Source organism: Cnephaeus nilssonii (assembly GCF_951640355.1).
Source record: "Cnephaeus nilssonii genome assembly, chromosome: 14".
In the NCBI taxonomy this organism is placed as follows: Eukaryota; Metazoa; Chordata; class Mammalia; order Chiroptera; family Vespertilionidae; genus Cnephaeus; species Cnephaeus nilssonii.
Window position 1 is genome coordinate 45,308,078 of NC_137085.1, and position 144,179 is coordinate 45,452,256.

Consider the following 144,179-nt stretch of genomic DNA (forward strand, 5'->3'; position numbering starts at 1 on the left):
GCTTCAGAATTCCTCCTGCAGAATTCCAAAACACCAGCCGCTCCCAGTTAGATGGTGCTCAGTCTCTTGCAGGCACTGATCTAAGCCCTTTATATACATGTCATTGCATCTTTACAATTCTCAGGTTATTTCCAATTTCCCGATGGAAAACTGGAGGCATAGAAGGTACGTGGTGTGCCCAGCTGGTGCGTAGCTGTAGGTGGCAAAGCTGGGACTCTAACACAGGCAGCCTGACTCTTGGCAAGGCCTGTCTGGGTTCCTACACGCCAGCCAGGCTGTCCAGCACGCCATCTGTGTGGGTATTGCTGGGAACTGGAATGCACAGAGGAAGATGGCTGGTAAGTCAGTTTCTCGGCTGCAGCCTCAGGCAAAGCCATTTTCCTGAGCAACCCGGGCCCAGCGTTACCTGCTTTCAAATTTCTCCTGCTCCTCCAAGCCACCCTGACGTTAGCTACCAACAATGGTTGAGCATTTTCTGTGTGGAGGGCATGGTTCTACGATATCGTCATCTCCTCATAGGGGCTCAAGGCTCAGAGACAGTTAAGTGGTTTGTTGAATTCACGCAGTGATTGGCAGACCCCTCACTTTCATTCCTCAAGCACCTCAAGGACAAAGCCTCCATCATTCTCCATTTGCCTATAGGATAGATGCCAAATTCCTCACTGGCAGGCAAGGTGCCATACTATCTCTCCACCCTTATCTCCCGCTGGGCTCCAGCTTGACTCCCCTGTTCTAGACTGGCATGTCTGTGCCCTCTCCCCCAACCCCCAGGCTCACTCCCCATGCCCAGCCTTCTGTCCCTTGTTCCCACGACCTAGAATGTCCTGTTTTCTCCTTTGTGCCGACTCAAACCTGGTGACACAGGGCACAGCTCAGCCTTCCCTCTCGCCCACGGTCCTCCTGCATGAAATGCTCCCGGCCCTACCAGTCGGGCTTCTCCCTAGATTCCTTCCACCAGTCCCCGGGGCACGGAGCACACACAGTTGTACACCAGACCCTTAGTTCAGGCAGCTGATTCACGGCTCCACACTTGATACTCTGTCGAGCTGAATATTTGGACTTCATGTGGATTCATGCATAGGGGTGGGCAAAAGTAGGTTAAATTACCAGCCACCTTTACCTAAAAGATAAATCATAAGTAAGGATATGAAATAATAACAACAATAAGAACACAAATAGCCCTAACCGGTTTGGCTCAGTGGATAGAGCGGCGGCCTGCGGACTGAAGGGTCCCAGGTTCGATTCTGGTCAAGGGCATGTACCTTGGTTGCGGGCACATCTCCAGTAGGGGGCGTGCAGGAGGCAGCTGATCGATGTTTCTCTCTCATCGATGTTTCTAACTCTCTATCCTTCTCCCTTCCTCTCTGTAAAAAATCAATAAAATATATATTTTTAAAAAGAACACAAATAATACAATGATTAATTAATAATACAAGAATAAACTCTGGGTTTTGAGTACTTACAACCTTTAAAACTACTTTTGCTCATCCCTGTTTCCACAGAGACTTTTCCCTGTTATCTGTTGGATAAAATCCTGGGGCAAAAACTGCTTTCCATGGACAAAATGAAAAGTAGATGAAATTTATCATTGTTGCTTTTAATACAGCTCTCCCCTCCACAAGCTTTCCCAATATGTGTAAGGTTATATGTATATATAACCTTACTACTCTTTTTTTCCTACTCTTTTTTTCTTTCCATTATGAAAATAATATCCTATAATCTATAATAATAAAAGCCTAAGTGACCATCGCAACCGAATGGACGACCGAACAGGCTGCGTGGGGCGACTAGGCTGGTAGGGGGGTTAGTGAGGGGCGACCAAACGAACGAACAGCATGCTGCGTGGGGCAACCAGGCCCACAGGTGGGGCAGTTGGGGGCGACCAGGCTGGCGGGAGGGGGGGTAGTTAGGGGCAACCAGGCTGGCTGGTGGAGGGCAGTTGGGGGTGAGCAGGCCAGCAAGGTGGCAGTAAGGGTCAACCAGGCTGGTGGGGGGAGGGCAGTTAGGAATGATCAGGCAGACAGGCAGGTGAGCAGTTAGAAGCCAGTGGTCCCAGATTGTGAGAGGGATGTCCAACTGCCGGTTTAGGCCCGATCCTGGGGTCCTGGATTGGAGAGGGTGCAGGCTGGGCTGAGGGGACCCCCTCCCTGTGCACGAATTTTGTGCACTGGGCTTCTAGTAATATAATAATAGACATATTACTGTGTGCTAGCTACTTTTATAAGCACTTCGTGAGTATTAACTAATTTAGTCTCCCTATCAATCCTTTGAGGTAGGTATTTATTATGACTCTCTTTTGCAGATGAGCAAACTGAATCACAGAGGTTAAGAAACTTGCCTAAGATTATTTAATTATGATGCTATACTGCCTCACCAAAAAAAATAATGTATTTTTTTATCTGATGGTGAAAGTAATGCCTTCGAAGTGTTTTAAAACTCAGATAATAAACAAAATATAAGACCACAGAGCTATAGTAACTGGAAAGCAAAACATGTAATAATTTATTGTGAAATGAGCATGAGTTCCAAATTCTAATGCTAAGACAGCTGGTGAGCTGGAGGGCTGAGGCTGTGCAGGCTAGGCCCAAACCCAGACATCAGTTCCTACCACACAAACAAGGCAGAAGAGACAGAAGGCAGAGAGCAAGAACACAAACCTGTTCTGGAAAAGCAAAAACAAAAACAAAGCGTGAGGAAACTATCACGCATAATCCTATAACCTACAGAGAACCAAATACCTACTCAAGCAGATACAAATACACATTAGTTCCCGTTTCAGACATGGAAACATACTGTACATCTTGGGATTTCTTTTTTTGTCCTTAATTCAAAATTTTAAACAGCTTTGTTGAGGTATAGTTCATATACCATTACATTCTTGTTTTAATCATTCAAAAATTTTATTTGCAGTACAGAGTTTTTTAATCATTACCATAATCCCATTTTAGACTATTGTATCACGCCAAGAAAATCTCTCATACCCATTTGCACTTACTCTGCATTCCCACTCCCACCCCCTGGCAACTACAAGTCATTTTTCTCTATATATTGATTTGTCTATTCTGGACATTTCATGCAAATGAGAACATACAAGTGTGGTATTTTAAACCCGGCTTTTACTTAGCATAGTGTTTTTTCAAGGTTCCATCTTGCTGGAGCACATATCACTAGTTTACCTCTTTTGATAGTGAATAATATTCCATTGTATTTATATGCCACATTTTGCTTATTTATTCCACTGTTGTTGGACATTTGGATTGTTTCAAATAAATAATGCCACTACGGATATTCATGTAGAAATGTTTGTGTGTACATAATGTTTTCATTTCTCTGGGGTAGATATCTAGGAGTGGAATTGTTGGGTCATATGGTAAAATTTCCAAAATGGCTATGCCAATTTACATTCCTACCAGCAACATATGAGAATTCCAGCTTCTCCACATCCTAGCCAACACTTGCTATTATCTGTTTTTTATTATAGCCATCCTCGTGGTTGTGAAGTGACATCTCATTGATTTGATTTGTATTTCTCTAATGACTAAGAACCAGCATCTTTTCATATGCTTATTGGCCATCCAAATATTTTCTTTGATGAAATGTCTATTCAAAATGTTGCCCAAAGTTTAATTGGATTGTCTTTTTATTGTACACTCCCACAGTTCTTTAGGTATTCCCAACCGGATTGGTGATCGAACCTACAACCCAGGTATATGCCCTTGACTGGGATTTGGACCCAGAACCTTTTGGTGTGCAGGACAATTCTCTAATCACTGAATAACACTGGCCCGGGTCCTTTTCACTTTCTTTTTTTAAAAAATTATATTTTTATTGATTTCAGAGAGGGAGAGAGATAACATCAATGATGAGAGAAAATCATTGATCCGCTGTCTCCGGCACCCCCTCCCCGCCCCGCTCGCCCAACTGGGGCTAGAGCCTGCAACCCGGGTATATGCCCTGACCAGGAACTGAACTGTGACCTCCTGCTTCAAATGCGACGCTCAACCACTGAGCCACTTTCTTAATGTGGCACAAAGTTTTTGAATTTTTATTAAGTCAGTCTATCAATTTTTTTTCTTTTATCGCTGTGCTTTTGGTGTCATATCTAAGAAGTCTTTGCCTAAACCTGCCATGTTTTAGAATCGTCCTGCCCCCATCCCCCACTTGTCAGCATGCTTGGATATCTTCCTACCTCAATAAATACAGATCTGCATCATTATTCTTTACTAGAGGCCCAGTACACGAAATTCGTGCACTCAGGGGGGGTGTCCCTCAGCCTGGCCTGCGCCCTCTCACAGTCCGGGAGCCCTTGGGGGATGTCCAACTGACGGCTTAGGCAGTTGGACATCCTGAGCGCTGCTGCAGAGGTGGGAGAGGCTCCCGCCACCGCTGCTGCGCTCACCAGCTGTGAGCCCAGCTTCTCACTGAGCGGTGCTCTCCCTGTGGGAGCACACTGACCACCAGGGGCAGCTCCTGTGTTGAGCGTCTGCCCCCTGGTGCTCAGTGTGCGTCATAGCGACTGGTTGTTCTGCCGTTCGGTCGACTTGCATATTAGCCTTTTATTATATAGGATGCATTTGGTTTCTGGAAAGTGGGGAGGAAAGAAAGGATACCACAGGGTCAGACTACTCCAAATATCCAGGACCACACTGTTCATCCTTGGGGCGTTCCTAATTCCATTTTGGATCATCTCGTGTCTGGTACCTCCTCTGTGGTTTGTGAATAAAAACTTTATTAGGTCATTAACTGTATCACAATATCTTATGTTTTAATACCTTGGTCACATAGATTCCGGGTCCTAAATTTTCTGTAGGCTTATTAGTAAATTCCTCCATCACAGATTCCAGGGATGTGATGCTCATAAGAAATATGGTTCCCCTGTAATTGAGATTTGACAGCCACTGTGTCCAGCATTTACTTCACTCTCTAAAACTGACTGAGCTTTGGGAATGATTCAGCTCTAGCTAATGTATTAAAATGTAAATATAGAAAAAGAAAAGTAAATCGTAGATAACAGCAATTGGCACGTTGGTTTTAATGGAAGACGTAGGGATATTACTGAACAAAATAGTGGTTATCACTTAACAGGGTCCAGAATGAGATGAATGGTCGCCCCCTGGCCTCTATCCAGAGAGGAGTTTCACTGGCTCAATGGGGAGGATATGAGGTATTGTGTAAAGCTAGACCCTCCTTTAGGAACTAAATTTCAGACAGAGAACAGTAATGGAGAAAATCCAGTGAGCAAAAGAGCCTTTAAGAGGGACCTCAGAATAAGAATGGGAAAGGCAGGTTAGAGGATTTCAGAGCTCAGTCTGAAAATGCTGGCATAACTTTCAAATCTATAGTTCCAGCCTGTGCTGCTTCCCTCACTAAGGCGCATATAGCTTCTTGCTTTTGAGACAGCTTCACTTAGGATCTGCAAAACTCAGCCTTTAAAAAAACCTCATGCAGACATTTATCAAAATTCATTCCACACTTAAGATTTGTGCATTTTGCTGTACGTATACTATAATCATATCTCCAAAACACGCTCAATCATCTTACAGCCTTCGCCCCACCCCCACCCCTGCTGAAAGAGAGGGTCACCACACAACCATTTTGATGAGAAGCCCAAGTGGAACGGCCAGGGTCCTTTGTAGACCTAGTCCCCCTAAGGTTGGGGCCCAGAATTTGGAACCTGAGTACTGACACTGGGGAAAAGCAAAGAGCATGGGGGGTGATATAAGGGCACCCCCCAGGCTGCACAATGGCCATTGCAAAGTCAGGGAAGTGGCCTGGGCCGAGAGGTAGGTAAGGGCCAACAAAGAGCGCCTCCAAACTGGTGGGTAACTATATGAGGCTGAGAAATGCAGAGGGAGATCATTCTGGGTCCTTTAAGTAGTAACCTTAGGTCTTTAACTTTAGTGTGTTTTTTTTCACATGGAAAACAATACGGAGTCACTGCAGGGGGTAGGGAGGGCAGCTGCTGTGTGCATGGAATATACTGGAAGCTACCGCAGAGAATCAGACGTGAGGAAAGCTAGCGTGTGATAAGGGCAGCTCTTTTTCTGGTGTGTAGGAAGAAATGATCACCAGGCTTTTAGGGACGGATGGCTGTGCAAGTACAAGGAAAGATACAAACATGGGTGGGGGTGGGGTGGCGTTGGGGTGGGGGTGGGGCGAAGGCTGTAAGATGATTGAGCGTTTTTTGGAGATATGATTATAGTATACGTACAGCAAAATGCACAAATCTTAAGTGTGGAATGAATTTTGATAAATGTCTGCATGAGGTTTTTTTAAAGGCTGAGTTTTGCAGATCCTAAGTGAAGCTGTCTCAAAAGCAAGAAGCTATATGCACCTTAGTGAGGGAAGCTACACAGGCTGGAACTATAGATTTGAAAGTTATGCCAGCAGGTAGAAATTTTGTGAGCAAACGAACACAAGCACAGGAAAGGGGAGCTGGAGAAGAGAAAGCCCCGATTTTTGGTGCGCTTGAACCCCACACACTAAGGGTCTTATTTGCGGGTTTAAGTGCAGAGTCTTCTTTTTTCCAACCTCATACTAAATTATCTTAAGGGAGAAAGAAACCACTTTCCCAGTTGGCTTCTGCCAAAGCCTGCCCCACGGAGCTTGCAGAATGGTGTCTTTGGGGGAAGGGAACGACAAGACCCCACGGAGTGGTCTGCACCTCCTCCACGCAGCTTGCACGACTAGGATACACAACTTTGTTCCCAACCTGGGGAGCCCAGCTCCTCCGTGCAGCAGCCCTTTGGTGTTTGCAGACTGTGCAAGCTCACTAGCAGCAGGAGCACAGCTCTCAGACTTGGGGGGCGGGGGGCGTGGCCGCGCCCTCTCCCGCCCAGACAGTCCGGGGAACATTCTTAAAAGTATCCAAAAGTTCTGCGCCGCGCGCGCCAAAAGAAAATATAAAAGGGCGCAACCCCCCACTACTCTGGGCATTGCGAGTACAGACTGCGCTCCTCTCGCTGCACCTCCCGCTGCAGTGCACACGCCTCCTGCGCGCTCTCGGGAGCCTAGCCGTCGGCTGGGCGCTTCCCTTGTAGCGGTCTTCGGGCCGGAGAGGCGCCCTGAGACTCCTTGCGCTTCTTTTTGGAGCACCATGCCCAACGACGACGCATTCAGCAAGCCCTCGGCACCATCGGAGCCCCCGCACGCCCCCGGGGCACCGCCGCAGGGCAAGGCCGGGGGCTTCGGCAAAGTGGCCGGGGCGCTGCTGGGAACCTCAGGCGCCGGAGGCAGCGGCGGCGGCGGCGGCGGCTCGGGGGCGTCCGGCACGGGTGCCGGGAGCAAAAAGTCTCCGCGGCTGCCCAAGTGCGCGCGATGCAGGAACCACGGCTACGCGTCGCCGCTCAAGGGCCACAAGCGCTTCTGCATGTGGCGGGACTGCCAGTGCAAGAAGTGCAACCTGATCGCCGAGAGGCAGCGCGTGATGGCCGCGCAGGTGAGTGCGGGCGCCCAGGGACCGGGGCTGAGCCCCACACTTTTTTGGATAAAGAGCCACGCGGGGTCCGGGTGCGGGAGGGAGGCGGCGGCTGCGGCGTGCTCCGCCCGGGCTCCCAGCCGCGCGCCGACGCCCCGCGCGGAGGGACGCGTCTCCGATCGCGCTGGCGGAGCGGGGAGCTGCCGGAGTTCACTCGGCTTGGGCACCCCGCGATCCCTGGCCCAGCCCTCCAGCAGATAATTGCGGGGTTCGCCCCTCGGGGAGTCCCCAGAATCTCCGATCCCGCTTTTATAGCAAAGTTGGGTTCGCTCGTGAGTCCCCGGGATCCCTGACCCAGCCCTCCAGCAGAGAATTGCGGGGGGTTCGCCCTGCAGGGAAAGGTCCCCGGGACCTCCGTCCCCGCCCCCAGCAGAGTTGCAGGATCGGCGCTTTGGGGGTTCCCGGGGATCCCTCATTCCGCCCTCCAGCGGAGAGTTGCGCTTAAATTCGGAGGGTGCCGGCCCGGGCTACCCGTCTGGGCGAAACCGAGAGCTGCCCGCAGATCGGGATTTCCCGTCGGGCAGCTCTTTTTCTGGAAACTTCTCCGTAACGGACGCCGCCGGCGTAGCCCTCCTGCGCTCTTGGCGCCCTTTCGGCTTCGCCCCGCGTGGCCGGCGGCGCTCAGCCATTTTGGGCGCCGCCGCACCGTCACCGGCGGGTTCACTGGCGCTGCCCCGACCCGACTTACCCAAACGGCGAATTGCTTTGTGTGCCATTTTCAAACAATTTAAGAATTTCTCTAAAAAGATGCGCGGCGGAGGGAACGCTAGCGTTAGACGTTTTGCTCGTCTTTCGTGGCTCATTTTCTTTTAAGACGGCAAAAGCAGGGCGGTAATTTAACATCGAAACGGAAATAAAGTCTTGGGCATCCTAAGAGGATTTTTTAGAAGAGAGTAAAAACTTCTTCTTCCCCGCTAAAAATGTTTTATCTTTTAAGATAGGTTATTTTAAAAGAAAAGATACCCAAGATATTTTTACCAACGATGTGCTACTTTGGGGGAGGAAGGTCCTCCGTTGAAAAGGTTTTAGTTGAGCGCGTTGAATAGGACTGCACCAATGTTTGAAGATTATACTTCTACGTACATCCTTTTTTTAAAAAAAATGGGGGGGTGGCGGGTTTTAAACGAGATTTATTTTGGCTTCATAGATTCTGAGTGCAGTCATGGAAGTGTAGGTTGTTTTTTTCTTGGTTTCTTTCTAGATTTTTAGCTTAACCTGCATGGATGAAAAGAGTAAGCTGAGTGTAGCATTCAAATGCATCACAAGGAGCTCACTGAAAACACACACACACACCTTAGGAGCATGTAGATTGTATTTGTAGGTAGAAAAACATTCTGAACATTTAGTCGTTGGCTTAAATAGTGTGGAGAGTATGCTTGGGAGGGGAATTTTCCTCAAAATACAATAAAAATATTCATTTTGAACAAGCTTTATTGTAGGGGCACTAACTTGGGAGAAGGCTGTTTGTTATGTTAAAAGCAAAGGCAACTCAGGATTACTTTTATGAAAATGTGAAACTTCCGGTGTTTTCCACATCAGAAGGCTGGTGTTGTTTCTGAAACCTTTCAAAACAAAAACCATGTAAGAGCCTTTTTTTTTTTTTTAGTTCTAAAATAGTTTGAAATTGATCATAGATAGGACTCTGAAATAATTGCGTGCGTGTGTGTGTGTGTGTGTGTGTGTGTGTGTGTTTTAAATCAGTTGCCTCACCTTCCCTGTTTAAATAACATTTCCTAAGAACCCTTGGGAGGTCTTTGTAAAAGTGTCTTTAGTTTATGGAGTATTTGTATGTTTTGTGCACGAATGGGATTTGTGTAAATCAAGGTATAGGCATTGGCATACTGCACAGGTCTGTGGGTATTTTTATTATTTCTGATCAGGTCCTTAATATTCTGTTTTAAAATTTCATGGTTAATAATAGAAAGTCCAAGATTTAAGCATAATTATTTAAGGATTCTTTTGTAAGTTGAAAACTCCTCTTATAATGAGTAAAATTACTTCCAAATTAATCAGCTTTCTGAATTTGGACTACAATTTCCCTAAAACAATATATAAATTGTAGTTGTACTTCCAGTTTACCATTTTAAAAAAAATTCAAAGCAAACCAGTTTACCATTTTGATTTCAACTTTGGCTTGTTTTTGGGACTCTGAGGTACAGGTCCTTTCACCAAGAGTCGATTTCAACAGAAAGTCTCCCTTTTTTGTTACATACAATTTATTTTCTTCACACCTCTGTTTTCAACCTTTAACAATGTTATTTAAAAGGAGATAAATTGAAGAGGGGCTATGAGGAGTTTCTTTCTTTAAAATATATTTTTATTGATTTCAGAGAGGAAGGGAGAGGGAGAGAGAAACATCAATGATGAGAGAGAATCTTTGGTTGGCTGCCTCCTGCACACCCCCCACTGGGGAGGGAGCCCGAGAAATTTCTGGGCATGTGCCCTGACTGGGAGTCCACCTAGCAACCTCCTGGTTCCTGGGTGGACGCTCAACCACTGATCCACACTGGCCGGGCAGGAGTGCCGGGACGTATGTTAGGTCCCTTCTATCTCCTCCTTCCATCTCCTCCTTTTCTGCCTGGAATATCCATCCACTTGTCCTCTCGCTTTCTCTCCACCTCCAGCCTCTCTCTTCTCCAGGGGCTTCCACACCAGCTTCCAGCCCTTTCCCCCTCTTCCCCGTTACTTCTCCAAATGCTCCCTCCCCTCCACCCCAGGCTCTGAAGGGTGTCCCAAGCAGCCTGACTTTCCTGCCCACCTGCTTCCCTGGCTCTGCCCCTTCATCCTTGCCTGTCCAAGTCCTACTCAATCTAATATTCCAGGCTCTGTTCCAATACCACCTCTGGCTGATTCTGACACTGGAGGCCATGCCTGGCTCTGAATGTATGTACCTCGCCTGTGGTGTGTGCCACAGTCTGCATTCTGTCTTGAGTCGCATGTTTGCCTCCTATACACGCCCAGGCCCGGGTGCCAGCTGGAAGCTAGGTGTGTGCCCGGACTGGGAGTTGAACATGCAACCTTTTGGTGCACAGCATGATGCTCCAACCCACAGCCACCCGTCCAGCCAGGGTTTGTTTCTCCTTTAAAACAGTGAGTACCTTGGGATCTAACCTAATCTTACTGTATCTGGCTGATCGCTGTTCCCAGCACGGTGGCCTTTTACAGGTTTGTGGAACGAAGGAGATCCCATTTTCCTGCCTTTCTGATGTTGAGTGCTGACTTCCCAGATTGAACACCTCTGCTTGGCTGATTACCATTTTTCCGGATTCTCCCTACCCAACCTTATTTCCTTCTTTACATGCTAATTTATTTACTGAACATTTTTTTCTGAGCGCCTACTGTGGGCCAGACACTGGCTCTCAACCACTTCTCAGCTTTGGCTGCACATCACGGTGACCTGGCACTGAGAGGTGTTCAGACCTCACCCGGAGCTGCTGGGTCCTGCCGTCTGGGGTGGGCGGGGCTTCAGTGTGGTTTCTCAAAGCTGCGCGAGTGATGCTTAGGGTGACCCGCTGCCCTGTGCTTTCAGGTGGCCCTGAGAAGGCAGCAGGCCCAAGAGGAGGAACTGGGGATCAGCCACCCCATCCCGCTGCCCACGGCGGCCGAGCTGCTCGTCAAGAGAGAGAACAACGGCAGCAACTCGTGCCTGATGACCGAGAGCAGCAGCTCCTCGCAGCCGCCGCCGCCGCCCCCACCACTGCCGCCGCCGCCGCCTCCGGTGGGCGCGCCCACCAGTGCAGTTGCAGGTAACCTGGGGGACCCGGGCTTCACAGTGTGGCTGAGCATGAGGGAAGAAGGGCCAAGGCCCCCAAAACAGCCTCAGGACCGTCCCGAGTCACGTATCGTCTTAGAGGGTTTTCTTAAAGGAAAAGGGTTTTCTGAAAGGATTCTTCCTCGGCAGGTGTTTTTGGCAGCTTCACCAAGGAGAGGGCCATGTATTCTAGAGCTGGAAGTTCAACAGCTTTACTTTTCTGTTGGTTATTAGCCAAGACTGAATCTGCAAGGAATGTCAGAGGAGCGAGATTTTCCAGATTTCATCACAGCCCACCCTTCCATTTTTTTAGTCCTTTTGGTGACAGCTAAAGATCCTTGTTTTCTAGAACTAAAAGTCCATTTCTCTGGCAAATGACTGCAATCCATTTGCATCAAGTTTCAGTGAGCACTGGGATGTGAGGGAAGGCGTGTCTCACTGGCTGAAATTCTCTCTAAGACTGTACGAGGGGCTACATGTATGTTTGTTGACTTCATGTCATTCTCAGAAGTAGGAGGGATTTAGTCCCATTTTACACACGTGAAAACTGAGGTATAGGAAGTTTAAGTGATTGGTTAAATAAATCTGCAGAGCTAGAGAGCATCTGACTTGGTCCATCTGCCTCCAGAGCTCACTGTCCTTATTGCACTGGGTCTCCAGATGGTCTAGAGCTGCACTGTCCAATAGGGAAGCCCCGAGCCACACATGGCTATGTAAGATTAATAACAATGAAATAAAATTAAAACATTCACCCAAAGAAGATAAACCTATGGCCAGTAAACACGTGAAAAGCTGCTAAACATCACTGATCATTATGGAAAACAAATCAAAATTACAATGAGATTCCACCTTACAATAAGATACCAACACATTAAGATGGTTACTATAAAAACCCCCACACAAAATAACAACACTCGTGAGAATATGAATAAATGGAAAACTTTGTGCTTTGTTGGTAGGACAATAAAATGGTTCATCTGATAATGGAAAACAGTATGAAGGTTCCTTAAAAATTGAAAATAGAATTACCCTATGATCCAGTAATTCCTCTTCTGGTTATATCCCCAGAAGAATTGTAAGGAGGGTCTTGAAGAGATATTTGCATACCCATGTTCACAGCAGCATTATTAATAATAGCTAAAATGTGGAAGCTACCCGTGTTCATCAAAAGATGAACCGATAAGCAAATTATTCAGCCTTGAAAAGGAAGTTCTGACAATCAACAGATGAACCGATAAGCAAATTATTCAGCCTTGAAAAGGAAATTCTGACACATGCTACAAAATTGAGGATATTTTACTAAGTGAAATAAACCAGTAACAAAACTACAAATACTGTATGATTCCACTTAAATACTTAGGGTAGTCAAAATCATACAGACAGAAAGTCGAATGGTAATTGTCAGGAGAGAGGAGAATGGAGAGTTAGTGTTTAATGGGTATAGAACAATGATTTTCAACCTTTTTCATCTCTTGGGACACAGACTAATTACTAAAATTCTGCAGCACCAAAAAATATATTTTTTGCTGATCTGACCAAAAAATAGGTATAATTTTGATTCATTCACACTGGACAGCTATCATGTTGGCTGTTATCATTTTTAAATTTTGACAATATAAGGAAAAAGAGGTCAGTGCCCCTAACTAAATAGTCAGGTGTTGAATGTTTTTAAAATTCTTGTGGCACACCTGTTGAAAATCACTGTTCAGTTTCACAAAGATGAAAAGAACTATGGAGATGGATGGTAGTAATGGTTGCACATTCTAAATATATTCAGTGCCCCGGTGCACGGATTCGTGCACATTGAAAGGAAATTAATTAGAAGGTGGCCAGCGGGGCGGGACTGGGCTAGACGCGCCAGACCTGCCCTGGAGCCAACCTCCCGTGGTCCCTCCCTGGCCAGCCACACCTGGGGTGGCACCGTGGCTCAAGGGGCGTCTGTGGAGTGAGAGGTGTCCCTCTGGCAGATGGGGTCCCTCAGCCTGGCCTGTGGGGATTGGGCTAAAACCGGCTCTCCAACATCCCCCAAGGGGTCCCGGATTGTGAGAGGGCAGTTGTTGTGTGATGCACCCCGGAATCGGGCTCCCTCCTCTCTGGTTCCAGGGTGCATCACCCAAGAACCGCTGCTGCCTAGATACCGCAGCTCGGCAGCTCCTGCATTCAGTGTCTGCCCCCTGGTGGTCAGTGCGTATTATACCTACCGGCTGGTCGGATGGTCAGACGGTCACTTAGCATTTTATATATATAGGTACTGTTGAACCGTGCACTTAAAAATGGTTAAGATGGCGCCCTGGCTGGTGTAGCTCATTTTGGTTCTAAGAAAATCCACCGAAGATCTGTGAAATCCTGTTGACAACAAATACATGTATTATTATATTTAATACACTAGAGGCCCGTTGCACGAAGATTTGTGCAATAGGCCTTCCTTTCCCTGGCTGCCGGCACTGGTTTTCCTCCAGCACCCAGGACCCAGGCCTTTGCTCCGGCCGCAGCGGAGAAGACAAGCCTCTTCAGTCTTCAGTCGTCTTTCAGTTTTCAATCTCCAGTCTTCGCTCTGTGCCTGTGTATGCAAATTAACCCGCCATCTTTGTTGGGTTAATTTGCATACCACTCCTGATTGGCTGGTGGGCATCATGGAGGTATGGTCAATTTGCATGTTTCTCTTTTATTAGTATAGATATGCTGAGATTCACAGCATGTATATAGAGCAGCGATTCCCAAACATTTTTTGGCCATGCCCCACCTAAGCACCTCTAAAATCCTGATAATACCTCCTGTGGCATATAATTCTTATTATTCAAAAAGGGAACTATTCACGTGGAGGAAGCCTAAAAGGCCATTAACTTGGTCTAAACAAGCTTCCAAAGAACATGGCATCAATGAAAGAGAAAAATAAAAGAATGAAAGGGCAGTTGAAGTGCTGAGGAAGAAATCACTAAGAAATTGTTTTACAAAATAATATGAAATGGTATGAAAAATAGCAAATAGTTTTAAAACATATAATAAAGAAGTGAAATGCTTAAATATGTCACAATACATACTTATATACTGTATATGAGGCCCCTGGAACCATAAGAAATGCAAAAAATTCACTGTTAATAACTCATTCTTGAATTGCTCCCCTTAAAAATCAAATTGCCCGTCTGTCGGGCATGTGCCCCATGTTGGGAACCACTGATATAGAGCCTGTGGTGTAATTCCAGGAATTAGAGCCCTGCAGTGTGGTATCTCTTCCCTAATATTTTCACGAGTTACTCAGTTTGCTGCGCTTAACCGCTGGCCTAAGTTGCTCAGCTGCCCGTCATTAACTAGCTGTGTAACTTTGAACACGCCACGTAAGCTCTCTGGGCCTTTTGTTTCCTCTTCACAAAACGGGGAAGGAGGTCTTTGAAGGTTTCGAAGACTCTCTGAATCTTGACCATTAAAAAGAAGGAGAAAGTAAGCAGGTGAGTGGTGGAACCATAATTTCTACATTGCAGATTGCTGTGTCTGTGTGTTTGTCACTATGTGTGTTACTGGGGCTATAGGTTTTATAGCTAACAAAGGAAATGGTATTTCCTATTTATTTATTTATTTATTTATTATTTATTTAAATTTATTTTTGGCTTGGTTTCTCATATACTTACAACAGTTTCCGAACTTTCCGGAGAGAGGAAGGAAAGAGTATATCTATCAGAAGCATGATCTTTACACTTTGGTATTTTAAGCTGTGTCTAAAGTTAATTACCAAATAATACGTACCTGGTCAGGGCTGATGTGGATTTAGCTGGAGGGCTGAAATGGAAACTGGGTGTGCCAGAGGAGTAAAGAGGAGTGGATGTTCACAGACATCTTAGGAGGCAGGAATTATTCCCGTTTACAGATAAGTAAACGAATGGTAAGGAAACTGAAGCCCATGCCCGTCCAGTTCCAAAGCCCATGGGTTTTCCATTTTGCTGCCTGTGAAGAAAGGCTGTGGGAACAGTAGCCATGTTTCTTTGGAAAAAGGGCAATTGTGATTAGAGGCATGGTTTAATCCTCAGAAGGGATTTAGTGCTAATGGGCAATAAGAACCATGTTAGGGGCAAAAGTCTCTGCCGTTCTCCGGTAACATAGAAGACTGCAGCCACTGGTCTTCATGGGGTGAAATACAGGGAAAGTGATGGGTAAATGTCAATGCCGGGCATTTTGTAAGTCATCACAGGTGAACTTGGTCTAGCTGCTGTCCTGTATTCCACCTTGGAGGAAGGGATGCCAGAGTTTGATTGTGTACCCCACGATAGTGGAGCTTTAGAGAAGGATTTCAGGCTAGATGGAGTTCAGAATGACAAAGACGTTCTCCCAATTTCAGAGTAGCATTGGGGAAAATTACAAATAGAAGTAGAAAAGCAGGATAGAAGGTTCAGGGTCAAGGAGGATGTGACCAGATTTCCTTCTTTGCCTCTGGACCTGATAGACCTTGGAGTCCTTCTGGAGTCTTGAATAAACACTCAAAGGGAGGGGAATGTGGAAGCCAACAGTGTATTGTGCTCATGTGCTCAGGTGTGGGTGGGGAGGCATCCCTGCCAAAGATGATGGCCTTTTTCCTTGCCAATTCATCTCCCTGGGTGGGGCAGGAGCCGCAGATACATTGTCATCGCTCACTGGATTTCCATTAAAGCTCCTGGGTTGGGACTGGGCTGGGATATGAGCAAGAGAAAAACAGAAATGCCAATAATACAAAGAGGGAGAAAGGAAGGAAGGGGTGATGAAGTGAGAAAGAACCAAAGAGACTGACTGGAGGGTGTCTAGGTTTTATGCAGCACATGGGGCCTGACTTCTTAGATAGCTTGCTGCTAACAAATACGTAGCTCACATTAAATTTCCAGAGATGAGGATTTATTTAAAATAATGCTTAACTTTCTGCAGGTAAATAGTATTAATTTCTAGAGTAAAAAAACATATCCAGCGAAAGATAATTGTTCTTCCATTTCCAACCTGAACGCCTCTTACGTTTGTCATTTCAGAATTACACACTGCATGTACAAGCTTATGTGTCTAATGGTCATTTTCATATATGGATATTATATGTATACATTTAACATAATGGGGGTGTATGTTCCCACCTGTGTGTAATTTTTTTTTTCATTTAAAGCAGTTTGGAATGTCTTAATGGCCTAGTATTCCATTTATAGATGTGGAAGGCTAGGATTTGAAGTGATTAGTGACAGTGGGAGGAGTTGTTATGGAATAGTAGAACCTACCAACCTAGCTCATCTGGGGGCAAGTTGCTTACCTCTTTCTAATACCTTAGGTTTAGTGTTTACAGGGCAGTAGCTTAGTGAAATGCAATAGATTTTCATGCCCTTGAACTTTCTTAGTTATGTCCTTTTGGCTTCTGAAAGTGCCAAAAGTGAGAGTGAGAAACACTCAAGAATTATTGCAGAGATTATTGGCTGAATTCTAAGGACACTGGAGACAATTGGATTTACCAAGCTGTTTCTTTTATTGGAGAACTGACCGAGTACCTTATTAAAAAGTCTCTACAATCCTCAGCCAAAGATTTTTGTTGTTATTTTCACCTATGATTGTGAGTATTACTGTGGAAGAATAGCCTTTTGAAGAAATTAGCCTGTTCGTTGCTGTTTCTTATACTAGCAGGATTAGATGTTAGCAGATGCACTATTGATTAGCAAATAATTTCTTCCCAGACATTTTTGGGACACTCCGAAAAAAAGGTGATCATTTTGGCTTATAAAGAAGTATGAATTAATAGTAACTTCAGCATTATCTCTGTGGTTTTACTTTTTAAATTTTAGCATCAATGAATATACTTCAAAAGTTATGAACTTTAAAAAATAGCTTAGGCATTCTTCCTCTCTGGGCTCCTCTTGGTTTTATTTTATATTCTACTTTTCCTTCAACTTCCTGTGCAGTCAGTAGATTGCTGTTTTACCCTGCTGCCTTACACTAACGTCTGCCTAGTGCTTTGCCACTGCTTTTCTGTGCAGAGCTGTCAGATGAAGGGTTGCATTGTAGATCATTTGGTTCTGCATATGTATCCTTTGTGAGTAAGGACCTGAATGTTATCTCCCCTGGGGCCCTCCCTTCTGGAGCACCCTGGACTTCCACACACTCACATTCACACTCCCCCACATCAAACCACCTCCTACCGTCTTGAACCTTCCCTGGGCAGCCCAGTCTCTTGTGGCCTCTGGCTATCACCTTTCTCCTATTGGAAGGGCCAGTCAGCTCTGTGTCTGATAATGGTGGGGCCCCCTCCTTCATTTCTCTTATTTAGCAGTAATTCCACTTCTGAATAAAGGCGGGGTTGGGGGGGTGAGCAGGCACACAAGGAAGGGAACACTTTCCATTGTGTGTCTTCTAAGTGCTTAAATGCTTTACAAAGATGAAATGTGGCAGTTTGAAAATGGAGTAATATTCCCATGCACTTTTTACCAGTAAGAAATGTGGCTGATGAATTAACAATTAGAGATACTGAGTTTTTAAATAAATAAATAAAAATTTTTAATTGAATTAATTGGAGTGACATTGGTTAATAATGAAATTATACAGGTTTGAGGTGTACAATTCTATAACACATCAACTGTATATTATATTCTTCGCCCCCCACCCCTTCCCCTCTGGTAATCACCATACTGTTGTCTGTGTCTATGCGGTATTTTTTTTTTCGTAAACCCTTCATCTTTTGCACTCAGCCCTACAACCCTCTTCCTCTCTGACATACATCAGTCTATTCTCTGTCTATGAGTCTGTTTCAAAAATAAACTATTCTTTAGAGCAGTTATAGGTTCACAGCAAAATTGAGAGAAAGGTACAGAGATTTCCCATGTATCCCCTGCCCCCAAATGCACTGCCTCCCCTATTGTCAGCACTCCCTTTAGAGTGGTGCATTTGTTGTAATTGACCTACATTGACGCATCATAATCACCCCCAGTCCATAGTTGACCTTAGGGTTCCCTCTTGTGCTATGGGTTTGGACAAGTTTATGATGACATATATCGCCACCATTATGGTATCACACAGAGTAATTTGACTGCCCTCAAAATCCTCTTTGGAGTTATTAAAATATATTTTAGTTTTTATCTTTGCAGTTTCCCAGTATTGTACAGAAAGAAGCTTTTCAAGTGAACAAGCAAAACATTTTACCCAAATTGGTTTGAGAGTTTATTTTTGAAGGATTCTGTTCCCTTATACAAGTGAGCTCCACTTGATTTTAGACAGAGCTCTAAGTTTCAGATAGAATAGAAAATGTAGATGTTTGGCTTAAAAATGCCTTTAGAAAAAAGCATTCTCCAGTTTTACTTTCAGAGTCAAATTTCCAGGATGTCTAACAAAACAAAACTCCTTAAACTGAAGCAACAGTTGGAGGCTTGAATGAAAGAAAACACTTATCATTAATGGTACTGATCATTTTGATAGCCTGTTGTTTTAAATAGTGTCTCAGTTTTATTTATTTGAAGGGCAGTCTTTGCTTACATGTCAAATATAGAAATTAGTTGTATTCATATCCTCTGCAAACAGTATTTCTGTAAAGCAGTTACAACAATGAAGAACACAGAAAGTAACCTACTGATCTCCCTTTGACGAGAAAGGAAATTTAGAAAACAAAGTGTTACAAAAAAGGTAAATACAGGGTTTAAAGTCACAAATTAAGTTTTGTAACCAGCATATGTAAGAGACATAAAAACGTTTTATTGGTTTACATTTACATCTCTTACAAAAATGTAATCGTAAGGGCAGGAATTGCATTTTATTCATGTGCATAGTATAGTACATGGCTTTATAGTAGATGCTGAATGGATGAATAACATTGGTTAAATTTGAAGTTGTGCTTTAAAATACTAGAATAGTAATCATGAACCAACCTGAGGTATCAAGAGTTAGTCATTGATCTTCAGTGTGCATTTTTGTTTTATAATGTTTTCAAATGGCTAAACATTAAAACATAATTTAATAGTTTAAGGTATTAATTCATATGCTGTATAATTCATCTCTTTGAAGTGTACACTTCCTTGTTTTTTAGTAAATTCACAGAGTTTCACAACCATCACCATAATCTAATTTGTGGGCCATTTTTATCTCCTAAAAGAGACTGCGCCCTCTACCAGTTATTCTCCATACCAGCCCCATGCAGCCACTAATAGATTTTCTGTCTCTAGATTTGTCTGTTCTGGACATGTCATATAAATGGAATCATTTTGTGTTTGATATCTTTCAGTTAGCATAGTATTTTCAAGGCTCATCCATGTAGTAGCATGTGCTTACTACTCCTGTTTTTTAACTAAGCAATATTCCATTATTTTATATAAATATGTATGTGCATGTATATATTTTTTTTCTTCAGTTAGTGGACATTTGGGTTGCTATACTTTTTGCCTATTCTGAGTAATAACTCTATCACATTGGCTTTTGTCTGAATATATGTTTCATTCTCTTGGGTCCCTACTAAGTAGTGGAATCACGGAGTCATATGTTAACACTATGATTTTAATTTTGAGGAACTGCCAGAATGTGTCCCAAAGAGGCTGCACTATTTTGCATCCCCACCAGCAGTGTATGAGGATTTCAGAAAATTCTAATTTATTTATTTTTTAATTAAAGGATAAGATGCCTTCATTCTGGCAAACACTACAGATATGAAACCCTTTGAGAGTCTTTTTGATGACCAGAAGTTTAGATCATGGAGGATTCGATAGGTTTGCACTTTATTATCACTAGGAATATGTTAATATTCAGTATCTAAAATATGTTTATCTTTTACCTCATTATCACATGTAGCTTGTGGTGAAAGGAACAGTGCTGGAGGAAGTAAACCATTGAAGGCCCTCACAGTGGGCTGTCTTTGTCATGCTGTTGGCCAGTAGAAATGCTGGTTTGTTTCTGAAGAGGAAAAGCAACTTTTCAGACCTTGGGTGACAAGCATTTCCTTAGAATGAGGAAGAGGGAATTCTTCTGCTCTAGGAACTTGAGTTTCTAACTGTGGAAGACTACCATCACTTTTGTGGAAAGCACAAGAGAAAACCTGAGAGATGGTTAAAATGGACAGCTGTCCTTCATGTTATCAATGGGAATATGGTCGTTTCAAGGATTGTCTTAGAATTTACTGCCAACAGCCGGTTGTGGCATTGGAGAACTTTTAAAGATGGCGACACTAGGTAGTGTCATAGTAGGATACAGCCTTGCATTTGCTGCTGTAGGAAACTTGGGATGTCCAAAAGCTCATCTGTGTCATTATTTTCACTCGCCTGTTCCACAGTATTCCCCTGGACTCTTTGAACCGTGGATTCCTGGTTATCTGCTGGTCCAGTGATCCTGTCCATTGGCCACCCCCTCAGCCACTTCCTACTCTTTGAACCTTGTAGACACCTTTCTGACCCATATGTTGTTTTGCTAGGTCAGCTTTCTTCAAAGCTTCTTGGCCTTTGAAATCACCTGTAGACTCACACGAGATGATTCCTTTTATCTCTGTCAGCATCCTTTCTCTTTCCTCTCTTTCTTCTTTTCCCAGCCTCTAAATTCTCGCTTTATTGCTGACTTCTCTCTTTGTTTTATATGCTGGTCTAATCTGTATTTCTGAAATAATGAGGACTCTGAAGTTTCTCAAAGGCCTGAGGTTTACAGGGAAGGGTGCACGGGGAATGTCAGCTAACACCTTAGGCAGGATTCTGTAAATTCTATACCTCTGCCAGATGATCTGGGCTCTGAGCCTGGTAGTGCTCCGTGTTGCTCCAGGAAGCAAAGGAAATGGATAGGTGTGCCTGTGGCCCTCTCATGGTTCCAGCTGCCGTCTCACTGGTTCTTGACTTGTCAGGGTTCCTTTTGCCATTGTCACAGGCAGCTATGTAAGTGCAGATCTGCATGTCTGTCTCCACGTGAAGGTGTCTTACTTTTCAATTTATATATATATAAAAAAATCGATATAACAACCTTTTTGACCCCCCTAAGCAAATTCATGTAAATATTGATCCCTCTTGCTGAACCAGATTTACATTTCAAACCCCGTTTATTCTCATCTCTCTCTGTTGGCGGACTTCGCAATCCCTAATCTGGTTTTAGTGTGCAACACCATTAAATGTGCTTTTCAGAAAAAATGCATAATAAACTCTTAAAATAAACTATGAATACCTGGCTTGTCAAAAGAAAATAGTAATTCAGTATTATAATGAGAGCAAAATTTTCAGATTTTTATTGGCAGTAAGTGTTTTTAGATAATACTTTAGCCATACAATATGAGTTCAAGCCAATGTGTACTAACAGAATACTTTCAGTATTGATTTCAGCACTTACAAAACTACTCCCTATTTTTGTTTTACTCCTTAACTGTGGTCCTGAGGTTTAGGGGTTTATCTAAAATATAGAATACGCATTAACTCAGGGAAGCAGATTGGATCCATAACGCCAATAAATGTTTGATGAACTAAATCTTATAGACACTTTTCATTCCCCACCCCCCCCCCCTTCTTCCCTTTCTTCCTTCTATTTTTCTGTTTTATTTTTCACTCATTCAACAACTATTCATTGTGTGACTGCATTGGGTCAGACCCTTTTCTAGGCATGGGATATACAGCAGTGCATAAAACATCTGTCTCTCGTGGGTCTCTTATATATCCAATGGGGAGACTGTTGATAAATAAGTACACCAATAAATAAGCAAGATATTTTTAGAAAGTGACAAGTGCTATGAAGAAAGATTAAGTGATAAGATGGAAGTACTTGAAGGAATAGTGGCTGTTTGATAGTGTGGTTAGGGAAAGAGGACCTGGCCTCTCTAAGGAGACTAAATTGGACCTAGTCTTGAGTCCTAATGAGCCATTGTGGTTAAGGTCTGGGGAAAGAGTCTTTTAGGCAGAAGGTGCAGCAAGGGGAGAACTCCCTTAGGCCAGGAATCTGGAGTGGTGAGAGCAAGGGTGATGTTACTGGGGGCTGTGTCTCCCAAGGCTTGTAGGCCAGGGGAAGAGTTGGGATTTCATTGAGTGCAATGGGAAGTCAGTGGAGCATTGAAGCAGTGACAGGCATGATCTGATTTACTTTTTTATAAAGCTCTCTTGCTGCTGTGTGGAGTGTAGTTTGAAGGAATGCAAGTGAAGGCTGTGCAGTTGCCCAGGCAAAGGGGAGAGCAACTTGGACTGTAGTGTGGGTAGTGGAGATGGAAAGAAATAGTGGGACAGGGGGTCAGTTTTGGAGGCAAATTTACATGTAATTTGATAGATATTGTCAGTGACACTCTCTCCAGAGAGAGAGATTGCTACAGCACTGCCAATACTAGGTTATCATTGAGGCTTTATCAGTCTGAAAGGTGGAGAGTTGTATGTTGGCATGGTTATTAGAATAATGCCCCCCCCCTCCCCGAGAGAGATGATTGCACCTCAGTCCAGTGACCTGTGAAGGTGTTATCTTACATGGCAAAAGAGAATTTGCAAATGTGATGAAGTCAAGGATCCTGAGATTGGAGATGATCCTCGATTCTCCAGAGGGCTAATTTTAATGGCATGAATCCTCAGAAGTGGGGAACCTTAGCTGGCTACGCCAGCAATGCCACAACAGAAAAAGATGCAGGAGAAGGTGAGTTTTGAGGTGTGAGAGGGAATTGACCCACTGTTGCTGGATTTGAAGATGGAAGAAGGAGGTCCCAAGCCAAAAAATGGAGGAGTTCTCTAGAAGCTTGGACTGCCCTCAGCTGACAGCTAATAAGGAAACGGGACCACAGTCCTACCACTGCAAGGAAATTAATTCTGTCAGCAACCTGGATGAGCAAGGAAACAGGCCTTCCCCAGCCTCCAGAAGGGAATGCAGCCCTGCAGACACCTTGATTTTTAGCCTGGAGAGACTTGAATCAGACTCAGACCCACAGAGCTGTACAATAATGTGTGCTCTTTTAAGCCACTAAATTTGTGGTAGTTTGTTATATAACAACTAGAGGCCCGGTGCACGAATTCGTGCATGGGTGGGGTCCCTCAGCCTGGCCAGCAATTGGGGCCAATCAGGGCTGTGTGGCCCAGTCCCAATTGGGGCCAGCTGCCGGGGTGGGTGGGGTGGGGAGGGCAGGGATCACAGGAGGTTGCCTGGCCACGGGAGGTTGGCTGTGGGAGCGCATTGAACACCAGGGGGCAGCTCCTGCATTGAGCATCTGCCCCCTGGTGGTCAGTGTGCATCATAGCCACTGGTCATTCGGTTGTTAGGTTATAATGGTCACTTAGGCTTTTATATGTCTAGATAGAACACAAATATATTTAATACTAGAGGCCTGTTGCATGATATTCGTACAAGAATAGGCCTTCCTTCCCCTGGCTTCACTCCCAGCTGCCCGGGAGCCAGCAAGTCCCTGCTCCCAGTCCGCCCGGAAGCCGGCAAGTCCTTGCTTCTGACCGGAGCCCTGCTCCTGTAGCTCCCTCTGCCGCCCCTCCTCCCCCTCATAGCAAGCATCCCGCCCCTCCTGGCAACTCCATGCCTGTATATGCAAATTAGCCCACCATCTTTGTTGGGTTAATTTGCATACTCACTCTTATTGGCTGTGGGCATAGCGGAGGTACGGTCAATTTACATGTTTGTCTATTATTAGGTAAGATAGATTTTAATCCCTTTTTCCTTTGTTAGTGAATTTGAACTTTTTTTTTCATTTATATATTGTTTTTTTTTTTCTGTGAACCATTCGTGCATGTCTTTAGCACATTTCTCTATTGAATCTCTCCCATATTTAGGGGGGTCTTTTTTATTATAGAAGTTGGCCCTCTGTGATATGAGTTGCAAACCATGCCCCCGCCTACATACACACACACCCTTGGTATTTCAAACCATGAGACTAGCTGGGACAGACTGCAAAGATGAGAGGAGCCTAAGGACTGAGCTCTGGTCACTGCACATTTTGGAGTCATGCAGCAGAGCAGGAGTCTTGATTCTTTCAGTTCCTGGTGGATCATTAGACAGGCCAAGTGAAAAGGGCCATACTAGAACATAGTAGCACAGCTAAACCTGATGTCTTTATATTCTTCCAACTTCTGCTCTTCATTTCAGTTTAACCATGGGCAGATCTCAGGTTAAGCTAACAGCCCCAGTGATTGAACCATTTCACAATCACATCCAGTGTTGTGACTTAGAAGTTTCTCTGTTACCATCTATATTATAAAAAGCCAGTGGCCAGAATGCCAGAACACTGGGACGACCAAATGACCGGTCACCAGTAGGTGCATTGATGGGTCCCGCGGTGGCGGTGGGAGGGACTCTGGGTCCTGCGCAATTTCATGCGCAGTGACCGTCCGACTGTCCAGTAGGTATGACACGCACTGACCACCAGGGGGCATATGCTCAATGCAGGAGCTACTGAGCAACAGCAACTTTGCAGAGTGCCCTCTTGCACTCTAGGACCCCTTGGGGGATGTCGGAAAGCCAGTTTCAGCCCCATCCCCCAAGGCCAGGCCGATGGACCCCACTTACTCCACAGATGCCCTTTGAGTCAAGGCACCGCCCTAGGTGGGGCTGGCTGGGGAGGTTCCGCAGGACGTTGGCTCTAGGGTGTGTACGGCCCATTTCACCCAGTCCCACCCCGCTGGCCACCTTCTAATTTATTTCCTTTCAATGTGCAAGAATCCATGCACCAGGCCACTAGTTTGGTATACAATTAACTGGTATGGCATGACTAAGGAGGAGGGTATACTGTCTAGGCAACCCAGCACTGACTGCTGCCAGTACAGGCGCAGCGACCCAGCACTGACTGCCAAGGGGGCTGCAGATTAGGCCCAGAGAGAGGCCCAGAGAGAGAGGAAGGGTCTGCTCCGCAGCCTCCATAGCAGCTGTTTATCAGTCATTGCCTCTCTCTTTCTCTCTGGGCTTCACTAGCAGCCGTGCCTCCGCGGGGGCTGCTGATCAGCCCCGCCTCTTATCAGGTCCGGAGATAGGCCCGGAGACGCTGACTGGCATAGAAACCGACCAATCAGAACCAAATCTGGGTCAACTGTGAGGAGCCAGTGACTGCCTAGGAGTCAGAGCTTTTGATGCTGACTGGCATAGAAACCAGCCAATCAGAACCAAATTGGCCAGCAGGGGAGGGCAGTTGGGGGCGAGATCAGGCCTGCAGGGGAGGGCAGTTGGGGGCGAGATCAGGCCAGCAGGGGAGGGCAGTTGAGGGCGAGATCAGGCCGGCAGGGGAGGGACAGTTAGGGGTGATCAGGCAGGCAGGGGAGAGCAATTAGGGGCAATTAGGCAGGCAGGCACAGGCAATTAGGGGCAGGCAGGCAGGCAGGCAGGCAGAGGCAGTTAGGAGTGATCAGGCAGGCAGGCAGGTGATCGGTTAGGAGCCAGCGGTCCCAGATTGTGAGAGGGATGTCTCCCAAGGGGTCCCCGATGGGAGAGGGTGCAGGCTGGGCTGAGGGAAACACCGCCCCGCCGCACACACACCCCACACCCCCCCCCCCCCCCCCCCCCCGTGCACGAGTTTCATGCACTGGGCCACTGGTTTTAAAGAAATTTAACTGCTCTCTTTGACTGAAGTGGAACACGTTTGGGTCATGCTTCCCCCAGGGTGAGCTGTTGTTACCACATGGCAGTGCCAGGTTGCCCCTGAGAGAATGGTAAATGGTGGTAGAAGCTTGACTGAAGTTCTTAAGGCTTGAAGACAACTGGAAAAAGAGCTTTTTGTTACCTTGATAACTTTGTACCTGGGGAGGAAGCTCCATGTCATTGAAAAAAACCCAGATCTGGAGTCCAAAGACCCTGCCCAGTTACTCACTGCCTCTCTGATTTTGAGCAGTTAACTTAATTGCTTTGTCTATTTCTTCAGAGGACAAATGAATAAATTAATGATGTCTGTCCAGTTTATCTGGCAGAATTGTTGTGCTCAACTAACATATTTATGTAATTCCTTGTAAGATATGATGAAGTACAGAAACATGTCATAGAATTCATGTTTCAGATTCTAATATGAGGACATGATCCTGGACATGATCTGCCTGGTAACCATAAACTATTTTTGGTGTTTTTTTTGTTGTTGTTGCAAAAATTAAGTTATAAGGAGAAACATCACAAGAATTCTCTCTCTGGGTGAGGATTATGTGACTTATCCCATTTCCCTCCACCCCAGCTGCCAAGAATCTCAGAGATATATCTTAATGCTCATATAGAGTAAATGTATTGACCCTCACATTGAAATAATTAGAGTAAGCTTCCCTCTTCTTGTCCTGGTCTTACTTTTATTTTTCTATTTTACTAATTTTTCAGAGATGGCTAACACTAAAGACATATACAGGCAGTCCTCGGGTTATGTCGGACTCGACGTACGTTGTTTCGTGGTTACGTTGCCATCTCCCATTTACAGTATTTATATATAAAAAAAAAAGTTCCGTCATTTCGAGTATGTACATATGTGCTTTATGTTTTTTATTATTTATTTACCACAAGTAAAGGTCAGGAATTACCTTTCTTTAAAATTTTTTTTTTTTACTGTTTTACTTCATTACTGCTGTGTATGTGCTCCATATGAGTGACGTAGGTGCTTATATAGGTGGGTTCTGACTTACCGTGAAAATCGAGTAGGAACGGATCTCCGACGTAACTCAAGGGCTGCCTGTATGTCTTTAGTGTTAGCCATCTCTCCTTTCTAAAGGCAGCGGGGAGTGTATGACCACTCAAATACGCAAGGCGCTGAGATGAGGTAGTTGCTTTGAGTAAAACAGGTAAAGCACCATAAGGATTTGCTGCCCCTCACAGTTTGGGAGGCACACATTTGAGACACCTTGGGACATGTATGTCAGATTAAGAGATAGGGGGTGTCGGCACAGAACTTTCGGCAGGGGACAGACACTTTGACATCACCGCCTTCCAGAAGAAATGTGAGAAACCTGAACCAGGTGAGTCCACCTGTTGCCCACTATGGGGTGGGGTCCAGTTGTTGAAAAGCATAGTCTTTTTAAGTGTTTAGTTTGAACAATTTTCAGTTTTAAAAATACTCCCAAACCTGTGTGCTTTGAAAATTAATGACAGATTTTTTTCATTAGGGGCAAAGCAAAGCATCAAGGGAGTCTCAAGGACGCTATTCGAATACACTCACATCAAATGCAGAGGACGGGGAAGGAATGAACAAGTAGTAGCAACACAGGCCATGCACAGTTCCTCATTAGCGAGTGTGAGCCCCATCTGAGACTGTCCCGTGGCATCCCACCCTAGGAGCTGCTGTCTCTTAGAGCCCTGGCCATCCACGTGGTGAGGGTGGCGTTCATTTTCCTTATCACTCTCTGCCTCAGTTTTATCTGGGAGATGGAATTATGAGTTACAGGAGAAAAGGAGTAAGAAGCACATCAAAGAATTTCCTTGTGGCTTTTGAATAAGGGGCCTCATTGGTTTGGGGTGGTTAGCTTTGGGTGTGCTGTTTTCATCCTGAAGCACCTGGGTTTGTTTTTCTCTAAAAGATGTAGATAAACTAGAGAGAATCCAGGGGAAGGGCAACAAAAATGATGTATGGCTTAGAGAGAAGGAGAATAACAGTCTATAAATATTTGAAAGGTAATATAAAAGAGGGAGAGAGGTTATTTACAGCATTGGAAAGGAGTTTGACAGCGAACAAAAGCTTGCATCTAGGAGCAGGGGAAAATTGGGTAGAACTGAAAACACAAAGCTTAATAAGGGTGATGAAACAATGATATGTAATTTTCACATTAGTTTGTGTTGCCAAGGTCAGAATGGCAGGAATAAGGGATGTTTTTCACACTGAGGATTCATGTGTGATTGTGAATAATGTTTTCCTAATTCCTTGTTGTGAAGCTCGGAGAGTGGACAATGCTTTATTCTTTGCCTTTGGAATATAGTTTGTTCAATCCACAACTCTGGCGTTACGCTTTCAGCGGTGGTAGTAATAATTACAACTCTGCTAGCTCTCATTTACTGAGTGTCTGCCTTATGCCAGGTGTTGTTTTAGCTGTTTCGTTATTTATATTCTTATTTAATCTTTTACAGCAACTCTGTAAAATAGGAACTATTTTTCCATTTGTAGGGAAATTGGGGTTTAATAACATGCTCAAGATTGCACATGTATTAAGTGGTGGGATTGGGATTCAAACCCAGGCCTGTGACTCAAAGCCCATTCTCATTCCCTGCATTGATAGTACTAATTTGGGACCCAGTAGGTAGCCAGGTTACTAAATCAGGTGAACAGTTTGTATCCAGTTATAGAGTAAATAAAATAGTTGATGTCCAGAGCTCTCTTCTCTCTTTATCTCCTTTTCTTTTTTAAAAATATTTTTATTGATTTCATAGAGGAAGGGAGAGAGAGAGAGAAACATCAATGATGAGAGAGAATCATTGATTGGCTGCCTCCTGAATGCCCCCTACTGGGGATGGAGCCTGCAACCCGGGGCATGTGCCCTGACCAGGAATTGAACCGTGACCTCCTGATTCATTGGTCGATGTTCAACCACTGAGCCACACCGGCTGGGCTCTCTCCTTTTCTTGAGATGTATTTTTCTGTAGTATCAGTGAGTGCTATGTTATTATCATGTCTGTAAATTCAGTTGTACCATAAGCCTTTAGTCTCCTTATAGTTATAGAGTGGTCTGTATAATCTCATGTAGGAAAGACAAGTTTAGTAAGTCGGGCATTATTCTTGATCATATATGTGCTGGTTGTAATGGGGATCCCTTGGCAGTATGTCCGGTATATTGATAACACAAAAAAATGGAAAATACACTGAGTTAATTACTCACAGTAAAGGTGAAGAGCAGGGTTGTCTGTGTTTTTTATGTCATTGTAAGAAGGTTCCAGTCCTGGAATCCGAGGCCTGGGTTTAATCCTGATTCCAGCTCCTGCTGTATTCCTTTGGGTGCAGGGCACCTTTCTAAGCCACAGCCGGCTCCTCTTCTGGGGAGCATAGTTCCTGCTCTCTCAACCTCATGGAGTGATTGTGGGTAGCATCTGAAAGAATATGTGTAAATTGCAGCATATTCCATAAATGAAAGGTGATGTGAAATTAAAAGTTAGCAACATTTGCATTAGCAGCTTAAAAAAAATTTAATCCTCACCTGAGGGTATGTTTTATTGATTTTAGAGAAAGGAAGGGAGAGAGAGAAACATCGATTGGTTGCCTCTCATACATGCCCCGGCTGGGGACTGAACCCACAACCTAGGTATATGCCCTGACTGGGAATGGAACCCGCAACGACACTTCAACCAACTGAGCCACCCGGCCAGGGCAGCGGCTCATTTTTTAGTTTAGCTCCTCTTGGGTAAAATTTAAGATAGTTAGTAATGGTTAAGACTTTTGAGAAAGTCGACATTATTCAAAGGGGTCACAGTCAGATGTTTATTGGGGGTAAAACATAAAGTGCCAGGTGAGTGTCAGGGACACTCGTCCACAACTGTTGCTTCTTCCCTTTGCCCATGGTGGCATGTGATGAAGGCCACGCCGAATTTCCGAGCCAGAGGTTGATGGCATAGAAATCCAAAATGTGTGCCGAAACCGGTTTGGCTCAGTGGATAGAGCGTCGTCGGTCTGCGGACTGAAGGGTCCTGGGTTCGATTCCGGGCAAGGGCATGTACATTGGTTGCGGGCACATCCCCAGTGGGGGATGTGCAGGAGGCAGCTGGTCGATGTTTCTCTCTCGACGTTTCTAGCTCTCTATCCCTCTCCCTTCCTCTCTGTAAAAAATCAATAAAATATATATTTTTAAAAAAATCCAAAATGTGGCTCAAGCCACTGTCATTTCTCACTGATACATTTCACCTTGCCAATCCTATTTGTTGTTCTACATAGGAAGTACCTTCCCCCTGGAACTGTGTGCTTTTTTAAAATAAAGAGCTCTTTGATTTCTGTCCCCATGCTGTTCTCCTAGCAGTGGTGTCTAGTGAATTTCTCTCTAAAGTCATCCCTAGATTACTTTCACGGTACACCGGAATGATTTTCTCCTGGTCATATTTCTCCCAAGGTCTCCTATCTCGGTTACTTGTAAGGCTACTCCTCCCCTCTCTTGTTCTCTTTGATCTTTTATAATTGGCTTAAAACTCTCCATATTTAATCTGCAGTGACTTTGTTTCTCCTCCCTATTTTTGCTTTTTCAGTGCCTGAGGATTTAATAATCTGTTGCTTATTATTTTCTTCATTTTTCTTAAGGTGGCATATTTTCTGCCGCACCGTTTGTCTTTTCTCCTTGTCTACACATTTGTTTTAGCTGCACTGTCTGTATTTGGGCTTGGAATAAATAAAGTGCTACGCATGCTGTGCAGTTGTGGGTTTCCTAGTTTCACATTCAGCTGAACTTGAAGGCATCTGCGTCTGCATATGGTAATGCCATGATAAAGTGACCCTTTTTACCTTGGAGATAGATGGTTGAGCACTCCGTTGGTATTGAGTGAATGAATGAATTGGTTGAGTTTTTGAGCGTTTTTTTTTTCTCACAAGTTGACCTTTCTGGGGCAAGTGACTGCTCAACCTATCAGTGATGGGCAACCTTTTGAGCTTGGTGTGTCAAACTTCGCCAAAAAACTGAGCATAACTCGGGTAGTGTGTCACTTTGAGGAAAAAACTAACTCCAAGACTCTAGTCGCAAATGTTTCATCCTCAGGAGCAGCAAATGTTTCATCCTCGGCATGCGGCCGCGTGTCATCAGAAACGGCTACGCGTGTCAGTGCTGACATGCGTGTCATAGGTTCGCCATCACTGACCTATATGAAAGAAGAGCTGTTATCTCCCCTGGGGTTGACTTTCTGGGGAATCCTTCCTGGGACAGCACCCATCCTCATCTTTGCACTGAGCTCAGCTCTTCAGCTCTGAAACCCTTTGACACAGCATTGCAGTCTCGTCAGCCTGCCTGCTGCTTGTCTGGTCTGTGTCTGGTCTCTAGTCCGGGGATGAGAGGGAACACCCAGGTGAGTCTGGAGGCGCTGCCTATTTTGTTGTTTTCTTTCCTGGGAAAAAGAAACCAACTTAGATTTAAAACTTGTGTGCCTGTAGGAGTAAGTGCTTTTTTTGTTGTTCAGATAATGACCCTTGCCTCATGGGTGGTTTCAAAAAAATCTTTTTTCTCCTACTTGCCAATCCAGTATTGTCTCTGAGACAAAAAAAACCTTGAGCAGCACCGGTGAGGCGGGTGGCTGCCGCAGCCAGAGGGTCCCAGGTGCCGCGCCCCCTTTGCCGCAGAGAGGGCGCCCTGCACCCAGGCCCTCCGCCCTCCGGTTTAGAGCTTATGCACCCCTCCCACCGCCACAGACCGGCCCCCTCAGAGGGTTCCAGGTGCTGTTTGAGGACAGGCCTCCCTCTTCGGTGGTTTCGCTTTGGAAGGTCTCAGCTGTGCGCCACTCTGAGGGGCGTGATGAAATATCGCGATGCCCCCCCTGGGACGTGACCACGCTTTGTCCCGCTGCACCAGCTCCCGCTGGTGGGACATGGTAGCCGCCATCTTGGTTATCAGCTCCGCCGTGGGCGTTGGTTATCAGCTCCGCCGTGGGCGTTGGTTATCAGCTCTGCCGTGGGCGTTGCAGCGCTTGTGTTCAGCCACCCTTATGTGACTTAGTAAAGGCCCCACCAGCGCGGGTGGTGATGCTGGCAGTTCAGATGTGCCACGGAGAAGCCGTAAAGTGTGGCTGTCGTCAGGTGAACAGTACCCTGTGTCACAACGCGTACGTCACCCACCCCCCTTCATCTCGTCACTGGGAGTTGCATCATCTCACATCATCACAAGGAAGGTGAGTACAGTGCAATGAGATGAGAGAGGGAGCAGTCACAGAACTTTTACTGTTGTATATTGTTATAATTGTTCTGTGTGTTTTTTGTTAATCCTCACCAGAAATTATTTTTCCCATTGATTTTTAGAGTGGAAGGGAGGGAGGGAGGGAGGGAGGGAGGGAGAGAGGGAGAGAGAGAGAGAGAGAGAGAGAGAGAGAGAGAGAGAGAGAGAGAGACAGACGGAGAAAAACATCCATGTAAGAGACACATGGGTTGGTTGCCTCTCGAACATGCCCCTCCCTGGGCCAGAGAATGTACCTGGGTTGCAGGTTCATACCCTTGATGGGGAATCAAACCAGCGACCTTTCCGTGCTTGGTCAACACTCTAACCACTGAGCACACGGGCCAGGGCTAATTATTCCATTTCTTATTAGTTATTGTCACTCTTTTACTGTGCTTAATTTATAAGTTAAACTTTATCGTAGGTATGTATGTGTAAGAAAGAGTATAGTATATGTAGGGTTCTTGGGGTCTTGGTCCATATCTCCCATGGATAAGGGCTGGACGACTATGCTGCTAAATAGTTCTTGATACTAGCGACCTTCCTGTGAAATGGCATTTCTGGGAGCATGTTAGATTGCTGGAGCTCAGGATGGACAAAATCTGTACAACACAGGTCACTAGCAGAGAAAAATAAAGAGATGTTAGGGGACTGTGACTGTAGTTGTGAAAAGGTGACTGGTTATATGGCTTCTGTGGTGCTGTTTCTTTGTTGCCATGGTAACGTTTTAGTTGACAGGCCCAGCTTAGTTCTAGGTAATCATTTCTTTCAGTTATGGTTTGACTTTGCAGTTAGGATGTTGATTGATACATAGACAGATATATACATCTGTGTGCTTATATACATGTATATACATATATACTAGAGAATCCTATATAATAAGAGCCTAATATGCTAAGGGTCTGGTCGTCCGCTTGTCCATTCAACCAATCAAAGCATAATATGCTAATGATATGCTAAGGCCGTTTAACCGCTTGCTATGATGTACACTGACCACCAGGGGGCAGACAGACGACCAATTGCTATGACATGCACTGATCACCAGGGGGCAGACAGTCCAATAAGTAGGTTAGCTTGCTGCTGGGGCTGATCGGGACTGAGCGAGATGGGCCGGACATGCCCTGGAGCCCTCCCACAGCCCCTCCCCAGCTGGCCAACCTCCCACATCCCTCGCCCCGATTGTGCACCAGTGGGGTCCCTCGGCCTGGCCTGTACCCTTTCGCAATCCAGGACTCCTCAGGGGATGTCGGAGAGCCAGTTTTGGCCCGATCCCACAGGCCAGGCCAAGGGACTCCACTGGTGCAAGAATCTGTGCACCTGGCCTCTAGTATGCATATAAGATCTTTGGGTAATCTCTTCCCGCCCTTCTCCCTCTCCCCTTCCTTCTGAGATTCATCAGTCTGTTCCATGGTTCCATGCCTGTGCGTTGAGCATCTGCCCCCTGGTGGTCAGTGCGTGTCATAGCTACGAGTTGAACGATTGCTTAGGCTTTTATATATATAGACTAGAGGCCTGTTGCACAAGAGATTTGTGCAATAGGCCTTCCTTCCCTTGGCTTCCAGCACCAGTTTTCCTCTGGCACCTGGGACCCAGGCCTTAGCTCCGGCTGGAGTCTGCTGCCTTTGCTGCAGATTCCGGCCAGAGTCTGTCTTCTTTGTCTTCGCTGCAGACTCTGGAGTCTGCAGTCTTTGTCTTTGCTGCAGCCAGAGTGCTGCTTCTGTAGATCCCTTCGGCCCCCTGCCCTCCCTCTCATAGTAGGTGTCCTGCCCCACCTGGCCACTCGATGCCTGGAGCAACTGGGCGGCCGCCATCTTTGTCCTTCTAATTTGCATATTCCCTCCTGATTGGCTGGTGGACGTAGTGGAGTGATGGTCAATTTGCATGTTTCTCTTTTATTAGTGTAGACTAGAGGCTTGCTGCACAAAATTCATGCACGGGGAGTGGTCCCTCAGCCTGGCCTGCACCCTCTCCAATCTGGGATCCCTCTCACAATCCAGAACCACTGGCTCCTAAGCGCTCACCTGCCTGCCTGTCTGTTGCCCCTAACTGCTCTCCTGCCTGCCTGATTCCCCTAACTGCTCCCCTGCTGGCCTGATGGCCCTAACTGTTCTCCCCTCCTGGCCTGATCCCCCTAACTGCCTACCTGCTCTCCCCTGCCGGCCTGATCCCCCTAACTGCTCTCCCCTCCTTGTCTGATCCCTCTAACTGCCTATCTGCTCTCCCCTCCTGGCCTGATCCCCCTAACTGCCATTCTGCTCTCCCCTCCTGGCCTAAACCCCCTAACTGCCCATCTTCTCTCCCTCTCCGCGCCTTCAGACCCCGGCACAGGAGTCCTGAGAGCTCTCTGCCGAGGCCCCGCCCCCATCCTGACACCCGCCTCTGGGCTGGGCGGCACCATGGGCCTGTGTGAGTCTCTGCTGAGGGGGCTGCCTCTGTCCTGACGCCCCCCTCCGGGCCGGGTGGCACAGCAGGCCTGTGTGTGCCTCCACCGGGGGGACTGCCCCCGGTGGCAGCCTCATGTCCCGGTGGTGCAAGTCCCCACCCCAGTCCCTGCCCACTAGCTCCTGTGTGTACGCAGCCTGTTGAATGGTTGTGACTAGGACACTGTTAGGACTAATTAGCATATTACCTCTTTATGTATATAGATTAGAGACCCGGTGCACATATTTGTGTACCTGTGGGGTCCCTTGGTCTGGCCTGTGCCCTCTTGCAATCCGGGTCCCCTAAGGGGATGTCGGAGAGCCAGTTTTGGCCTGATCCCCGCAGGCCCAATCCAGACAGGATTGTGTGTTGAGTGTCTGCCCCCCTGGTGGTCAGTGTGTGTCATAGTGATCGGTTGACCTTATATATCTTCTATAATAATAAAAGCATAATATGCTAATTAGACTGGATATCCTTCTGGATGATGATCTGGATGAAGCTGGGGCTCTGAGGGAAGCCCAGGTCCCAGGTGCCTACCGGCGGCCGGAGGGAAGCCCGGGTTCCTGGTGCCAGAGGGAAGCTAGTGCGGGCAGCTGGGGGAAGGAAGGCCTACTCTTGCACGAATTTTGTGCTTTGGGCCTCTAGTATATAGATAAGATGTGTGTGTCTATATACACATAGCCTAAGTTGGCAGAGCCTTGAGGGCCATACATCTGCTCTGAGGTTCACCTTACCTGACTTGGGTAAAAATTATTATTGAAAGATGGACAAGGTTTTATTTTTAGAATCGACTTCTTTACATTTCAGAGGAACTTTATTCAGAAGGAAGGAGGGACAGAGGGGACTTGGCGATGGCACATGAAGGGAGTGCACACACAGGAGATTCTGGTGGAACAGGCTCAGACGCAGGGGCCGTTAGTGACCACAGACAGTAGGTCAGTGGTCGGCAAACTGCGGCTCGCGAGCCACATGCGGCTCTTTGGCCCCTTGAGTGTGGCTCTTCCACAAAATACCACGTACCCTAATTAAGTTAATAACAATGTACCTATCTATATAGTTTAAGTTTAAAAAATTTGGCTCTCAAAAGAAATTTCAATCGTTGTACTGTTGATATTTGGCTCTGTTGACTAATGAGTTTGCCAACCACTGCCCTAGGTGGTTTCACACTCTCAGACTTTTTTGTGAACCTTTTAATAGCTTTGAGGTACATCTCACAACCTCATACCTAAGTGGTGCAGCGGGGTTTCCGAAGGAGGCATTGGTGAGGAAGACACAGAGATGCCAGTAAATAGCTGAGCATCTCAGCACCCACGTGTACAGCCAGCAATCCCCGCCCCCTTTTTTCTTTTCCTGTAATGATGAAAAATGAGATAAATGGCAAGTGTCACTTCGGGGTGTATCACTAGATGTCAGTTCTAGAATTAATATTTTAAATGTACATGGAATCCCCAAATCTCATTTTAACCACTGATTTGAACATAGTTCTTCCACTCAAAAAACACTATGTGTGGGAGCATCTATATTGAATTTGAGATTTAATATTTCACCCTTTTCCTATTCCCTTCCCTATCTCCACCTTTTCCTAGTAGCCATCTTTAAAAAGCATGATACAATTAAAGAACCAAATCAAAGAAAAGGGAGTGTAAAGGGCTCCAGATAATTCCCAGTATGGGTTATCAGCTCCCACATAATGGAGGGTTGATTATACTTTATTTTTCCCATTATTAGAGGGGAGGTAAAACTCCACGGAGGTAGGAAAGGTGCACCTGGAAGAGATCTGAAATGTTCCTGACTGGGGAAAAGTGTGCCTATAAAACACGATGTTGGCTTTGGAAAATACCATTAAAAGCACAAAATATCAGAAAAGCTTCCTTCACAAATTTGGTAAGACGGAGCAGTTAGCTGTAACAGTGCAACCCTGGAGGTCACAGACCAAGCTAAGAGAAATAATTATGCATGGTAATGGGCAATTACAGATAATGGCCTTCTGGGGGTGGCAGAAAGTACACAGCCTCACAGTCTAGCCTGGAATGAACATTGAATAGCACATTAACTTTATAGCGAGCTAAAAGTTCAGCCCTGAAACAGCACGAGTCCTCCAAATAAATAAAATCCCTGGCTTGCTTAAGGGAAGCACCATAGCTGCACTTGTCAAAAGCAGAGTTGAATACAAGAGGAGGTGGGGCTGGGGGAGACGGAGTTTGGGAAAGAGAAGGAATGGTCAGCTCTTCACTTGGCTGTATTTGTCTCACTAAGTAGAGATGGTTCCGGGCGAGGCAGGTACACAGTGAAGAGGTTGTTTACTTTCCTGGCGCCAGGTTTGTGTTTGACGTTTAAAATAGCCCTGTCATGATTGTCTTGTGGGAGAAACAGATTGTTCCCGCATTTCCTGATTATGACTTTAGGGAGTGATATCACACTGACTGCACTCAAGGCTACTGTCTGACCTCAGAGAAGGCCAGGAGTGGATAATTCTGCTCCTTCCCAAGTTCATTCGCACCGGGAAGTCACACCAGGTGCAGCCCAGGCCTCCTGCAGTACCCTGAAGATGAACATTTGGAGCAAGGATAACTTTACAGTTATTTGGTGGCTCTCTTGCTTGATGGCAGAGAATGTTATCAGTGTATTGTTGCCGTGATAATAACAATAGCTAGCATTTATTGAGCACTTACCATGTTTCAGAGCCTTTCCTGCTCTCTATAGTGTAAGTAGCAGCATTTCCCTCATGCACATGTAGATACTGAGGCACAGAAGAATTAAGTAACCGTTTCCAAGGTCATGGGGCAGTAGATTTCAGAGCTGATCAGGCAGTTTGATTTGGGAGCCAGTTTTCTCAGCCTGAGATTCTGCTGCCTGGCATGGTTTGTAGTGGTGGATGTCTTCCTCACTGAAAGAAATGTTCCAGGTTCAAGGATAAAGCCAGAGCTCTCAGCTGGGACTTTATTGCTGATTGCTGACAGCTCAGGGAGCTAGCTCAGAATGAGACACTGAACTTCAGTTGTTCTGAAATCAGTCCTTCTGGAAAGAGAGGAGCCTCTAAGACAGAGGTCCTCAAACTTTTTAGTCAGAGGACCCCCTTCACACTCTTAAAAATTATCCAGGACTTCAAAGAGCTTTTGTCTGTGTGTTATATCTGTTAATATTTAATGAATTAAAGACTTAAGACTCAGAAATTAAAACTATGTTTATTAATTTCTTTAAAATAGTAAATCTACTACTTGTTAACACAAGTAAAATTTTAATGAAAAATGAGTATATTACAAAAATGAGTGAGGAGAGTGGTATTATTTCACATTTTTGCAAATCTCTTTTATGTCTGGCTTAATAGGACACAGCTGGGTTCCCATATCTTCTTCAACTGTTTTGATTGAAATACATGAAGAAAATTCAGCTTTGCATAATTAAATAGAGAAGGGAGGAAAGAATTTGTATAGCCTTTTCAGATCATTGTGACTATTCTTTGATACTAGGTCGAAACTTGACAAGTAATAATTTTGTAATAGTTATAGTGAGTCTGAAATTATGCTAATGAGCTTTTTGTTAAATTAAACTCATTGATCCATCCTGCCCTTTGAATGGATCTTTCATCCATGCATGATTTCATAACCTCATGCTTTGGTCATTTGGAAAATACTGGTTTACTGAGTTATGCATTTTTCCCAAATGTTGACATGTTTCATCACAAAATATCACTTTATCCCACTCATTAATATATTACTGATCTCATCAAAAGAGTCTTTAAATTGGGAAGCTGTCAAGCACATGGTAGCAATTCTAAGTTTTCCAAAATTCTAATTTTTACTTGAAAGCTCAGATTCATAGCAGTAAATACTGTTAGTTTTTCTTGAAGTGAGAGGCTCACTTCGTTGATTTCGAGAAGATTGTGTCACAGTAACCATACTTTTCATCAGTCATTTTTTTAAGTATATGGCATTGTCGATGTCAGAAATGTTTGAACCTATAGAAAATTTCTGTAAGAGCTTAGTTGAGCCAAAACTGACGACGATTGCCAGGAAGCAAGATCTCAGATACACTGGAGAATGACAATTTTGCAGTTTCTTTTATGCATTTGGAATTAAGGAGGGAATTTAGGATTATATGAAGGTGGGAGAAAGTAAGGTGAAGTTGGATTACAGGATAATTAAAATGCTTATGTGCTCTCTTGAGGGTGGTTATGCTTCTGAAAAGAGGCATTTCAAAAGTGTGTTAACCTAGATGCACAGAAACAACGGACAGGGCCTGTTCAAGGCAAAGGTAAACCTAAAGAAATTATATGCCTGGGGCCTAACTCCCACCATGACCTGCCCAGTTAGGAATTTATGATAAGATCACCCTGTGTGGCTACTTTCCATAGAACCCCTTTTTTGTCCACTGTGTTCCAATACAAAAAGCAGCAAATTTAGCTCTTCATTTAAATAGTTGCACAAGGGCCCTTTTCAAGACAACTATCACCCTGTGGTGTGCAGCAGAAATACTTGATGAGGGCTTCCCATCTTGTCACACAATCTTAAAAAGACACACTCCAAAGCAGAGATTTGATGAAGTCATTTTTTTTCTGCTTCACCAGGGCATCTTAAGCAAAGTTAACACAGAATTTAAAAAATATTTTACTTCATAATGATGAGGTGTGCCTATACATTTTGGTGGAACTGCCTTGATTTGTGCTAAGGCACCAGCTCCCATCATCACTGCTTATGTCAACAGTGAAAAAGGCAGAGGATATTTTTACGTTAATGTGGAAATACTTTTGATCTTATGGACCCTGGAAAGGGAAGTGTGGACAGGAGGCCTCCAATCCCATGTTTGGAACTACTATGGTAAGATGGCATTAAAACACCAACCTCTGATAGGTTTAAAGCAGTTCTCAACCTGCTGGTGTTGGGTTCACCCTGGTGGTTCTGATGCCTGGGTCCCATCCTGTGGACAGAGTTTCTCGTGTGTGTAAAGTGGTCTGAGGTGTGGCCCTGCCCTGAGAATTTTAGCTCCCACTCCAACCCAGAGCAGCCAGGGGTGAGAGCTGCTGGTTCAGAGGCAGATCCAGTTCCTGGGGGGCCCAGTCCAGCAACAGGATAACTTACTGTTCATGACTTGAAACATAAAACAAATACCTGGATGAAAACCGCGATATTAAATTCAATTGGTAGAATCTTGACTTGAACAAAAGCTGTGTGAAATAATCTGATGCAATGTAATTTGTGTTTGTTTTTTTTAATCCCTTCACATTTATTTAAGACCCCATTACACTTCAGACCATCATCTGGGACCTACAGGAGCAAAGACACACATCTGTGATATTATTATTATTATTATTATTATTATTTAAACAAGAGGTGTCTGGTCTGGCGATGGTTTGGTCATCCTGGTATTTATTTTATTTATTTTATTTTATTTTACTTTATTTTAAATTGATTTCAGAGAGAATAGGAGAGGGAGAGAGAAAGATAGAAACATCAATGAGAGAGAATCACTGATTGGCTGCCTCCTGCACATTCCCTACTGGGGATGGAGCCTGCAACCTGGGTATGTGCCCTGACTGGGAATTGAACCTGTGAGCTCCTGCTTCATAGGCTGATACTCAACCACTGAGCCATGCCGGCCGTGCTGTGAGCTTATTATTAAAAGAGTTATCCAAATTATTAAAGCAGAATCCAAATCCCAAACCTAAAGGGGGCTGGCCACGAGCAGACTTAAAATGTGTCCCAGACGCCTCCTGTGTTCAGTACCCTTCATGCCCCCCCCCCAACCAGGACCCTGATAAATTAAACCCCTTCACTTTAAGCTGTCCAAATATGGTTGAAAGCATACCTTTTTTGTGGAGGCCTAAATATACAAGGGTGGGCAAAAGTAGGTTTACAGCTGTAGTACAAATAAATACTATAATAATAAATAATAATACAAGAATAAGCTCTGTGTTTCATGTATTCACACCTGTAACCTACTTTTCCCCACCCCTGTATGTACACAGTCAGGTATGCTCCTAGTTTAAAATTTTCTTAGTGTAAAAGATATTAAAAATCCTCGAGAAGGAATTCTCTGTAAAACTTCTTTTAGAATAGAGTACTGGATGGGAGGAGATATGTTGGCGTCTTCCCTCTCTTCTCTCTCACTCCCAAACTCAAACCTTGCTGCTAGCCTGTTGTGTGGCATTGTCTTATCCAATCTGCTGGGAAGTGTTAACAGCCCCAAACTGTTGCTGGCATCTCACCAATGATAGGAAATTCTGAACTGGCCTAAAGAGAGAAAACATCTTTCTTGGCCATGAGATAGGTTTTCATGGCCACGAGACATTTTCTGGTAAAGTCAGAGAAATGGCATTTTCTCTATATCTGACTCCCACTGTAGGCTAACAGTTTCCTTGGGTGCCCTGGGGACTTCTGAGGGGGAGGGAGATACAGAGAGCAGGAGCCAGGGAAGGGAGAGCAGAAACCTGTGAGTAAGGCAGGTAGGTGCAGATGTGAATGAGGTAGGGGTGCAGTGCTGTAGCTGCTCCTTGGGATCCACTTAGCACCCTCATTCTCATTTCACCAGGGACTCTGTGCCCCCCCCCCCCCCTCGCTCTGCATCCTGTTCTTCTGACTCCCAGACACTTTGTGGATAGAGGGTAAGGTCCTAGAGGGCAGGCTTGGTTTTGCTTCTTTTTGGCCTCCCCTCCTGGCTCAGCACTTTGGGAGTTGCTACACACAATGGCTGTGATTGTTACTCACTGGGCTTGGCAATGGCCTGGGGGCAGCCTGTTTTAAATCTCGGTGAGTTCCTTGGATTTGCTTTCCCCTCTCTTCATGTTTTTTCCATCTTTCTCCTGCTTGGTTTCTTTGATCTAGTCTTACTCAAGAATCAATCTGCTTCTCCTTCCCTCTCGTCCTCCTGCTCCCCCTCCTCCTCCCTCCCTCTTTCCTGCTCTACTCCACCCCCCCCCCCCCATCCCTTTGCTTCCCACATTGACATTTCCCACACCTTTAAACCAAGCCTGTTCCTGGCTTTAAAGGCCAACCAACTTCAGGTTGTTGTTTTTTTATGAAAAGCCTAAAAAGAAAAGTGAACCTGACAGATTCCTCTGGGACCAAATTACATTTTAAACAATTTCTTAGGGAAAAAGGAGAAATAGGTTCTCACATATTCCTTTCCTGTGTACAAGAGTATCGTTAGTGAGCCAGCATCAGCAGAACTTGCACTTTGAAGGTTGGGCTTAATCCTACCCTCCCTTCCACACAGTTTTGTTGCCCCATAGCCTTGGTCAGTCTTTCCTTCTGTGTGTTTGTTTCAGAATCTGCCCTTACAGCTAAGCTCTGCGGCGTCCAAGGTGCTGGACAGGTTGTCTTGCACACAGTAGGTGCTCAGTAAATTTATTGCATTGAACATGAAATGTTTCTCCGGCCAGGAGAGGTGACAGGTGTGGCGATATCATCACAGTTACCAGTTAGTGGTGTGAATAGTAGGCACACTGCTGCCTTGTTACAGGCCTCTCTCTGTAATGGCTCTGCTTTAATTCAGAAAAGCAACCCATTTCCTGGGTCAGCATGGCAAGCTTTCCTTCTTAGATTTGTGAGTGCTGGGAGGGCCCAGGTGTCAGCTCATGCAACAGCCCCCCCCCCCCCCCCCCCCCGCCATGTGTCTCCCTCTAGGCTCTCTCTCTTGTAGGGGAAGAGTCCTGGAGCCTCACACTGGATTTCTCAGTGTTTCTAAGTCTAGGAGATGCCAGGAGCTGACTCATCTGGACGCAGGGTTGCCCTGCAGAGGAGCATGCTGAAAGCAGGGAGCTGAGGAAATGAAGCTTTCTTGTTTCAGTGAGGGTGCACCCTCGAAAGTCTGTGACATGCCATCATCAAATGATATAGTCTTTTTCTCAAGACCTTTTTCTTTGAGTAAAAAAGGAATTGGGAAGATGACTTGTACTTTTTCTGTGCCCTTCTAGCATTCAGCACAACATGTTAGTTGATGGCAGATAATTTTGATATCTCAGATTTAGTTGGGAACAATTTTTCCTTGATTGGTGACTCTTAAAACTAGAAGCTAAGTGGAAAGGCACCATTCGAGAGTATGGATTACAAAGGCAAATAAAATGTAGTATACATAAATTAATTGTTTACATGAGATCATTGTGAATCACAAAATAGTGTTATCATTGAAAATTGTAAATTTTGGTTTTATATGTAATCTTTCATATTGGAAACTATGGGGTTTGGTGTTGTTATTGAAAGGGGGAGAGTATGGCTCCTGGTTTGAACGTAAAGGACTCAAAGTGCAACAACTCTGGGAATCTTGACACTACAGAAGAGTGGGGGGGTTGAGCCTTCACATACCTTAAAATGAATTACTGGTTAACTACTATTAATATGCCATGGGCCCAGAGACCAGCATATAACACTGCAAGATCAATAAGGGTATTTATCATGTGTGGCTATATTGATCTCTCGTGAAGGAGTGAGTCATATTTCACGCTGCATACGTTAGCACAAAAAAAGTAGCAGAGCAATTAGGAAGCCTTACCAAAGAACTGAATTCTGGAATGGAAGGTAAATGCATGGAACCACAAATATGAGCATTGGAATAAGACGTGATCGAGTCTACAAGCATCATCTCTGCAAACGTCTCTACTGCAAATGCTGTTGGTCGCTTCTGTAGGTACATGCTTCTCCAGTTCCTTTCCTAGCTGTGGAATCCAGTCCTGCCGATCTTTGTTCCAGATAGCACAAACGAAGACTACACCAAATATATAGCAACACTTAAAACTTCTAATTTCATACTTTCATTGGCATCCTGGCAGGTACTGATAATTCCTGCAAGGGACCACTGGTTAAGAGAGCTACTACATTCTCTTGGGAACAAGGCTGTTGTGCTTCCTATGATTAATATTGTTAAGTGCTAACCTTGGCCAGTTTTTATTTTAGAAAAATAGTGAGATTCAGATTATAGTCAATAATATTGTATTAACTTTGTACAGTGACAGATAGTTATTAGACTTATTGTGGTGATCACATTGTAATGTATATAAATGTCTAATCACTGTATTATACACCTGAAACTAATATAATATTGTACCAGTATATCCACTACAATTTTTAAAAAAGAACTTTTTTTTGTTAATCCTCACCTGAAGATATATTTCCATTGATTTTTAGAGAGACTGGAAGGGAGGGGGAGATACAGAGAGAGAAACATGACACATCAATCCGTTGCCTCCCCGCACACACCCCAGGGCCCGGGGATGGAGCCTGTAACTGAACCTGGAACCCTTCAGTCTGAGGGCCAACACTCTATCCACTGAGCCAAACCAGATGTTTTCTGTGGTCTTTATACTTAGTCATAGGGACTATGCAAGTAAAATAACCCTGTCACAGTGTGCATTAGGCATGGCGTTGGGCAAGAGAAACTAGTCACAGTGAGGGGCCTGGTACGGATGGTGATTCAGGTCAGATTTATACAACTATCTGTGAGTTTTTACTGTGTTTCTTTCTGTGATTCAGAAAGTGGTTAATAGGCTATTAAGAGTTTATACATGGGCCCTGGCCTGGTTGCTCTGGTTGGAGTATCATTCTGTACACTAAAAGGTTGTGAATTCAATTCCCAGTCAAGGCACATACCTAGGTTTGGGGTTCTATCCCAGATTGGGGCATGTACTAAAAAAAAAAAAAAAGGAGTTTGTATGTGGAAAACCACTTTCTGATTATATACATATTTCAAATTTTGTATGGTTTATGTATTTTGTGGCTTATGAGTTGGAAATCTTACTTTCTGATTTATCTCAAATTAATAGTGACACTTAGCCTCACTTACCAGCTTTGATGACATCCAATGTTGAAGAGATGCCTCTAGTTACTGTTTTGGGAATTTTCTATAGCAGAGATTGGAGAGATGGCCGTGCACTGATTGTCCTGAGAATTTCTTTCCATTAGCTTCTTCTACCTGCCTACATATCCCAAACCTCTATATATTAAAAATGAAGAACATCTTATTAGTCTCTGGAGCTTCTAATTTTTTTTAATCACATTTATTTTGACATCAGGCTACTTGAAAAACCATCATTTATTGATGCTTTTGCAACTATTTACCACCTGATGGCCAGCAGTGTGCTAGGCACAGGGGTGCAAAGGTGAGCTAACAGGCATGGTGCCTCTTGCTGCATCTTTCATTCTGGTGAGACCGAAGCACCATCACTGTGTTTCTTCATTGCTCACTTGCTCCTCGCCCTCTTGCTCCTTCTACGCTAAAAACCTAACCCGCTGTTGGTCTTCTCCAGAACTAGTTTTGCTTGAACTCTTAGCAGCAGTGGACAGGTCAGCCTTCTTCCTCCATAATCCATGTCAACTTTGGCCTCTGTGACATTGCTTTTCTCCTAAGTTCTCCCTGACTTTAGCCTTGACTCTCCTTTCAGAACATGCTTTTCTGTAACAGATCCCTCCTGCTCTCCCCAGAGGCACCCAGTGGTGGCTCCTGAATCTCAGCCTTTCCCATGAGTGCAGGTGTCAAGTTCCTCACTCTCACCCATTGCTCCCACTTGTGTGTCCCTCTGGCACCTTGATTAAACAGAACTTACCCACCTCCCTCTCCTCTGCCACGTCCAGGCTTCCCATTCTCCCTGACATCTGCTTTGCATTTCTTCGCCTTATCCTGCAACTTAATTTCTGATGTCCCATCTGTCCTCCCGTTCTATTGAGTTTTGTCTCCTTCATGTCCCTGGCCCAGGTCCCCTCTCTCATATTTGAGTCTTCTAGGTCTCTCCCTGACTACTGCAGTGGCTCCCTAGTGGGTCTCCCAGCCTCTGGTCTCCCTTCCCTTGCCTTACAAATTGCCATCAGATAAATCACCCCCAAGCACAGCTCTCGCTTGCTCCCTCTCCACTCCTTGCTCAGAAACCCTCAGTGGTTCCTGCCACACCGTGACGAGAGACCAGCCAGAAAATTGGACGGAGGCTTTCCCTCACCTTGCCCCAGTCTACCTGTCAGACTGGACCTCTCCTTCCCTTTGCACTGAGTTCTTCACCCCCTGTGCATCAACCCCAGATTTGCCTTCCACTTTCCTGCTTCCTTTTCTTTGTCCCTACAGCCCTTTTCTCATTTTTCAAACCTATTTTCTGCTTCTCTTTTAAAGTGCAACTCGGATGCAGTTTTTCTCCCCCCCCCCCTTTAAAATTTTATTTTTATTTTTTTAAATTACAGTTTACATTCAGTATTATTCTTTATTAGTTTCAGATATATAGCAAAGTGGTTAGAAAACCATGTACGTTACAGAGTGGTCTTCCCGCTGCTTCAAGTACCCACCTGGCCCCATATTTATCTCGATTATTGACTGCATTCCCTATGCTGTAATTTACATCTCGGTGGCTATTCTATAACTATCAGTTTGTACTGATTAATCCCTTCACATTTTCACCCAGCCCTAACCCTTCTCCCCTCTGACAGCTGTCAGTCTGTTCTCTGTATCTGTGAGTCTGTTTCTATTTTGATTGCTTGTTTTTTTCATTCAATTATACAAATAAATATTTGTCTTTCTCTGTTGGACTTATATAACTTAGCGTAATACCCTTCGGATGCAGTTTTTTTCCTGAGAAGGTCTCTGTAATTCCTTTCTAGGCTGCAAGTCATTTTTACAGCCTTTGAATTTTTGTGAAAGTTTGTGGTTGTTTCTGTATGATAATCCTTGTTATTATTTGTAATCCCATCATATATTTCCTCCTAGACTGCAGACCCCTGTTGGGTAGGAGCATCCTTACACCTTGCAGCCTTTTCAGGCATCTGGACAAACTCTTTGAACATAGGAGTCCCTTTAGTTGTTTATTGGAATTGGCACAGTGTAAAGTGTAGACCCACAACTGGCAAACTCTATAGCCCATAGGCCCATTATCTGTTTGTGAATAAAGTTTTACTGCAACAACCTGTCTGTTCCGCAACTGAATGCCCACAAAGCTTAAAATAGTTACTAACTGACCTTTTACAGAAGAAGTTTGCCTATTCCTGGTCTAAATCATTGTCCAGACTTCTGAAGGATAGGGTATCAGCTGTGGAAGGAAGTGAAGGAAACAATGTTTGCTTAAACTTTTAACTTTTTGCTTTGACTTTCTGACATATCTATGTGGCCACCATAGTTAGGGCACTGGGATATTTTTTATTACCTTGTTTAAAATGAAGTATAATTACTTCTGTTGTAATAATGTTGTAGACAGCCAAGTTAATTTAGATTTTATCTCTAATTTTTTGACATTAGGATAAAAAGTTACTGGTCAGGCTTTATCTAATTAAAATGACCCTTAAAATGTGTTTTGTATTCTTAGTAAAAGTAATCTACAAGCATCTGTCATCTGAACCTCCAGAATTATGTCAACCCTGGGAACCCTCCTTTATTTTGTCTGCATGTTCGGGTGCCTTTTTCTGCAGCTCTGAGATTTGAGGAGGATGGCTATGCATTGCCAAGGTTTAGAGATCAAGTTTTGTGAACTTCCAGATTAATACCGTGTTGCTTTTTTCTTTTTTTCTTCTTTTTCTTTCTAGATGGACGTATGGTCATCCAGGATATTCCTGCTGTCACCAGCAGAGGGCACGTGGAGAACGCACCTGACCTGGTTTCAGAATCCACCTACTACAGCAGCTTTTATCAGCCATCTCTGTTTCCGTACTACAACAATCTGTACAACTACCCACAGTACCCCATGGCTTTGACTGCTGATTCCCCTTCTGGGGACATGGGAAACCCTCTTGGGGGATCCCCAGTGAAGAACAGCCTTCGGAGCCTCCCAGCACCTTATGTGCCTGGTCAGACAGGAAACCAGTGGCAGGTAAGATGTTACCCAGAGAGTGAACTGGATACGTGAAAACCACACATATACCCCACTTCTCATATGTATATGCACATTATACAAAAGTTGTAAAGAATTTTTCTCTCTACACATGAGATTATTTAACCTCAGACATTGTCCACAAGGAACTGTAAAGAAATATGCATATATTTGTGTGTCTTTTAATTTTACTTTTATCATTTTCTAATGTCGTTTTGCATAAATACCCACTTGGCCATAGTCAGATTCAAAAGTAGCTTACTATATTATGCCCCACCTTCTCCTGCCTTGCGCCCATTTTCTTTGAGCAGCATAGGAAATGTTGGGTGCAGTCTTCTGGATGGTAGTAATCTTCCTGATGAATTAATTTTACCCTGGGAGTAAGAAGTGTCAAAATCTGTATGTATGTTTGAATGGAAGAGAGGTAAGAAAAGGAATTAGGTCACTGCTGTGCTGGGCCAATGTGGGTGTTTTTAGCCAGGAATAGAGGTCAGTCATTCATACTCTGAAATATTTAAAATAGTGTGCAATTTAAAAATAGTGTGCAATCAAGAGCTTTTTAATATTTGGGGAAAAACAAAGCATTTTCATTATCAGGGAAGGAGCGTTTATCAGAGCTGTTCTTTTTCCTCAGTTTTGACCATTCCACTGAAAGCATTTTCAGGTGGTATTACCACATGGTGGGAATGTGTATAAACATGAACTCTTGGACTCAACATCTCCAAGCCCCCTCTAGCCGTAAGCTGTTATGATTCCGTGATAAATGTTCTCATTTTGGATGCATTTACTGTATGTAAACTTTCTCAGCTGAGCATGGATTCCGAGACAATGCAACTTACATTTAGGTGTTTAGGACAAATCTTTGACCTTCTATGTCAACTTTTTAAAAATGTGAGTTGAATTTTTTTGAGCAACTCTATTCTATTTTTCTTTTTTTAGGTGTTGGGAAATTGTTAATATTCAAGTCACCCCACTTTTTGGATTCTCTCACTATTCCAAGGGATCTGACTTTTTTTGGCATATTAATATGTCAGCTTTAATACCTTTTATTTTTAGAATCATACTTTTTAGAACCCTTTTTAGAACCCATACTTAGAACATTGGTGTTAAAATTGAGTGGTAGTATGAGTATCAAAGGAAAAGCAGTGATTTATGAATCTTTAAGCTGGGCCCCTACAGGTCTTTCAAAATGCCATTTGGACTTTATGATTTGAGGCAGGTTCTAGGCTGATTTCTACTAAAGACTCTCTACTCTGAAAGGAGAAAGACATCTCTTGTAGTTAAAAAACAAAACAAAGCAGTTTATCCTGCAGATTCCCCAGGGGAGTTTCCTGGCTGCTTCCAGGCTTTAAGGATAAAGTAGGGAGGGTCTCAACCTGCTGGCTTAAGAGAAAAAGGATGAGAAAGAAAAATCTTAGGTGTTTTCTTAAAGAAAGACAGCTTATGGTCAGCTTTACAGGAGAGTCAGAAATCTCCTAAATTAATTTACCCTTTACTTTGTCAAAGTCTTTCAGGCATGTGATGCCTGACACGCTAATGTTTATTCTTACTCCACCTAGAAAACCTGGGAAGGGTATGGCAGAGGTCTTGGATTTCCTTGGTGATCCCTTACAAAGGTTCTGTCTTAGGGATAGCTAGGAGAAGATGCGGCTCTCTTGCATGGCAGTGTTGCCTGGACTTGGGGGACTGTCTCAGCCACTGTGCAAGACAAGGTTCCCCTGAGGACAAGTTCTTGTACCCTTGCTGGAACAGTCTGCTGGGTCAGAATCCCAAGGCTCTTTCTTGTTTGTGCCTGCACACTGACAGCTGCTTTAATCGCTTGAGGTCTGTCTCCAGCCTGTGGAGATTTGTGGCCCAATCATAGATTCCTGTCCTGTTGGGAAACAGGAATAACATTTGTGACACTGGTACAAACTCACGATGAATAGCCGGTTCCCCTGACCAGCGGCTCAATTTCACTTCTACATTTAATTGCCTGCAAAAGCTGTTTATTGCCTTATGCACTCCTCCACGGCAACATTATCTGTTAAATAAACATGTTGTACCAGGTTGACAAGGGAGAGGTGCATATCAAGTGAGTAGAAATAAATATGGGAGGACTCAGAGCAGTATCTGAAAATCCTTTCTACCCCTGTGGCAGGCAGGCACCTTCTCGATTGCTTTTCAGAAGCTTGTGCCACCAGAGTGTAATCACACTCAGACCACAGTCAGGGTGTGGTCAGATGGCCACACAGGTGATTTCCTTCCTTTGGTGGTTATTTTGGGCCCATTCTGAAATGTCTTATGATATACTTGTCCCTTTATGATCAGGCACCTCATTGGAATGCATTCACTTATTAAATAAACATGGATAGAAGTCCTACTCTGTGCTAGGGAATCTACCACTGAACCAAGCAGACAGAAATGAAAAGCTTGGGAGGAGGGCTGCTATCATTACCTGGGAAACAATAAGGGAAGTTGGGGACAGTTTAAAGTAGCCTGGGTTTGAAACTGAGATAGAGGCAGGAAGGAAATTCTATTCTGGCACCTGTAGCTTGGAACACAGAGAAAGGTGCTCCCTTGTGAGCATTCCTGGGATGGCCTTCCAGCACCTGGTGTTCTTAGTTCTATATCCAGCAGCCTGACAGGGGCCCTTGTATTCACACTGCCTCCTCTTTTCTTAGCTTGGCTCAGCATCAGAACATCCTGTTAGCTAAAAGAATGTTGAGAAGAAGTGTGTTCTTAAGCATGTGCTTTGTGGAAGTGGCCATAGCCCCTTTTACTTCTGTGTCCTGGGAACTTCACAGGAGGGTCCAGCAGTGAGGAGGGAGTGGGGGAGCAGGATATGAATCCGAGGTTTAAATTGGACTCCCATTCCCAGGGAAACAATTATAGTTAACAGTCATTAGTTTAAAATATTACCAAATTTTAAAAAATGTTATGTCAGGAAGAAGGTAGAATGCAAAATCCACTTCAAAATTTTTATGTTTTCATTGATTTTTAGAGAGAGAAGAAGGGAGAGGGATAGAGAGATAATAACATTGATGAGAGAGACATATCATCAATGGGCTGCCTCCTGCATTCCCCCTACTGGGGATTGAGCTGGGAACCTAGGCATGTGCCCTGACTGGGAATTGAAAACCAGTGACCTCTTGGTTCATTGGTTGATGCTCAGCCACTGAACTACACCAGCTGGGCTCCACTTCAATTTTTAAGGTGGAGTAGGCCACCAAGCTGCACCATCAGGCCCCAGGATAAGGTGCATCTGGTCACTTCAGATTTCCTAGTAATTCTGCACTGAGAAAGGTAAGGGACCTGCCTGAGGAACACAGCTGTTAGTGGAAGGCCAGGCCTAAACCTGGGCCTTCCTACCCTTGGGAAAGTGTTCTTTCTACAGGGAGTCTTGTGATCCACTAGGCTGCCCACCCACTTCCATTGCTCATGTCTTTGACAGGTTAAACTAGCCCTGGCTTCCCTTGTTATTGGTCACTATCTATTGCTAGATAACCCTGACTATTTTTTGCCTCTGGAAAGAAAAATTGACAAAGTTTCCAAGCAGGCATAAGAAGGGTTTATTGGAACATAAACAGTTTAAAACATTTAAAGCAATTTCTTTCCTCAAGAAAGGGTAATTAAAATAGAGTATTTGATTTGACCTATTAGGGACTAACAACCATAATTTGTTTCCTTAAAGGGGAATTATAGAGATACTAGAGGCCCAGTGTATGAAATTCGTGCACTCGGACGGGGGGCCTCAACTCGGTCTGGGCCCTTTCACAGTCTGGGAGCCCTCAGGGGATGTCCAACTGATGGCTTAGCAGTCGGACATCCTTAGTATTGCCATGGAGGCAGGAGAGGCTCCCGCCACCACTGCTGCGCTCACCAGCCATGAGCCTGGCTTCTGGCTGAGTGGCGCTCCCCCTGTGGGAACACACTGACCACCAGGGGGCAGCTCCTGCATTGAGTATCTGCCCCCTGGTGGTCAGTGCATGTCATAGCGACCGGTCATTCTGCTGTTCGGTCATTTTGCATAGTAGCCTTTCATTATATAGGATAAATTTCTGTTGATGACTGAAAGAGTTACAAGTTTTATTTCTATGATGTGTATTTATTTTATATCTTGCCACTTTTGTGAATCCTTTGTCAAAGTCTTATATAAATTCTAATGATTTTATAATTGCTTATTTAGGTGTTTCCAGTTAGATAGTCATTTTACAGAAAACTATTGATCATTTTTCTTCCCCCTAAATATATCTCCAGTTCTGATTTATATTTTTAGTGTGTTAATTCAGTTTAGATACCAGTAGTGCATGCTGGTTCCTTCTTTTACTGGGAATGTGTTTAGCAGTTCATTGTGATGTATGCAAAATGTTACAAAGAAATGAGGAAAATATGATAAGTGGATTTTTCCTAAAGCTAAGTTATTCAGTTCAAAAACTTGTTTTTATTGAGACCATACCCTTCCAACATTTAAAAAAATAAAATATGATCCTGTTAATTATATATTACATTGCAGAGGCACTTACTTGGCAATATAAAAAGTTGGTAAATCCCTGGCCAGGTGACTCAATTGGTTGGAACATCATCCCATACACCAAAAGATTGTGGGTTTGATTCCGGTCAGGGCACATACCTAGGCTGTGGTTCAGTCCCTGGTCAGGGCCTGTGCAGTAGACATCCAATTAATGTTTCTCTCTCACATCTGTGTTTCTCCCTCTCTCCCTCTATCTTTAAAAGCAATAATTAAAAAGAAAACATAACCTTGGGTGAGGATTTAAAAAGAAAGTTGGTAAAACTACTTCTATATCCTCACTCCATCCTCTTTTTTTTTCTTCTTCATATTTTACCTGTTTGAAGTCCAGAGAAAGCCTAGAAGCCACTGCATCAGTCACTATGTCACCATGACAACAGCAAAGTTCTTCAGGATTTTCAGTATGCTTTTTAAAGAAATTGTGTCAACTTAATCTCACTTTAATTCCTTACAGGCAGAGTGCTTTGATCTTTTCTTTTTATGGCAGTCCTATGATTACCCCCATGCTAGCCCAGAATTCTGTGGGAGTCCTTCATGTGCACCCTAACTATGTCCTGCCTTCTAGTGCAGTGAGGACACAGGGCTTGCCAAGTCCAAAGGCCCGTCTTGGAGAATCTTGGTTAAAGAAATGGGAGAAGTCCCAGTAGATCACTGGAAGTTAAGTCAGTGCAGTGAAGGTGTCAGACTTCCCCAGGTTTGGGGCTTCCGTTGCTTTTACTGTGAACTGTCCCATAAATTGCCTGTCAAGTCGTAGCCAAGTCTATAATTTTCTCTGTTAAAATATAACTCCTTATTAGATTCTCCTTTTTTAAGGAGAGAGGATACACCCAGTTCTCTCAGACCTTTCCAGCATATCATGAATCCTGCAGGGAGAAGGGCTTCTGTGGGCCAGTGGGCAGTGAGGACAGCAGTAATTCTCTGGCCATAGTGTGAAACCTTCCAGAGATTTGCGGCCCAATGAATGCAGAACTGACTTTCTAATCTTCCCCCTATCCTCCTATATAATAAAAGCCTAATATGCTAAGTGTCCAGTCATCTGGTCGTTCGTTCAACCAATCAAAGTGTAATATGCTAATGATATGTTAAGGCCATTCAACCGCTCGCTATGACGTGCACTAACAACGGGAGGGGGGGGGGGGACGACAGACAGTTGACAGGTTGACCAGTCGCTATGACATGCACTGACCACCAGGGGGCAGACGCTCCAACTGGTAGGTTAGCTTGCTGCTGGGGTCCAGCTGATCAGAACTGAGCGAGATGGGCCGGACATGCCCTGGAGCCCTCCCGGGCCCCTCCCTGGCCCCGATCGTGCACCTGTGGGGTTCCTCAGCCTGTCCTGCGCCCTCTCGCTATCCAGGATGCCTCGGGGGATGTCGGAGAGCTGGTTTCGGTCCAATACTGCAGGCCAGGCATGCACCAGGCCTCTAGTTTACACTTATGTTCACAAAGGAATTGCTATTTTTGTCTTGTTCTACATGATCATGACAGCCATCCTCTGATTTTTATTATAGTTTCCTGAAGGAATTGCTGTTTTTTTTCACAGGAAGTTTAATCACTTCATGCTTTCGATTCTGTCTTGAGGGCAGTTTGTAAGCATGGTGCTGTGATGATGATGTTCCTGGTGGCTCTTGCTCTGGAATCAAAGCTGAGGGAGCTCATGGGCATTTTAGAAACTGAACTCAGACAGATGGTGAGAGGTGGGTGAGGAATGTTCCGTAACTACAGCAGTGCATAGTAGGGTCATGATTTCAGAAAGGAAGGGAGAGGGAGAGAGATAGAAACATCATTTTCAGAGAATCATTGATTGGCTGCCTTCTGCACGCCCCCTACTGGGGTTCAAGCCTGCAACCCTGGCATGTGCCCTGATTGGAAATCGAACCGGGACCTCCTGGTTCTTAGGTTGGCATTCAACCACTGAGCCATGCCTGCTGGGATACAGTAGGGTCATTTTTGCAGAGCATTTGGTTAAAAACCCGTGGGTTATAAGAGAGAGAGTAGAATTGATCCCTGGAAACCTGGGTAGGGGGGCTGCAGCTGTGACTCAGAGAAGATCTGGGTCAGGGTTGGGCTCTGGATATCTTGAGGGATGTCTTCTCAGCCTGGCTGTCGTGGCCCAGTAGCATCCCAGGAAACCCAGATTCTTAGGAACTTGGGGGAACTCCAGTCAAACCTGGGCTGCCCTACAGGTTAATTCCCATTCTTATAGGAGTTCAGTTTGATCTGGACTGAGTTGAAAACCTTCGAAAGGGCTGATTTTCTCCAGGGACGGCTCCACAATTCAGTTGGAGATGAAAAGAAATGCATTATCAGTTTGTTGTGAGATTTATTTTTTGTTACACAACCTGACCTGACACAATAGCATCAGGTTGGTAAATTATACAATTGTTGGGGGATTCTGTAATCTTCTTGAAAATTAGATAATTAGATCATGGTTTTGAAAACTTTCAGATTCAATTTACTTGGGCTGGTGCCAAAATCTTATCTAGTTGTGTTTTCTATTTCACTTTTCCCCCTGTTATATAAATGTGAATATGATATAAAACCAGTTACTTATCAGAATGTTTCAGTATGTGGATGAGTGATTATCAAATTTCTTGAGAGTCCATATTTATGTGGCCTGTTATGTGTCCCTCAGTTGGAAAAAGGCCAGAATCAAGGCAATGCTTAATAGAAGCTGATTTGCGCTATTTTTTTTTTTTTACTATGTTAGGAATACCATAGAAAAATAAAAAGAGTAGAGTTACAAAAATTTTGCACCACATTACAGAGCATGTTTAAAAAACTCCTGCATAGATTCATTGATCATTCATTTATCGAGCACCAGCTCCTGGCCTGTCTCTGAGCTACACTATCCCGACCCTCAGGTACCCATAGTGGGGTAGACTGGAAAGAATCTAAGGACACTGGAGTTCTGCAATCACTATGTGCTCGGAGTCTGCACGTTTGTAGAGAAGGCTGTGATGCCTTGTGGAAAGGTGGGCCCTGTGCAGTGGTGTCCAATGGGTGGGGTGAGGACTGAGTATTTTATCACTGTTGTGGTTTACAGTTATCGCTGTGTGGTGATAATTAAAAGCAGGTTGACTTTAGTGAGCTTTATTATCTAAAAAAGTTATTTACAGAGAGGGCCTCCCCCCACACACACTTACTGCCTGCACTCAGGACATGTTGCTCTCAGTGCCTCTCCTTGGTATCCCCCAACCCTGTGAGCATTACCCTGGAGACGCATAACCTCCTGAGAGGGAGGTTCATAAGAAGATTGAGAAACAAGAAAAGGATTATGTCCTCAATTTATTTCTCAAACCATTTTTATCACATTACCTCTCACATACATTCTTTTTGGCAATTCCCAGTTCTTACCAGCCAATAGTGGGAGAAGGAAGGCACACGTATTAATTCCGTGTCTCAAGTACATGTGGAAAACCAAGAACGTGAAGGGATGTTCTCTCTTCCCATCTCTGTGTTTGATAGTGGCAGTGTAGGACCTTGAGTTGGTTTTTCAACTTTTTTAAATTATTGAAAAGTAGAAAATTTTCAGAGACTGAATTTTTCTTTCAAATATTAAATAAAATGTTTAGGTCCTTAAAACATTTCAAGTATACAATGGACAGGTTTTTTTTTGTCTCTGTCTTTGTTACTAGATCCCTGTCATACCTATGAAAGGGTTCAGAGTTATTTGGTAGCAAACCCAGAAGAATGGTCCTCGAGGGTGACCAACACCCCCTCCACGACGCTCCCACAGAGGGAGGTCCCTGAGGGGAGCGAGAGGGGAAGGTGTACCAGGACAGTTGTTGAACGGCCTATGGTACTGGTCACTTCATATATAACATTGTACTGAACCATTAACCACATCCCTGTCAGAGATTGTTACCCCTTTTGTGGCTGAGGAAACTGACGCTCAGGGAGATGAAGTAACTATGTACACAGCTGGAAGGGGGGGAGCTGGAGTTGGAACCGGGTTTGCCTAACTGTAGAGGCACATTCATTCCCATTATATCTCTGTCTTCTAAAAACATTTCTTGTTATCCTCGTATGAAGCCTTGAGAGGTATTTTCTTATATCTTATAGCTCTTATAACATTTTATAAGATGTCACGTGTCATACAATGTTTCAGAGGCTTGACATGGTAGAGGGAATGGAATCCTATGTCTTGATAGTATTAATCAAATTTAAATTACTAAGCATAAGGCTCTTAAGCATGGTTCTGTGCCTTCACACACACACACACACACACACACACACACACACACAAACACACACACACACTCTTCTGTGTAATTTAGGAAAACAGATTTTTTTGTCTGTCTTGTGTCATTTTGGTTACTTAAAATGGATTCTCTCCATCATGGTTTTGGAGTGGGAAGGGTCTTTCCATGCCACTAGCCCACTGCAAGTTGGGATGCCCATCAGTGATCACCAACTTGCATTTGGATTTTTAATGCCAGTTCAGGTAAAAAACTGTGAGTGTGTACGTGTGCTCACACTTACCAGTAATAGTCTTGGGTGTGACTTTGCTATGTTCTATTGGTAGAGGGTGGCCCCAGACGATCTCACCTTGCCCTCCAGGCAGTCTATCATGCTCAGCACTCATAAGATACCCTTCACATTGCTGATTTATGCTAAAAGTATCCTAATGTTTCTGACAGATCATGTGTGACGTGAATATAATCCATATTTCTTAGAGCAGCTAATCCAAGTGGCTTATTTCCCGATACTGCTGATGGAGCTATATCTCTTGGTGTCGTAGCCATTGAGATTCTGGTGGTAACATATTGTTTGTGGGTCACTAGTTTTGTCTAAAACAGTAGGTTGGAACAGAGTAGCAAAGGTTAATTAAGTTTGTCCATCAAAATGAGAACAGATATGCATGCCTCTGTTACTGCCAGTCCTAAAATCAAAGTTCCTGAATGTGTGATTATAGGCATCTTTTCTTCTCATTTTCAGACTCCCCCCACCCCTCCAAAAAAAATTCTTGTTTTAAAATATGAAGAATTGTTAAAAGCCAAAGGCAATGATTAGGCCTTTATAACAAGCGGATATCTTAATTTAAAAATGGGACAGGTGGCTTGGTTTAGTAGAGAGAAGCTTCTGGGGTCCAATTGCTGTGAATTCTGCCTTCTCTCTGCAGAACCAAGTTACTTTATCTCTGAGCAGTTTATTTCCATGTTAATGATTACATTATGATGACTCCATGAGATGACAAGTCTCTAGAGTATCTCTCAATAAATGCTCATTTTCTTCCTCTAAAATTCCATTAGTCCCATAGTCAATAAACCAATATTTTTTCAGCAAAGTTATGTTAAGAATGTCACTGTTACAAGCCCTCTCCGCCTGTCTTAAGAGATGTTCTATAATGCTTTCAGAAATTCGACATATTACAGAGACTGGAGAGGCCTATGTCCTGATAATTATTAACCAAATATTAAAAATACAATCTTTGCCATTTCCTTGCCTACCAGCTCATTGTAAAAGTACAATATTTGCATTTCTGCCTGGCTCTGTATATGACTTTAGTTAGGTTTGTGCCTTAGATTTGCGAATGAGACAAATACAAGTTTCTGACCCAGGAGCTGGCAAATCTTGCATAGATTTGTGATAATGAGGAAGGCGCTGGGCTAGTGCCAGCCAGAGGCTGTCTCTAAATGGACCGCCCTCATTTCTTCTGTGAGCGCATCAAAACCTTCCAGGCTCCAGAAAAACCACCTTTCTTTAAAAACCATCTTTAATATTTGTCTTTTTCCTACTATGTACCTATGTTTAGAGGTCCTTGCTTCCATTGACCTGATTTATATATCTCAGTGTCTTTCAAACATTTTAGACTGAGACCCATAGTAAAAAATATTTCATATTGTGATCCAGTATATATTTATACGTACATATAAGGACAAAATGAAGTTTCATAAAACAGCTCTTCCACATATGATGGAGTTTTATATTTCTATTCTATTTTGTTTTGATTTTGTTGCTATACTGTTTATTTGTTTTTTAATTCTGATTACAACCCAGTGAATTATTTTGGAGCCCACTTAATGGTCACAATGCTGCATTTTGGACAACACCATCTGCAGGAGTAAACTTTGTTCTGTCAGTACAACTAACACAGGTGGTGAAAACCACCAACTGAGTGATACAAGTTTAAAAACTAATTTGGTTTTTTTTAAATGTGGAAATAGAACAAGCAGAATGGACCACTAATACAAGTGTAATCCTAATATCATATGGGGGTTCCATTCCTTAGAGTTTATACAAGAGTGGTCTGAGTCCCTATTCCATGCTTGGTCCAAGATATCTGGGAATTGGGGAGGGGGCTTGCTTTATGTTTTAACGGTCAGTGTTGGTTCTGTATTTCTAAAGCCTTCCTTGTTTTTTTTTCATGGTGTATCTTATGGGGTTTGTTTTGTTTTGTTTCGATGTTTTAAAAATTTACTCTGGTATTAATGCAAGCCTGGAGTTGAGCTCCTTTCCTTCCATTCTTTTTTTTTTTCCTTCCATTCTTTTTGAAAAGCCTACCCATACAGTGTCACAGCTGTTCTGAAGCTTTGGGAAGCATGGGGTTTACAACTGAGAGCATCTGAGATGTATAATTTCTCAAATGATTGTCCTCTGCCATTTTGCATGAGTATTCTATTTCTCCTGTCATCTCTCTCCTTTCTCCCCTCCAACCTCCTTTCTGAGGAGGAAGAGCCCTTCCATGTCTGGACAGACAGCTCTTAGTTCTTCAGCCTCTAAGTGCTGGCCCTCAAACCCAGCGCCTTCTTCTTTTGCTCATTGAAGGCATCCGCCCAGGCTTTGCAAGAATCCCTTCCAGGGGCCAGAATCCTCACAAGACCAGTCTCCCTCTCTCCTTTTTTTCCCTCCTCGCTCTAGAGAGGGAAGTGGAGGACATTGCATAATATGAACACTTAACAGAAAGTAAGATGAGGGCAGTAGAGGAAGTGGATGAAATTAGGAGAGAAAAAACAAGCACCCAGAGGACCAGAGGGACAGGAAGAAGGGAGGGGGACAGACTATGGCTGAAGGGAATCTGCTGTGTCACATAACCCAGCACTTGCCCTGTTACTCTTTCAGTAATCTCTGAAATGTGTGCAACAATCACTTTAGCCTGTATATAAAATTCTTTCCAGCTGTGTGATATGTGGAACCGCAGGGGATGGATGAGGTACATAGTACAGGAGGTGAGTAGGCACTTGCTTTTCAGGTAAAGAACTTGCATAGGTGAGGTGTATGGACTAGGACAGCTCGCAGAGGGTAGTTAGGCGAGGTGGGAACAGGCGTCCCTTTAAGATGGTTTGAAAAGAAGCTTCTGTTAAAACTAAAGAACTCCTTTAATGAGGGCAAAAGTGAGCCCCAGCCTTTATTCTTAGCAGGAGATGTAGGATTCCACAGCATGTGACAAGCCCTCTTTATTTATTTTTTTAATACAAAAAGGTTTTTGTTTATAAAACCAAAGGTTCATCCCAGATGTAGCTTTTGCAGTTTAAAAGACTGTAAGCCACATGCCAGTGCCAAGGGAATCTTTACACTATTTGTTTAAATATCAGAGTTTGGAATTAGGAGCTTTATCCACATATTCACTCTTCTGAGGAGACCATTCCCTTTCCCCACCAAGTCTAATTCTGTGCTGCTGAGCCATGCTCTTTCAAACAGCCAGACAGCAAGTTGGTTTTCATGATCTCTTGCAGCCGTTACCAGGACCGAGTGCTCAGTTTTGTGTAAGACCAGACTCTTCCTATCTGAAGTGTTAACAGATAACCAATGAGTGGTATTTAGGAATTTTTTAAAAAAGAAGTGAGATCTAACATTTTTATGTTTTGTTGGGATTTTATTGTTACTATAAAAAAGGGTGAGTAAAGTATCTGAAAGGAAACCAGTGGTTCAGATTTCTTTCTTATACTATATGTTCTCAACAGTTTAATAAAATAAAATCCAAAGCTCCTAGGTTTTCCTTTAGGGTTCATACTAACACTGCGCATGTTCCCCACTAGCCCAGCTCCCATTCATAGGTCATATTCTGGTTCAGAGACTTGGGATGGGTAATAAGAATGTAAAACATGCCTCTTGTTTGCCAGCTACCACATGTTAATAATAATAGGAGTCATAAATCACTGGAATCCTGGGGTTTTAGGTTCACTTTGTTTAATTTAAAGGAATAAAAAAATCTAGAGAAGAACAAGGCATTATTACATAATGGAAAAAAGATCATATCCTTTAGCAGAAATGAACAATTCCTTTAATTTATGAGCACCTCTAGCTCTCGGTAGAACTTTGCTTCTTAGTGGAGATGAAGGGCTGAGCACAAGGATTTGGTAGTGTTAGGTTAGTTTAAAGCAAGTTTTTCAGTCTTGGCACTATTGAGATATTGGGCTGGATAATTATTTGTTGTGGGGACGGTCCTGTGCATCGTAGGATGGACTCACTACCAGCCAGTAGCAACTCCTCACCGCCAGCCAGTTGTGACAATCAATGGTGTCTCCTGACTTTGCTAAATGTCCTCTTTGGGGCGGGGTAGGGGGTGGGGGGCGGAGGCGGGGAGAACAAACTGCCCTTTGTTGATAACTTCTGGCTTAAAGTAAAACAACAGATTTCAGAGGTTTCCTTATTTACCCATTTTGTCTAATTCAAAAGTAGCAGGGGTGGGGGTATAGCTCAGTGGTAGAGCATTTGACTGCAAAAGTAGCAGGGCTGTAATTGTTTTTTAAGCTAGGAACAAGAAGTGATTTAGAGTTTTAAGTTACATTTGGCCACACCTTTTTCTGGCTTTCTGGGTGAATCACAGTTCAGTTTCAACTCCATGTTTCAGAGGTTTACACATGCACTTAGAAATACATGGAACCATACTTCTTTCTTATGTCTAAGTTGTCACATGGATGGTTATTTGTAGATTATTCTTCCAGTTGTAAGCAGCTGAAGTGATTGATGGTCTCTGTAAGTTCACATTTTGATAACCGCAGATGGAGTCTGACCCTTTGTATCTTTTTCTTTTTTTGATAGAAGTTTTTTATAGCTCAATGATCTTGGGGATTCATTGGGAAAGTTGAATGTTTGAGTTCAAATAACTCAGTTCCTATTTCCAAATGATTCTTGTTATCTGATGCTTTCTAAAAACAGAAATGGAATTAAGGCGGAAAATAAACACACATGGAATTGATATTGTATTTATTTTCCAGTAAGCTTTCATTAAAAGGGAAAGAAAAAAAAACCTTCAGTTTATCTGAATCTCTTTTCAAATAATACACACATTGGTCTTGGCAGCAGTTGTCCAGTCTGTTTGTAGAGTTAACCTTTTGCGTTTTTAGTTGATACTGGGGTTTCATACTTACTGGGGTGTGGGAAATATGAAGGTAAGTCTAGGTATAGATAACTCTATAACTGGTTCTCAGTCTTGGCTTCAATTAGAATTATCTGAGGAGCTTTGAAATAACGCAGGGCCCAGGCCAAATCCCAGACCAAGTTCCCTCTTCCCTTAATCCAGTGGGAGTGAAGGTTGAGAACCAGGGTGCATTTCTGTAAGTGAAGTTTTATTGTAACACAGCCACACCCATTCATTTACTGGTTGTCTGGAGACCCTATGGCTTACAAAACCTAAACTATTTACTGTTTGGCCATTTACCAAAAAAGTTTGCTGACCCCTGTTCTCAACTCACAGTGAACATTTTCCAAGTATTTTGAAAAGAGGTTTTATAAAAAATTCATAGTAAAAGGGAAAAATCCAGGATTTTGCTGAGCCTGTAGGCTCAAATCCTGTCAATTTTCTTGCACCTGGGGAAAATTTAAAAACATTTTCCCTAAAGAACTGACTTGAAGATTGTGCCCTAGAGGAGGAAGATGTAACCTACTCAGCACCCAGAGCCGGGCGCCATTACTTATGTCAGGACACTTTTTGTTTAATAGTTGGCACTTGCTCTAATAAGTGTTCATCACTTAGACTGTGTTGACTTGAGGGAAGGCTATAGATACAGAAACGTTTCTCTCACGCAAAGTGTGTTTGAGCGTGTTATTACCGCTGTAGCCATTCTAGATGGTTGTGGACCCCTGAAAAAAAATCTTAGTTCTGGGGAACCTCATGTATAAAAAGAAAACTAATGGAAAATTTAAAGTAGCATCATTTCTGCCTTTTCTTAGTTTGGGTGGATAGTTGTAAACAGTTGGTCAAAAGAATTTTTTAGAAAGTTCTCCTTTGGTCATAGGCCCCTAACAGTGTTCAGTGTGAGAGAAAGGATCGTTTATTCTAGTACCTTGTCACCAGAGTGAGGTTTTATTTATTTTTTTACTTTTTAAAATATTTTTATTGACTTAGAGAAGGGAGAGGGGGAGAGAGAACCATCAGTATGAGAGTGAAACATTGATTGCTGCCTTCTACACACCCCTGCAGGGGATCAGGCCTGAAACTGGCAATCTTCTGGTGCACAAGATGATGCCCAACCAACTGAGCCACACCAGCCAGGGCCAGAGCGAGGTTTTGAGCCAGCAGAATCAGCTTCTCCTGGGCGTGAGTCAGACTCTGAGTATCTACCCAGATTTACTGAATCAGAGTCTACTTTTTAACAGGATCCCAGGCTGTTCTCATACACATTCAGAGAGCAACAGGAAGTACTGGTCTAACAGATAACTGGGTCAGTGCAGAAAGCACTGTTGATAGTCCCTCTTGAATGATTTCACAGTTCCCTGATGGCTCTCCTGACTTGGGCCCACTCACTAAAGGCAACCAGTTCTCCCCTTTGGCTATTTCCAAGCATTGCTGCATGCCCTCTTATTTTGTAAAAAATTATATAATGGTAGAAAATGAAAATTGGATGATTGAACTGAAAGAGATACCATTTTATATGCTCTAGAAAAAAACTAGGAAGGATAAAAGGAACTAGGCCAGATATACTTCACTTGAAAGGTAATAATTAAGTGGAATGGAGTCTTCTTTCTTTTGCAAGAAACAATCTACACATCAAGCATACATTTGTGCTGGGGGAACAGTTGGGAGGGGCAAAAATGAACTCCTTAAACTTCTCAAATTAGCACACAGAAATCCAGGACTTAGGCCTTTCCACCAAGCACTGCCATAATATTCAGTTTACTTTGGCCTATGTTACTGGGGGAATTGTCCAAAATTTGGATGTTCATAGAAAATCTTGAGGAAGCCTAGGACCTAATTTTATCCTGCCAGGCTTTGCCAAGTTAGTACTATTTTTCTAAATCAAATAAGTAGCTTCTAGAGATTTGATTGAAAAACATTTCAAAATTATTCCTTAATTCTTTTTTTTTAAAATATATTTTATTGATTTTTTTACAGGGAGGAAGAGAGAGGGATAGAGAGTTAGAAACATCGATGAGAGAGAAACATCGATCAGCTGCCTCCTGCACACCTCCTACTGGGGATGTGCCCGCAACCAAGGTACATGCCCTTGACCGGAATCGAACTTGACACCTTTCAGTCTGCAGGCCGACGCTCTATCCACTGAGCCAAACCGGTTTCGGCTATTCCTTAATTCTTGAACAGACTTGTTTTATCCAGAGCATTCCTTAGATTGACTTTTTTAAATAAAATTAATACCATCTGAATTTAGTGTTTTTGAAACTATAAATAATTGAAGTCTAGATGTTCTTGCTGTGAAGATAGGGTCATGCATTTAATGTTTAGTGTCTATACCAGGGTGTGTGTAGGAAACAGAATAATTCTAGGTGTTCGCAGAGTGGCCAGGAAGAACCAGGAAAGTGGAAATGGGATGCCCTTCTAAGCCTGCAGGTCCCGTTTCTTTAGCTTTGAATGAGAGGCCAAGAAGCTGTGTGAACTGCTCCTTATATAAAAGCTGCCCCATGGTTCCAAAGGCAAGGTCTGATTGCCAGAAAAAAGGCACAAATGCCGAGTGCCCGCTGCTCACTGCTGCTGGAGGGACAGCATGTGCTCCCTTTGCCTTCCCTTCTGTCTTCCAGATCTCACTCCATTTCTTGTTAGCAGAATCCAAATCACCTCCAGAACCCTGGTGACAGGAGAGTCTGGGAAACATATCACACTTTTGTTCCTTGTTACAGGGAAAAGCATAGAAGGGGGTGGGAATGGATGCTGAGTGATGATATTCTGCATAGCATCATGCTAGTGACAATAGCTTACCTTCACCCTATTTTCATGTTTTTAAAAAATATTATCGCCCTGACCGGTTTGGCTCAGTGGATAGAGCGGTGGCCTGCGGACTGAAGGGTCCCAGGTTTGATTCCAGTCAGGGGCATGTACCTTGGTTGCGGGCACATCTCCAGTAGGGTGTGTGCAGGAGGCAGCTGATTGATGTCTCTCTCATTGATGTTTCTAACTCTCTATTTCTCTCCCTTCCTCTCTGTAAAAAAATCAATAAAACATGTTTTTAAAAAAATGTATTCTCTACTATAGGCCCAGTGCACAAAATTCATGCATGGGTAGGGTCCCTAGTTCTGGCCGGTGATTAGGGCCAGCCAGGACCTTCCTTCTTTCCGCGCCGCCCCCTGGTGGTAAGCGCACATCATAGCAAGCGATCGAACTCCTGGTCTCCCAGCCAAACTCCTGAGGGGACACTTTGCATATTAGCCTTTTATATATATAGATATGCACTGTATATTAACTAAGATGAGTTGCCAGTTTTATACATGAAGAAATGTGAGATGGTTAAATGACTGGCTGCTGGTCAAACAAGGTAGTCATTGTGACAGTAATGCCATGCTCTCCTGTTTTTCCTACCCAATTCTCTTTAGTACTTGTTAATTGGGGATCATATGATGAGAAGGAATTTTAGGGGTGCTTTAGCAGGAACCCCAAGATAGAAAAGGCACCTCAGAATACACAATTCTAGCATTTTCAGGGTTAATATACTGGATGATATATTCATGTTTGAGGACACTACCAACTTAATAGGGTATGCCCTTAACTTAAAGAATTAGGCAATTCTTGAAATGACTATAAAATGCAACTTTGGTCTTAATACATTCCTTCTTTTTTCTTAAGCAGATGAAAACCTCAGAGAACCGCCACCCTGTGGGTTCCCAGTACAGGATGCATTCTTACTACCCAGCTCCCTCCTACCTGGGCCAGAGCGTGTCCCAGATCTTCACCTTTGAGGATGGCCCTCCTTACTCGGAAACCAAAGCGAGCGGTAGGTGTCTGGTTACACAGACTGGATTCTGGGTGGAGAGAGGATGAGTGTTCAGCACGGGGTCTCTGGCTCTCCAAGGGTTCACTAGTTAAGAGCTATTGGGAAGTTTATTGCTGTGTAAGTCTTATATAAGTATCGTTTAAGGTGTTTTGTTATGGAATGATTTTGCTTTGCCTAGATTCTTAATATTACATTTCTCTCTTTTGTATACCCAGAGTGACAGGAATAAGATTAAAGACTCCTCAGAAGCTAAAAATGTGTTTTCTGAGGGATCAATATGAAATACAGGGGCACTTTAAATGTGGTTCCAAGTCCTGATGTTTTTGGTAAAGTGAATTTCCATATATTGAATACTTGTTTTCCAAAATTTTTCCATTTTAAATTTGAAGGTATATTTATATTTTGGGGAAAAGAAATAAAATAACATAATAAAACATTTTTTAATACAATCAATCTCAGAGTTTATGCAGTAGCAATGTAAATAACTCTGATAAAATGGCTTTGAAGTGAAAAATGACTGCTTAATGTACCAAAGCACTTTGAAATACACAATTGCTCAATTTCAGTTTTAACCTTCTCCCCAGCGATTACGTTGTGGAGACAGGTCTTTTACGGCTGTTGTGTTCCCAGGACCTGTTTTTAAGTTCTTTATATTGAAGCATCATCTTTTGACCTGGGAAAGTGAGAAGCTTACACAGTCGAGGCAGTAGGTAGAAATCAGGGCAATAGTGAATGACTTGGTAATTTCAATAACTTGATTCTCTATAGAGAACTGGTTTCTTTGTAAAGCAAGTACTTAGAGAATGAGAATCTGAAGTCTAAGAAGGCTAGGCAAGTTACACTTTATTTATTGTACTAAAAATAAAGGATTCCATTAATGTGGAATATATAGGTTAAGGGAACTGATAAGTGTGAACTGAAGTACATATTGTTGATTGTACTTTGAGTTTTATTAATAGTCATATTTCAGAGTGGACAGACATAACTAGTATGAATATTTATACTGTATAATATATGCTCAAATGGTCTTCCTTTCATACTTCCATTGATTACATATATGTTTATCGGGATTGTAAGCTTCTTAAGGATAGTGAACATATCTCATAGCTTTTAATCTGCTATGATGCCTTTTTAAAAATTTGTTATTTATTAGTTGAGTGATGAATGAATAAATTAATCCAATATTATTTTAAGTAAGTTTGTTCTTTAAGGAAACATAATTCTGAAAGGTCAGAATCCTAATAGTCTGATGGAGTCCTTAAAAAAAGTTTATTCAGAAAATTAGCAATGAAACCTACTTTAAGGGGGAAATTGCCTGACCTTCTTTCTCCAGGAATAATGGAATGTTTTGAGAAGCACTGGCATTCTTGAGACAAAGGTGTAAATTCACAGGAAGGCAATAAGACAAAAAGATAAGAATTTATTAGAACAGAGATGAATTTGAAGAGGAGCAACAGGCATTTGAATTTATGGCAGAAAAGGAAGAGACTCGGAAGGAAAGAGGTTACAGTCCAGGAAAGAAAAGATTGGCTGCTCCAGTGTTCATAAGGAAAGATTGGGTGAATAACACCTAGAATTTCCTCAAAACTTTTCTGGTGATTTGTGTATCTGAAAGTGTGGTTTAACCTCCCAGTAACCCTCTAACTCACTAATAATTAATCAGGAGGGTCAAGCTTCAGACATGAGGGCATTAGCTAGGAAGAATTGCAGTGAAATCTCTAATTTGGAATTGATGGAGAACGAGAACATGAATTAATTGAAAACCCAAGACTCAGCTATTTTTAAAAGAAGTGTGGCCTTATGACTTCCATGTATGGTGTCATGGGCTCTACATTGTATGAGATTTTTATAGAGCTGGTGGGAAGGGAAGAGGAAAGGGAAACTTGTGTGTGGACATCCCAGGTGCCATTTCTTGGAGCACAGGGTCCTCAATTTTATCAGTATTGACACAAGTGGGGAGCTCTTTGGGGACAAATTAGGCCCTTAATGGGGCTGAGGCTAGTGGCAGGGTGCTGTGAGGGGATGAGGTCATCAGTGTTTTTATTTGAGAGTGACAAAGGCTGACTGATAACCAGCTACATTTATCAATTCTGTCAAGTTTGAGTTGAAGTCCTTTGGTTGGTTGGGTTAATAAGGTAACGGTTAGTAAATAGTACATCAGTTATTCTAAGTGGGAACTTCTAAGTAATTTGAAAAACAGTATTTTCAAGAGGTTTAATGTTTTCTTTAAAGTCTTAGTTAAGTATAAGTTTGTCCATTAGGTTTATTTTTCTTCAGTTTCTTTAAAGACAACCATAACCTCTCTTTACCATCTAAAGAAACAAGTCCAAGTTCAATGTTTTCCTCTGGTTTTGCTAAAGGTTGCCACATGAAAATAGAATGTAGGGAATGCCATGTTGCTACTGTTCAGTGTTTTTCTTTGTGAAAAGGCTGAAAGCCATTCTCCTTTTCTTATCCTGAAATGTGTTAGGAGGTAGATTAAAGAGATGGCGGGGCCCAGACTTGTAAACCATTGCAGGCACTTGGCTTTTGTTTCAGGTGAGCTGGGAGGCCACTGGAGCATTCTAGCAAAGGGGTGACATGTCTGCCTTGTGGTTTTAAACTCTGGCTACTATTTAAGAATAGACTGTAGGGATTTGATGTGGAAGCAAGAAGACCAGTCACTAGTAAAAGGCTACAGTAGTAATTCTTACAAAAGATGACAGTGGCTCAGTCAGGGTGGGAATGTGGTATGATAACAAATGGTTGAATTCTAGATGTATTTTGAAGATAGAACCAATAAGATTTGCAGATGGATTTGGGATGGGCCATAAAGGAAAGAGTGAAAGATGACTCCATAATTTTTAACCTGACCAAGTAGAAAACTGGAGTTTCAACTTATTGAGGTGTAAAGAAGACTATGGGGAACACATGTTTGTGGGAATTAGGAGTTTAATTTTGCACATATTTAGTTTGAGATGTTCATGAGATTGTCATAGGAATTGGATGTATGAAGACTACATTGAGGGGAGATGTCACTGCTGGAAAAAAGAACTGGAAAGTTCAGTGCATTGATGTTATTCAGTGCATATTGGAGGCAATATGATGAGATCCTCCCCCCACCCCAAAGAAGTGAGTGTAGGTGAAGAAGAAAGGACCAGGGATTGAGCCCTGGGGCCCTCTAGTGTTTAGAGCTCTAGTGGATGAGGAGGACCCACAAAGGAGAGAGTAATATAGAGCAGCCTATGAGGTAGGAGGAAAACTAAGGGTGAATGGTGTCTTGGAAGCCAGTTAAAGAAAGCACTTAAATGAAAAGAGTCAAATAATACTGATGGATCAAATGAGATGAGGACTAGAATTGACCATTGGCTGCTGCAAGAGATGTTTGATTACCTGGACATCAAAGTGGATGAGTAGCCACTTTGGTGAGGAAGTGAGAACCAAAGCCTTACTACACTCAGGATTACATGGGAGAGAAGCATATGAGTACAGACAGTTCTAGAGGGAGTTTTGCTCTAAGGAGGATAGTGAAATGGAGCACTAACTAGAGGAAAAGGTATGTTCAAGGAAGGTCCTTTTCTCTCTCTCTTTTTTTTCAAAATATGGAAGATATTATGATAGGCTTGTGTGCTGATGGGAGTAATCCAATAGGGAAGGAAAACTAGCTGGCCCAAGGTGTGGGTTTGTGAATGCTTTGTTCCTAGTCTAAGAGGAGATAAGTAAAGGAATTAAGATTAAATAGAATGCCAGGCTGGTGTGGTTCAGTTATTGAGCATTGACCCATGAACCAAGAGGTCACCGGTATGATTCCCAGTCAGGCCACATGCCTGGGTTGTGGGCTTGATCCCCAATGTGGGGTGTGCAGGAGGCAGCTGATCAGTGATTCTCTCTTATCATTGATGTTTGTCTCTCCCTCTCCCTTCCTCTCTGAAATCAATAAGAAAAAAATATATATATATATTTTATTATAATATTAATATATTAATATTAATATTATAATATATATATTAATTATAAAAATGTATGGCAGAAACTGTCAACTTCCTTATTCTCACATGAAGGCCTGTCACCATGTCTTACATCTTTCTATTTCAGCAAGTGCCTGGCAATGGGCTGTGCACATGAAAGTGATTATGTTCATCAAGAAGGGCTTACTTTTTAGCTCCAAAAGGACCCTGTTTGAAACTAACCATATATGGATTGTAATTCTTGAAATTAGCTAGATAGACATCATGGTCTGCTGAGTGAGGAAGGTGAAGCATAATCATTTTAAGCATATAATAAACATTTAGAAATGGCAGCTTTGAAAACTTATTTTTAACATATCACACATATGATATATTTCCTACATAGAGCAAAGGAAATAACTAAAGAAAATGGGTGTATAAGGACACAGCAGGTCCCCTTATACCTAAAGAATAGGATAGAGGGAAACTAAAATGCTATTTGATGAGGGCACACATATTTTTGTATTTTCTTTAAACCTCTTTTTCTTCTTCCATGAAAAGAACACCCTACAAGGCAAACTGTGGAAAAGGCTGAGAGCCAATGTGCACCTAACATGTCCTCTGTAAAACTCTGGCTTTTGACAAAGTCATCACCAGTCTAAAAGTAGCAGGCACTTCGCAGGGGCTATGTGAACGCATCATACTCACTGCAGTAAGGAAAGACTTCACTCACTGCAGCGCTTTAGTAAGAATTGCCAGGGTGTGTTTTCTCACACATGGCACGGATCATAGTCTTCCAGCTTTGTGTTTCTCCAGGTGCCTAGCATCAGGCCATGTTCTCAGAGGGCTCCAGGGGCGGTTCCTGGTTTCTTGAATGAATAAGAAACTGACCTTTGGATCATTTCTGCCGGTGCCTCACTGGCCTCATTTCTGCCAGTGCCTCACTGGTAAAACAATCCAAATAGATCAGACATGAGGTTTAAACATACTCTGGATTTACTAGTATATCATGTAGAATCTTCCCTTTGGAAAACTTGCATTTTAAAGACTTAATTCTTTACATATACTTGGTTTATGATTAATAACATAGCCGTGCAAGAGAGGAAGTGAGGGACTTAATCACTTTTTACATTTAATAGAGATTGGGTGGAGTTGCAGGCTGGATGCTATGGTGTCCCTGAGCTTTGGTGCTGGTGTTTAGGAAAAAGAGTCAACATAGGAACCCAAGTTTTCTGAACCATTTCTGGGCATTCTTTCTACTACTATATCCTATGATTTCCTCTTCCTTCCCCTTTTCCTTTTCTCACAGTTATTTAACTTTGACAATCTATATAAGACAATGAGTGCACTTGATGGATGGAAATAACTTATTTATCTATCTATCTATATGTATACAAGAGACCTGGTGCACGAAATTCGTGCATGGGGGTTGGGAGGAGGGGAGTCCCTCAGCCCGGCCTGCACCCTCTTGCAATCCAGCACCACTGGCTTCTAACTGCTTGCCTGCCTGCCTGATTGCCCGTCACCCCTCTGCCTGCCTTCCTGACTGCCCCTAATCACTTGCCTGTCTGACTGACCACCCATAACAACTCGCCTGCCTGCCTGACTGCCCCTAACCACTCGTTTGCCTGCCTGATCGCCCCTAACCACTCACCTGCCTGCCTCATTGCTCCTAATCACTCTGCCTGATTGCCCCTAACCCCTCTGCCTGCCTGCCTGATCGCCCCTAACTGTTTGCCTGCCTGCCTGATCGCCCTTATGTGCTCGCCTGCCTGCCTGATCACGCCTAACAACCTCTGCCTTGGCCCCCATCGCCACAGCTTCGTCTGAAAGGACGTTCGGAAGGTCGTTTGGCTGCCCGGTCTAATTAGGATATTACTCTTTTATTATTATAGATAAAAGCCTAAGCGACTGAACAACTGGTCGCCTGGTCTCTATGACACGTACTGACCACCTGGGGGCAGACGCTTAATGCAGGAGCTGTCCCCTGGTGGTCAGTGCACTCCCACAGCCAACCTTCGCGGCCCCTCCCCCCGGCCAACCTCCCGTGGCCCTGATCGGGTCCGATCACTGGCCGGGCCGAGGGACCCCACTCATGCACGAATTCATGCACCAGGCCTCTCGTTCAATTCTTATAATAGTAGTAGTATCCCCATTTTGCAGATGAGGATACTAAGGCATAGAGCTGATGCTGATGAAGTAGGAGGAGAAGGGGTCCTCATTTTCATGTGGCAGATGGAGAACCAGCATGGTGATGACTTAGCTTGTTTGGAGTCCACTGGACAACAGTCATGCAATAGTACTTCTTGTGCTATAATGATAAAATTTCAGAACTTGCTCCCTCAGCATGTGCATCATGCAGAAATACCCCTATCTGGGGTTGTCTTTCTGTAGCACATTGGTATTCCAGCAAAAAAAAATAAAAAAAATTGCCCAACAAAAAGTAGCTTTTAAAAAAAAATCACCAGCATATCAGGTGTGGTATTTACATTGCTATTATTCCCAAAGCTAAATATAAACTTTAAAACACCTTTTTTTTTACTTAATTAACACAGCAAAGTTACTTTTATTTTTTTTTAATATATTTTTATTGATTTCAGAGAGGAAGGGAGAGAGATAGAAACATCAATGATGAGAGAGAATCATTGATTGGCTGCCTCCTGCACAGCCCCCTCTGGGGATCAAGCCCGAAACCTGGGCATGTGCCCTTAGCCAGAATCGAACCTGGGACCCTTCAGTCCACAGGCCGATGCTCTATTTACTGAGCCAAACAGGCTAGGGCCAGCAAAGTTACTTTTAATTTTGTGGTTATATTTGAATATTCTTGTTATAACAGGAGGGAGTGAAGTTAATATTTGATAAAGGAAGACATTACAAAATTAAATAAGGAGTTACTGGCTTTGAAATTATAAGTATATAGAAATACAATTAACTGCTTTTGTAGTTCTTTTTTTTCCCGTGGACATAAGCTATTATTTTAAAACAAGAGGCCCTGTGCACGAAATTCGTACACTGGTAAGGTCCCTAGTGGCTGCTGGCCAGGGCCTCCCTCCCTTCCCCCGGCGGGCCCCACCCCCTGGTCAAACTCCCGGTGGAGGGGACAATTTTCATACTATGCTTTTATTATATAGAATTAAGAGGAGTGTGAATAAAAGGCCTGCTGATTTTCCCAGATAATTTTTGATAGAGACAGTATTTTACACTCTACTTAGTCTGTCAGTGGCTTATTGTGAGATTTCTTTTACATCTTTAACTTATGCTTTAAAAATTCTAAATTCCGTACAGAGGGCACATTTGCAGGGGTTTTCCTTGGGACTAAAGATTGTAGTCTACAGCAGGATACAGGGCGCAGGAGCCCTGGAAAGTACACCTTTAGGAAGTGTCCTGACATAACCAGGTTGAACATAATGACTAGAAAACATTTTTCGATGGCAATTTTATCTTGATGGGATTCAGGTGTGACATACCTGCCTGCTCAGTGCACCACAAGGAAACAATTGCAATTGCAGGTGTAAGGTGCTGGCCTCTAGAGGGGGCACAGGGGATAGTGCAGGGAGCCCAGTGTATTGTGAGCACATCACACATCAGCAGATTTGCCTGTTTCTGTTACTTACTTAGTGACCATTTGTATTTTAAAATCCTGAAGATGCAGCAGCACCCATGTGGGCATTATCTTGGATGCAAGAGTAGCCACTCTGATTAGAGTATCCAGCATCATCACATATGGGGTTTCTTCATTCCAATCTGGCTTGAATGCACTGGGCCTCAAGTGATGTTTTTCGGGCATGGAGCTGAGCAGGAGTTTATTTCCCCTGCTCAGCTCCTCAGAGGCACAGCCCAGGCCAAGTACAACTTGAATAACCTTCAGGAAAGCTGTGTTGTCCTTCTGTCTGCCGCTGTCTTTGAAAATTGCCTCCAGAGTTAGTGAGCAGGAACAGTTAAGATTTACAAACAATGATGAAGCTTGTCATGCATCTTTCACCATTCATCATCCAGGTGCCGTGCCTGGGCGGTGAAGTGTTCTTCATAAAAACCAGCTCAGTGTGAAATACACCTCGCTGCAATGTTTACTGCTCTGAAGCTCGTCAGAGGCCCTTTATAGTAAATCCAGATTGCGATGTGACATTACAGTATATCATTGCCCAGCGCGGTGGGGTTTACACTGGGAATGAGTGCAGTGCACACCAGATGAGGTGTCCAAATTGAGTTATGTCAGAATTTGGCTGTTATATGGGGATAGCTTTTGTTTTCTGAACACTGAAAGTTAGCTTTATATGTATTTATATTTATATATAGGCATATACTTCCCATCTTGCACATATACATGGGTATACAATATATGCTGAGGTCAGGTTCCAACTGGGCTTCTGCTGTAAAGGATGGTGACCAGCTTTATGTACCTTCCAACTATTGTTCATTGAGATTGGCATAAATGGAATCTTCTGGGGGAACTAGAGGAGATGGTTATTTCATCATGGAAGTGGGTTTGATTTTACTATGTGTACAGTGGTCATACTTACCACTCTTTTTTATAAAACCAAGGACCCCTCTCTCCTGGGATTATTGTAGTACACTGGATGATCCCTTTGATATGAGGGCAAAGAGAAGAAACCCCATTGGACACATCAGTTGGGGAGGGGGTCTCTGAAGTTCATTGCTTATTTATTATTTTTTAGTGGATATCAAAATCTTAGTGTTGCCTCTGTATCTTGAAAGATGCTGCTTCTAAGAGAAGATTTATGGTGTTTTAGCTTAAATCTTCAAAATAAAAGAGCACGCTGAATTTATTGCATGATCAGTTTATTTACATTTACCTTAAAAGTGCTAATATTAAAACTGAGCTCCATAAAAATATAATATTCAGAGATAACAGTAGGCCCTACGGTTCCATGATCATCTCTTTTTTTAAAAATATATTTTTATTGATTTCAGAGAGGAAGGGAGAGGGAGAGAGAGTTAGAAACATCAATGATGAGAGGGAATCATTGATTGGCTGCCTTCTGCATGCCCCCCACTGGGGATCGAGCCTGCAACCAAGGCATGTGCCCTTGACTGGAATCGAACCCGGGACCCTTCAGTCCGCAGGCCTACGCTCTATCCACTGAGCCAAACCAGCTAGGGCTCCATGATAATCTTAACACACACATTTTCATAATTTAAAATTCTCTTTTCAATGTAGCAGGGTTGTGAGGAGAGCCATTTAGTGACCTTTACACACCTGGTACTACATTGCATCAGGGACTCTCCCCATTTACGCGAGTCTAGGGTAGGGGTTCCACTCACTTTAAATAGACCTCCCACCACAGTCCTCTGTTGTTTTTTGGTTTTTTGTTGTTTTCTTTTAGATGCAGTGTCTTCTTACCAGAGATTGATAAATAACAGTGCCACATCTGAGTTTCCTGAAGCAGCACAAGGAAACACTTGCAATTGCAGGTGTAAGGTTCTGGCCTCTAGGGTGACACAGGACAGAGCCCTCCCATTGGCTCTTGGAGGGCAGGACAGGGGTTGTCAGCCAGTGCAGTCACTTCATTAAGCTTGCCAGATCATACACAGGACGGCCAGTTATAGTTAAATCTCAGATAAACCACAAAAAATTATTTTAGTGTAAGCATGTTGTCTCAATACTAAAAATAATTTATTGTTTCTAAAACTTAAATTTAATTCAGCATGCTGTATTTTTACTTGTTAAATCTGGCACCTTTATGCTTCATCCAAGTCTGCTCCAAACCACTGTTTTAGGACCCTGGGATAGAAGGCAAAAATAAAATAAAAAATGCTTGGAGGAAAGCAATACTTTCTCTAAGCATACTCAGCAGTTTTAAGAGTTTCATGTATATTTCTACAAAAAGAGTACAAGAGGCAGTGCTGATCATGCTTGGAACAGTTTCCTGTTTTGGCTGAAACCATGGGTTTCTCGGTGAAAAGTTTCTGGGTTATAATTTATCTTTGAACATATTAACTGTATTGTTTAGGTAATTCATAGGTCCAGATATTTCTTTTTTCATATTCTATAGGTTAGCTCCATTAATATAACAGCAAAAAAAAAATGCACACGCGCTCAGAATCAAAGTAGAAATTTGTACTTTTCATGCATTTGGTTCAGTTATCCCCTGGTAGCTTTGCCAGCCATAACAGTAACTCTTGAAGTGCTCTGGCAAGTCCAGTTCCTCTCTCTTTCCTGACACCCGTCCTCTCCCAGCATATATACTGATAGCTCAGTCAATATATAAGTAATAACTTCATTGAGTGCCAATTATGTGTCTTTGGACCTAGCATTATGCCTAGGTGATGAAACATAGCAGAGAGCATGCTGCAGTGATCCCTAAATGTCAGCAGGTCTCAGGGACACACATCTTTCTTTCCTGTACACAGAACAGCCTTGCTGTCTAACCTCTACAGGGTGGATGAGGGAGTAGACACATGCCCAGCTGTCCTGCTCTCTTTCAAGACTTGGTTGAGGTCTTCACCTGAAACCTAAGGGAGAGTTTACTTCTCAGATTAGAGAAAAGAGGATCACAACCAAATGTGATATGGATAGATGACCCAATTATTCCTTTCCAGGCATGTTTCAACTTTGTTACTTATATGGTTATAGAGGTGGGATGGGCTTGATTGATTTGTTTATTCACAACAAATCAATTTTCAGTTTTATTGACATATAATTCACATACCATAAAATTCATCCCTTTAAAGCATACAGTTCAGTGGTTTTTAGTATATTGACAAAGTTGTGCAGCCATCACCCCTACCTAACTCTAGAATATTTCCACCATCCCCTAGGGCAGTGGTCGGCAAACCGCGGCTCGCGAGCCACATGCGGCTCGCGAGCCACGGTTTGCCGCTCTGTTGACTAATGAGTTTGCTGACCACTGGACTAGACTAAATGTTACCGTGTAGTTGGAAGCTGTGAGGATTAGGCAATTGTGGCATATTGTGTGCAAAGAGGTAAAGGGTAGTATATGACAGTGGTCGGCAAACTCATTAGTCAACAGAGCGGCAAACCACGGCTCGCGAGCCACGCAGTTTGCCGACCACTGCCCTAGGGAGTCCCCATTACAGTAACTTTTCATTTCTACTTCCCTCCCAGCCCCTGGAAACTACTACTGGACTTTTTGTCTCTATGGATTTGCCTATTCTGGACATTTCATATAAATGAATCGTAGTATGTGGCTTTTTGTATCTGGCTTCTTTCACTTAGCAAAAAGTTTTTGAGGTTCATTCAAGTTGTAACATGTAATAGTGCTTTATTTTTTTTTTTATGGTTTATTTTGAGTTCAAAATCTTGCAGGGCCCAGAAAAACTATTAAATCATAAGATTCTCAAGGTGAAATATGTGTTTTAGCTCATTTTATTAATCTCCAAGTCTGTGTATCTCTTCCACCCGTCTATTCCTGAGTTATATCCTTTATAACCAAACTATCTATATATATATAAAAGCCTAAGCGACCATTACGACTGGCCGGTAGCTATGATGTGCACTGACCACCAGCGGGCAGACGCTCAACGCAGGAGCTGACCCCTGGTGGTCAGTGCACTCCCACAGCCAACCTCCCGCAGTTGGTCAGCCTTCCACTGTCCCTCCCCCTGGCCGACCCCTATCGGCCCCAATCACTGGCCAGGCCGAGGGACTCCACCCGTGCACGAATTCGTGCACCAGGCCTCTAGTCAGTAATAGTAAAGTAGCTCAGCACATGAATGTCTGTAATGAGTAGAACCCACTATATGAAATGAGAGAAATGTATTAGTAAGGACACTGAGCAAGCCAGGTTGTGTAATTTTCCTGTTTTATGCTAATACTATTTATATTCCACTAGGGCTATCTAACAAAGTAGCACAGGCTGGGTGGCTTAAAAAAGGGAATGTATTTTCTCACAGTTCTGGAAGTTAGGAGTCTAAGATCAAGGTGCCATTAAGGTTGTTTTTTTGTGAGGTCTCTGTCCCTCTCTCCTTTGGCCTTTTGTGTGTGTGTGTGTGTGTGTGTGTGAGAGAGAGAGAGAGAGAGAGAGAGAGAGAGAGAGAGAGAGAGAGAAGATCGAAACCTCATTTAACCGCATTTACCTTCTTAAATGTCCTAACTCTAAATACGGTTACATTGGAGGCTAGGGCTTCTACATAATAAGTTTTGGGGAACACAGTTCAGTCCATAACATAGAAGGGTTTACTCTCTCTACCTGTCTCTTCTTAATGAGGTTCTTGGGAAATAGGAGAAGGACACTGAGTTTTGGTGGGCCAGTGTATATAGAATGAATGGAATATCTTTCCTGGTCTAATGTCTTGCATTTGCTGACCACTCACTCACCTCCCAAGCTTTCCGACAAAAGGCAAACTTCCCATAGTTAGCATTCATGAACCAGCTGATGTCCATTACCGTTCAGCCAAATATGAAAAATACACTATGAAGCAGTTTCACACATCATTTTATTTAATCCTAACAACAGTCTTATCAAGCAGTAATGGGTTTTTCCCCCCTGACACCAACGATTCTGACAGGAACTGGGTTTCCTGCAATTCAATTCAGTTCTGACACTAATTATCCAGAGTTAGCTGACGGCATAGGTTAAGGGCGTAGTTTCACAGGGCTGCCCACTTCAGACACCAGCTATAAATGGGGTCCCCAGGCCACCCAGATTTCTGCCTAGCCCACTACAAACTTGAGGGTTCCTACGACCCCCCATCAGGTTTGATGATTCGCTAGAGTGACTCACAGAACTCCACAAGCACTTTACTTACTATTATTGGCTGTTTATAAAGGATATAACTCAGGAATAGATGGATGGAGGAGATGCACAGGGCAAGAATGGGGTGAGGTGGAGAGCTCCCAGCTCTCTCGGGGCAGACAATACTCGCAGCACCTTGATGTGTTCACCAGCTTGGAAGCTTTACAGGAACCCTGTCATTAAGGGTTTTTTTCTAGAGGCTTCATTATGTGAGGCATGATTGATTAAATTGTTGGCCATTGGTGATTAAGTCAATCTTTAGCCCTTCTCTCCCTGAATATTGGGGGTTGGGTAGGAGTAGACGGTCTAAGCTTCTAATTAAGGCTGGTTCTTTTTGGTACTCCGCTCCCATCCTAAAGCTATCTAGGGGCCCACCAGGAGTCAACTCATCAGAACCAAAGAGGCTCCTGTCACGCTTATTACTCAGGAAATTCTAAGGGTTTTAGGAGTTTTGTGCCAGGAACCAAGGACAAAGATCAAATATCTTTCTGTGAATCCACAGGTAGGTGGAGCAGAAGTCACTGGCGCTATCTTAGAGCAGTTAATCACTGAATAGAGACCAGGTGACACAGCTGTAGTGGAGCTGGGCGGTCTTCTCTCTCCTGACTTAAACCTCTCAGGACACCTTCCAACTTCACATTGTCACACCAGTATCAAAACTTGTCTTTACTCTGTTGTCTTAGACCCTCACCATCTAGTACAGGACTGCTAGTCACATGCAGTTACTTAAATTTAAATCAATTGAAATTAAAAATCTAGTTTTTTGTCACACTAGCCACATTTCAAGTGCTCAGTAGCGGCCTCATGTGGCTCGTGACTATTATACTAGAGAGAGCATAAAAGGACAGTTTGTCCTCAGACAGTCCTGTTGGACAACGCTACCGTGACAGACAGACGAAGGCTCTTCTGTTATGGACTTCCATAGTGACCGGAAGGGGAATCACAGGGTTTAAACCTGAGGCAAAGGAGTGACAATACCTCCTTTGCCTCCAAGTTCAAAAAGCACCATTTTGAAAGTTATGTTTGTGGAAGCATCATCCCTTATTCAGAGAGCCTGTCTGGTTGAGGAGGACTTATTTTTGGATGGACTAATTAAGGGTTGATAAACTCAGTCGACCTTTGAATATAACTGGTGCACACTTTTTTTTTTAATAGCAGATGAAACTGAGTGAATACACTAGAATTTGGTTGATCTCAGTCCAAGAATGGTAGTACTTGCCCAGGGTGGGTCTCTGTTTAGTTCTTTGATCCACTTTGAGTTATTTTTGTTTTCACTTTGAGTTAATTTTGACATATGGAGTAAGGTAAGGATCCATTTTCATTTTTTCTTTTTTTGCATGTGGATATCCAGTTTCCGCTGCACTATTTATTGAATACACTATTCTTTTCCCTTGGAATGGTCTTGGCACCAAGAGGGGAGAGCGGCAGAAAGGCCTTTTCCTCTGATCATCAGAGAACATCAGTCACGGAGTGCTGAATCTCAGCACAAGCCTGTAAAGTTGCCAGTGATGATTCACCTGGATCTCTGGTGAATAGATTTTCTCAGTTTTTTTCCTCTGGTTTACTTGCTCTCCCTCCTGTCTAAACTGTATCTTTTTTCACTCCTTACAGTTCCAAAATCACAGAGAATAGGGTAGCAAGGGAAGGGAATCTTGCCCAAGTCCAGATCACAGTAGAGCAGTAAGAGTGGCTGATTTTCCATTTATATTTTGTTGTTGTTGTTAATCCTCACCAGAGGATATATTTTTCATTGCTTTTCAGAAAGAGAGGGAAGGAGGGAGGGCGGGCGGGAGGGAAGCATTGATGTGAAAGAGCCACATTGACCAGCTGTCTCCCGCATGTGTCTCAATCAGAGGAAAGAGAGTGAACCTGCAACCCAGGCACGTGCCTCTGAGCAGTCCTTCAGTGTGAGGGCCGACACTCCAACCCCTGAGCCACAATAGCCAGGGCAATTTCCCATTTTTCTGATTGGAAATTTTTCTAATAGAAAATGACCAGTGTTGATGTTTAAAACTCTCAGTTTTTAAGGGTCATGTAAAGCTGCTTATATGGAAGAGATAGCAGAACCTCTTCAGGCAAGCCCCAGTGGAAAGCCCTGAAATCCTATTGTGTTCTATGGGAGTATTCCTAAGCAAACAGACTGCTGGAACTAAGAGCAGATAAGCTGAGAGGTTGATGCTAATGCCTGGCTGGCTGGCCGCAGCCTGTAACTGTCAATCACCCCTTAATGTTTACAGAAGCAAAAAGTCAATGTGTAGTTGTTTTAATTTGACACACTCTTGGGTTGAGAGTGTAATCGCTGGAGGGGACATTTAAGTGGCTGTGCTCCTTGTCAGCTCCTCTGAGTCTGACTCCTGTGCTAAGTGCTTTTCTGATGAGCAATAGATTGGGTTAAATACCGGGGGTAATTGCTCACGTCCCCTTACTGGTCTGCAGTGCCTTGTACTACATTTCCATCAGCACTTGCCTGAGGCGTTGAGGTTTATGCTGCAAAGAGAGTCAGTCCGTATGTTCATTTTCATGAATCAATGTCGGTTTTTGAAAAGAGTTGTTACAGTGCTAAGTAGACTGAAATAAATTACACCCCCTGCAGACCATTGAAGTAAATCAGTGGTCTTTTAAGTAGAAATGACTTTGGTTTACTTTTGAAACCAAATGTTTGTCTCCAGAAAACAGGCAAATGATTTGCTCATTTTTTAAAATCCTGCAACTAGTACTTTCCCACTGTTAAACCAGAGAGGAAATTCTGTGTAGTTAGGAAAGTCTCTCCACCCACCCTCTGCAGTGAGCGACATCTGAAGTCATTTTGAAGGCTGGAGACACTGACTATAATTACAACTCTAGGTCTCAACTTCTCCTCAAACCCCTGCTTACCAGGTGCCAGTGTGTGCAGAGCTGCAAAAGGAGGGAGTGGCTCTTGCCCTGGACGTTCCTAAGCAAAGACTAAATAATGGAACAGGTATATCTTTCATTGGATGGTTTGGCTCTGCTTCTTTATGAAGGATGTGTGCTACCTGATCCTTATTTACTCTGGTTGAGAGAAAACGGGTGAAATGGCTGCATTCATGCCTTTTGACAACTCAAGTGGGTCAGTAGCCTGACCCTTCATGGTTGGGACACAGATTCTGCAGTTTGTGTGGCTCTGTTATGAACTCTGTTTCATGTTTAATACTAGTTGAAAGAACTATTTCATGATTTTATTTTATATATTTTTTAGTTGGGCCACTGTCTTCTTCCATTTACCTTTTCCACGGGGCTTGCTAGGCCACCCTATATAATAAAGAACTAATATGCTAATTAGACGACTTCCAGAAGACCAGTGGGTGGGCCTCGGGGCCATGAGGCAGCTGGGGCTGTGAGGGCTGAGCCCCTTGCACAAATTTCATGCATCGGGCCTCTAGTGTTAATAATATCTCTCAGTGTAACACTAATCTTTTATTTTTATTATACTTTTTCTTATTATGCTACACACACACATATATAATAAAATTTGGCACTTTAACCATTTTTAAGTGCAGGATTTAGTGCCATTAAGTACATTCTTAATGCTGTGTGACCATCTAAGGTTACAGTAAAGTTGTAAGGCCATCATTGTCCTGTGAAATGGAGGTGCCAGGTTGTCAACTCCAGCGTGACTTTCTGTCTAACCTGCCTCCCCCCACTGGTTGTGTTGCCTCACCCCATAGCATTCTCAGGCTATCTCCAGGGTACCAGTCACACTCCATTCATCTTTCATGTGTCCCTCTACCTACAAATCCTCTTTGTTTACATGACTGCTGGATCCTGGCCTTGCCCCTGCTCATGCCCTGGATAGTTCAGCGTCTTCCTTTCTGAGGTGACCATGGTGCCTACTCTTTGCCCAGGGAACACTCTCCAGGCCACCAAGGACATTCTTTTAACTGTCTGCCCATTCCTGTTGAACTTAACTCCTAGATTGTACCATATACTGGGAACAATCTTTACTCCCTACTTGGTGCTCCAAACGCCCCTCATTCTTCAAATCCTCTTCTTTAATTAGCTAGCTTTGAAACTCCTCTATCACAATGTTTTCCAAAGTGAGTTATAATAACAGTGTTAATTTTCCCTAGTCCTGTTCTTTTGAAATATGAAACTTTCATGCGTATACTAAAAATAGTTAGTCCTATTTTCTGTTATATACACTTTTCTCTTTATTCTTTCCCTGAACATTATCATTTCTTTATTGGCTCTTGATATAGACCACAACTGCCTAAAGAGGGTTTTTGCATTATTCTGTGTACAATTCCTAGTTCAAACCTTCATGCAAGCCTATTTTTATCATTATTTTTACAAAAAGCAATGTAAAGTCATTGGGGGAAAAATTCAATAATACAGAAGTTTATTTAAACCAGAAGTTTCATAGTGAAGTTTTATGATTTCTTTCATGTAGACATTGCACTTTTTGTGTTCCTTTCCTCCCCAATGAATGTTATAATACTAGAGGCCCGGTGCATGAATTTGTGCACAGGTGGGGTTCAACCGGTCCGCCCTGATCGGGGCTGATCCCTACCCCCGATCAGGGTCAGGGGGTGGGGAGGCGATTAAGGGTGGGGCTGGCCAGGGGAGGGGTCATGGGCGGTTGGCCAGCTGGCCCCGCCCCCTGGTTGAACTCCCGGTCAAACTCCGGGTAGAGGGGACAATTTGCATATTAGCCTTATATTATATAGGATACATTAATACCTGCAAGAGTGGACACTATATTTATAGCAAATGTCTTTTTGGAATTCATTAAAATAACCATGAGATTTTTATCGTTTTACTATAGTTAAATGTAGAACCATTCTTGTATTCCTGGAATAAATCTTACTTGGTCATGAGTCATTATCTCTGTAATACATTGTTGGGTTCAATTTACCTGTATTTATTTAGGGCTTTTGTATTTTTAGCCATAGTGAGCTTTGCCTTTTTTCCTATTTTGTGTTATCTTACCATGTTTTTGTACCATGGTTATACTAAGCTCATAGGATGAAACTGAAGTCATTTATCTTCTATTTTTTGGAGAAGTTTAAGTGGCACAGGAATAATTATGTCTTTGTGTTTGAATAAAATTGCCCATAAAACCATCTAGGCCTAGGTCCTTTTGCAAATGGGAAGTAAGTCTTGATTAACCTTTCTGTTTATTTTATGGAAATCAGTTTAATGAGCTCTCTTCCTCATTTGTTTTTGGCAGTTGGTTTTTATTTGAAAAGAAATACCCATTTTTACCTTTATTTTCAAATTTCATGATAAAAATTATAGTGATCTCATAAATTTTTGAAAATACGATACCTGTGGTTATATTCACTTTCTCATGTTTAATGCTTTTCTCTTTATATGCTTACTAGAGTCCCAGCGCGCAAAATCGCGCAAGACCCAGAGTCCCTCCCGCTGCCACCATGGGACCCATCGATGCACCTCCTAGTGACAGGTTGTTTGGGCGTTACAGCGTTTTGGCCACTGGCCTTTTATAATTTAGATTTTCTTGTGTTCATGGTCAAATTTTCCAAAGATTGGTTTGTTTTATTGGTCATTTCCTAGCACTATTGTATGAGTTCATTTGTTCATGTGTAGGTATTGCGTGACGTATTTTACATTGTTCTTAAAGAGATTTTTGAAATTCTTTATTTCTACATTTTTCTCTCAGTTCCCACAAAAAAAAGTGAGTGCTTGTAGTAATGAAGCCAACTGGCTTAATGAAGTTACTCCCCCAAAGAATGTGGCAAATAAATGCCAGAGCTCAATTTCACACTCCAATCTATCCTTAAAGCTTACTCTACTTCCACCCCTTGTATTATGTTGCTTGCTGAGGTATAAAGGGTCTATTTTCTACCTTGGGTTCTACTTAGAACTCAAGACAACAAGAACTTGTATGCTGTAGAATATTGGATAGTAATTCCAAGGAGGAAGAGTGAGGGGAAGGAGAAAAGCTAACATATAGTTGTGTCATTAGAGTCCCGGCATTAGCTCTGGAACCTTCTGAAGAGCTCCTAGAAAGCATCTTCGAATCATCCATCTGAAGATAAAGAAGAAGCATTATGTGTGTGTGTGTGTGTGTGTGTGTGTGTGTGTGTGTGTATTGATTTCAGAGAGGAAGGGAGAAGGAGGGAGAGAGAAACATCAATGATGAGAGAGAATCATTGATCGGCTGCCTCCTGCATGCCTCCTACTGGGGATCAAGCCCGTAACCCGGGCATGTGCCCTGATCGGGAACCAAATCATGACCTCCTGGTTCATAGGTTGATGCTCAACCACTGAGTCATGCCGGTCGGGCAGGAGAAGCATTTTTCCATGAGTTCCCATTCCCTCACTTCTGAGTTGCACATGTGTGCTTAAAGAAGGCTAGTATCTGTGGCATCAGAGAAGCCCTGGGGTAAGGAGTAAGGGACCCGGTCCACTCTTGATACAAGATGCTGTTACAGGGAGTGGAGTTGAAGCTTGCACAGAGGTGTTGCTAATAGGATGTGAGTCTGGCTCTAGAGGCATCTAGCACAGTATATAGGAATACCATTTGCACTCATACATGACAGTACATTTACCCAACTTTTTTTCCCATGAGTGTAACACACACAGCCACCTAACACTTAGGACCTGGATATTAGATAGTGTGGGTTATTTTTATTTCGTTCAAGTTGAAACTCATTGGGATGGTGGGATATATGATCCATTGCCAAATGGACTTCTTTTTCATGTGGGAACATCAGCCAAGGGAAGGGGAACCAGGAGGACTGGTTAAAAGTAAGTCTGTTGAAGATTTTCCAGCAGATTCCAATTTATTGATGAAGTACCCCATTCTAAAGAAGATTTGTTTTGGTGAGAAAAGCAGAAAAGGCACCATGCATGGGAAAGAAGCTATTTTTACCGTTTTTAACCAAAATATATCTACTTAAAGAAAAGATGAGTTTAAAGCTATGAGTGCCCCTTCAGAGAATATGTGTTGGCTTTGGAATTAAGCACTGATTCTTGGTCAAATTAATTTATTTTTCTTTGTATTTGAGGTGGAGGTGAGGTACCAGTGCATAATGGTTCAGAGCATTGAGTTTGGTGTCTCACAGACCTGCATGGTCACTTAGTGCCCTGTGACCTTGGTCAAGTGTCTTCCTCTCTCTGAATCATAGTTTTTCCATCTGTAAGTTAGAGGTGACAGTATGTATCTCATTAGGGTTTATTTTAAGGTGAAGTAAGTGAAGTAATGTCTGTAAATGGCTTAGCACTGTATATGGTTAGTGCTTAATAAGTTGTACTTTTATTGGTTTTTGAAGAATTTTATGATCTTTATTGTATGTTTCTGATTGAGTTGGTGTCTGCCAGAGTTCTTAGAAAGAGTACATTGAAGGTGTTCCAGGAAGTACCAGTTCCAGGAAATAAACAGAATGATTGATTAGTGGGGTTGGACTTCCGTTGTTTCTCCTCCGGTGTCCTCACACAGTAAGGGCACATACTCATGTAGGACGTTTTCTTACTTCTGGTAGCATACTCCCCTCCTGCTTCTCCCTCTTTTTAGAAAAACAATTAGATAAATAACACGCTAAAATAATAATTGATCATATGTCTGAGGTCTGTTGATTATTTGCATTTTAAAAGGACATCACTGTTTATTCTGAATAAATGAATCTTTAACTGAGAAATGTCAGATATTTTGGTCCTTGGGTGGCAGGCATAGTTTCAGGACAGAATCTCTTATCCCCTAAATATCATATCACTCTTGTGTGTACATGGAATCAAGCCTGATTCAAGGATCTTCATTTTTAAAGTGCTTTAAATTTGGTATCATTCCAAATACTGTATGTATCCCTAATATAATAACAGGCTCTGTATCATAAAATATTACTATTCTATAATATTTCAAATATCATAGACATTATAGAATATATATATATTTTTAATGAATCTTTATTGTTCAGATTATTACAATTGTTCCTCTTTTTTCCCCCATAGCTCCCCTCTACCTGGTTCCCACCCTACTCTCTGCCCTTACCCCCTCCCCCCCCCCCCACTGTCCTCATCCATAGGGCCGAAGGCAGGCAGCCATGGCAGTGGCTGAGAGCCCTGGGGCTCAGGAAGCCATGGGCTCAAACAGCTGTGGGCTCAGGCAGCTGTGAGCCCTGGTGGCTGCAAGGCCGGGGGCTCAGGCCTGGGAGCCATGAGCCCCAGTAGCTGCAAAGCCTGGGGCTCACGCCTCACAGCCATGGTGGCCAGCAGTGGCAGCAGCAGCTGGGTGATGGGGGTGGTGCCTTACCCTGATCAGCCTGGTCACCTCCCACAGAGGGAGGCCAGAGGCAGCAGCAGCAAGGGGGTAATGGGAGCGGTGCCTTCCACTGATGGGCCGGTCACCTCCGGGAAGCAGGCCTAAGCCATCAGTAAGACATCCCCTGAGGGCTCCTGGACTGTGAGAGGGGGCAGGCCAGGCTGAGGGACCCCCCCCCCCTCTCCAGTGCACGAATTTTCATGCACCGGGTCTCTAGTTCTTTCATAATAGTTTACAGTCAGCCATTTCATACTTCCATCATGATGAAACTTCCTATACAGCTAACTTTTGTACTTTATTCATCTAAAAAGTACCTTATAAGTCAGAGATTTATAAAAGAGCAATTAAAAATAACTTTGGAAACTTTTTTTTCAGAATATGTTTCTGTACGTAGAGTTAAAATGACTTTATTTTTGCTTAAATGAACAGAGGAACACTGCGATTTTTATTTTCTCTTTAATTCCTTATGAGGGGTTTTGTTTTTTTTTACCTGTTTTAATCTTGGTTGTACATACTGTTTTGTGGGCTTTTCCCCCTCAATTTATTTAACAGTTTGCTTCAAGAGCTAAACATATACTATATGTCATTTCAAACCTTTTGCTATGAAATCACATGCAGATGCGTGTGTCTGTAGAAACACACAGTTTGGCTTTTTACATGGTGGACATCTTGTTCCTCAAAAATGCTTTTTTTTAAATCAACATTTAGTCTTAGAGATCTTTCATGTTAGTACATGAGGGTCAGCTTTATCTTTTTAACAGGTACATAGGATTCCATAGTTTAGGTGGATCATAGTTTATTGCTTTATTTTCTTATATATTGACAATCATATTGTGTTAAACAAATGCTGCAGTTCCCTTGTACACATGTTCTGGTGTTTTTCTGGGGAGATGCTAAGAAGGGGCATTTCAAAGAAAGCCTACTTTAGATTATATTAAATACCACCAAATTAACCCCAAGACAGAGCTTTCCCTGTTTCATTCCCTAAACCTTTGCTAGCGTAATATCATTGAACATCTACATTTGTGTCAGTATGGAGGGTGCCCTTGTTCAGCATTTGGGCAGTGACTTCAACACCAGCTGACCTGGACCATTTCATCCACCACTGTTTCCTTCTCTTCCTGTAAGAAAAGTACAAGACTGGGGTCACAGGTCACAAGGTAAGGGTCTCCAGCGTAGTCCATCTCTGCCTGACAGCCAGCTTGCGCTGAATCTTAATCAATCTTCACATAAAAACATCAGCTCTTACACAAGCAGAGGTGCTTGTAAAGACCTTAGTGATTTTCATCTCTTGTGACTGTCTCATTACTAAAGGATCTAGTTTAATGGAAGACAGCCCAAAAAGCAGAAAGGAGAAGGCAACTCTACTGCTTTCTTGATGAAATGTGGGAACAACTGTTTCAACTTGGCTAAAAATGTGCTGTCTTCTCTGTAGGAAAGGTTAGGGACGTGTCCTCTCTGTGCTCTGAGGGGTGTGTCCAGGTCTGCGAGGTCACACTGGACAATAGTTGAGATTCACACAGAAAGCAGTGACTGACCTGCCAAGGTCTGGATTCTAGACTGAGTCAACCAAGACACTGAAGAACCACTAGTGTTGGAAAATGCATCGTGCAAAGTTAGCTGCTGATCAGATTTCCACCAAGCCATCGTAATGTGATCAGCATTTGATTCTGAGGCAGAGACTGTACATGTCACTGGAAGCTACATTTGTTTTTTTGTTTTATTTATTTATTTATTTTTGTTGTTGTTGTTAATCCTCACCCAAGGATATTTTTCCATAGATTTTTAGAAAGAGTAGAAGGGGGAGGGGGAGAGACAGAGAGAGAGAAACATAGATGTGAGAGAGACACATCAATTGGTTGCCTCCCGCACATGCCCAACCAGGGCCAGGAATTGAGCCTGCAACTAAGGTATTGCCCTTGACTGGAATTGAACCTGGGACCCTTTAGTCCATGGATCGACGCTTTATCCACTGAGCAATACTGGCTAGGGCATGAAGCTACTACTTATATACAGGAGCACAAAGACGGAGGAATTGATCCTCCTCCCATTACACAGTTGAATCCCAGTTATTGGAAAGAGCTTAGTCCATTATTGACAGAAAACATTAATGTCTCTATTAGGGAAGAAAAGGGGTTAATTTCTTGCTTCAGAAGTAATCACTTGATGCTAAATTACCCAGCTCTGTTTATACTCAATTAATTCTGACTTTGAGCAGGCACTTAAACCTTTAGACCTTAAAAAAATGGAGGTTTGAGAAATTGTAACAATAAGAAATCATAATAGACAAAAAATTTATTTCTGGGAGAGAAGTTAGAAGTCATTGAGCTCTCAACCCCCTCATTTTATAAATGTGGGAACTGAGGCATTAAACATGGCTTGCCTAAGAGACAGGGTAGTCTTAAATACAAACACCATGTGAGCCCATGAGTTTATTATTGTACTATGCACTGTTTCCTGTTGCTCTGGCTTTAGATTTGAGCATGCACTGGACTCTGTGTTAGCTTCATTGATTGATAGGTTTCTCCTGCTGGTGGCCCTGGCCAGGCTCTATGGCATTTCTGTTAGATGTATCAGGATCCCTTGATACTGATGACCGTGAGGTGCTGGAGCCTCCTGGGGTGAATTGGTTCATTTTTCATTGTCTCCATCCCGACTTCATGAAAGGTCACATGAGGTGGAATAGGGTAATTACTTATCTGCTCTGAAAACTCACCTGTATGGATTTGCCGAGAATTTGGCCCTGTTGTGCCACATGATGCTGAGCGAGACATCCACCCCACCCCCTGCTGGCTCCGTCCTGCTGTCCGCTCTCCTTCCTCTGTCGGATGTGTACTTTGATGGACAGTGCACATCAGCTGAAATTAGATGAAGGGAAAAGCCAAGCTTTTACATTACTAAGGGGCGTTGTCCCCCTTTCCTCTTTTCTCCCCAGACACATGGAATGTGTCTTGGGAAAAATAGGATCCCTTAAACACTCTTTTTTGACACCGCAGTGTCTGATAGATAGATTTCAAATTCCCACATCCTATTGTTCTGTTCCAGTCTCCCCTGCCAGATGTGCAGGAGCCTTGGTAGAAGTCAGCATCTTCTCCATGGCCCCTGGCAGGCCCCCTGTTGTTCCCAAGATTCAGTACAACCTGGTTAGATATATATGATGCCGGAGGGATTTACCTTGTGACCTGTGACCCCACTCTTGTACTTTTCTATCCTCTTCTGTGCTCTACTGTTTCAGGGCTCACAGGCCTCTGCAGCAAGAAGTGGCTTTTGAAAAGAATGCAGGGTCTGCCAAGTGACTCTCACTTTATTTTCTGAAACACACAATCTGATAGGCAGCAAACAGATAACCCTTCAATCCACCAAATCAGATGATGGATTCCTGAAGTCTCTTCTGCTTGGAAAGCAGGTTCTAAAAATGTGGGACTTGGGGTCCCTTGGGTAGCTGCTTTCCTGGATTCATTTTCAGAAGGCAAACCTACAACTCAGGTGATGCTTGGGGTTGAGAGTTGTCTTTTCCAGCAAGATCACAGCTTTCTGGAGAGGAACTCAGCAACTCCGTGAATGTGCGGAAGAGCAAGGGTCAAGGGGACTCCTGGGTGAGGTGAGAGTTGGCAGGGTGAGAAACAAACCAGCAAACCTACTGTCATGTACTGTGGCCTGGTGGTGGACATTCCCTGGTTTGAGTCCTGAGTACATATTCTGACACTCAGCACTTGTGTGACCTTGGATGTTAATCACCCTCTCAGCTTTAATTTTTAAAATCTATCAAATGAGTATATTAATACCACCTCCCCAAAGGGTTTATGTAAAAATAAGTAAAGGACAAGGCCTGGAACATGATAGGGGCTCAATAAATTATAATGATTATTATTAATAATTATACTAATAAATAATGTGGGCTGAACCTCATTTAACAAGCTCTGCTGACCTAAGTCAGCGCTTGCCAGCTCCTGCCTGAGGCCAGTAGTCTCTTCCTGGGAATTCCTGTTCCATCTCCCAGTGTCCACCAGCCTGCACTCATTACAGAGCAGTTCAGTCCTGCAGCCCAAGGGAAGAGCTATGCCTCCTGCAGTGGCTTCTGTCTTCTGTGACTTACTTCCAGCCTTACTCTCTGTCTTTTATATCACTTTTTATTACTGGAAAAGTAATACATGTTTATTAGAGCAAATTAGAGCCTGTGCTATCTGAGTTTTGACAAAGTTCTAAGTACTTTTCAAACAAACAGAGGACCTTGGTTTAGCATCATGAAAAATGTCTCCTTTTAACTACCAAACACATTTGTTAGCTCATGCTAATATTTGTATCTTTTCCCTTTCTCTCACTTTTATCTGGTTTAGTAGTATTAGAACTAGCAGTATTTTTTAACAAAAATAAAAGTTCATTTTACTCAACGCTCTGACAAATACTTCATTAGTATTCTGGAACCCCATTGAAACACTAGAGAACATGAGAGTTTCTGATCGTGGAAAATAATTGTCTTGCAATTTCTCTTCTTTAAATACCAGTTTTCTGGTTAGCCATAGCACTCCATTCTAATTAAGATTCTGAAGGCAAAGTGCAAGGGAAGCTGATTACCAACTTGAGAGTCCCTCACCAGTCAATACTTTGAAAGGCTGTGATTCCGTTCTAAGGTGGGGCTGCAGGCCAGGCATGGACCAGAACCAGAACCTCACTCAGCAAGAATGCCTCTTTTCCGTAAATTATGAAAACCTGGCGTAGGAAACATGCAGCTTGAGGATTTACCCACTTAATAGCAGTGCATTCTGTATAGTGAGTGGTATATTGGCAAGACCTTGGAGATTTGCTCTGCCCCCAAAGATGACGTCTCTGCAAGGTCGAGAAGCCATTTTTTGGAAATATCAGCAAGAGGGTTAGAGCACGAAGCCTGCATTTACTCCTTGGTGAATTAGATTATTGGGCATTTCATTAAGAACCTCAAGCAGTACACAGAACAGAATTGTTTCTGGAGTGAGTTGAGGGGAGGGGTGGGGTGTAATTTGGCAGAGAGAAGATGGGAGAGGACAAGGGAACGCTGAACAGAACGCAGGATACCTAAGAACAGGAAAAACGTGCAAGGAGATGCACAGGATCGGGCAAATATAATTGAGGGACAGTGTCACCTTCCTCCTGATTTTGCTTCAGATGTTCCCTGGTGTACATTGGAAGCACTACTGTTTGCTCCCTTATTATAGAGACAAGCAAAGGGAGGAACTAATGTCACTGGAATATTTGGTGTATTTTATTTTTAACTATAACCTTTAGCATTGTTTTTTATTAATGGATGAGGAATTGAGGTTCAGAGCTGTTAAATTATCACCCAATATCACATCAGCAGTAAGTGGCTCAGCTGGAATCTGGTCCCAGGTGTTCCTGGCAGTTTCCTTGTGAGAACAGAGACATGTTTTATTCACGGCTATATTCCCTTTATATGCAACAGTGCTGGGCACAGAACAGATGCTCAATAAATATTCTGCAAATTAAGTAACCAGTTAGCACCATGCTGCCTTCTTTTATGCTTAAGAAGAGTTTTAGCTACTTCTTTATTAAGAAAGAAAGAGGCCCAGCCAGTGTGGCAGTCTCAATTCCCAGGAGGGGGCATGCAGGAGGCAGCCCATGGATGATGTTCCTCTCTCATCAGTGTTTCTATCTCTCCCTCTCCTTCTCTGTCTAAAAAAATCAGTAAAAACATATTTTAAAAAAAGAATAGAGGACCAACAGCAGTCATCCTGTTCCTGAGAGTATTTAGCTTCCTCAGATGCCTCTTCCAACACCTTGTACATAAAATAGAGTGTGCTCTGAAATTTATGTTTTAAAAATTATGGTGTAATCAGAAAGCCAAACAGTGCACAAACTTGACAATTTATGCAATTTAAGTAAAGTTTTCAATCCCCAGGAAGTTTGCAGATGACTGGAAAGCATTCCCACATGTAAATTGGTCACTTTTGAGATGTTCCCTTCTGAAATAAGCTGATTACTTGAGCTTTAAGGAGCTGAGGTCACCATTTGTTATTTGTTTGCTCTTTGCTGTAAGTTTTGAGGGCAGCCAATAATGTAGTGACACTGGACTTGCACTCTTGTTTTCAAATTAAAGATTTAATTACCGTCTTCACTGAAGATGAACCAAGTGTGAAAATAACTGATCTACTTGGAATGTGGGTTTGAGGGAGGAGTGTGTGGGTTGGCGTCAGTGCCTGGGCATTTAAATACTTTCAACAGTAGCATTAACGGTGAAATCAATCATATTGTGACCAAATCCTGGTCTGTTGATTAGTCAGAGTTAATGAAATTTATTTCACCTTGTTCATCATTTTTTTCAGAGCTGAAGGGTTTTTCCTTTGCAGTTATTCTGTTAGACTATAGGTTTAAAATCTCCAAGATTTCTAAGGTTTAAAAGACACACATTTTTTAAATGAGTGGAGACCTGCTTTGTAAACTAGTACATGGTCATTTTGTGTTAATGTGCCAGGTGTGCTTGTGATGAATGTGGCTTCACTCATTGTTGGGGCTGGAGTTCTGTGTATGTCTGTGGAATCAAGCTTACTCACATCTTCAGTCAATCAGCAATCAGTGAGTCAATCAGTGATAAAAGCAGTCTATCCAAAACCTATCTGATAGCACCACATTACCTAGTTTTTGAAAGGTAATAGTTTTAATGAGCTTCTTTTACCGTGGAGGGAGAAAAAGTTTGTATACTTTTCAGTCTTCCAGCATGTTGTTCTTACATTTCTGTTACTGTCCAGAGTGAAGGGACATTTGTCCAAGGACTGGGTATAAGAATGAATTCATGTCTAATTAACTTGCCATCATTGAGAAATGATCTGTTTCACAAAAATGAGTTTTCCAAATAACTGATGATTTCTCCTGCAATTGCCAAAGTTTCCTGCTCCCAGCCTTTGATGACAGGATATTTATAAAATAGACTAGAGGCCCAGTGCATGATTAAATCATGCAAGTGTAGGGTCCCCTACACGCTTTCGCTTTCGATCGCAGGGGAGCTGGGTGCCTGTCCACTGGTGCACCAGGCCTTTCAGAAGCCTCCGGCGCCGTGAAGGCTTCTGAAAGGCCTGGTGCCAGAGCGGACAGGCACCCAGCTCCCCCGCTTTTGATGGTCCGCGGCGGGACGTGAGCTCGCTGCCCCAGAGGCCCCTTCTGTGCTGCAGCACAGCCATGGCGCAGACGCTGAGCTTGCGCTGCCACTGGTGACACAAGCTCAGCATCCCGCCGGCCCAATCAGCCACCCCGGCCACCCCGAGTCCCGCCCCCCCGTGCCTCCTGGCCAATCGTGGGCATAGCGAAGGTACGGTCAATTTGCGTATTTGTCTATTATTAGGTAGGACTAGAGGCCCAGTGCACGAAATTCGCGGGGGGCTCAGCCCGTGTCCCTCAGCCTGGCCTGCGCCCCCTGGCAATCCGGGACCCCTCAGGTAGGGTCCCTAGGCCTGGACGGCAATCAAGGCCTCTCGGGGCTTTCCTTCCCCAGCTGCCGGCAGCTGGCCCCGACCCGCCACTGCCACTGCTTGCCATCTGTGCTGCGCTCTCCCCCCTCCCCCACCATCGGTCACCTCCCTCTCGGGCGACAGGCGTGGGGTGTGATCGCTTGGCTGGCCTGGGCCTCCCTTTGTGGGGTGATTGCTGGCCGGCCCCGCACACCCATCACAGCATCACTGGCAGGTGGCCTGGGCCTCCCTCTGTGGGGTGATCATGGGGCGATGGCATGGGGGTGGAGGGGGCCCTGACCATTTGCATCGAACTTCCTTGGCTGGCCCGGCGCCAGTGCGTGTCATAGTGTGGGTCATTCTGCTGTTCGGTCGTTCGGTCGATTTGCATATTACACTTTTATTATTATAGATTTTCTTCTTTCTTGCCTTCAGGATGCTGAACCTTTCTTGAGATTCAGTTTCATTGTCACATCTGTACTCCTATACTGGTTCCCCAGTTGCTTTTTAGTGTTCCTTGCCCCTTCCTTGATGTGTGACTGGCTGTTGTCACTCCTCGCTTGTTATGATCGCTGCTTCTGCACCATCTTTTCCTGCATGCTCATCCAGTGTGCTGGTCATGAACAGTGGTTTCTAGGAAACAGATCAGCTGGCTTTGACCAGTGAGACTTATGTTTCATTCATTCATCAACTACTACTTGTTGAATGTTTACCAGGTGTAACACTTTTAACTAGTGGCCACCAAAGGGCGTCAAAGACAAATAGGATGTGGATCCTATTCTGTTTTGTAGGGGAGCTGTTCTATAATGGAGGATGATAGGAAGGTGACAGTGATAGTGCCACAAGAAAGGGTACAGGCAAAATACTCAGGGCATTAGAGGAGGGGGGAGTTGGCTTTTGAACCTAGGTTTTTACCTGTGGAGATTGGGGAGACTGGGACCAACATGAGTTCAGTGTCAGAGCCAGGGAACCTAGGTCTGTCCTAGAATGAAGAGCAGGAGTGAGTCAGGAACATGGTTTAAGTGCAGGGGAGAAATGGAAAATCAGGGTGCTTTAAATGCCAGGCCAGCGAGTTTGGATTTTTTCAGAAGCCACCAAAGCTGTTTATTTGGGAAAAATGCCTTGTTAGAGACATGCTTCTGGGAGATAAAAATGGGTACTTCATGGGTAAAGTGAAGTAGAGAGAAGACTGGATAGAGCAACAACGTGCTAGCAGATTAAGTGTGAGATAATGATGGTGGGAAGTCAGACTGGGCTGTGGTGGAATAGGTAACTGGGAAGGAGAAATGTGTGGAAGAGCTCTGTGGAGTCACAAGAGCAGGACTTAGCAGCTGCTTAGATGTGGGAGGGAGGTGGGGATGGATCTAAGATAATGCCTGAGGCTCAGAGCCTGAGCAAGCAGGTGAAGTGGGCATGCTCAGGACCCGAGAGAGGAGGGAGCATCAGGTTTATTGTTGGAGAAAGAGATGGTGGGTTCATTTTTAAATACTGTGAGTTTTACATTGCAAGAAGTTCAACCAGGTGGAAATGTCCAGCAGATATTTAAAATACTGAAGTAGTTCTCAGGGCAAGAGATATAAATTGTGAAGTCATTTGCAAGGAGATGACATTTAAAGCTTGTATGACAAGGGAGGATGGCACTGAGCAATTTGGAGAAAGTCTATACTTAGGATGTGTTTGAAGAAGAGATGGTCAGAGCAAGGGAGAAGTCCTGGAGAGAGACAGAGGAAGGTGGAAGGAAGAGGACATGGTCAGGTGTCCAGTACTCCAGAGGGAAGGAGGAAATGTTAGAACAGGCCATTGGCTTTGGTGATCAGCAGGTTATGGGTGACCTTGAGAAAACTCCTGGGAATAAGACAGCCACCAGCACAATCCACTGAGTGGGCAGTGAGGCTGACGCTTCATTTAAATTTGGGAGTAATAAAATAGAGACAGAATAATAGGTCAGGGTTGGGGAAGAGTGGGAAGAAGTAGAGGAAGGAATCATAGAAAAGGATCAAAAACTAAATCCCATATTTCACACCCATTAGGATGGCTATTATTTAAAAACAACAACAGAAAAGTGTTGAAGCTGTGGAGAAGTTGGAATCCTTGTGCATTGCTGGTAGGAATGTAAAATGGTGTTGCTGAATTAGAAAACTGTCTAATTTCCTCAAAAACTTAAAAATAAAATTATTATATAATTCATAAATTCCACTTCTGGGGTTATACCCTAAAAAAATTGAAAGCAGGAACTCAAATAGTTATTTGAATACCATTGTTCATACCAGCAGTGTTCACAATAGCCAAAGGATGGACATGAACCATATGTTCATTGATAAATGAGTGGGAAAGCAGAAAACTTTCCCGTAAAAAGGAAAGAAATTCTGCCAGACCTACAACCTGGATGAACCTTGAAGACAGTATGTTAAGTGTAATAAGTCAGTCATAACAAGACCGATACTGTGTGATTCTACTTATATGAGGTACTAGAGCAGTTAAATTCACTGAGAAAGTAGAAGGGTGGTTACCAGGGACTGGGGGAGGAGGAAATGTGGAATTATTGTTTAATTAGGTATAGAGTTTCACTTTGGGAAGAGGGAAAAGTTCTAGAGATGGCAGGAGGTGGTTGTACAACATTGTGAATGTACTTAATACCCCTGAGCTTTACACTTAAAATGGTTATAATGGTACATTTTATGTTACATATATTTTACCACTATTAAAAAAAATTAAAAACAGAAAACTGAGTTCTGAAAGGAAATCACTTTTTTACTAGTGGGAGCAACAATTAAAAATTTGTCTCATGTTTTAGTAAATACCTGCCAATATTATTTTATTTAAATATTTTATTTTATTTTATTTTTGACAGTATAGTTCCCCCTCCCCATGTCCCCCTCCACCCACCTCCACCCAGGCCTTCACCACACTATTGTGTGTCCATGGGCTATGCATATCCTATATAATAAAAGCATAATATGCTAAGTGTCCGGTCGACCAGTCAGCCGTTCAACTAATCAAAGCATAATATGCTAATGATATGCTAAGGCTGCTCAACCACTCACTATGATGTGCACTGACTACAAGGAGGCAGATGCTCTAACCAGTAGGTTAGTTTGCTACTGGGGTCCAGCTGATCAGGACTGAGTGGGACAGGCTGGACACACCCTGGAGCCCTCCCGCGGTCCCTCTCCAGCTGGTCAACCTCCCACATCTCTCCCCAGCCCAAATCATGCACTGGTGGGGTCCCTCGGCCTGGCCTGCGCCTTCTCGAAATCCTGGATCCCTTGGGGGGGATATTGGAGAGCCAGTTTCGGCCCTATCCTGCAGGTGAGGCTGAGGGACCCCACTGGTGCACGAATTCATGCACCAGGCCTCTAGTATGTATATAAGTTCTTTGGTTCATCTCTTCCCATCCCCCCACTTCCCCTCTGAGATCTGTCAGTCTCTTCCAAGCATCCATGCCTCTGGCCCTATTTTGTTCATCGGTTTATTTTGTTCATTAGATTCCACATATAAATGAGGTCATGTGATACTTGTCTTTATATGACTGGCTTATTTCATTTAGCATAATACTCTCCAGGTCCCTCCATGCTGTCACAAAGGGTAAGATATCCTTCTTTTTTACAGCTGCATAGTATTCCATTGTGTAAATGTACCACAGCTTTTAGTTTCCTTCATTCAGTTCAGAGCTGAGCTCAACTGACCAGCGCCAGCAGGCCCCATCCAGAAGCTTCTCACTCAAAGACACTGTACGTGGTTATTCTTAGAAGCCCCTAAAGATAGGCTACGGGTAAGTGTGGCTTCAGACAGAATGCAGTTGCGGGGGGGAGGAAAAACATTTTCTTGAAGATAAACTAAAATACTTGTCAAAACATGAGCTCGTGGCCCTCGTCAGGTAGCTCAGTTGACTAGAGCATTGTCCCCATATGCCAAGGTTTCGGGTTCAATCCCTGGTCAGGGCACATATGAGAATCAACCAATAAATGTGTAAGTGGAACAAAAAATCAATGTCTGTGTGTGTGTGTGTGTGTGTGTGTGTGTGTGTGTGTGTGTGTGTCTCTCAAGATCAATAAAAAGATTTTTAAAAAACCACATGAATCTTTTCTCCTGAATATATCATAAACCCCTGGAGAGGCAGGTACAATCATACTCCTTGAATGCCTTATATCGCCTGCAGATTAACCTCTTAGGGTGGACATCCTTTCTTGTGAGCTAATTGAACAGACAGCATTTTAACCCCAAAAATGTTTGAAGAGATACATTTATAAATTTTTTTAGCTGTTGTGATCTTATGAAAGTGTCAAAATATTCTATTGGGAAAACATACAATTTTGCTATTATTTTCTTATGTCTGTTCACCCTTAACAAGAACTATCCCAAAAGAGTGTATTCTTGCTCCCTGTAATCTGAACTCCCTTATCCATCCATATTGGCTGTGTTGCATTTAGGTGCATCTACACTAATAAAAGAGAAACATGCAAATTAACCACAACTCTGCTACACCAAGCCATGCCCACCAGCCAATCAGGAGTGAGTATGCAAATTAACCCAACCAAGATGGCGGCCAGCCACGGCCCTGGAGCAAGCAGGACGCTTGGGTTGCCCCAGCAATGGAGGAAGCCAAGCTTCCCACCTGCCCTGGCCAGCCCTGGCCTCTGCTCAAGGCTATAAAGTTTCAATTATAGAAGATAAATAAATCCCAACAACAATGGCGACAGCCACAGAGCTGGAGCAAGCAGGAGGCTTGGGTTGCCCCTGGCAATGGAGGAAGCCAAGCTTCCTGCCTGCCCTGGCCAGCCCCGGCCTCCGCTCAAGGCTACAAAGTTTCAATTACAGAAGATAAATAAATCCTAGATACTTGCTTCTAGCCGGTCCTGGCCTCCACTCAAGGAGGTGCTAAAAAAAAAAAAAAAAAAAGGAGGGGCTGGGACCTTGGGTTGCCGGGGGGTGATCAGGCCAGGATAGGACGGCAGGGGCCATTGGGGGTAAGCAGATCAGCAGGGGGGCCAGTTGGGGGTGAGCAGGCCATCAGTGGGGGTCAGTTGGAGGTGATCAGGACAGCGGGGCGGCGCAGTTTGGAGTGAGCAGGCCAGCAAGGGGGCAGTTGGGGGGTGAGCAGGCAAGCAGGCCAGCAGGGGGGGCAATTGGGGGTGAGCAAGCTGGCGGGGGGGCATTTGGGGGCGAGCAGGCTGGCAGGCAGAGTGGTTAGGGGCAGGCAGGCAGGCAGGTGAGCAGCTGGAGCCAGCAGTCCCAGATTGTGAGAGGGATGTCCGACTGCTGGTTTAGGCCCGATCCCTGTAAACGGGCAGTAGGACATCCTTCGAGGGGTCCCAGATTGGAGAGGGTGCAGGCTGGGCTGAGGAACACCCCCCTAATGCACGAATTTTGTGCACCGGGCCACTAGTATAACTTAAGCAACTGTAAGCAGGCATGTATTCTCCTGCCTGGAAATGCCTGGAACTTTCTATCCCAATTGATTTAATCTGGTATATATTTTATTTAGATGTGTCCTGGTGTTTGCTTTCTTTTTCTATATCAGAGAAAAAATATTAACCCTTTGCACTGGCTTGCTTTTTCTCGATTCCTTTATTCTACCCGGGATTTAATTTTTTAAATACCCCAGATTTTACAAAGCGCGGCAGTAGAATAAAAAACTGGAGTTTCTTTTCATACAAACTTACTTATTTGGATTTTTTTATATTTCAAATTATTGATACATTCAAAGAGTAATTTTAATCTCGACATCCGAGTGCAAAAGGTTAATAATTACTAGCCTTAAATTTCCTGTAATGCTAGTTTGAAAGAAAGAAGAAAAAGTTGCCCCGGGTCCGGGCGAGGCCGCGGGCCCCTGGATCCGGGCGAGCCTGGGCCCCGGGTCCGGGCGAGGCCGCGGGCCCCTGGATCCGGGCGAGCCTGGGCCCCGGGTCCGGGCGAGGCCGCGGGCCCCTGGATCCGGGTGAGCCTGGGTCCCGGGTCCGGGTGAAGCCGTGCCCCCCCTGGGTCCGGCCGAGACCAAACCAGAGGGAGTCGGACCTGCATTATCACCATTTGTCCACCATCCAGAGCTGAGGGGTCAGTGCCGACATGTACTCATAAGGAACTGGTGGACATTGATATTGGGTCTCAAAAGAACTGTTGGTCCAGAAAGAAACTCACTACAGACTGATTTTTTGCCTGTCAGCATAACTATTATTGCCCGTCGCACATTCAATTCTTATAAGTACATCTCTAGTGACACATGATTTCGCTCATCTAGGGGAAATGATGAACAACATGGACTGATGAACAAGAACAGAACCAGAAACAAGGAGGCACCGATCGGACTATCGGGCCTCAGAGGGAGGATAGGGGAGGGTGGGGGGAGAAGGGAGAGATCAACCAAAGGTCTTGTGTGCATGCATAAGAGCCTAACCAATGGTTAAGTTCAACAGGGGGTTGGGGCATCCATGGGGAGGGGTGTGGGATGGGAATGGGGGGATGAGGACAAATATGTGACACCTTAATCAATAAAGAAATTAAAAAAAAAAAAGAAGAAAAAGTTGGCATAGTATAATAGCCAATATGATGGAATTTTGTATTTGCTTTTTGCAGAAGACAGTCTCCTGGTAGTTAGAATAATGTAATTTACCTGACACAGTCCTCTACCTGGTACTAGCATATCATTTCAAATATTAAATGCAGATGTTATACAAGTTCTACTTGAGAAATGGTTCATGAACTTTCTCTTAGATCCATTTAATTGCAAAGTCTCAGAATATTTTTATTAAATAAAGGACTTCCTGAAAACCATATAGCTAAAGCTGCACATCTTACACATTTTGTTAAACTGTGTTTTATTAAGATAATGTAATTCTAAAGTGAAAGGCTGCCAGAAAGCTGGTGGATTAGACAGAAACTGGGCTCATTTTGGGCCTTAGGTTAGAAGGTGGTGTTTGCTGTCTTGTGACCAGCTCTCTGTCAGTACTGTTGACTCCAGAATTTTAGTCTTTTTTTCTTAGCCTTAACAAGATGCCCATCAGGTTAAGCATGATTCTTTCTTCTCAATGTGAAGAAAACAAGGCTACCATAACATTTTTTGTTGTTGCAAAATATCTGGACAGAGCCAACCTAGTTTCTAGGATGGCAAATGCCATAGCCTGCTTTGTGGATTTGATTCCTCTTATATCTGAGAAAACTGCTTTCCCAGAATCAAAGGGGAATTCTATTCCAGAGAAGACTTGTAGAGCATCTTCTTTGCCTGGTCTGCCTTAGTTTCCGCGATGTTCACGTTCATATTTAAACTGTTTTCAAATGCAGTTGTCTGTGTGACCACCCAGGGGTGGTGCTGCACTTGGACTTGAGTCCTCATTTACATTGCAGAGTCCCCAAGGAACCTGATTCTTCATGCTCAGTAAGAGCAGGCTGAGATCCTTGTTCCACCTCTGGTCCCAGCGTGTGTTTGATGCGGCTTTTCTCTTTGCCTTGGCACCCAGCCTCTGTATAGAGCCACTGAGTAGTAAATATAGATGGAATTAAATAAAACCCTTGCACTTTAAAATCCTCAAAACTGGTTTAGACTGGAGACTCTCTTTGCCATGTGTGGGTCAGCCCTGTCTTGCTGAAGCATGTCTTGTGACGATTAAATTCCATGGTCATTCTCACTCTTTCATCCATTATTAAGCACCTACTATGTATACTGCACTGTGCTAGACAATGCATGGTAGATATTCGCAGTTTCGTTTCAATTGGCCAGATGTTTGTCTTTTACCTTGTAGATTTTCTATTTCTGCCATGCGGTGGTTCTCCTGGCTTTTGGTCCCAGCCTGGTTCAGCCAAGTCTTGCCTCTTGGCCAGTCTCAAGAAGTGTCATGTGTAGCTGAGGTCCTGTGTGATCCTGTAAAAAGCAGAGTAACAGACTCAGGTTTCAGTTTGGAATCCATCTGAACTTTTTAAAAGAATTCTTTATTGTTGAAAGTACTACATGTCCCCACCCCCCTATTGTCTGTGTCCATTGTTCATGATCATATGCATGGATACAAGTCCTTTGGTTGATCTCTTACCCCACCTAACCTCCCCTGCCTTCCCTCTGAGGTTTGATGGTCTATCTTAACTTTGTCTCTCGTATATAAAGAAAGGGATAAAGTAAAAGTCACCTTTCCCTGAACATCAGAACTGAAACTTAAACATTCAGGGATATTTGAGTTGTGTGTCACTAAAAATCTTTTTTTTTTCTTTCCTAACCAATGTTTTCATAAAAACGTTATTAATTTCTTGGTCCTGTCTTAGACAATGGAATACAGATAATAACTCACTCTTCTTCCCTAGAGAAGGGGTCAAAGAACATGACTGACAAGTGTATAGAGTCTTCAAGTTTACAAACTGTTTTGTCATATATCATCTCCTTGACCCTAAAAATCAGCTGTGTGAGATATATGATTATTCTCCTCCTCTTACAATGGAAGAAACTGAGACCCAGAGGTGTTTATGAGGTGCTAGTGTATGAGGACAGACCCTGTGGTCTTTCCACACCACCTCCTGCTGTTCAGAACTGGGCTCAGCCCCAGAGAATCCGAACCCTGCCTGGAGCAGGACCCCCTCAGACCACCTGCTGTCAATGCGCTTACCTGATGGAAACGCGTCTGCCTCCCCAGAGGAGAGGCCAGAGCAGCAGCAGCAGCTGCTTTCTTCTACTGCCCCTCAAACACTGCAGAGCAACCAAGTGGGCGGGATGAGGTGTAGGTGAGGACAGCAGAGGACAGAGGCTGGGAAGTGATGCAAGAATAGGGCCTGTTTCAGACAAGCATCCAGTGCCGAGGAGCTGCACTTGCCCGGCCGCTCGTGTGGGTGACCAGTTGGTAAAGTTGTGCAGGATTGTTGGCTTCTCAGCTGCACTGGCCTAAGGGGGGGGGGGCAACACTTGGCATAGAACCAAGTGCTTACTCTGTCCCCATGTTACACATGAGGAAAACAAGGCATAGGGAGGATAAGGGATTTGTCCAAGATCTGAAGACAGTAAGAGACAGTTGTTTCCAGAGCCCACACACTTAATCCTGGCTCTGCTCTGTTGTATTTCCCCAGAACTTCCGATACACCAGCAAGCCTCAGTCAGTCAGGAACCATGAGATTAGGATCCTTGGGAAAATTGAAGCCCATGCCCAAGTGCTTCCCAAGCTCCCAACGTTTAGACAGACTGGGCTCAAAAACGAGATTCTTCCTGCTTCCAAATACTGTTTGCAGAGATAGTTTGCATGATCACTGGATAACACTTTTTGTATGGCTTATAAAGCATGTCCACAGACGTTCTGCTGCTTGATTTTGATTTGACACCAGCCATCTTATCACCCTCCCCCCTCAAAAGATAAAAAGGCAGAGTGTATATAATGAAGGAAGAGTAGTTTTGCCTTCTGGGTGACACTCAGAATGAAGTAAGTGTGCTTTCCTGGGTCCTGGTTTTCAGAAAGTTCTGTGTGGTCTGGAGTGAATAGACCTGGTACTAAATCCTGATTGAGTTCTGGCGCCTTCAAAAGCAAGAGTCACATAACTTGAAGACATTGAGATGTAGACTGTAGACAGATGAAGCAAGGAAACGAGTGTGTAGTCAGTCATTATCACAATGACCTGCTGTGTTAGCCTCCTTTCACAGGTGGGGAAACAGGCTCAGGATGCCTAAGTCCCTCACCCATAGTAGAAGGGAATTCTTCACAGAGTGTCTTGTGGTTATTTCACCAAAGAGACAAAAAGAGCAGAGTTAGAGTGAGGATTTACCTCAGGATGTTGTTAGCAAAGAGAAGTAAAAGCCACACTATGTGTAGGTTTTGAAATGGAGTCTGTTTTCATTAAAACACAGTGAACAAGAATCTTTGAATGTTTGATTGTATTATACTTCCTCCTGGATGAGACAAGTCAGTTGAGCAAATAATAGTGAGTTAACCCCTCATATACAACCTTGCTCACTTTGGAAAGGGTTCAGGAAGAAATACATCAGTGAGAACAAAGTTCCACAACTGGTGGTGACAGTTTGTGGTGAGGGAGCAGCCAGGAGCATCACCATGGCAGGCCAGAGGTGTTTTGGGAGGTTCATTGAGAGTGTGAGTCCCTATCAGGGTGGGGGTGCTGTCAGACACACGGCTAGTTTGTGGGTTTTCTTTGAGACTCCAGTTGGTTTTGGTGACCTCTCTCCTCCTCCCCCATGAAATAAGCAAGGAATTTGGGGCTTTGGCAGCTGCCATGCTGTAGTCCAGGAGAGTGTGTTGTGCAGGGGTCGGGATAGGGGTGGACGAGGAATGTCTGGCCCAAGATGATTCTGCCTGGGTCCCGGGTGCAGTGGAAGACTGAATGGAGCCCCTCTATCTTTTCCATTTTTTGTGTACTACATCATAACAAACAAACAAAAAGATTCTTCCCTTTGTGTTGAACTCTGTCGGGGTAAGGGAGTAGGTTCAGGTGCATTATCCCCTAGTTTCTCAAGCAGTAGGAAAGCTGGTCTGTAGCAATGGCTGGGCCAGGCTGGGATCCAGTCCTCAGACTCCCATGTGCTACAGAAGGACGCTTGAGAGACTTCTGCTTATTTTGAGAATTAAGAAGTTGTTCTTAGTGAAGGGGGTCAAAAGAGTTTTTTTTAAAAAATGTACTAGCATTATTTTGTGAATTGTGCATGCATTTTATACAAGAAATTTAGAGGGAAAGAGTTATTGTTGATACTGCATAAGTATGTACTTTCTAAGTTCACTTCATTTTTTAAAATGGTAATTCCCAGTGTTTACAAGGTTATGATAGTTATATCAAGGAAAAAGCACTGATAATGTACTTACTCCATTTACAGGAACTCTCACTTGCCGTGGCTTCGCCATTTCTCTGTACAACATGCCAAGTGCAGAGCTGGCCCCTCTGGACATTAGTTACTGAGATAAAATTGGTGTTAGATTTTAGAACTGACAATTAAGATATATTTTCAGGAAAGCATACCTCACTCCTCTTTAATTACACTTATGTGGAAAAAACATTTAATTGTTTCAAAGATTATTTTTTTTTACTAAATATATAGGAAATGGGGAAGAAAAAAGGGGCTATTTTTTCTGAGCTTGTGGTTTCTAATTACATCAGTTACAGCTTAGCCTTCCTCTTAACTAGAATGCAGGCATGAACTGGAAAAGAATGAGCTAATCCATGATAGATCAGGTTGAATAAAGATCTCCATTCATATCTTTAGCTTTTATCCCTTGTTCTGAGTGCCAAGAATTAATGCTGTTTGAAAGTGCAAACTGAACCTGCCAAGCTTTGGACAGCTAAGATAATCCTAATTATTTTGAATGTTAGTGAGAAGGGCCACAGTTCCACTCTGGAAAAGAGTTCTGTTGTGAAACATTAAATATCTGCTAAGTGGTATTGATTGGACATGATTTTATTTCCAAACACTATGGTTATCATGAAGCAGAAGAATTTGTTGTTTGAGAAATATTCATCAGCTTTTCATCAGACTCTTAGGCCTGTAAACTAGGAAACTAAAGAGGCCAGCACTTTTTCCCCCCCTGTCTGCATCTAAGTGAAGGGTTGCTAGCAATTGAAAAATGCCACTTTTATTTTTATTTTTAAATGGTTTCTTAGTGAGGGTTTAATAGTATATAGAAGAAGAAATTTTTTTTTCTCAAGCATGAGTATCCGGTTTTCTCACATCACTGGAAGAGAATTATTCGTTCCAGTCCATTGACTTCCAACAGATCATTCAAGTTAAAAGTCAGGGGTCTTTGCAATGTCAAAAGATTTAGCAGCTAGAGTGGTTTTTGTTTTGTTTTTCAGAGGGGTGGGGTTTGGGGCAGTACATATTACTTTCTAAAAAGAATACTGATGGTTTAGATGGTATCACTGAAATCATCTTAAGGTTTTCCCCCAACATTCTTGGTAAGAGTGGTTATGTGTAAGTTTTTGTTTGTTTTTAAATAATAATAAATACCCTTTAGCTTCTGTAGACAAATAGGCTACTTGAGAGAAAACAGATACTGGGCTTGCTGGTTCAAACAGGGGTCAGTCACCCTCAGAGGTTTACCACTTTCTTTGTAATGTAAAAAGATCAGATGGGCAGGTTTCCCTTTTTCTTCCTGTTCAGTCTCCACAAGTCATTTCTTCCATTTCTGTAAATACTGGGAGCCTGTTGATGATTGCAGGGTGGCGTAATCCTGAATTGTTGATTGCCTGTGGATGCTTCCTACTACCCCCCAACCCAAGAGCTGCTACCCCCAGCCCTACCCCCCACCCCAGCACCAGAGCACAGCACATCTTTACTGATGCAAATAGTGGTGTGTTGAGCATCTATGGGCCAATTAATCTTTCTTTCTTGGGGCTTATTCCCCAAAGTGGAATTACCAGGTCAGAGGGTATGAACAGTTTTATGGTTCTTATTACATGTCACTAGATTGCTGTCCAGAAAGATTGAACCAATTTCTAATGCTACCAACAACAGCCCTTTCCTAAACAGTCCCACTGACACTAAACATTACCATTTAAAAAATAATAATTAAGAGAAACCTTTAGAGTTGAAATTAGCCTTGTTCGGGGCTCATTAGAATCAACTTAAAAGGAAAAAGGGATAATTTTGACTTTTGAATTTTTAATTGGCATAAAATTATTTACAATGATCAATTATTTCTCTTCCACCAACACAGTTTAATGAAGCTGCATTCAAATGGAGAGAGTATCTTTAAGGATGGTAGTAAAATAGATTTTGGACTTTAGTTACTAAGATAAACAGTTACAAAATCTTGAATGCACTTGGATCTACTTTTATGAGGTGTTACCAAAATGAGTTGAACAGGTACTATCCCTAATTTCAACAGCCCATTATTCAAAGACAATGCTAAGCCTTGAACAGAGTAAAATAACATGGATTTAAATTTTGAGTGGAGAAATGCTTTTAAAAATAGTTATGTTTCAAGACATCTTCTCCACAGTGCAGTCATGCATTAAGTTTGCTTAGAGCCTCCCTGGTCTATGCAGGTGACAACACTCTGCATGTTTTTGTAGCCCCAAGTCATAGAAATACTTTCCAAGAAAATATCCACAAGGCAAGTGAGAGCAAAAGGGGGTCTAGCCCCAAATTACTTTCTTTTGCAGAATTCCTACCCCATCTCCCTTTTGTAGGCCCAAATCCCATAAATGGGGAGTGGGGGGGTGTGACTGGAGTGAGGGGTCAGCCGCTAACTGAAGGCAAAGGCAGGCCTGGGGCTTAGAAGGCCTGGAGAACACTTATCTATTCCTTATAACCTCTGCATTAGTCCGGCAAGAGTCCGTTGTTTGCCTCTTTAAACTCACAGAGATTAGGAAGGATCAGTTGCCAGTGATTAAAAGGTACACAAGGGTGGGATGGTGCAGGGATGAGAGCAAGCCAGAGGGTCAGGCTGTCCAGTGCCACACTGCCCTTGGCAGCTCCACAGGGTCCCTTACGTAGAATGGAGAGAATACCTCAATAAAGTGTGTGGCAGTACAGGAAGCAGTCAGTAAATGTTCATCCCCTTCCCATTGCTTCTATAGAGAACTTCTGTCCCTGATTTGAATTAGGGATGAAGTAGGGATGGACTCTCTGGCTGGCTCTTAATGCTCCAGATCTCTGTATAGTAAATAACAAGATGTCATAGCAAAGTCTACCACCTTTGGAAAACATTTGTGTATATACAATATCCTTGTGCATGTAACACAATTCATAACTCACCTTAAATTTGCAGGGAATTGTAAATCCATATAATTTATTAAGAAGCCTTTAATGAACTGCAATGAAATGAAGGCTTCAGAATTCATCGTTTCCAGGTTTTTTGGTTGTTACTTATATTTATACAGTATATGCACATCCACCCTTATTGGCATTTTTAAGTACTATTTAATGGCTCCTTTAAAAAAAAAAAGCTTACAAACGATTACTCTTGCATTTCATTGAAGTTCTGGGAATATGAAAATGGCTTATCAGGAAATCGCCTAAATTGTTTTTCAAAGTTATTCAATTATTAAGTTTTCAGATCATGCCTTTCTTTACTGGATATTGAGGTAGCTATACAAAACTATCCATCTGTCTTTCTGGCCAAATGTCACATTAGAAGAAAGCGGCTTTCTGAAATCATTTGGTCCAGTGGAGTGGTTAAAGGTCTGCTTCTTAAATCCCAGCCCTAGTCTTTTATTTTTGTGTGGTTTCACTAGCTGCAGCAAACTTTTCCAAACTTATAACAAGGGTAAATGGTGTTCTCTTATAAAAGGGTCTCTTCAGCATGGTAATATACCTTATTAAATTCCAAACATAGTTAAGTATTGATGGCAAACACATCAGGACCCAGTACAGCTTCTATGATTTAGTTCTCTACAAATGACTTCAACACTCGGCTCCCAATGCATTTTGCTAATTACACCATAGATTTCCCTATTGATGAACACAAGCTGAATTAACACAGGAGCACTAATGTACCCTTTCACCATTATTGTTGTACAAGAAGCCGTGGCAGATGCTGGCAGTTAGTTACACAAACATTAGTATTAACGATTGGCCATTTGGAATTGGTGACAAACTACTGCCCGGCAGAATCCTGAGGCTGAAACCAATCAGGAAGTTAATGAGGAGAGAAATTACCACTGCAGCTTCCCCTTAATTACATTCACACTAGGCAGGAAGGGAGTTCTAGGGGTGGATCTGAACTCAGTTAAGGTTAAGAAGGTCAGAGACCCTTTTGCTTAAATTTTGTATCTGTTGTGGCTTGTAAGGTCGCAAAAATTGTTCAGCACTTTATTACTTTAACATCCTTCATATTTAATGTCCGTTTTTAGAGGAGTTTTATGTTCACAGGTTTGCTTTAAAAATCTTTATCTGGGTTCTATTTTAGTGGGGTATAATTCAATTTCTTATACTTTTTGTGGTTTTAAAAAGTTTCCCTCCCATTTACTGCTTTTTACTTTTAAAAACAGTATGTATGCTGAGGCCCTCTCCCCCCTCACCCCAAGTGTTGGTCCCCATATCTTCAAGGAAATTTGATACGCTGTCACCTTCACATGCTATATATTGAAAACTAGGGTTACCCGTCAAATGGTGGAAATACATGGGTGGAGTCTTGCTTGGGGTAATTTGTCAGATGGATCATTTGACAAGACAGGTTCTATTAGCATCCTCTACACAAAGGAGGGGCTCAATGAAGGGTGGAAATAGTTTCCCCCAAGAGAGGGGAACAGACTGTTTTTTTGTTTTTAATTAACATAAAACTGGAACTCTGCTAGTTAACTTTTTCCTACAGTTAAATAGATAATCCTGTGCTGAAATTCTATTTTCTTATAAAAAAAAAGTGCTCAGGATTTTAATGAGTGTCTATAAAAACACTTTCACTGGAAATAGAAATGCAGAGTGCCTCTTTATTTGTTGGAACCTAATTGAAAACTGAATGTAGAAAGACTAGACACTTTTAACACACTCTTCTCCCTCTGTCTCTCCCCACTTCCCAGTATTCTCGCCACCCAGCAGTCAAGATTCTGGCTTGGTTTCCCTCTCCAGCAGCTCTCCTATTAGCAACGAGAGCACAAAGGGAGTGCTTGAATGTGAGCCCGCCTCGGAGCCCAGCAGCTTTGCGGTCACTCCCGTCATCGAGGAGGACGAGTAAGCGGTGCCCAATGCCTTGGTGGTTCACTTGGAATAGCAGGCTTATTCCATTTATACACAGGGTTTGTTGTTACTAGTTTGCCTTGACTCATGTCAGCTTAACTGTTGAGAATGTGTTTGGTTTATACTCCTTAGATCTTAGCCCAGAGGCTAAAACAAATTTTAGAATGGTTTAGGATTGGTGACTACCATCCCTAAGAATTAAGTGGTTTGCTCATGAAGTTAAATATTGAATAGTAGTGTCCCTCATATTTTTATGACACTGGTTTACATGTAGTTTTCAAGAAGTATAGTAATTCACTCAACTAAAGCAATATGTTTGCACCTATATGTGTCCATAATTAGATATTCAGTTTGGAAATGAAATCTTAGGTGCTTTAGATACTTTTGAATTTTAGTATTTTAATAAAACGTTAAAAACATAAATTTAGCCTAACTGGTGAGAAGGAAACAACAAAGTTTGTGATTGTTTTAGAAATCCGCAGAAATGGAATTACTGTGTGTTTGTGTTGCTGTTGGTAAAGCCTACACCCAACCTCATCCCCAAAACATGTACCCTTTCCAAAACATGACTGAAATAAGTCAGAAGAAAAAGTCATGCCCTTAGGAATTGCTGCCTTTTCTGTAAAAAGTAAATTGAAAACAGTACAATTTAAAGTAACCCCAGTAAGGCACAGTTCCTGGGTGTTGTTTCTAGAATAGTAGTATCAGAGGTTTATCATACACATTCTTTCTACTACAGGGGGGAAAATGGATGCAATCTAGGTTATTTTGTAACCTTCCGTTGTAGTCTGATTTAAAAATAAGTACATCTTTAAAAGTTACTAGATATTTCTGAGTTCATTATTTTGTTAAAAATTGCTTGTGGATCACTTCCTTATGTAACAGAAGCCATCCTGAAATGAAACTAGTCTTTAAAAAATTCATTGTTTTGTGTAGTTGCAGCTGTACCTGAAATAAAAATGTTATTGATGACTGCATTTTCTTGTGTGTATATTTGGTGAGCGATAGTAAACAGGAAAAAAGAAATTACTTGTATTTTCTTCGCTCTGTGCTTTGAAAACATCTATTTGATTTCACCCCCATCAGTTGTAATCAATAACCTGACCATCTTGTTTTTTATTAAATGCACTTACTCTTAATTTCATCCACCAGTGGTTTTAGAGAGAATAATGTGGAGTTACCTATATGGGTTTGACATTATAAATCACTTCTTGGGGCTGAATCGTATAGCGGTATCGATTGATCCTGATATATCACAGAAATTTACTGTCACTTCTGTTTTCAATTAAAGATACAATCAGTCAGATAATGACTTAATTGGATTTTACAGAAGATTGAGTTTTATTGCCCAGTGCTTTACGAGTTTAGTTAAGGGAGATCATTTTATCACACTTGTCAGGCCGCTGCTACTGCCGCCGGTGCCCTTCTGGGTGCTTGTAGCTGTAGCTATTGTGACGGCGATGCCGCGAGGCTTCCAGCAAGCTGGGCGGGACCGGGACGTGGAGCCACCACCTTCAGGGCCTTAATGGTGGCGTCCTTGGAGATGATCCCTCGCTCACCTGGGCACTCGCTGCCCACACCCCTCTCATTTCTTGGAATAGCCCTAGCTTCTGCGGGTCCAGGAGTTCTTCAGTTCTCGCGGTTCCGTAGTTGACCCTCAACACATTAATTTTACCTGGCGGTTTGGTAGGAGGAGCTCGGCAAGCCCCCTCAATGCGGGGTGTGCTCCCTCGGAGCACAGTCCCCTTCCGTTCCCCAGCATTCAGGAAAGCCTGCGGAGTCCGGTGAAGCGTGCCAGCGCTCTTGTGGAGTCTTGACTGAGCACCTTCTGGGCCCCTGGTGGGCCCGCAGCTCTGTGCATCCTGGCCTCCTCCAGTCGCCGCCCCGAACATCCACTTCCGGCCGCCGGTGCCTGGGGAACCAGGCTGGGTGGGCTACGCCCGTCCTTGGCAGAGACCCCCCTGGCCTCCTGGGCCCGGAGAGTGCACTCTGAATCGGGCGGCCCCAGAAGGGTCACACCCGTGGGAGGGCCGGGCCCCAGGTCCACCATGGGGCCCCTGCGGAGTCGCGGGAAGATCCGGCCTCTCCTCTGAATAGCCCCATAAAGGGGGCCTTCCTCCCGTGCCTGATGCAGCGGAGTGGCCCTGTGGCGCTCAAGTTGGCTCCTCGGGTGTTTATCCTTGACTGCTAGGGAGGAGGGTGCCAGGCAGCCCAGGGCCTGGCCCAGGTGAGCGGCGTTAGGAACGTACCTAATTCCGAACACAAGATAGAGCCTCGCCTGGAAGTCTTGGCTGCTGGATTTTAAACATTAATATACGTTTGAGGGGCGATCATTTTAAAGTTCTGCCCCCTTGAAAGGGATCTTGTAACAGTAGGGGCCACGGTACCCGTGATGTGTGCGGTATACTAACATGCACAACACGTGTGTGCAAGTGTGGGTGTGTTGGGCATCGTGTCCCCTTCTGGCGGGCTGCTGGGACGACCCTTACCGAGCCTTTTTACAAGCGCATCTGTTGCTCTGGCGCGGGAAAGCCGAAGCAGACTTGCGGGGCCTTTCTTTCCTGAGCGCCGCGTAAGCTGCTGCCACGGCGCCACGGGGTGGGTTGTGCGCAAAGGAATCGCGCGCCCTTCTGAGCCGCGGCTGGGGCGAAAGCGACCCTTCCCTTCTTACAGCGGACGCGGTCGCTGGGCCGGCGGCCCTACCTGGTAGGTTTGGCTCTCACCCAGCTACGGCTGCAAAGTCCACGCTGCAGACCTAGGGCTTCAGGGAAAGCCCTTGGTGACAAGCCTCTGACCTGCCACCACCACTGCCATACCCGCCCTGGGGCTCTCTCTGAAACCCACGCACGAAACCGCAGTTTGCGGCGTAGGCGTGAGCCAGCCCCAGCCGTCTCCCCATCACCCCGTGGGAACAAGACTCCCATCCACGCATAGAACTCGAGCCCCTTCTCCGTCTCCCGTGAACTTCCGTGAACTGGTTTCACAAGGGACACATACACTCACTACGCCTGACGCTTTGCATCAAGAGGTGTTAAAAGCGTTTCTATAGAATGCGTTTGGCGCTACAATCCTCCAGCCCTCAGCAGTCTGCCGAGAGAGAGGGCTTTTCCTAGGCTCACCCAGCTTGGCCTGGTCCACCCGGCCGGATGGGGGTCACGGCGGCGTGCCCCTGGCCGCTGCCCCTCTGAAAAGAGATTGCCCGGGGAACTCTGGCGGCGCTTTGGTTCTCCTTTTTCCCTCCGCACACCCACACGCGGGCAAAGCCTGAGCCCTGCTGCCGGCCCACGGCTCGCCGGTAAAAGACGCCTCCCTCTTGCCCCCACTCCCTCTCAGACACTCTAAGGGCCTGGACTCGGCCACTGGAGTTTGGTCCCCCGGCCAAACAGCCAGCAAACTTTTCCACCACTGCGGCCCTGACAGCTGGGAAGGCGCCTGGGCGGATGGGCGGGGCGAGCAGGGCTGGGCGGGGCGCTGGGTGGGGGCGGGGCCCCGGTTGCTCCGGAAGTCGTGCGGTCCCGAGGGCTTCTGTTAGGTCCAGTATGCCCAGTCTCAGCCTAAATTTCCCGGGTTGGGATGGTTCTCGAGTCCCCGCGCCTCGCGCAGTCAGTGCTGCGTTCTTCTCCCGCGGGCCCGGCCTCGGTGACTGGTGTTCGCACCCACTGCCCCCGCCGTGCGAGCGGCGCTGGCCGTTTGGCCTCTTGATTCTCGGACCCTTTCGCTGAGCAGGGACTTCTTTCCTGGAAGCCCGCCCATTCTCCCAGTTTCCCTGCTCCCCGCCGCAGGGCTTTGTTCTGGGACAGCGGGGGAGGAGGAAAGAAGGGGGCGGAAGAGAATTCTGGAAAAGGGGCCCATCCTGGGAAGAGCTGCACACCAGAGCCCCATGAGCGAACCCTAGGCAAGACTTTCTTTTTTAAAAACATATTTTTATTGATTTCAGAGAGGGAGGAAGAGGGAGAGATAGAAACATCCATGATGAGAGAGAATCATTGATCCGCTGCCTCCTGCACTGGGGATCAAGCCCACAACCCGGGCATGTGCCCTTGACTGGAATCGAACCCGGGACCTTTCAGTTAGCAGGTGGACACACTATCCACTGAGCCAAACCAGCGAGGGCAAGACAAGACTTTCTTGCCCCTTGAATATTGCACTGCTTACCTAAAGAGATTTCCTCGGCTTTGTTTCGGATTTTAGAGGCATAAGATAATCGTAAAACTTTTAAAGCCATCGCTTTACCTTGTTGGGTACGCGTTTTTTTTTTCTTTTTTCCTTTACACTTAAGGCCGCCCGCTGCGACCCTCTTGCGAAATGGGGAAGGGGACGTGACCGGCGCCCTCAGCCCCCTCCAGCTTTCCTGCTGCCCGCGGGGTGTGTCCGAGGCCCAGGAGCCCAGAGCGAGCCGCTCCTTTAAAGGGCCAAAGCCTCGAGCTCCCAGGCCCGAGGGAACCCGCTGGGCGGCGGACGGGCCGAGGCCCCGGCGCTCCCGGGCCGGAGACCAGAGCAGAGACCGAGCGGCTGCGCCCAGGGCCCTCCGGGAAGCGGGCCCGGCCCCTGGCTCCGTGGGGAGCGCTCCGAGGAAGCGCTTTTCCGGGTCCTTCCTTCGAAAGCCCGGAGTTAAGGAGTTAAGGTCGCTGCTCAGTGGGCCCTTTGGAGGAAGCAACACAGGAACGACCCCCACCTCACCCCAAAAGGTGGGAGCGGGCGCGGCCTGCGCGTGGGCTGGGTTTGAGGAATCTGCCCCGGCGGGAGCCCACCTTCCGAGGCTTGAGTCGCTGCTGGCTTCCGAGAACTGGAAGGAGCGAGCAGCAGCCCCGCGCCCCCTTTTGCTCCCAGAGGCTAGGCCCTTGGAGATCCTCTGCCAAAACGGAGGGAGGACAGAACCGCCCCGACCTTCTCTCTGCTCAGCGGCTTCCCCCAGGCCCTGCAAATGCAGGTTCAATCGCGGCCGCCGCCCCGCACCCCAGAGGGCGGCGTCGGGGTGTCTTGGGGGAGTGCTCAAGGGTTTCTCCCCAGTTAATGGAGGGAGAACAAGGGCATTATTGTCACCTTAAGAAATCGATTGCTGGTTGCCCCACCAAGGCCTCGCTAGACATTTGTCCCCCCCCCCCTTTCATTTTGAAGCTGGCCGAAGACGGATGCCCAGAGGCACGGACAAGTGTGCGAGCCGGGAAGTTCCTACGCGGGGACAGGGGGCTCGTTTTTCTGCATTCAAAGGGCTTTCTGCACGCCCCGCCCCCTCCCGCTTCCAGCGTCACCGCGGTTGAGATTAAAACGACAAAATAGGAACCCTGACCTCCGCCTCCATGAGAATCCAGCAAAGCAGAAAATGCCCTGATGTATTACACAATCGGGACAATATGAAACTGTCCTTTTGATTGTGTCTTGAGGTGAGGAGCAGCTGGCAGGGCTCCCAGATTTGGAGTCCGAACATCCTCCGTTTCTCAGCAAGGACACCTGCACGCCTCAAGCTGGTAGACAGATACACCGTGAGACTGCGCGCGCCCAGAGAAAGAACCCCACGGGCACATTACCTTTCACTGTGAATGTCTGTCACCATGCTCCCCAGCTCATCGTGGCTGGAAAACACGTACCCCACCCACCCAGAGCAGAACACGAGTGGGTCCGGTCTAGTGAGATTCCATTTACTTGTCATCCTACCCCCCCCCCCCCCTCCCTTTCCAATGCCTTTGATTATTTTTCCCATCCGTGTGTAAGCTGCCGGGACTTAGAAGCAGGCCGCTCCTCCTAAATGTGATTCGGACCATATGCTTTCCACATTCATTCCCGCTTCGGCTTTTCTTCTCCGCGCTAACTGCTAACACGTTATAGTCACCTTGAAATTTCCTCTGCTATTTTCCAATTAAAAGCTTAATAGCCCTGGAAACGGAGTTCATGTGGTGAAGTTTACCAGGGCCCCTTGTTCGAGAAGGCTTTCTGCTGGGATCCCATTATGTGCTTGAATAAACCCTTTCTGCAAACAGAAACGGGACTCGGGGTTGTCAGGTGTTGGGTTACAATAGACTTGGAGGCAGGGGACGTTTTACCAACACAAATACAAACCTGTCCCTATAGGGAGATGTTGTCAAATACTGGGATATGGAAAACATTCCCATCAAATATGGGAAAAGGATTGTTACGCTATATCAAATGAGTATTTAGATCTCAGCCCCCAGTGTGCCCTGGAGTGAACCAGCCCGGGACCAAATAATGCCAAACTGTTTGCGTGGCAAAGGGGGAAGGGTGGCGAGGTGACCGAGGGAGGAAAGGGGGTCGCCTAGCAAGTGGGACTGTCTCTCCGCCCCCCAAAACCTGGTGCCCAGGTCAGCTGCTTTCCTTAAAAAAAAAAAAAAAAAAAAAAAAAAAAAGCTTTATCCCCAAGGACTTTATAGTCCCGGTTTCGCTGACCATTTGGAGAAACTCCGGAGAAATTGGACTTTGAAAAAAGTCCACGGTCCCTCGCCCCACATCCTCTGAGGCCAAGACACCCCGAGAGATTTCAGCGCGAACTAACGGTCCCAGATTCAGTGTCATTCTCTCTGCGTCTGTCACGTGGAGCGATGCACTGCCAACTCCCCACCGCCCGGCCTCTGGCCCACTGGGCCGCGGTGACCGACCTCCAGTCCTGAGAGCTCATCAAGTCCCTTTCAGTTGTGTTTTAGGGCTTGTTTTCCTAGCGAAGACTGGGAGGAAAGGAAGGATTGAGGGGGTGGCGGTGAGGGGTGGGGGTGGTAAGAAGACAGATGGGGTTCGTGCCCCACGCGCTTTGGGGGGAGGCCTTCCAGGGTTAGCATTGTCTGTCCTGCAAGGGTTTCCTGCCCGGGCCCCACCGGGCCAGCAGACAGCGATCCCCAACTCCGAGAGGTCTGAACTGGAGGTGGCTTCTACCCAATCACTGTTCTACGGTGGGGGGTGGCTACTTGAATTCGCAGAAAACACCGAGGAACATTTTCCGGTAGCTTGTTTGTTTCCAGGGCGGAGAAAAGCGGCCTCCCTTGGGGAACGGGGCGCGGCCAAAAGGTTGACCTTTGCAGCGGACGAGTCTACGCTCTCCGCCCCCGTCGGGTTACCCGCACCGCCCAGCGGCCGGGCTGCCATCTCCCCCGCTCCGCCTCGAGCCACGGTGCTGCCCCGAGTCGCTGTATCCACCTGTGTTCAGTTTTGTTCTGTTGGGGGAGGGGGTGTTTTGTCGTCCCTGTGTTCATGGCAGTAGTCTGCATGAGGCCAAAGGGGTACTCTTAGGAGATGAGAAACCCACACATAACAATTTAAACAAAGTTTGATGTTGTCTTCTGGTGCAGGGACCCCTTCCACGCCTACCCAAAGACAATGGGGGGGGGAGAGAAACGGCGCCACCCCTACCATTGAGTCCGTGGGGGTTGGAATTGGGGGACGCGGGGTCTCCGTTTGAGGGGTCAGTGGCTATTAGGCGGAGGGGAGATCATATTCAGTCACTTTTGAGCGTCATCATGGCCCCCCAAGTCCATTCTGAAAGTTTAGACCCAGCCCTGAAGAAAGTCCTCCGCACGAGCGTTCCCCGCGCCGTTGGGGACTGACATTGTTTATTAAAACTTGGGAGGAGGGTACGGGAACCAACCCGGCGCCAGAGAGGGTGGGCTGTGCCCGCAACAGGGGGCTGTTATCCTTGGGCCAGCAAGTTTTCAAAAACATTCCTTTCCTTTTGCAGCAGCACGATTTTTTTTTTTAAGTTGCAAAAAAGATATAAAGAGACAACATTTCCCGAATCAATTCCACGGTAGGTTCTGGTTCTCGCGGAGCCGAGTTTCCGAGGCCAAGTGTTGGAATGAAAGCGGGCTGGGCGCCGCCAAATCCAACCTGGAGGGCAGGCAGAGAAGGGGAGCGGCCACCTCCCGCTCCCGCAGGCACCCACACCCTCACTCCGCCCGGTGGGCAGCGCCGCGCCCGGAGCGCCAGTCCGTGCCGCCGGGGCCGGGGCCGGGGCCGCGCGGAGGGGCTGGAGGAGGGGCCGTGAGCGCCCCCGCGAGAGCCGCCCGGCTGCAGGTGGCACGGAAGGTGCTGGGAGGGATTCCGGGGGCGCAAGGCAGGAGGACGGCGTGGAGTGGGGTGGGGAGTGCAAGGAGACTGGGACTGGTTGGTGGGGGGGGGGGGGGGGTGCAGTGGGAGGGCGGAGGAGGGCGGAGGGCGGTGGAGGAGGTGCCGGGCCTGGCAGCGCGCTGGAACTGCGGCCAAGCTGGCTTAGACCTTAACCAGCGCTGTCGCCGGCACCTCGCAGCCGCCGGAACGCTCGGCGCGGGAGGACCTGCCGGCCTGAGCAGCAGCTGCGGAGACGCGGCCGGCGTGGGACTGGCGGCGTACCCGCCGGCGGCCGGGGCTGCGAGCGCCGCGGGAGACGTAAAAGGGCTGCGGCACCTCCGACAACCTCGGGACGCACGCGGCCGCCTCGAGGCCGCCCCTGAGCGGGCCTCCCAGCCCCGCCGTCCGGCGCCCCCTGGCCCGCTGCCGCCGCCGGCCCGCCAGCTCTTCGGGGAGCCCGGGGCATGAACGGCTACGGCTCCCCCTATCTGTACATGGGCGGCCCGGTGTCGCAGCCGCCGCGGGCGCCCCTGCAGCGCACGCCGAAGTGCGCGCGCTGCCGCAACCACGGCGTGCTGTCCTGGCTCAAGGGCCACAAGCGCTACTGCCGCTTCAAGGACTGCACGTGCGAGAAGTGCATCCTCATTATCGAGCGGCAGCGGGTCATGGCGGCGCAGGTGGCACTGCGCCGGCAGCAGGCCAACGAGAGCCTCGAGAGCCTCATCCCCGACTCGCTGCGCGCCCTGCCGGGACCCCCGCCGTCTGGGGACGCCGCCGCCGCCGCCCCGCAGCCGCCGCCGCCCTCGCAGCCGTCCCAGCCGCCGCGCCCTGCCGCCGAGTTGGCTGCGGCCGCCGCGCTGCGCTGGGCCGCCGAGCCCCAGCCCGGGGCGCTGCAGACGCCGCTCGCCAAGCCAGGTGAGAGGGCTGCGGGCGGGAACACTGGGGAGCTCCTGCTGCGGCTCTGCTTGGGGACCCGGGAGGCAGGTCTGGGGACGTGGGCCTGGCCGGGCCTTCCTCTCCAAATTTCGCCAGGCCGGTTCCTGTTCTCCGGGCAGCTGCCGGCTTTCCCTCTGGATCCGGGAGGGGGGACCCGGACGCCCGCGAGGAAGGCGCCTGGGGCTAGCCAAACGACGGGACTGTGCGACGGGTAACTAAAGAGGTGGTGACAGGTCCAAATTAAAACCCAGGCGGGCGTACACACCACCGTGCATAGGGGTTCCCCGCCTTAGGGCTTTTTAGAGAGATTGGGACGTGTAGGTGCAGGACGGATCCAAGGCCTAAGAGGCTTGGCTGGCTCCGAGCTGGGCGTTCCTCTCGGCCCGGGCCCCGAGGGAACTGGAGCTAACCCCAAGCCTGTCTGGTAGCGCACTGTGGTCTGCAGCGTCTTGCACTTTGTTGAAAGAAGTCTCATTTAGAAGCAATAGTATAAAGAAGGCCAGAAAGGCTTCTAAACTGATAGGGAGAAATGAGAATCTGGTGTGGCCGGTGTGAGCTTCTTTTGCAAAATTGCTCAGGTCTTTCAATAGGTTCCCTCAGGCCGCCTTCAGCTGTCTCTGTGGTTTAAAGAAATACAAACAAAACTTGACCTGCAGCCCTAGCCGGTCTGGCTCAGTGGATAGTGTGTCTGGCCTGTGAACTGAAGGGTCCCGCCGGTTTTGCTTTTGATTCCGGTCAAGGGCACATGCCCGGTTGAGGCTAGATCCCCAGTTGGGGGTGTGCGGGAGGTACCCAATCAATGATTCTTATCATTGATGTTTCTGTCTCTCTCACTCTCTCCATTCCTCTCTGAAATCAATAAAAACATATTTTAAAAAAACAAAAAACAAAAACTTGCCATGCCGTGAGGAAGGCCACGTTTGGAGAGCCCTTTCCCAGGTTCTAGGAGGCTTGGGCCTCATGCTGTAAGATAGGGAGCAAAGACTAAGACTCTTGCTTCCCTTTACCTCTCCTCGCTCTCCTCCTGTGTTGTGCTCCGGTGTTGTGCGTTAGAGAGAGTGGGTCTGCCCTGAGCTGGGGAGGTGGACAGATTTCCGCCCACCCCACTGCTTCCATCCCTTTCCCTCCTCCAGGTCTCTGGTCTGCAAACCCCAGATGAGGCTCTTTTCTCCTGGGAATCTTGACCTTGCGGTCCTGCCCAGCCCAAGCATTCCTTTGATTTTAGGCTCTTGGAATTCAACTGACATGTGTTTGGTGTGGCAAATAGGAAAAGAAAAGGAAAGGCGCCCGATCTTCTCAGGGAGAGGTTAAAAGGGTTTGCTTGAATTTTTTGAGGGAGGGCCCTATAAGGCCTAGAGCCCCAAAGGTAGGACTGTGGTAGAACTTCTGACACCCATCCTCCCCCCCAACACCTCCAGGGAGTTTGTGGAAGTCTGCAAAAGCTTCTGGCTTTTGGAGAGGGGCTTTCAGGAGCAGTTGACCGATGTGTGGAGCTGGGGAGATGCACTCACTGCTTTGGGGGTGAGTCGGCAGGCAGCCTTGCAGGCCCAGTTCTGCTGCCCTGGATTTTGTGGGTATTTAATCCAAAATAGGCTGTAAGCATTTCTCTGAGGAATGCCCGCCCACCCCTGTTGTCTCTCTCCTTCCAATCTGATCTCTTCATACTTGTACGTTTGCCACAGGAGAATAGGAGGGAGAGAGAGAGGTTTATGTTGCCTTTCTCCTTGAGGTTAGTTAGAACAAGTAACTGGGAGTGTTTTGTCTCGCTTCTAGAAGTTGATTCACGCCAATAACTTTGAACCTCCACTCCCTCCAGAGCAGGAGTCTCGGTGTATGTCAGTAGTAGGCAGCATTTTGCAATGGCCACGGAGCCAGCAGCACTCCTATAATAATAGGGCTTTGGGTTTGGGTGTCTCAATTCAAGAGGAGATCCTGCCCACGTCCAGTGCCCTTCAAACCATTCTTTGGGATACCCCGAGTTCATGGTTCCTAAAGTGTCACAAGACCAAAAACAGCCCAGGGGGAGGGCAGCGAGGGCAGGACGAAGGGCGGCAGCAGGAGGATGCAGGTTTGGGAGAATGAAAGGAGACCCATCCCACTGGACCAACCAGACCGGTGCCCTCTCCTTTATTCTGAGTGCTCAGGGATAGCCCGAGTCCTCCACATGGAGAGCGGGTAATTGCACAGGAGGAGAGGATGTACCATAGGGAGAGGTCAGAGTGGTGGGTGGCTTTGGGAGACTGAGCCGTCAGGGACCACGGGCTCAGTTTCTAGCTGGTCACACTACATACCTTACACGCTCCTGTCTATGACTTTTATCTTCTTCTTTCAGCTGGCTTGGCCCGATAATTCCATGAAAAAATGCCAATCATCAACCCGATGATGTGGGTGGTGGCGCAGGGAAACACACAGAGAGTAGTTGTTTTCATGAGGAAGGCAAGCGTGCAGGTGGATCGTGCCCATGCGTGGCTCCGTAAGAAAGTCCATTTGGGGTGTCCGTGGAGAGAAACTGCCTGGGCGAGACTACTGGTTGCTGTATATATCATACCTTTCTGCAGTTGTGCTTATTAGGACTTATTTGTATGTAGCATACCATGCATAGTTCGACGTAGATCAGATACTGCTGGACAAGTAGCCCACTGCATGCAGAGAAGTAAGTGAAGCTCTGTTCACATGGCATGTTCCAGTAAGTTCCCAGACCATCAGGAATCCGTATCTGCTGGCAAAGGATGGAGATCGGTGATCTCTGTGTCCAGGTTGGTCCTTTCACAAAGGGCTGCTTCAGCCTGTAACCGTGGAAATGTCGTCGTCGTCGTCGTTAGCTACGAATGCAGGTGAACAGCACATGCCCTAGAGAAGGGTCTGCTTGCTGGGCTCCGCTGGAGAAGCCCCCCCCCCCCCCCGGCCGTTCAGGGAGTGCCACATCAACACCAAAATTCCGTTTTGTGACGGAAAGAAATTCCTTCTTCAAGTTCTGCTTTAGATTCTTTAAAGGACTGGAGTTATTTTACCTAACGGTGTAGTGCAGGTGTCCTCACACTACGGCCCGCCCGCGGGCCACATGCGGGTGTTTTTGCCGTTTTGTTTTTTTACTTCAAAATAAGATATGTGCAGTGTGCATAGGAATTTGTTCATAGTTTTTTTATAGTCCGGCCCTCCAACGGTCTGAGGGACAGTGAACTGGCCCCCTGTTTAAAAAGTTTGAGGACCCCTGGTGTTGTGTGTTAACCATCCCTTTCCATGTGGCAGTGGTTTTAAGGAGAATTTACATATTCTAATGTTATTATTTCTAGCTCTGGATTGAAGCATTCTTTTTTCTTTTGGGGTGTACATTTCTCCCCTGCTCTTTGATTATCATCTATGACTGGCCTGGAATTCCAAGATCTTTTAAGCCCCAAATTATAATTTAAGCTTCTTTACATAGGTACCATTGATTCACTTATTCTCCTAAATTCCCTCTTCATCCCCCTCACACCCTTTCCAGTCCCCCATGAGAATACCCTGGGAACTGTGGCATCTTTCAGCACTTCGTGTTTCTGAGTCAGCAGCCTGAACCAGCCGAGCCAGCCTTTCAGGACCTGGGCTCAGGAGCTGAGGAAAGTTAAGGGTCACCTCCAAGGTGAGAGCTAAAGTTACACTCCTGTATTGCGGCTCCCTTCCCCCAGCCTCACCATTTCCTTCAGGGGAGTGTGTCCTGGGCAGCCTCTGGCGGAGAAGAAAGATCTCCAGCTGTAGGTTCTTCCTCCCTCAGCATCTGTCATCAAAACAAAGATGTGCACGAGGTCTTTAAAGTGTTCTTAAAGGAAAAAGAAATAAAAACACATCATATTTGGTTAATGGTAGGAGGGCAGGACCAAATAGGAAAGTAGGGTCTCCCTCTCTGTTGATTTCTCCTGAAAAGGGGTGACTAAGAGACCTGTAGTGAGAGAAGTTGGGAGTTTTTGAAAACTACCTTTATTTTATTTTACCTCGTGCCCGGTACCGAATAGCATCTTTATATTTGCTCTGTGCCTTTCAGCTCCTGCTTCACTGGGTCCTGTCCAGTCTACTTCCTTATTTTAAATTTAATTTACAAAAAAAGACAGGCAGACATACCTGCAGGTAATAATGAGTGTTACCAGATCACCGGTCCAGGCCGGGATGGGAAACCCTCTGAGACGGTGTTGGCCAGAAGAAAATGGAAAGGTGGGAAAGACTTCAAGGTCACTCGTGCAGTGTGCCTCTGAACTTAAACACGGGGTCTGGTTTTAAGACGGCGAGAGGCTGGACTCAGAGTTGCACTGTAAAAAACAAAAGCCACCCAATGAAAGGGAATAAGTGATCTGTACCACTGGTCTCTTCCACACCGTACCCCAGGGCTCGTCCCAGGGGCAGGACGCTGAGGATAGTCACAGTTTCTGGTGATTCTGGAGGCACCGGTTCTTCTGGAGGCACCCGTTTATCCATTTCCTTTGCTCCTGGGGCCCTGCCTGGCGGGGGCGGGGGGGGGGGGCCGGGGGGGCGGCGAAGCGGGGGGGGGGGGGCTGGTGCGCAGCCCAGCTGGGTGAGTGAGGCAGCCCAGCACCTTGCACGTAGGGTGGTGTGCCCGCCGCCTGTGGGAGCAGCCACAGGGCACAAGGGCCCCGGCGGAGGTACGGAGGTACGAGAGTCCCAGCAAACGTGTGTTCAGGGGCAGCTGCGGCTGCACTGGGTACTGCCCCTTGCCAGTCTCAGGGAAACTGCAGTTGGGCAGGTGGGGCGCTCCCCCCACCCCACCCCCTCACCCCCCACCCAGCCTGCTGCCGTCCTTCCACCCCTCTGCGGTGGGCTCCTTGGCCCAGGAGCCTGGAGCCTGAGGAACAAGACTCCGTGCATTTCTCACTCCCTCCTCTTAGGCCATCCGCTCCCTCCCTGCTGCTTGAGCGTGGGGTGCCAGATTTAGCAGAAAACATGCAAATAAAAAACAGGATGGCAAATATCGGGTGGGACACACTTAATACTAAAAATTCTTCGTTATATATTTGAAGTTGAAATTTATCCGGCAACCCTAGCGGCGGCTGTCCCTCCCAGCTCCAATCACCCCACTCAGTGAGCCCCGTGGGGCCCGGGGTCTCGAGTGCAGTGCGGGTCTCCCAGCTTCCCTCTCCCTGGAGCCCCAGCTGCCTGGGGTGGGCATCGGGTGGTGCTGGTGACCCTCTGGTGACCTGAGGCCAGGGCTGGCATGAAAAACCAGAGCGTTTCAACCTCTGGAAACCAGACTTCCACTGCCATCCGGGAAAGAGCCTGCCCCAGGTTATAAATCTGGGGGATGGCCGTGCTCTGGACTTACACAACCAACTTTTCTTCTCCCTGATGGATGAACTCCCGGGTTTAAAAGATTACAGTAATCACAGGAGGACAGTGTAAATCGAATCTGATAGCAATAACTTTCGGGGAAGGTCAGGCTCAAGTGAAATGTTACCAAGCAACAGGCATTTTGTTTGCAAAATACAATCAAAGAGCATTGATGAGAAATTCTTCGCTGCAGCCAGTCAGCACTTTCTGCTCACAGCTTTACAGAGGGGCCGGGAGTAAATCTCCATAAATCAACGCCCCGGAGGACTCAGAGGACTCAGAGCCCCTTTCTGGAAATGTTGCACTTCTTCCTGACAGGAGGGAGGACGGAGCCCAGTGCAGAGCTATTTGCCAGCCTGCCTATCGCCCCTCCCCTTTCTTTCTTCCTCTCCTGTCCCTTCTTGCTTTCCTCTTTTCTTTGGCTTTTTAACCTGTTGCACTTTCCCCGGCCATTAGCCCCTCAAGCCCCTGGGCCTCACGTCTAGTTTGATGTGACTGTGATGGCACAGCGGACCTTGAACTTGGGGTATGCATGGGTGCCCATGACCAAGGTTAAGTAACGTCTGAGTGTCCCTCCCCATGAGTCCCACGTGGCTTTAGTGAATCATTTCCTTGTCTGAGCACTGAGGAAACAAAAACATAACGCAGTGTTTTTTTCCTCCCATTTTGTTGTATAAACAACTATGAAAATAAGCCCAATCAACTACTGAATGACAGTATTCTGGAAAATTTAAATATCAGAACATTAGTTCTTTTCCAGATCTCTAATCTCTTGATTCCAATGACAAGTGAGACATAAATTTTGCAAAGCTAGGGTCAGTGTTTTGCTTCCCCGACACGCCCCCCCACCCGCCGCCACTGATTATTCTTTATTTAATTCAGTGTATCTGTTGCACCCATAGTCTTTATATGTGAATGTTGACAACAATATTCCCCCCAGTGAAGACACCATAGTCTGCCCAGCTGCTGGCCTTTGAGTTACTTGCTGTGTTTCAATGTAAAATGTGACCAATTACAAAGATAAATTGGAAATTTTGCAGAAGATTAGTTAGGAAACTAAGTCTTTCTGTGGCTAAGAGGCAGTGCTTTGATCAAAACCGTTACCCTAGTATATGAAAAATGCTCTGGTTTTTCATATACTCTTACCTAGGAAATGCCTGAGCACATAGTGAGGGATTCAAGGATATTTGCTAAATATATGGATGGATGAATAGACATTTAAAAAAATTAAAAAAAATATTTTAATCCTCACCGGAAGACATGCTTAGAGGGAGGGAGGGAGGGGAAGGAGAGAGAGAGAGAGAGAGAGAGAGAGAGAGAGAGAGAGAGAGAGCGCGCGCAATGTGAGAACCATCTGTTGGCAGCCTCTGTACATGTCCACCCGGGGTTCGAACCGGCTCCCTTTAGATGCACAGGACGATGCTGAACCAACTGAACCATGCCGGCTTGCATTTTTATAAGCACCAAATACGCATGTAGATTTATAGGTAATTTCCCTCCTGCTTCTTGAAAAGTGTTATTTTCTGAATCAAGAAAGAGGTCAAACCTAAATTTTTGTAGGAAATATACTGTAGTCCACAGTTGCAAAACCATCCTTCCTTATATCTAGCCCTTTATATGTCCCCCAAAAATATTGGTCTGCAGAAACCCATTTTGATACTGCCACATGTTATTAACCCAGTGTTGTTAATGATTTTTTATCTTCTTATGATTTTTCTTTTGTTTTGTTAATCCTCACCCAAGAATATATTTCCCCATTGATTTTTAGAGAGAGTGAAAGGGAGAAGGGAGGGGGAGAGAGAGAGAAAGAAACATCGATGTGAAAGAGACACATCAATTGGTTGCCTCCCCAGCACATGCCCTGACTGGGGCCGGGATCCAACATGAGACCCTGGGGTGTGAGGGCTCACACTCTAACCACTGACCCACACCAGCCAGGGCGTTAATTATCTTTTAAAAGGAAAATGTGACTATACATTTTTACTTTCCACGAGTTTTCTTTTCTCCTTAGGAAGGAAAGGAAAGGTTTTAGACCAACATTCATTTCCTGCAGTACTCTAAGTTGTCGGCGATTCAGTTTTTTATGATTCTGTACTTGTAGTATGAGATAGCGATAACAGAAGTTGTACAAAGCCTGTCTCCTGCTAGACTTCTGACTGGGCAGCCGGCTCGAGAAGCCATCCTTGCCCAGGCTCCTGCCTGCCACTGAAGATTTATTTGTGTGCTTTGGAAATGACCCATTGGGGATGTTACTCAGAGGTGTGTCCCCAATGCTCCAGCGAACAGCTGAGGACATGCAGTCCATGTTTCAAAATGCCTGACGCAATTTCAGAAGAAAAAAAAAAATCCAGTGACGTGCGTGAGGAAACCCTCCTTTCTCTATGCCAGTGTTTTTGTATTTTCATTCTGGATGTGAGATACATTTTGTTTTGTAGATATAATTGGATAAAATGGAGCAAACCCACCACATTTAAGTCAGAAAGATTTTTCATGTTATGTGTCTTGAGCAAAATGTTTCACAGATGGGGTGTCCTTTCTCAAAATATTTAAAACGAATATCTAGAATTATTTTTTTTGCTTCAGTGCATTTTCATATGGAAAAATCCTCAAAAGAAAGTTAGATTTTGGAATTGTAATTTTATTTTAGATGGAAGTCACTTTTGTGTGAGTGTTCATTATCTCTCTTTAAAGTCCTGTAGCTATCTTATGGCATATATATATGTGTGTGTGTGTGTCTGTGTGTGTGTGTGTGTGTATATATATATATATATATATATATATATTACAATATATGTATCTCATTATCCATATAAAAATTTCCTTGTTAGTTGAATATCACCTTTTGAAAACCTTTACCCTAGTGAAAAGTTTATTTTAGAGGTGGCTGTGTTTCTACATCATAAAAAATATGAAATCGAAGAGTGAGCATTGAGTAAATTTTAAAGATGTCTAGATGTTTAAGCATTAGAATCAACAGACCATCACTTTCAGTAGACGGTTTGTAATATCAAATGAAGTTGATTTCAGTTTTTGTCCAGGAGTTTTGGCTTCTGATACCCATATTCTAGGGGTGAAAATATTATCAGTTGAAGTATACTCTTCCTCTTCGTGTTCTAGGAATTAGGGTGTCACTTTCAAGAAAAGAAGAGGGTAAAGCATTTTGGGGGTAGTTTCCTTTTCATTTTGTTTGTTGGCAGTTTCACATTTCTATATCAAGAAAGGCCTTTGTGTTTTAGGCCAACACGAACAGTTTATAAAGTTCATTTAGGAAAACAAATCCAGGGATGTAAAGAAACACCTGTTATTACGTTATACGTTATCACTGGGCTCACAGCTCACCCTCTGTCATTACTTGTGAAAGTCTGTGTTTATAACAGAATAATCTACAATACATCTAGTTTAGGTGCAAGAACACAACCAGTAGACCACAATGCCACAGAACCGCAGGGACGCTATATTCTTCTTTCAGAAATGACTGTTGGGCGCGGAGTTTGCTCTTGGTGCCAGCTGAGGGGCTAGTCTTCCCTTGCCCCTTGCCCGGTTTTGCAACCTCCATAGCCTTTGGCTGTTGATTGGGATTCTGCTCACGTGGCACCCCATCGCAGGCCTTTCTGTGCTGCTCAGGTGTATGAACGCCGTAGGGGAGTCCCACTCATTGCTTCTTTCCATGTCTCCTGTCTCCCCTTTGAACACAGTATCAGCAGTGCTGGCCTCGGTTGCTCGGAGTGTTGAGTGTATAGATTTGATTCCTGTGACATCATATTAGCTCTTCTCACTTGGTCGCCAGAGCCTTGACTCCCAGTTGGAGAGGCTGGTCAGCCCAGACGCCTGAGAGTGGGTGAATCGGCACAGCCCACCACCATCTCTTGAGAACTCACCGGGAGTGCGTGCTGCACTGGGCATGGCACAGCAGCAGGGGCAAAGGGTGGCACGAGGAAAGTCTGGGGGGGGGGTCGCAGTTGGGGAACAAGGTGGCACCCATATAAGATTCCACTGTGGCCTGTTCTATAGGACAGGAAAACAGGTGCAGCCGTGGATTTTACACTGCCGTAGACCTGCACGCCCGCCATCCCATATCCAGTTTATTGGGATGGTGTATCGTTTGCCAACCTGAAAAAAAACACACTCTATTTTCATAATGGCAGATGTGTCAGATTAGCCAGAATATCATTCTCTGGTTCCTGTTTGAATCCCCTTTTCCGGAGCCTGAAGCATTCTGTGGGAGAGCGGATGTGGTTGGCAGACTTCAGAACCTCTTCCTCTAAGGTTGTCAGTGTTTCAGACTCACCCAGGGTAGGGAACATCTACCTTTCAGAGTAGGAAGCTGATTTTAGGTGCACACATTTCTTTTAAAAAATAGTTAAGTTTTGAGCTTTTTAGCTAAACGTATACACCCTTTATTTTCTAGAAGAAACACTTGTTTCTCTTAAAAAAATCTTAACATCCCCTATATCGCTAGTATACCGTGTGTCATATTTCTTTGTGTGTGTGTGTGTGCCAAAATAACACATAACAAAATTTACTATCTTAACCATCTTTAGGGGTATAACGTAGTGGCGTTAGCACATTCACAGCGTTGTTCAACCGTCACCGCTATCCATTTCCGGAACGTTTTCATCATCCCAACCATAAACTTGGTACCCATTAAACAATAAGACACTATTCCCTTCCCCCCAGCCTCTGGTAACCACCATTTCTGTCTCTATAAATATATAAATATGTCTATTCTAGGTATCTCAAATAAGTAGAATCGTAGAATATTTGCCCTTCTGTAACTGGCTTATTTCATTTAGCATGTTTTCATCCATATTGTAGCATGTGCCAGAATTTCATTCCTTTTTGAGGATGAATGATACTCCATTGTATGTACAGACCACATTTCATTTATCTCCTTACCCATCTGTGGACACTGGGGTTGCAGTCACCTTTTGGCTATTGTGGCTGTTGCGACGTACATGTGTGTACATGCGTGTTATATTTAATGCGTAGCAAGCCTACCTGGGTGTGTTTGCTTTTCCCCCTGCACATGCCTCTTACCTTCCCAACTTATTGATAAGTTCCACAAGTTAGGGGCAAGTCTCACACTTCTGTTATTTGCTACCATCTATTCTGCGTCTCTGGTATCTTGTGTATTACAGGGATACAAATACCTGATAATAACAGATAATGAAAGCTAAAGTTAAAGAAATAAGAAAACTGTTTAGCGGTACCTAATATTGAAAGCGTTCTTTGATGCTCATTTTTGCTCAGGGGGAGCATTGGACTTGCTCTTCCAAGCTCCATTGAGCAGGAGCCAGAATCCAATTGTGCGTTCAGTTCATGCTGAGTTAACATACTGGTGACAGTGTGAATTTATAGATGCTTTTTTTTTTTTTGGTGCTGTTTTTCTCTTCTCGATGAAGTATAAGTACCACATTAACTCGGGACATGAAACTGGGTCTCCAGGCCTAGGAAGTTGTAGGAGAGAATATGTCAGATTTCTCTTTCAAAGATGGGTCTTTTGTTCATTCCAGAGTTGTTGCAGAATTAGTTTGTCTGGGCTATACATGACCCCCCTAGAACAGTGGTCGGCAAACCGCAGCTCACGAGCCACATGCGCTCTTTGGCCCCTTGAGTGTGGCTCTTCCACAAAATACCATGGCCTGGGCGAGTCTATTTTGAAGAAGTGGCGTTAGAAGAAGTTTAAGTTTAAACAATTTGGCTCTCAAAAGGAATTTCAATCGTTGTACTGTTGATACTTACTTGGCTCTGTTGACTAATGAGTTTGCCGACCACTGCCCTAGAGAAATCTTATATTGGGGGAAAAAAAGCAGTTTACTTAAAATGCAAATTTGGGGTAAATATGAATTCATATCAGATTTATGATTGAAAGTTGCCCTGATATAATGTAAGAATATCTTTTAAGTATTTTTGCTTGGCACATCGTTATTGCTTTGTGGAGAAACAAAGTTTTGTTTTTTCAGTTATATTTAAGCGACAGCCCATGTTAAAAGCATGTTCATAAATGGTCCTTTAAGGCTTTTAAAGTAAACAACAACACACAGGAGGAGATGGGTTTCAGAAGCTGCTTTGGTGAAATTTCACCAACTGGCTGTCTACACATGATCAGGTGTGCTGTGCCCACAGGGAAGGGGACAAGGAGGCCATTCACGCCAGGAAGTAGAAAACACAGGCAAACCACTTGCTTACAACCTGACAAGTGGGCCCTTAATAATTTTCACCTTTAGATCAGTTACATTGGCTTTCAGAAGACACTGCCAGTACCTGTTTTAAGGAGGATAAAACTCCACTTGCATACAGCTTATTAATAAGGAATATGTCCCTTTATTATAAAGGTCTGTTAGCATTTACTTCTGCGAGTAATCCAGTCTTAGCTACTCCTTTCTGCCTGGTTAGCACAGTAACACTAGCCGGTCTGGGGGTAAGGTCTTAGGTCAGAATGTTAAATTTGCAACTGGTTTACTTCACAGCAAATCTCTGCTTTATTTGGAAAGCTATTTCCCCCTCTCTCTTCTTTTAATTTAAGAGGTTTCTTTAAGTCCTTTCCATGCACTTTACTAACAAAACAGTTCATGGAAAATGTATCTTCCCCCTTGCACCCCAGGTCCTGGAGTTATGGGTGCTTTTGCTTCATTGATGGGTCATGCTCCTTGCATAGTTCCATGAGCCCTGTCAAGTCACTTCCTCCTTCCCCTCCTGCAACCTGTCCCCCACCACCCAGAATGCACAGCTGGTTTTGCGTGCCTTCTAATCCAAGTTGCAAGTGGCTTTTAAAAAAAATGTTTTTATTGATTTTAGAGAGAGGAGAAGGTTCGAGAAGGATAGAGATATAGATAGAAACATCGATGAGAGAGAAACATTGAAGGGCGGCCTCCTGCATGCCCCCCACTAGAGATTGAGCCTGCAAACCAGGCATGTGCCTTGACCAGGAATTGAACCAGTAACCTCTGGGTTCCTGGATCGCCACTCAACTGAGCCACACCTCACGTGGCTTTTAAATAAAGGTTTCAATGTACAGAGGCTTCTTTCCTTCGCTCTGGCAATCCTGTCAACTAGTTACTGTACGCGGTATCCTGTGGAAACACATCGGTGCCCGCTTCACAAGGCATACTTAATGAGAAATCTCTGCACGGGGAAATGGATTTGAAATATTAAACTTGCCCGCAGTTCCTGGTTACCCGCCAGCGGAAGACGTCCTTAAATTCCACCGGCCGCCTCCTTTGCAGGAGAAGAGCCGGAAGGAAAGCCTGAGCTTCCGTTCCTGCCTCCTGGGCCTGTGGGTCCCCGGCCCACAGAAGGCCCCTGGTCGGACTGTGCTGCTGGCAGCCACACCTTCGGTGGGCCTCGGCCTTACGCTGCCCCGTGTTGGAGACAGGCTTCCCTCAACACATCATTCCGAGCCATCACTCTGCTTTCTAGATCTTTATATTCAGGGGTCTTTTTTTTTTTTTTTTTTTTTTTTGCCATTTGCCAATGACATAGTTTGGATTTCTTTCTTTCTTTCTTTCTTTCTTTCTTTCTTTCTTTCTTTCTTTCTTTCTTTCTTTCTTCCTTCCTTCCTTCCTTCCTTCCTTCCTTCCTTCCTTCCTTCCTTCCTTCCTTCTCTCTCTCTCTCTCTCTCTCTCTCTCTCTCTCTCTCTCTCTCTCTCTCTCTCTTCTCTTTCTCTTTCTTTCTTGCCTGTGTTATGCTATAACGCACTGGGACACATTTCCCCTTCCAGAAAGCCCGCGTGGGCTCCCTCCTGGGCACATCTGTTCCTCTGTATGCCACCAGGAGAGGATTAACCCAGCTGTTCTCTGCTTTTCAGATTTGACTGAAGAGCGACTTGGGGACAGCAGCTTGGCAGACAACGCAGAGACCTTCAGCGACAAAGACACGGACCAGAGGAGCTCCCCAGACGTTGCAAAAAGTAAAGGCTGCTTCGCCCCCGAGAGCCCCGAGGTAGTGTCGGTGGATGAAGGTGGGTACGCAGGCCAGAAAAACGGGGGCAACTCGGACAGCCGCTCCGACAGCCCCAAGTTCCACGGGGAGCAGAACCACCTCCTGATCGAGGGCCCCTCGGGGACCGTCTCTCTGCCCTTCAGCTTGAAAGCCAACAGACCCCCCCTGGAAGTGTTAAAAAAAATATTCCCCACCCAGAAGCCCACGGTGCTGGAGCTGATCCTGAAGGGCTGTGGGGGGGACCTGGTGAGCGCCGTGGAGGTCCTGCTGTCCAGCCGGTCCTCCGTCTCGGCCGCCGAGCGAACTGCCGCCGAGCCCGAGAGCCTGGTGTTGCCCTCCAACGGGCACATCTTCGAACACACCTTGAGCTCCTACCCCATCTCCTCCTCCAAGTGGTCCGTGGGGTCGGCCTTCCGAGTCCCAGACACGTTGAGGTTTTCTGCGGACTCCAGTAACGTCGTCCCCAACCCCCTGGCCGTGCCCCTGCAGCACCCTTTCCCCCAGCCGCCCCGCTACCCGCTCATGCTGAGGAATACTCTGGCGAGAAACCAGTCGAGCCCCTTTTTGCCCAACGACGTCACCCTGTGGAACACCATGACGCTGCAGCAGCAGTACCAGCTGCGGTCCCAGTACGTCAGCCCTTTCCCGGGCAACTCTGCCAGCGTCTTCAGGAGCTCGCCGGTCCTGCCCACGCGCGCCCCCGAGGACCCGCGGATCTCCATCCCTGACGAGGGGTGCCCCATGGTGTCCAAGCAGCCCATTTACACCGAGGACGACTACGACGAGCGGTCCGACTCCTCAGACTCTAGAATACTCAACACATCATCTTAAAGGGGTACCGGATGGGAAGGGACCAGGTGACTCCTTCTGTGCATCTGAACCCTGGGGGTGGGGGGGGGGAGGCTGAGAAGCCACATCCTGTGTATACATATTCCTTCTGTTTGACAGAGTGACTGTGCTTGATTCTATTAGCAATAAAAACATAACTTATTTAATTTCTTGCACTTCACTGGGAAATGCCAAATAGCTCTGCTCTGTGGCTTTAGTGCTGAAATGCTTATTGTACAAGAGAGTCTCATGCTAAGCATAGTCTTGGGAAAGCTGGGACACGGAAGATTTATTTGGGGATGTGACGCTGAAGGTCAGCCTTGCTCCTAGACTCAACCCGGAGTGTTCACTGAAATCATATACTTGAATGCAGTTTGGTGAAGGGATTCCTCAGGACGTGCGACCCCCAAAGGAAGTGGTGCGATTGCAGACGGACTGCCAACAGGGACATTATATTCTTACACTGGAAATCCGTCTTGCATTTTAAAGAGAGACTGCTCTTAAGAACAGAGCAAACGGCTCACATGCTTATTTAAGCTTGGACAGTTTTCAGAGACAAACTCCATTAAGAATTATTCCTTTCACATGGCTGAATCGAAACACGTGTAATGTCAATGTAAAACCCGTCACAGCTGTGAACTGCATGAAATGTGTTGTGAAATGAACACAAGATTAAGCTTTGTCGGGTTAATGTAGCATGCTAAGGGCTCTAGAAGAAATAAACTAAGGAGATGATTTTGGTTCATGTCATTTCTGCTTGTGCGAAGAGGACCTCTGAAAATAGGAACTTGATGTAAAAGCGACTTCTCTAGTGCATGGGTCCCACCTCCAGTGTCAGTTAAGTGAGACGCTCCTTGAGAAATACCCATGACAAAGTTTTGGGGGTGCAGTCAGAAAGACGGAGAATGTATTGTTCAAGAATAGAGTTCATTCAATGCCTCTATCCATTCATTTATTTCTTCAACAGATACTTATTGAGTGCCTACTATGTGTTACAATGCTCCCTGTATGTTATTGTCCAAGTTACCTGCTCATGAGTCAAAGATAAGCAGGGATGGTAATGGAGAATCCCATTACAATCAAAGTGAGAACGAGACAGTCTACAGCGTGGGAAGTAAGTAAAGTGCTTAGCACGGCCCGCACAGAGAGCACACTCACGGTGCCAGAACTGTTACTCCGGTGAAGTTCACTAGGGTTGCATTCAGGATTTAGAAGTGAATTCCCTCGTCGTCACTTGGAGAAGATGACCACCACACAACATTGAAAGCAGGGTTTCCCCTCGCAACCCACGTGCTTTATTTTAAAAGCAATTTGGGGTGCTGCGTATGGCAGACGTTTTGCTTGGATATATTTTTTGTTGTTGTTGTTAATCTTCACCCGAGGATATTTTTCCATTGATTTTTACGGAGAGTAGAAGAGAGAGGGAAAGACAGAAATATCAAAGTGAGAGAAACACATCGATGGCTTGCCTCCTGCATAAGCCCCGACCAGGGCCCCAGGCCAGGGAGGAGCCTTAAACCAAGGTGTACGTGCCTTGACCAGAATCAAACCCGGGACCCTTTGGTCCGCAGGCCGACACTCCATCCACTGAACCAACCTGGCTAGGTTGTGCTCAGCTATTTTTAAAAGTTGAGTTTTCGAACAATGATATTCAGAGCCCACACTGACCACTTGTACTATTTTCATTCTTCAGAGTGCTTGAAAGGAAAGACGACGGCTTAGCTCGGACAAACTAATGAATGTGGAACAGAAAGGAACGGAAAGGGAAGGAAAGGAAATAAATACAAGCCTCTTCATGACAGAGATGTAGAGAGCTCCCAGTGCCAGAGTGTTGAGGGGCCCTTCAGTCTGGGAGGGAGGGGGGCAACTCCTCGGCCCGAGATGCCCCTCAGCTGGGCCCCAGGAGAAAAAATATATTTAAAACAAAAGAACCATCTCGTTTTTATTTCTGTTGGCCACTTTTGGAATGAGATATATTTGAGGGGGGAAAATTTATTATTATTAGTTAGACTACTGTGTATTTAATTGCCATAGTTGCACATTAGAGTGTTTAAAGATAAATATGATTTGTTAGAGTTCTAGTTAGACATTAGTGTTTACACAAAGGAAGAATGTGAGGAGGTGGAGAGGAATACTCTGACAAACCCTGACTCTAAAGACACACGTATAGGACGTTGAATGTGGTGGTGATGGGCTAATGCCTGGGCCTACCCAGGACAAATGTGTTTTCGAAGGCATCTTCATCTCAGAAGTTATCCACGTTTATTTAACAAGCAACCGTGATAACAGATCCCGCGTGAGCCGATGGTGCTTGTCTTCAGCTGTGACTTCTGCAGGTTGGATGATGGATGGAGCAAAACTTGGCTTAAGATGCAGCATTCTTACAGCTCGGTTTCGCCCACAGATTGCCAGTCACTGACTGCTTTCTACAGTGCCAGCTTTTAAAATGGAATTGTCTGTAAGACAGCGTACTCATGGCTGGTACAGGTATGCTTAATCCTCAATATAATCGTTTGCAGCAAGAAATGTTTTCTGTGGTGGGGTGAGTGTGGTCAGGGGTTAGAAGGGAGAAATTGGTTGTTAAGATCTTACGTCTGGGCCTAGCCGGTTTGGTTCAGTGGATAGAGCGTTGGCCTGCAGACTGAAGGGTCCCAGGTTCGATTCCAGTCAAGGGCACATGCCCGGGTTGCGGGCTCCATCTCCAATTGGGGGCGTGCAGGAGGCAGCCGATCAATGATTCTCTCTCATCATTGATGTCTCTCTTTCCTTTCCTCTTTGAAATCAATAAAAATATATATTTTTTAAATCTTAATCTGGCTTCCAGCGTTCAGTCTTGCTTTCTTTGTAGTCCTGACGGCTTAGTCCCTTCTGGTTGAAGTAGATTCTAGCTCAGCACTCAAAGACTGTCCTGCGAAGGCCTGAGGGATTCTTGTCTGCCCATGGGCACCGTTTCTCTTTCACGTGAAACTGAATGTCTGGATGAAAATAGAAAAAAACCAACCAGCTCCTAGTTAAGTCCCATCTGGGGGCTTGGATGTCCATTTGCAGTTGAGTCAAGCCAGCCGTATGGGAAGTTAATCCACATTAAACCACAGTGCCTCTTCCTTCTAGTGAGGACCTGCCAACTACTAGCCTGAGAGTCAATGCTTTGTTCATCTAAGACAGGGGTCCTCAAACTTTTTAAACAGGGGGTCAGTTCACTGTCCCTCAGACCGTTGGAGGGCCGGACTATAGTTTTAAAAAAACTAAACAAATTCCTATGCACACTGCACATATCTTATTTTGAAGTAAAAAAACAAAATGGCAAAAACACCCGCATGTGGCCCGCGGGCCGTAGTTTGAGGACGCCTGATCTAAGATGTGTGTTGGCTCCGCCAGCATGGCTCAGTGGTAGAGCGTCGACCTATGAACCAGAAGGTCATGGTTTGATTTCCGGTCAGGGCACATGCCCGGGTTGCGGGCTCCATCCCCAGTGAGGGGCATGCAGGAGGCAGCTGATCAGTGATTCTCTTTCATCATTGATGTTTCTGTCTCTCCCTGTCCCTTCCTCTCTGAAATCAATAAAACTGTATTTTTAAAAAGAAAAAAAAAAGGTGTGTGTTGGTTGGTTAGTCATGTTCTACAGCAGTTTTTCTCAAAATGTGATTCAGGCACCTGATGCTTTACTTCTGGTTTAGATTCCCATGTTGAGTTCAGAGTCGTTGGTAGTCTAAGCGTGTGTGTGTGTGTGTGTGTGTGTGTGTGTGCGCGTGTGTGTGCGCGCGTGTGGGTGTTGTGTATGTATGTGTGTGTATTTTTAAAATGTTTTCATTGGTTTTTTAGAGAGAGAGGAAGGGAGAGGGATAGATAGAAACATCCATGAGAAAGGAACATCATTGATCGTCTACCTGCTGCACGCCCCCCACTGGGGATTGAGCCACCAACCCAGGCATGTGCCCTGACAGGGAATTGAACCAGCAACCTCCTGGTTCATGGTCCGACGCTCAACCACTGAGCACACCAGCAGGGCAAAACACCTGTATTTTTATCCTCCTCCCCAGGTAATTCTTGAACTCACTGAGGTCTGAGGACCACCTCACTCTGCATCACACTCTTGGGTTTTCTTCTAAAATCTGTGCCCAATAGAAGAGCTCAGGGATACAGACTCTGATGCTGGGGTTTCTAATCCCTCCTCCCTCTCCCCTTCCCTCCCACTTTTCTGTGGCGAGAGGAAGCTTCAGTATGTAAGCCCTAGATCCAGTTCAAATAACTTGAGTGTCAGTGTTAGTGATTAGACTGAGTACACATTTGGGATGAGAAATGCCTGTTTCTGGAAGCTTCTGGCTGGGAAAGGGCCAGATATTAGCATAAGCGTGCTACCCTTTCCCCTCAGGGCGGCCACGCACAGCTGCTCAGGTTCTTCAGTGCTGTTGCTCCTTCAGTGAGTCGTGATGCCTAGTTGACAGTGACTCCTGGAGGCAGATGTTGCCCTGGAGCTTTGAGTTTTAAGAAATGTCAACAGTCTTTCTGCCCCAGCGTTATTGAGACATTATTGCCATGTACATTGTGTAAGTTTAAGGTGTACATTGTGATGGTTTGATCCATGTGTACATTGTGAAATGTTTACCACAATAAGGTTAGTTAATGCATCGATCGCCTCATATAGTTACCTTTGTGTGTGTATGTGTGTATGTGTGTGTGTGTGTGTATGTGTGTGTGTGTGTGTGTGTGTGTGTGTGTGTGTGTGTGGTGAGAGCATTTCAGATCTTCTCTCTTGGCAACGTTCACTTATACAATACAGTATTGTTACCTATAGTCACCATACTGTGCATTAGTTCCCTAGAACTTATTTATTTTATAACTGGAAATTTATACCCTTTAACTGCTATCTCCCCATTTTCCCCACCCCTCGGCCCCTGGCAGCCACCATCCTCCTCCGTTTCCATGATTGGCGTTTTAGATTCCATGTGTGAGTGAAATCACGCAGCTCTTGTCTTTCTGTGACTGGCTTATTTCACGTAGTGAAGAGCATTTCTTTATTGATTCATCCATTGATGGACACCTAGGTTGTTTCCATACCTTGGCTATTGTGAGTAATGCTGCAGTGAGCATGGGGGTGAAGGTATCTCTTCTCTGGCTATATGCCCCAAAGGGGGGATTGCTGAGTCTTATTGTAGTTCGGCCTCCATCGTTTGAGGAACCTCCACACTGTTTTCCACAGTGGCTGCACTCATTTACGATCCCACCAATAGTGCACAAGGGTGTTCTTTTCTCCAGATCCCCGCCAACACTTACTTCTTGTCTTCCTAATAACAGCCATCCTACCAGGCGTGAGGTGCTACCTCACTGTGCAATATCACAATTCTCCATGATGCAAAAAATAGAAGTGGTTTCACAGATGTATTGAGAAGCAAGGCATCTGTTAGCCAGGAAGGTGGCTGTGGTCGAAATTAATAGTAGAGCCGCCAGGTGGCAGGGAAAAGGGTCAGTGATCCTGGACCTCCGGGCCAGGCTGTTACAGGCAAAGGGCAGGCTTCTGAGAACCCAGGGACATTCACAATGGGTAGAAAGGAGCTGCGCCGTAGCAGCGGGTCTGCAGTGCAGGGGCCCCGTGTTCCAGGGTTCGCTCACCAGGAACTCGTCTTCCAAGGTCCCCGGCTGCACCCTGGCGAGATGAGTGACTGAGTGACGGGAGGGGCGGGTGCATCTTGGGAACATTCGTTGGGTGCCCAGAAAACAGGCCCTGGCTGCATTTGAACTGACATATTTGAAAAATGAACTTGATTCCACTGCATACTGTTTCAGTGATTCATTCTTTATATGTGCATTTACTCAGCAGAAGTGAGTCGAAAATAAGATGGATGCTAAATTTATATGTTAATTTTAATATTGGAGCTATCCTATATTTGAAGATTAAGATCAATGCTTCAATTTCATTTCTTATGTGGTGCTGGATGTTGTCATTACTGGGGGGGGGGGGAATCATTTCCAAATGCATCCTCCCCAAATTCCAATCTTAGAGGGCAGAGGCGTCTCGGGAGAGGCTACCTGCCTTCAGCGGTAGACTTCAGCGTTCCCACAGGATCATTTACGAGTTCAGGGTGAAGGTAAACAGCAAGGGTAGTGGTTTTTCAATGGAGTTCATTTACTAATTGGATTCTGGATAGAGTTTGCCGGAGTTGGTAGGCTGTGCCAAGAGTTTCATGTGTCCTGTGGGCAAAGCCACTGGACTTCACCAAAAGTAAACCCAGCAGTTGTTCAGGTAAAGGATCCCTCCGGAAGACCCCAGTCACAGCTCGGTGGTTGAAACCACCACCGTGCACTAGCACTGTGATTTAAGAAAGACTCCAAAGGTCTGTGGAAGGCTTTTTTGGGGAAAGAAGGAGTCTCTGTCTCCCATTCAAACACGGTGGAACCGGATGTGTGGTGGCTCCCATGGAGGGAGGGCAGGTGAGTTTGACTTGGGACCCAGCTCTTTCTCAGCCCAGGGCCGCTCTGCAATGCAGGGGGGCCCTGTCTTCACCGGAAGGCACCGGCTCTCCGCGCACACCTGGCCTTCCTCCTTGGCTTCTGTCTTGGGGGAACACTGGGTGACACTGGCTGCTGCAGGTGGTTGTATATTCTGTGTTTGTACGAAGGGGCTGAAATGCAGACTGTGTTTTTTGTTTTGTTTTTTCCTGATTTGCCAGACCAGAAAGGGTGCTGTTTTGGGAGGTGCCTTTTTCTGCTTTGACAAGAGGCATAGTAAGTAGGGACCCTGGGAAAAAGTAGGGAGAAGGAAAAAGAGGGAATGAGTTGCAAGAGAATAGCTTGGGCAGTAAAAGGATTCGCTATGAAAGCCATTGGTAAATCGTTGCCACTCCATCTCCCTCAGCCTGCTCCCTTTGAGAGTAAAGGAAGTAGTTTCAGTTCACGCAGAGTTCCAAAAAAATCTCACTCACGGGAATTGAAATAAGAAATGTAGGGAGATGTTGGGAAGGGAGGTAGCGAACTTGACTTTATTGAGCACATACTATCTGCATTGGTTACCCCAGGCCTCCATTCTGACCTCAGCACGTCTCTACATGGTGTCTATGCCCTAAAACCAAGCATGCAGACACATGTCACTTGGGGCTGTCTGAGTGGACAGCCATGTATGGGAAACAAAGCTGATGAATGAATGGAAATGCCTGCAGCAAACGCTGATGTGTGCAGTTTCCTGCCTGCAGGAGAGCTCTGTGGACCAGCCTGTCTGAGTATCTCCAATGCAGTAATACCCGTGATTCACTGCAGGCCCTGAATCTTCGGGAAACATTATGTCTAATGGGGTTTAGTATTACAGACACTTTATTCTATGTCTTGAGCTTGGGCATAATTGGCAATTGGGCATAATGCATATATAGCTCATTAAATAGAATAGTTGATTTGCCAAAGTACCCTGTATATATCTGTCAGAATCATGTCTGTATATCCATATTTGTACCCATAGAAAAAAATCTTGTTAATCCAACACTGATTTATTCAAATTAGCAACTCAGAGCACCTGTTAGATGTTATTATTTTAAAATATTTGTTTAGATCCAATCCAAATACAAATTAACTTATTAAAAGCCAGATTAAAATCCAGTTCTACTCAGAATCTGGCGTTTTCCAGGAGTGGTCTGGAGTTACGTGTGACTCGGGAGCAATCATTTATAAATCTTGGGTAGTCTGTGCTAGCCATTGTTCTAAGTGATTCACCTCTGTGAACTCATTTTACCTCCCAACCACCACATGGGCCTGTGGGATTACTATTCCCCTTGGATAGATGAGGACGCAAAGAAGTACCTTGCCCAAGGACAGCTCAGAGGTGGAGGTGGATTTCGGTCTCAGTATCCATTCTATGGGCTTAGATGTCACAGGGTTTTTTAGAGCTCCTGGGCCTTCTCTGTCCAGCCCCCTGGTTTTCTTTATCCAGAAATGCCCGGGTCAGAGGTGGGAAGCAGATCCTGCATTTAAGCAGCCGGAACCCTCCCTGCTCTCCCTTTCTGTCAGGAATCCATCAAGTACAGAGAGACAGACCCTGGTGTGTAGCCTACATCACTGAATGTTCTCTCCGACTCGGCTGCCCCCTGGCGGTCGATGAGGGTAAAAAGGGATAAACTCAGCATTTTCCTGGACTCCTTGGCCATAATTAAACCCTTGGCCAAACAAGAAAGGTGTGAGGCTATTCAGAGGCATCGTTTTGCCATGTCCTATTTTATTCGAGTCGTGGGATTGCCCCCAGGACTGCTGTGACTACAGACCGGGCACACACACACACCCAGGCGCTTGACTCTGGCTCTGCAGGGAATTCCTGACAAGTTTCTGTTTTGCTGGTGGTTGTGCCTGTTGACCACAGAGATTTCCAAAGAAAGGATTGCGGGTACACTGACAGTAACATGGTTCCCAGATTAAACTCAAATATGAATTCCCTAAAACCACCAGGAAGGAAACCTAATGTTAAGTCACAGCTGTCTTCAACCTGCCAGACAAATCAGAGACGACCAGGAAGATCATTTGATCCACAGTTTCTCCAAGTGTGGCCCACAAATCCCTGCGTCTGGAATGCCCTGTGACCTCTGTTAACCATCTGGGGCCTGGATTTCCTTCCCCTAAACCTCCTCAGCCGGGGCTCAGGGGGGCAGGCACCCTCCTGCCTTCCGGGATCCACAGGGACAGCGAGGACCGCTGAACCCACCACCCCTGTCCGGGGCACAGCCTTCCCGAGAGAGCCCAGTCCAGCCCCGCAGCGAGGGAGGAAACAAATCTAGTCGTGACGTTGGAGAGTAGATGGCTTGTGCCTAAATGACCCAGCCCAGGGAAGGACCTGCTCTCCCAGGGTAAGAGGCACAAGGGGATCTGTCGGAATCGCCGCGATACGGCTCCTGCGGGGAGGGAGTCCACACCCGTGTTCAGAAGTGAGGAGTGACAGTGAGTAAATCCCCCCCATGGAGCTGGGCTCGGGGTGAGCGGACAATGACTTACCCTTCGGAGCTATGGATTGGTTTGATCAATTACAAGAAAAATGACTCAGGGGGGATTCACACACCCGCTCCCCCCCCAAACTTGGTGTTAGGCCCAGTCAGTAAGGGTTTGGAATGAAGATGGGGAAACGGTTGCCTTGAGGCTGGAGGGAGAGGGGCAGGAGCCAGGGAAGATGGACAGAGTTGGGCTCCCACCCCCTGTAGGCGTGCCGTTCAGTCCCTGCTCACCTGGGGGAGGTCTGTGGTCTGTGTAAGAGTTTGGGGAGAATGGTGACCCACAGGACTATCCACCAGCTCCACCTGGGAGCAGGGTGGTAAGGGGCTCAGTGAGCTGAAGGCAGTTGAGAATCAACAGAAGCAGGAAGAATTCGCTGCCCTCCCTGTGCCGCCTATAGGCAGGGCATACATTTCCCCTTGAAGGTGCCTGCCCTGTACCAGGGAGAGAAGAGAAACTCTTATCATTGCAGATGGGGAGTTAACGCCAAGGTGAGTTCCCATAAACCGGCCTTACCAACACAGCCCTTATCTCCCATCAGCTCCCCGAGTATTTTCTAGTCACACCCTCGCCCCATTTGTCACCTTTTGAAGCTCTGGACCTCTTTCCTTTTTAAAAATGGTGTGTGTGTGTGTGTGTGTGTGTGTGTGTGTGTGTATATATATATATATATATATATATATATATATATATATATATATTTATTTATATTAGAAGCCCAGTGCATGATTTAATCATGCACGTGTAAGCTGTCTGTCCGCTGGTCGGCAGCTCCGAAGTCCCTGGGCCCCTAGGGCGAGGCGGGGCAGGGGCGTGGTCCTCCTGCACCGAAGCCCAGGCTGGGGTCTTGCCTTTGCCTCCCGCCCAGGAAGGCTGGGGCCGCCGCCATGTGCTCCTGTGGCCCAACTGCGGCCAGACTCCTCCCCGGGGAGCCGCGCCGCCCGCCCACCGCCTGCCGCCTCCAACACGAGCTCAGCGTCCTGCTGGCCCAATCACCACCCCAGCCACCCCGAGTCCCGCCCCCTGTGTCACCCGCTGGCCCAATCGTGGGCGTAGCGAAGTGATGGTAATTTAAATATTACCTTTTTATTATGTAAGATATATATAAAAGCCCCTGAGTCTAACCATTTCTGTGAGTTTCACTCCTTTTCTGTGGTCCCCTATGCATGTAAATATTAATAACAATGGTGTGCCTTTTCTCTTGTTGATCTGTCTTGTTAGTTTAATTTGCAGGTCCCCAGTTACTAACATAAGAGTGTAGAGGAAAAGTTTTTACCTCCTGACATGGACAGTGTTGGACAGTGAAGTCTACAGTGAGGAGGGTGGATTGAGGATTCTGGGGCGGCCTCCCTCTCACAGGAGGTGGGGGGAGGGCACCGGGAGCAGCCCCAGCAGAGCTCCCCGGTGCTGCAGGCCCCCCCAGGCCCTATGGCATGATGAGTGTTCCGGGGGCAGTGAGGTGAGCAGACCCGCGCCCTGGTATCGTGAGCATCCTGCTGCAGTCCTTGCGGCATGGGTACTATGGAAGCCAGGGCAGCCTGTGGAGGATCAACCCTGGCTGGCCCCCAGGGATCAAAGGGGTGGGGAGAGTAACCTGCGTTCCTGCTGTGGCCTCAAGGCCTACCGCCTAGGGGAGCCAGCTTGCTAGGGGTGCCTGCCCAGACAGCCTTCCTGTGGTCCAGGGCCCACGTGCCCATGGAGTGCCCCTCTCTGTGGGTGGGAATAATCCTTCCTGCACTGACCCAAGCAGTCATTCTCACTCCAGAGCTTTGGTGACTTGCTCTGAGCCTCGATGGCCCAAACACCTTTGTTTTCCACATTTCCTGGCCAATTGAGGTCAGAGAAAGAACTCACAGATGAACTGCCTCGGTCAAGGGCCAGGTACAATATACCAGTTAAACTAGAATTTTAGATAAACAGTGAATACTTTTTTAATATAAGTGTGTCCCAGGCACTGCCTGTCTGTCTGTCTGTCTATCTATCTATCTATCTATCTATCTATCTATCTATCTATCTATCTATATCTATCATCTATCTATCTATCTATCTATCTATCTATCTATCTATCTATCTATCATCTATCTATCTATCATCTATCTCGTAGGCAATATTATATAAGTACTAGAGGCCCGATGCATGAAATTTGTGCAAGAGTAGGCCTTCCTTCCCCCGGCTGCCAGCACCAGCTTCCCTCTGGCACCCAGGACCCGGGCTTCCCTCTGGCCACTGGCAGGCACCCTGGACCCAGGGTTCCCTCGCAGCCCCGGCTTCATCAGGAAGGATGTCTGATCTAATTAGCATATTACGCTTTTATTATTCTAGGCTGCCTGAAACATACCTATATTCTACAATGTAAGTATTGCCTATGCATACTTATACTAAAGGTTTTTTCATTGTTGATCTGAGGTTCAGTTTAACTGGGTGTCCTGTGTTTTTGTTTGCGAGATCTGGCAATCCTACCAGGAGAACAGTACTTTCGTGGCCTAATGAGGCAGTTTATGCACACACATCAGAGCAGTTCTTTTTTTACTTTTCTATACAAACTAGAGGCCCAGTGCACGGAGGCCCAGTCTACTGTCCTATTCCTGTAGCCAAGGAAACAGTAGAGCCAAGGTTGTTCTAATCCAGCCCTCAGATGCCATTGGTTTTAGACTAGTATCGAGTTTTCATTTTCATCCTCAAATGAGTGCCAATGTTTAAAATATGGCCCCTCCTCTGCTCACATTTCATTGGCTGAATCCAGACTGTGGCCCCGCTGAAGGGAAGACACAGAGAAATTCAGATGGTGAGTATTAAATGGGACTACTCCAGGGACACGAGGTGACCCAGGGGGCCCCTCTCAGCTCTAGGATCCCACATCTGCCCTCCTGCAGGGTGGTCCTATGATGTGGTTTGTGGACTCAGGCTCACACTTTAGGATGACGGACAGCCTCAAGCAGAACAGATGCGACATCTATTCTGATCTTTAGGTATTTCCAAGTCTCAACTTTGTCTTTCTGAGAATGATAACAAACCTTTGTATTTTAACTCTATTACTTTGTGTATAGATTGACTCATTTATCTTCATAACAGCCCTGCCAGGTAGATACTATTTGTTTTTCCTGATTATACTTTTATCTTTTTTACAGGTACATATTTTATAGATTTGAAAAACAGACCCTGTCTGTATTTGAGCTGACATATTTGGAAAATGAACTTGATCCCACTACATGCTATGGTAACACGGGAGGGGCTCTAGTACTGGGTGTGGGTGTGTCTCCGTGATTGGTGGTTCTCTGCACGTTTACTCAGCAGAAGGCCCAGAGGGGCTGAGCTGCTGCCGCAGGGTCACACTGTCCTGGTGGGCGGGGCCTGGGCTTCCCTCCCTGAGAGCTGGTGACAGAGTCCGGCCGGTGGTGCCAGGACTGATGCCAGGGTCACCGGGCTTCGGGATGTCCAGAGGCCCCTCCTCCGGGTCCCAGAGGCTCTCTCACCTGGAGAGAGCAGCCTGAGGGTGAGATGATACTAGGGTTAGTTTGGTCAGCTACA

At 45.0% G+C, this 144,179-nt stretch overlaps 2 protein-coding genes across 3 annotated transcripts; both read left to right on the forward strand.

Moving 5' to 3' along the window:
• Positions 1-7,096: 7,096 nt before the first annotated feature.
• DMRT1 (doublesex and mab-3 related transcription factor 1) lies at positions 7,097-108,623 on the forward strand (the record flags this gene model as incomplete). 2 transcript variants are annotated; one of them, XM_079790324.1, is made up of 5 exons in its annotated part: positions 7,097-7,438; positions 11,007-11,223; positions 46,819-47,102; positions 64,577-64,721; positions 108,469-108,623. In XM_079790324.1, 5 exons carry the CDS (start codon positions 7,097-7,099, stop codon positions 108,621-108,623), a joined length of 1,143 nt encoding a protein of 380 aa, XP_079646450.1. The 2 variants fall into 2 exon arrangements, with proteins under 2 accessions (XP_079646450.1, XP_079646451.1); XM_079790325.1 differs by having other exon boundaries at positions 11,007-11,211.
• Positions 108,624-117,138: 8,515 nt separating this feature from the next.
• DMRT3 (doublesex and mab-3 related transcription factor 3) lies at positions 117,139-131,696 on the forward strand (the record flags this gene model as incomplete). Its single annotated transcript, XM_079790765.1, has 2 exons — positions 117,139-117,589; positions 130,732-131,696. The coding sequence occupies 2 exons, from the start codon at positions 117,139-117,141 to the stop codon at positions 131,694-131,696; spliced, it is 1,416 nt and encodes a 471-aa protein (XP_079646891.1).
• Positions 131,697-144,179: the final 12,483 nt, after the last annotated feature.